Source organism: Conger conger, chromosome 3, assembly GCF_963514075.1.
Source record: "Conger conger chromosome 3, fConCon1.1, whole genome shotgun sequence".
NCBI lineage: Eukaryota > Metazoa > Chordata > Actinopteri > Anguilliformes > Congridae > Conger > Conger conger.
Window position 1 is genome coordinate 28,736,458 of NC_083762.1, and position 144,179 is coordinate 28,880,636.

General features: G+C 43.1%; 2 protein-coding genes across 3 annotated transcripts; both read right to left on the reverse strand.

Annotated features, from left to right (window-relative positions):
* Window positions 1-2,974: 2,974 nt before the first annotated feature.
* Window positions 2,975-87,151, reverse strand: LOC133123903 (FERM, ARHGEF and pleckstrin domain-containing protein 1-like). Of its 2 annotated transcripts, none has more exons than XM_061234612.1 (27): window positions 86,880-87,151; window positions 77,084-77,276; window positions 39,287-39,391; window positions 37,982-38,024; window positions 36,763-36,841; window positions 31,810-31,907; window positions 30,267-30,381; window positions 27,797-27,944; window positions 27,102-27,197; window positions 25,554-25,720; window positions 25,303-25,371; window positions 24,729-24,804; window positions 24,194-24,401; window positions 18,053-18,240; window positions 17,637-17,726; window positions 16,311-16,444; window positions 14,400-14,481; window positions 12,255-12,492; window positions 11,716-11,846; window positions 11,163-11,231; window positions 10,821-10,910; window positions 9,857-9,939; window positions 9,170-9,282; window positions 8,423-8,586; window positions 6,741-6,848; window positions 4,774-4,925; window positions 2,975-4,154 (listed from the first exon to the last, which is right to left on the reverse strand). In XM_061234612.1, the coding sequence occupies exons 2-27, from the start codon at window positions 77,252-77,254 to the stop codon at window positions 4,073-4,075; spliced, it is 3,099 nt and encodes a 1,032-aa protein (XP_061090596.1). In that variant the 5' UTR covers window positions 77,255-77,276; window positions 86,880-87,151; the 3' UTR covers window positions 2,975-4,072. The 2 variants fall into 2 exon arrangements, with proteins under 2 accessions (XP_061090596.1, XP_061090595.1); XM_061234611.1 differs by lacking the exon at window positions 86,880-87,151 and adding an exon at window positions 85,925-86,864.
* Window positions 87,152-88,282: 1,131 nt separating this feature from the next.
* kpnb3 (karyopherin (importin) beta 3) lies at window positions 88,283-113,067 on the reverse strand. Its single transcript, XM_061234296.1, has 26 exons — window positions 112,852-113,067; window positions 110,017-110,097; window positions 105,935-106,127; window positions 105,057-105,159; window positions 103,890-103,986; window positions 103,274-103,378; window positions 102,743-102,865; window positions 102,204-102,324; window positions 101,378-101,465; window positions 100,779-100,885; window positions 100,216-100,340; window positions 99,924-100,013; window positions 99,311-99,484; window positions 95,736-95,954; window positions 95,123-95,206; window positions 94,835-94,967; window positions 94,309-94,430; window positions 93,756-93,852; window positions 93,092-93,264; window positions 92,439-92,550; window positions 91,567-91,622; window positions 91,230-91,352; window positions 90,426-90,645; window positions 89,546-89,774; window positions 89,311-89,452; window positions 88,283-89,187 (listed from the first exon to the last, which is right to left on the reverse strand). Exons 1-26 carry the CDS (start codon window positions 112,927-112,929, stop codon window positions 89,101-89,103), a joined length of 3,282 nt encoding a protein of 1,093 aa, XP_061090280.1. The 5' UTR covers window positions 112,930-113,067; the 3' UTR covers window positions 88,283-89,100.
* Window positions 113,068-144,179: the final 31,112 nt, after the last annotated feature.

Below are 144,179 nucleotides of genomic sequence, written 5' to 3' on the forward strand. Positions count from 1 at the left end.
TAATTAGATAATTATTTGAGGACCATAAATCAAGGGAGGATTTCTTAAGCATATTTTAAAGAGTCTGTTAGCCTTGAGCATACAGGGAAGTCTGGGAAATCACAAGGCCCGGACAAGTTTCAGTCTGATTTTATTGAAACATTTTTTGTAAAATAAAGAGAAGATGCATGAGGCCTTCATTGCTTTGCTATTGAAAAATCACCTAATCCCAAACTCAAATTTTCTTGTAGAAAATAAATATTTAAACTTCCAACCTAATCTTCCTGGTAACGAATGGAAATATTTATTTCATACAAGGGAATTTGAATTTAGATCTTATATTTATATGTATCCCCTACTACCATGAATGAAACATATACACACATTACGTTCATGAAATTGCATAAAAAGACAGGGTTGTATCTTATCCTCATTGTTATTTGAACTGGTAATTGAACCTCTTGCTTGTGCTGTATGCTGCAATCAGCTAGCACAAGGTGTTATTTAGGGAGGCCTGGAGCTATGGGTCTCCCTTTACACAGATGACATTCTCCCTATTTCAGACCTAGCCAACATGCAAGTATTTTGTTTATTTTGGACACATTTAGCAATTTTTCTAATGCCAATAATGGCCATTTTACCATATGTCAATGTTTCAGAATACAGGCTAATATTTTCAAATAATAGAGTGACTGGACAGATCTTGGAATATCTTAAACCAGGGTATATACTGACCTTCTGAATACAAATTGAAATCATTATTATTATATATGAAATGATATATATATTATATTTATTTGAATGATTTTCATCACTCTCAAATATTTTCTTGCCATGCTTATTGAATGGCCGGTGGCAGTTTGGGATGGTCTGGGGTGGGGTGGGTTGTTGAGGCATTGCATATTCGAGAAAAAAGATTATGACCAAAATGTGAAGCAGGGTTTCTGAAACGTTCCAACCCTGTGATCCACTCAATGATCCCATCAGCATTTGTAGCCCACACTTTGCTAAAATGAACCGTGATATACAGTATGGTCAGATCTGGAACTGTTTGGGACATACCAGAGATAACTGCGTGTATACTATAACTAATGTACTGCTTGTAGTGCTTTCATCCTTACTGATGTGACTAACACTGGAAATGTGTATCATTTATTGTTATTTTTGGCACATGCATCTTACGAACCGCCTCAACCCCTCACAGCTGGGGAATCACTGATAAACCAACAAATGTACAATTTTTTCATTGTAGATGAATGTGTATTTGAATCTGACTTTTGCCAAATCAAGCTTCACATTCCAACCCTATATTGATCTTTACATTGTCATGAATTATAGCTTGGGGATATTCCACAATTTTACATTAGGCAGTCTCAGACTTTGCCTTTAGAAATGAAAATTTAAACATTTACTTGTTTAAATTAAATGTCCAATTTGTCACTTCTATCTCTTCAGAAATGGCATAGGCTGACACGGCATAGGTAATCGGTTATTCCCACTCCCATTTTGTCCTGTGAAAACAGAAGAACAAAAAGGAATGGTGTAATTTAATATAGAGTACTGTTCTCTGTATGTAAACATTTCAACACATGGTTCTATTTGATATATTGCTCATCTGTTGGCCTGGACATTATCTACATTTTGTATAGGCTCTCTGGAACAAGATACAACCTTATCTGACCAGTCTGTGAGCGCCAAATACAGTACAATACAGTACAATACTTCAGCTGAGCCTAGAACTTGCTAGTGGTATGGTATTGAAGTAACGACAGAGAAGCATTTCAGCTAATGACATTATGTTTTTAACAATGTAAAGTTTGGTAGGCTTTACACAGCATTTTTCTTTTGAAACGGGATTTGTCCAGTGTTTTGGCTGCGGCTCCATTGTGTTTCTAAGTGCAACAGGCACAGCTAAAAGAATCTGTACCCACTCAAAAACAGAAAATCTTTTCAGTGACAAAAAAATCTTCTGCCTCCACTGTTTGAGCTTCTGTAACTTTGATTTAGTAATACTTAAGAGTAATTCTTACCCTTGGAAAACAAATCCCAAAGGGTTACCTTTCAGAAGACACCAGGATACCTTGTAGTCAAAAACGTTCAAGAATAGTCGCCATATCATTTTGGGTATGTCATTTTCAAGCTTGTGTAAAGAAAAGGGGTGATACCCTTAAGGTTAAAATGGTTTTGAGAAAAGATCACTGCAAGACAGCACAAATAAGCTGTATCAAAGACTACACCTCCACTATTTTTTTTTTAAACTACTAATACAGTTTGGCACCAATCAGTGGATTCATCACAGCCTGTATTAAGCTCATTTTAATTTATGGAATCTGAAAGTACACTCTAGATTACCTGACAGCTTGACTCGGTAGCGCCCTCTAGTGTGATGAAGATGCTTCACTGTGTGCAGTTAATACAGTAGGGCTCAAAAACTTCATCAGAGGGGAATATGAATTGCAGCAATTACATTCCTTTCTATAATAAAAAAGAAAATATATATATGCAAAAGTATTTTACTTGCCAATACAACACAATATTGCAATTCAGTACAAAATTGTTTGGACACATCTCCTTATTTGGACATAGAAATTCAAGAAATAGAGCACAATTTGAATTATTTGATAGAAAAAGATATTGTACCTATAACTACAAACAAATAAAAACAGCACTACATAGGTGGGGGCGACATGGCTCAGGCAGTAAGAGCAGTCGTCTGGCAGTCGGAGGGTTGCCGGTTTGATCCCCCGCCCGGGCTGTGTCGAAGTGTCCCTGAGCAAGACACCAACCCCCAAATGCTCCTGATGAGCTGGTCGGGGCCTTGCATGGCAGCCAATCGCCGTCGGTGTGTGAGTGTGTGTATGAATGGGTGAATGGAGAAGCATCAATTGTACAGTGCTTTGGATAAAGGCTCTATATAAATGCCTACCATTTAGGTACGGAGACAGGAATGAGGAACACCAAATGTGTTGATGAAAAAGCAGATGCACAGTTGGAATATGATTGTGGAAAATGTTTTATTAGAATAAAACAATAATAATAAACTCATAAAATGTGGTTTTATTGCTTTCCTTTTCCATAGAGCTATCTGGTGCTTGAAGGAAGCAAAATCTATCTGCCATAGACCACAGAATATTCATACTGCTGCAACCAATAAATGTTTCACATGTATATGTATATTTTCATTATAATAGAATTCTTTACTGCCATGTTCTGACTCTGACACATAAGCTTTTCATGAACCCGAATGCTTATCTTTACAGATTCCTGTGAATTTTAAAGCTTCTCTCCAATGACCAATTCAATTTTAAGTCATACTGGCCATTGGTCACAAGAAAATGCCACACACTTAAATTGAGGGAATACACTACTTAGACTTAGCTCATTGACCATTATGTCATCCATGATATTGGGATACTCAACATTGATTTTAAAGGTGCATATGCGTTTTCTTAAAACAATATAAATTCTCTGAAATTAATTTTGAGAAACCTATGCATCACCAACTGCAATCAAACAATACAGGTAGAGGAATATTGATAGAAATCTGTTTGGCACTCAAGCTGTTGCATTTTAAAGCAGCTACTGTCATTCAAAACAAAGAAAAACAATGATTAACATTTTGAATTACAGTGACAAAACTGTTTGGAGCGACCTATGAAAAATCTATTCAACCAATTTGAATTTTAAAAAACAAACAAACAAACAAACAAACCCATCTTTATCAACAGGATTTCCTCTAAAAAACACAAGCTATGACAATATGTAAAAGTTAGCAAGTGGTTCACAGGTTGTTTTAAAAAATTGTATAAAATGACATCCTACAAAAGAAGGTTTGGAGTCCAGTAAAAATGCAGAAAACAGCAGCAAACATGTGACCGTTAAAGCATAAGAAAGCTTGGGCATTGTGCTTGAACACTGGTCTATGCGGCAGTGTTTGAAACAAAACGGAACAGAACGACCTGATAAATCCCCAGAGAAAAGGGTGCAATGGGAGGCAACAGCTCGACTGGCTGCAGAGGGCGTGGTGACACAGAGGAGGTTGGATTTGCACAAATGGGGGTTGGAGGTAGGGGACACAAGGCGGGACTCTGTATCAGTAGGGCAGTGGCTCTTTGCCACTGGAGACCAGGGAGCGGCTAGCAGAACTGGTAGCACTGCGGATGACCTCCATCCACCTACGAGAACAGACACAGACAGGCAGGCAGATACACAGATATTAGTGCTGCTGCACACCTCAACTACACACAGCTGGTCTTATTTGCCTTTCTTACGCATAGTTAGATCATACCAATTTCATCCCTGTGCGTACAGTAGAGAAATATTAGACAATATTTACAGGATGCATGCCAACTGTGCTTCCACTATGAATGGCTGCAGATTGAAGCAGCGCTAGCTGTTGTAAAATTTTTGTAAGAACATGGATGAAATTGGTGTTGATCTTATCGTCCAACTATGGGTAAGACGACCAAAACGCTAATTACCAGAAAAGTTGGAATATCCCTTTAAACATTTTACATTCCATAGGTCAAAAGTAAATAAGATGACTCTTTGGAGGTTGACAAGTACTGGACAGTAGCTATGACGGTTATATATAAATTATTGGTTTACTCAATAGCCTATATCCATGTTAATATGTATATGTGCCTATCATCTAAACACTGAAGCAATAAGTAAAATAAATAATTATGACATAAATGGGTTACAGTTTGAAAATTAGGTGCTTATCAAGGCATATTTAAGTGGTTATGAGATTGGGAAAAGCATATCTTCACTCCCCCAGTTAGTGTGGCATACCTCTCGAAGGTGTACTCGCTCTCAGATCTGAAATAGTAGACATGGGATTTGAAATGCAGTTTGAAGACGTAGTCTTTGTGGATGTTTTCTGAGTCGGAGGGGATGGTGACGGAGTAGCCCAGCAGGGGCAGGCTAGCGAGGGGAAAGTCATCCTGTGGGAAGGGGAAGGTGATTAAACATGAGAAGCAGCATCACAGCAATCCACAACACAACAAAAACCTGCTCCACACACTGTGCATAGATGAGATCAGAGTGAATTAAGAACTTACTTAATTCTAACGCAGAAGAATGTGAGAAGGCAGTGTTTTCTGTGTCATTTAACCAAGGTCTGAACACGTAAAGTCAATGTTGGAATATAAAAATAATTGCTGAAAATTGAACGAAATAGTTTTATTTATATCATTTATAACGTAATGTTATGAATGGAACGTTAATGTTAGCTGTCAGCACCCCCTAACGCTAGCTACCCAACATCATTAACATGAATAACGAGTGCAAACTAGCTGGCTAACGTTATTGGAAACCCTATTTCTGTAACGTTACCACCAAAACTAGTAAGCTAGCCAATTCGTTTTACATCTCGGATTTAACGTTTCATCGTTTAATGTTTGTAAAGTTATCATCCCAGTGTTTCTCTATATGGCCACCGATGAGCGTCTGGTGTTTATTAGCTAACGTTAGATGCCAACAACGTTTGTGAAGGACATAAGCAGTACAATCAGAAGTTCCGGTTTAGTTTTTTTGTTGCTCTCGCCCCCATGTTTCTGACAGTTTGAGACTTAAGTCAGGTGTCTCTGTGTCAGTTGCCATTGACTGAGACTGTAGGATCTGGGTTATCCTCCATTTTAAGAATTGGAAAAAGCCCAATCCACTGTGTGCCAGATTACATTTGGCATTACAGTCGCAAACACAAGACTTGCTAAACGCAAACGCAAACAACTAGCTAACTTTTAGCTAACTCATGTTTAAGTAACGTCACTGTGGGCTGAGTGGCCACCCGGAAGTATCTTAGCGACCTTTCTTTGCGAACATTCTGATGTTTTAGCGGAATATACAATTTTTGCAAATAAAAAGGGGGATAGGAAACGTGCCCAAGAAACCAAAATCGGTCCTTTTTAAAAAGGGGTTTATAGTTGTGGAAAAGATTCCTGTGGTGGAAAAGGGGCTAATGTGGGCAGCATAGACATTCATTGGCATGATTTGTTTTGTTTTCCAGTATATTGTACAGTATATTGTTCATACATATTGCTGGATATGGCACAATTGATGTCCAGGACATTTAATTTCAGAATTTTGGATACAGGCCTAGTTTCCAAATGACTACTTCCAGCTACTGCCAGAAATCTCTCATTAATGAAAAAGAATGAGTTGTTAGAATACATCGACAGATCTCTCTTGGTCTCATTAGAGGAGGGATAGATGCAATAAAAGGTCTGTCATTGTGCACAGTTCTGTCTTCTGTGGCTTGGGTGTTAACTTGTCTTCTGTTAGCCTGACAGCCCACTTCTTCAGGTGGCGTTGGGGCTGAATGACCTTTCTGTGAATGAGCACTTGAAGGCATTGATGGAATAGCTGGCTTTGATTTCTGCTCTGAGCAGAATCCCGTTCCATTCATTTAATACCCATAATACTGAGAAACAGCCAGGGTAGACAGAGAAGACAAGCCTCATGGAACAAGCACCATCTGAATGGTGCTCCCACTATAACGGTTAACTCTGTGACATGAAAGAAACAATATATACAGCACTGCTAGAGCTCTACGTAGTCTAAAAGTGGCAGCACGTTCAAGAACACCAAGGGTGGTTGCACATTTTTCAAGCCTGATGCAATTCAAACAAACTCATGCTGAGCTTGGTGAGAGAGATCTGGGGTACTGGATATGAGCTTACAGTGACTGATAAAGTGACACATGACCACACAGCAGCACAGAGATCAAAGGTCAGAGGTCAGATGGAGTGGGGCTTCACCTGATGGGACTTGTAGAAAAACAGGCTAAAGTTTGTGAACACCACCCACAGCTTCTGCCAGCCATTGCTGTTCTTAAACTTCCTCAGCAGGTTACCGGACAGCTGATTCTAGAGGAAGAAAAAGCAGAGATTGGCCATGGTCATCTGCCTTCAGCGAATCTCTATTCACCGGTCTATCAACTAGCACAGCACATAGAAAACCACATTACATGGGACACCAGGCAGACAGCTCACATCCTCGACTCTATAGTCAGTGCCCAGAGGACCTGTACAGTCTGAGGGTGTATACTCTCCCCTCCAGGTTATACGAGTCAGTGTGGAGACTCTACTCACTCCCTGCACGCTGCTGGGATGAATCACTGAACCTGAGCCTCTTACTGCCATCAAAGAGGTACCAACTTGTGGCAATGCAAATAAAGTTTACACACTAGGGTTCATTATATTCAGTTATTTTTTAATACAGCTTGATATTCTATATATTCTATACTATACGTATAGCTATAGTTAGACTATGTGCACAGGTAGAGTACATTGCACTATGCCACACAACCAGAATTTAAGTGATTAAAAATACATCTGTGCATATTTTATGCAGGTTGGCAGAGTGGGAGGGGACTTGGGTCAGGGGTGTGTGTAAGCAGTGACATCATGCATGAGGCCACTCCCCCCCCCTCTCTGGCACTGTTACCTCGGGTCTCCCGCAGGTATCAGTAAGGGGAGGCTTTGAGCTTGGAACCAGCAGATAAGACAGAGAGACAGACACTGGTCCCTGGCCACTGCTTGGCCCAAAGGGGAAAGGTTCTGAGGCAATGACTGGACTAGAACCTTCTACCACAGAAGAACAGACAAACAGAGAGACAGAGAGGGAGGGAGGAAGAGGTATACAGACTGAGCAGGTGAAACACGGACACACACACACACACACACACACACACACACAAATGCACATACATACACGAACACAAACACGCGCACACACATACGGTATGACAACAACAGTTTGAAGGCTGCAAGCGGGAACTGTAGCTGTTCAGTTCAGTTTCATGGACATTTACTCTCCCAATACAACTGTGCTAAATCACTGCATTTTACTGTCTCTGAGACATAATGGTGTAGGCTGAGTTACTCAGTCAACAGAACCAGAGATGGGCTTTACCTTTTCCCTCAAATTACACCTGCTCCCATGAATAATTCTACCTGAGTTACTGTGTCCTGAAGGCTTCATAAGCAGGGCAGGAAGGATGGGTAAATGGAGCTAAGGTGAAATAGCTCAATGAAAACAGAAATAAATTCAGGCAGACTGACGGGGAAATATAGAGACCCGGTGTAGCTCTGCATACTGTATGCAGTCTGAGAAATGGACAGACTTACAGTCAGTCTGTGCTACTGAAGACACGACAATGCCACAGAGAAAGTCAGTCTGTGCTACTGAAGACAGGACACAGAGAAAGTCAGTCTAGAGATGACAGGAGCAGGTACAGCCCATCGGGGTAATCCTAGTTTGAATTAATTAATATATAATTAATAATTATATATTGCTTTCAGGTATGTGGATTAAAAAAAAAACAAGAATCTAGAATCTGAATAGTGCTGCACCTAGTGGAAAGAGTCTCATAAACCATGACAGACACACACAGACACAGACACAGAGATGCAGCAACAGGTGGGCAGAGTTTAGCTACCTCCACAGCTACGCTGAAGTCCAGCATGGAAACACTGGTGTTCCTGTGCCAGCACACGTGCACTGTAGTGTTGCCACGGTGGGGTGCCTGTCTCTCCAGGGAACTGCGAGAGGAGGTTATGTCGTCCTCTGACTCCTGTTCGAGACTCAAGTCCTCTGGGGATTCTGGGAAATTGAGTAAAAGGAACAGTGAAATATGAAACCTTTTAAACAGTGAGGGCCCGTTTCACAGACAGAGATTAAGTTTACCCCTGGATTAAATAGAGTTTTATATGGAGAATTTCCTTTAAAAATAGAATTCAGTCTAGAACTAAATTAAATCTGTGTCTGGGAAACCTGCTCTGAATGTTTCGCAAAGGTATTGCCGATCATCAACATATGGCTACGCTTTAAGAGGTACATCCATGGCCTGATGTTGCTCATACAGGTTTTTATTGTACACCAAAAGATATTTCAGCTATGGAATATTTGTTTGTGACAGAGCAATACAAGTCTATTTTCAAATGAATCTGAATTTCTTTGTGGTAGCATATATTAAAAGAAACACAATTCTATACAGCTTCAGAAGCTTAAAAGCTTATTTTATGGGTTATTAACAGACACATGGAACAATGGGCATTTCAAGAAACCATTGATATAATAACTGAGTGCTGGCCAAGGAGACATTAAATGAAAGTTCCTTTAGGAGGTAAACCGTGGCCGCCATTGGCCCATGGGGAAAGGTAGAGGTGTCGCCGCGGTGACTTACTGTTCTCAGAGAGAGTGGCGGACAGAGCGTCTGGGGAGTGGCCGTTGCACTGCTCTGCCAGGTCAATGGCCATGCTGATATCCTCCATCCACTTCTCCATATCCGACACACAGCTGGGGGAGAAAACAGAGGGAGCGGTGGCAGTCCACAGCCAGGTGAGTGCCAGCGGTGTCTTTAATGTTTTCTTTTCTATATTTGTTTATTCATTGACCAATATTATATTTCACTGCAACCATGCCACGTGCCTTCGACTTTGATCAGCTTGTATTGTAACATTTATAAACATTACATTATTTATACAGTTATTTAGCTGATGCTTTTATCCAAAGCGACTTACAGTAGATTTGACTAAGCAGGGGCCAATCACCTCAGGACCTTTCTCAAGGGCCCAACAGCTGCACTGATCTTATTGTGGCCACACTGGGGCTTGAACCACCAATTTTCCAGGTCCCAGTCAAGAACCTTAGTAACTAGGGTCTAGGCTGCCGAGCATAGCAGCTTTTCCACTAGCCAACTAATATTTAATGTAGATGTTTTTTATGAACAAGTGTGCAGCAGTCGATAGTGAATGCACTTTTGCATTCATACAAGGAATTAATTGTTTAAGTTGCGACTGAGGACACACGCCATATTCTGTCCCTTGCAGTTAGGAACCTGCAAATCATGATGCATGTACCACGGTATTACCTTGCTGCCACAACCACGGACTGCCGCTGTCCCGACAAGGTGAAGGAGTTTGGCACGCCCCACTCTTCCTCACTCTCTCTGATCTGAGGAGGGGAAGAGGGAAAGATAGCACAGCCTTTTCACTCACAATAGGCACGAGACACACTGACCTGATAGCCTACCATCCGTGCTTGAATTTAATTTGCTGCTGATCTGAAATGATTGCATATGACTTTTTCCATAGCACAGCTCAGGGCACATGACCAGATACTTCAGAAAGCCTCTTCTGACAGTGATGGGAGAATGATGATCCGTGAAACCCCATAATGAGGGGAACTACGGTACAATGAGCTGTCAATCAGTGGTTTGTTTCAACCGATAGATAGATTCTACTCTCCAAAGAAAAGCTCAATTATTAGTTCAAATCAGTGATCCACTGATACCGTTTGGTAGCTGCGCCAATTCTCAGATGAATGAAAACGACCATCTGATATGGCAGCACTGTTAAAAAGACGCTGCACATTAACGATGAGGGAAGCAGTAGGGGCAATGGTTAGTGCTCAGTGTGAATTGTTCCTCTCTGCGTTACAAGCTCAATACAGAGTTTGTGAGTTGAAGTCCAACATTTATTCCTCTGCATGCTGCTGTCTTAAGGCCAGGTCCCCCCCCCCCCACATTTTCAGGCTAGGTATTTTTGACGGTGAATTTGAGCTCTTTGGAAAAACAATCAGAATCAGTCAGACAAATGAAATGTTCTGTTGGCCGGTTGGGCTGTGTTTGCTGAGGAACAACGGCCCTTTTCATTGTGCAACAGTGGAATTAGCAGTTTGGCAGTGGAGACAGAGGCAGTGGGCTTAGAATCCTTCTTCACAACCCACAAACCCCCCCATCTGTCTGTCTGTCTGTCTCTCTCCTTCCTTCATCCTGACAGCAGGGTATCATATCTGCCAGTGTTCGTGCTGTGGAAAGAGGGAGGGACACTCACTTTCATGCCATGGAGGGGGAGCTGGCCGTGAACTTTGAACTGATTGGACGATGTCATCCCTCGACTTGTGTACAGGATGACATCACTGAACTGCCACCAGGCAGGGAGAAAAAAACAAAACAACACAAAAGCACAGCATTAGCTTCGATAGTCAAGGGGCCATTCAGAAGTGTTCCTTGCTTGTTTGCAGAGTAAACTGACTGGCAGATTGGAAATGATGAGATTAAGAGACAGGTAAACACAAACTGATACTGAAGATTCTCAAATAAAGCAGTAAGGTCTGGTGACTTCTGGAAAGAACATCACGCTTATGTGGCACACTAAAAAGAACGAGGAGATTACCAGGAAAAACATTCGCTGTTGGAGGCCTTTTCCAGAAAGCTTGCTGAGACAGCCCAACCTGATGAATTCCTGTAAAACACAAACAACACATCCCAAATATGGTGAAAATATAATCTTGCGGTGTTTCGCATTACCAAGATTTGATCCATCTATGCTCCAAGGGGGCTGATGGAGTAGATAAGAAAGACTTCTGTGGAAAGAACACATAATGTTCCACAGTCATCCAAGTAAATAATATTCTTCCCTTTTCCGTTTTGTTAAAACCAGCATTCATGAATACAGGCTACTAGCCAATTATTTTTCACCTTGCCAGTTGAATTGTGAGCCAACTGAAGCAAATGAATAAGGCTCATGAAAGCATTATGTAACTAGCTAGCTAGCTAACTGCTGGGTAGCTATCACTATCACTTAACCCACGACACATTATTAGTTTTCGGATTTAAAAAAAATGGTTTACATTTCACTATGTCGCCAACTGACACTTTAATAAGAGAGAGCATTCACAGCAATCATCCCACCATATTTCTACCATTAGTGGTTTGTGTGCACTCACACGTCCTGGAACGGCCAGATTGTCGATGCCGACTAAGTCCTTCTTCAGCTCCAGAAGTTTCTGGAAGTTCTCCATCTTGATCATGGGACTGTGCAGCTGGGACACAATCTCTGATATGTCTGCAAGGGCAGCTGGGAGGGGGGGACAGGAGTCACCATCAATAGTGCAGATTTTTTATTAGAAAATAAGAAACTTGGATGGGCTGAACTGCCTCTTCCTGTCATTCTTATGGTTCATATGTCCTAGTCCAGGGGTGGGAAATTCCATTTCTGGCAGTCCAGTGTGGTTTTGACTTTCACTGGCTAGACTGGCCAATTAGTCGTATAAATCAACATACGTATATACCACTGGTTTGCTCGTACATTAGATCACCAGCAAAAGGTTTCAAACAGGAAAAACAGTTGTCAGCTGTCAATCGCAAATTTGCTAAAACCCCAGATCACAAACAACTGGGTTTAGCAGAAGGAACATAAATCGGCCCAACCCGGTTTTTACCCATAACCCCGCCTGTCCCCCGTCAGCGTACAGCCGCTCCGTACCTCTGGAGTCCCTGAAGTCCACATGCGTGGCGGGGTAGTGCTTGCACAGCCTCTCCAGGATCTGCTTGTAGTGCATGAGGCGGTGCAGGGGGCGGAGCAGGAAGATGTTGAGTGGCAGGTAGCAGGCCTTCTGCAGCTCAAAGTCGCGGCACAGCGCCTCCAGCTTGCGGGAGGACCGGCACGCCTTCTCCAGCTCCACCAGCGCCTCCGAGTGCTTCTGCAGGTGAGCGGTCAGCAGCTGGAGGTGCAGAGGGTTAAAGCAGTGTTTTAAGGGACGGCCTGCAGCGTAGTGGTTAAGGTACATGACTGAGTACATGACTAGCCATGCCCTTAATCCTGCATTGATCCAGGGGAGGACTGTCTCCTGCTTAGTCTAATCAACTGTAAGTCGCTTTGGATAAAAGCATCAGTGAAATGACATGCAATGTGTTTCTCAACTGCAGTCCTCGGGACTAGGGTTTTAGTTGTCACTAGGAACTCACACACCTGATTTAAAGACTGAGCCAAATCAAACCACCAAAAATACCCTTGATTAGTTAAATCAGGTGTATAATTTCCTTCTGGAAAGTGGGTCCCGAGAACTGAGTTGAGAAACACTGGCTTAAACACTTTCCCTTGTTCTGTGGATTATAAAAACACTTTCCCTTGTTCTGTGGATCATAAAGGAGTTCTAAAAACACTGTGGAAGTATCAACAAACACGCAGTCACCAAATAAATCCACACAATCCGGATGAAGAAAATGTGCATTTAAACAAGCCGTTTGGATGTTCCTGAAGTTCTGCCATCACAACAATGCGCTCATTTGCATCAGCATGGCCCACTATGTAGCCAGAACAAATCCAAGTGCTCAGCATGTTTAGTTCGATGGAGCTATGATGTTGAATTTAGTTCGATGGAGCCAGCTAGCCAATCAGAACAATCAATGAGCCTTAAAAACAGTCACTAAAACAGCCTGTTCTTGTTAAAGCTAATGAGAGGCAAATGGACATGTAAAACCGGACAGAGATCGTTTTTGGTACTTAAAACCATGCAAACATCTTCTTATGGAAATCAGGATCTAAAGTGACTGGAAAGGTGCAGAATATGGGACCTTTAAGGTTAAGCAGGGCGGCCGTTAACGCGCATTCTTCCCCTCTCCGTGACCTCATTAAGCTCTCCGAACGGCTTAAGTTACAGCGACGGAAAGCCCTGCGCTTGTTTCCAGAGGGAGGGGGCCAGCCATACGGGCAGGCCGGCTCATTCCTGCTCCCCAGCGAATCCTGCCAAGCTGCTGTCACACTCCCACTCACGGCTGCGTTTTCCACTGCTCCCCCTGAGCTAGCCGTCGCCAGGAAAATGTGCTGGCCTGGCCTCATCTGCTCTAACTCCCCACAACACTGTATCAGCTCTTATCCTCACACTAACCTGGGCTTCCTCATTAGGTTCTGGTATTCTATCCTGACACAAACCCCCGCCCCAACAACCAACAAACATTCCATGGTTAAAGTCACTTAGATCACATTTCTTCATCATTCTGACATCTGGTCTGAGAAACAGCTGAACCTCTTGAGCATGTCTGCATGCTTTTACGCATTTAGTTGCTGTCACATGATTGGCTGATTATATATTTGCATTAACAAGGTGCACAGGTCTCCCTAATAAAGTGATCACTGAGTGTCTAATCCATTTTATAGTTTCCATAACTCTTAGACTAAAACACAGTGCATTTGGTCTGGTCTGTCTCAAAGTTGAGAGGAGCATCAGTCCCTTTGAAGGGAGACCCCACTGCCTGGGAAACATGGAGGACATGACCCATGACTTCTTTCATTGGGCCTTTCATCTTCAGACCTTTTCTACAGGGGATTTAGTAATGGGACAGCTCGACTGTACTGCACATTAGCACAGAGTGTACATTAACATCTGGACTGGGCAGTCACGCCAAACGGTTACTGATTAATGACATGGTTATTAATACTTAATCAAACACAAATTAGCCAAACTGTTCCTGGTGGTGATATTATTATAGCATAACCAATTCTCCAGGATGATTTATTTGAATAAAAAAAACCCTACAGAAAACTACAGGGTCCGTAACAGATCCCAAAATGTAGGGATGAATTTACTGGCTACTGGGCACTGGCTACTACTGATCCATCGCTGCTCACCTTCGTACCACGGGCGTTGTTCAGCATGACGTCCCCGATGCGCTGGTAGTCTCCTTTGATGTGGGCATTGGAGCGACCCTCCCTATAGACAAGACAGGAATTTAATCTGGAATATTATCCATTTATCATTTTCTCATTTACATCATTTTTCATTTTTTCATAGGGGGGGCACTTAATATCATTAAGTCATCAGTGCTGACCATATAGTCCTGTGGCTCAATAGAGTCAGAGTCACTAAAAACTCTTGCATCTTCAATATTACATTATATTAATAAGGTTTAGTTTTGAGATATTTGAAATAAATGTAATTAGCAACAGAACATGAAACATTGATGGTACTTGAGGGAATGCTGCACTCACAAAAGGCAAAAAAAGGAGATGCAAGCTATATATTTTTTGTAAATAACTCTACCCTGTTTTCTTTATTTCCCTTCATGTAATTTTTATGTATTGCATTTTTTTCATTTAAATGCCTAAACTGGGGAAGAGGTTGAAAATTAGCCTTGGCTAGAAACAGACTCAGAAATGATCTATTATTGTCACAAATTGTATATGCTGCTATGTAATTTAAGGTACTGACAGTGAAGCAATAGTCAGATTCTTAATGAGCACTGCCGTATAATGGCCAGCAGATGTCACCCTCGAGCAACATTGTAATAGTGCATGAAAAAAAAAAACCCCAGCACTCCCATCTTCTTCAGCCATCAAGCTCTGTCTCACATTCTTGAAGCCAGACTCATTACAGCACACAACATGGATCTGTTTTATAGGAAAATGAGATCAAGCACAAGCAGAGTCCTGAACCCGAAGTGTTTGAGGGGAATGATTTACGTGCAATTTATTCCACACCTCTTAGCCCAAGGCAGCTCCCTCCAAATTGGACGGCTGTGAGCCGGGTGAAGGCTGGCATACTACAGGGAATGCCTTTGATGGCTAGACAATTACGTGTATGTACAACATGTAGATTGAGCTACTGCCGCTCTTTGTACTTGACTGGCAGAATTATGAGTGAGTGACGTGTGATTTAAGAAGGCGATGGTTGCAAGTGAAAGGCGGCAGTACACAGAGAGCCTGTTCTCTGACTGTTCCCAGCCGGGTCTGCTGAGCTTTGAAGTGAAGATGGGACTTGTGATTATGGCTAGTGTCGCTGTGGTGGAGTGGGGGTGGGGTAGGGGGTGATCTCATGGGGTTGGGATAGATGCCACAGCTCAGTAGTTTGTTGGGATGAGATTTGAGTGGGCGAGGCGTCTCTGCTGGGAGAGAGACACAGGAAGTGGGAGCCTGAGGGGTTGTGGGGGCGACAGGGGCTGCCCTTGCTGCTTGGCTGTTGCCATGGAGACCACCTCTTTCCCTCACATTGCCTGACAAGATGCCTTCCTCGTCTGTGCTCATTCAGATAGCATGCCAATACTGAATATGAAGCCATCAGTGGTCCTGGTGCCTAGATCAATAATGCAATTCTGATGATATAGTGAGTCCTCCTCGGGCCATTCTGAACCCGAGTGTTTGTGAAAAACGGTAATGTCATGTTACAAGGAAGTTCTATGAAAGATTCAGAGTTCAACGGGTGTGCATACCTAAAAGAATGTTTGTTTGGCTTGGTATACTTCCTATTCAAAATATTGATGTAATTAGATTGTTATGCTTATTTAAATAACCACAACATATCTAAATCTAAAAGGCAGAGGACAACGCGCAACTGAAATGTCACTATGGCGCTAAACCGACAAGTTCACATTCGCTCAACAAATGAAACTGCAGCTTCGATTCTTGCGTTAAAATGTTGAGTGCAGTACTCGGTACAGTTGCTCGGGTAGATAAGGATCTGTTTTCATAAGAAGAAACTCTCCATGCAGGCCAGCCCGTCTGCCAGCCTTCCCCCTCCCCCCCTTCCCCACGCCCCGTCCTCACCACAGGGCCAGCCGCTGCTCCACCTCTTTCAGGAAGCCTGTGTGGAACTTGTACAGAGGATCAAAGTTGGAGCAGATGACATTCCTGAGAGAATCGGGCATGGCCTCCTCTTTCCCCATCGAGTTCTGGAAGGCCTGGAAAAGAAGACACGGTACCATCAGCCCGCCTCAGAGCCGTCAGGTTTAAACAGTGGAGCACCAAACACAGCAGAACGGAAAAGGAAGAATAAAACGGTTTTAACTCGATGATAAGCCACCTGACGTGATTGTATTGGAGCTGCCCTGTCAAAAAAGCTCTGCGTCAATAGCTAACGACCACGTGTCAGGACCAAGTCTTGAGCAAAATCTCATAATGACCTTGCGGTCAATGAGATCGATGCCACCATCATTGCAGATGCAGCCCTCGGGGACAAATTCTACAAACAGCACCAATTCGGCGAGAATGAGAACCTAACGGCGTGGCCCCTAGTGGTGGCTGTGGGGGTTGTGTTTGGCTGCTGCAGTCGTGAGGGGAGCCAGACTGCTGGAAGCCCTTGAAAGCAGGTGAAAAGCTGCATCTGAGATGGCTGAAGCTCCACAGGAAGTTGGAACAGGCAGCGGAAAAAAAAACACAAAAAAATAATACAAAGGGGCCGTGACTGGGTGGAGCTTCAAGCAATGCAGCCAAAGCAAATATTTAAAGGACGCGTTTTAAAAATAATCTCGTCTTGGACTTCAGAAGGCCAGCGAGGTTACTGGTAGGGGCGAGAGAAATGCCGAACCATAATCGGTCGTCATCGGTTCTGCTCGGTCTGGCGGGAAAGCAGCCACTGTGACGGTGCCCTGTCGCTCATTAGACAGGGAGAGTCTCGCTCCCCGCTATCCACACCCTCCACCACTGCATTTCCTTTTTTTTTTTTTTTTAGGGAGGCCTCGGAGACATAAATAAAAGGTGTTTGTGTGCCTGTACGAAAACATCCAGCAGGATGTACACGGCAGCCAAAGAGCGCCGCCAAAACAGGAGATAACGAGCCTGGGAAAGGAGATAGTGAAAGGAGAAGCGCTCGGGCAACAGGAGCCGTCAAAGCCCATCTATCACCCCCAAAAACACATTCCAGAAGGCACCCAAACAGGGCTGGAGATAAGTTCAGTAATTACCCACCAGTGGTGACATTTCTGTAAACCCAAACATCCCAACAGTTCTGCTGATGAGACTATTGCATTTTCTATATAGTAACCAGGCAGTCACTATACCAGCAATAATGTGTTCCTTCTGTCAAAATTAAGATGAGGAGAAAAGAGGCAGGGGTGAGGGTTGTGAGACGTACACCAATCTGGTAAGCCTTACCACAGTAATGACCTCCAGGTCCTTCAGATAGGTCCTCTCGGTGGTCAGCAGCTCCTTGGCGATGAAGTAGGCCTTGTCAGTCGGGAACCTCTGGAAACAGAGGGAGAATTCAGTCAACAGCGCTTATCGAATGCTACTGCCGCTAAACCCCAATTAGTGCATTGTACAAACTACACTGCATTGCTGATCAATAGGGAAAGGGAAATGTGGACTACAGTCAGTTACTTAAATTCCATTCTTGTTAAGTTCATCTGCCTCTAGGGAAGCACAAAGTATTAAACCGTATGGAGAGTAATTCATGATGAGCCAACTCAGTCCTCACTGAGGCTAGAGATCATACTCTTCAGCTCTAAGTGGTTAAGATCTAAGCAACGTGGTCGGCAAATTCTGAGTTGGCCTTCCCTTGGACCACAAACCTTCCTCCGAACCTCATCTTCCTCGTCCGTGCGTAGGCAGCCCGCGTCGTTCAGCAGGGGGCTGGTGAGGGGGGAGGGCTGCCGGCCGTCAGGGCTCTGACCCAGGACTAGACCCTGCTTCTGACCGTTCACCATGCCCTGGGAGTGTCCAGAAGATTCCGAGAGCCGGGGACTGTTCGTTACCAAAGCTAAGGGGGACAGACAGGCAGAGAGAGAAGGGCGAAAGTTAGATTTAAATATAGTTTCAGCAATAACTAAGGTAACACTACACTGCGTGCAAACTAGACAATCAGAACTACAGCAGTGGCTAGCCACCATACAATCTAACAGACAGGCCAGACTAAAGCTAGGAAAAGACTTCCAGACAGCCATGAGTCATTCTTCATATAGGTTATGCAGTTCATACGGGATCAGCACGTGTTCCAAGCCTAAGAATTTATGTGACTTCAAGGGATTTATTTGGACATTCATCCCACCAGATTTTCTGTTTTCATCCTATTAAATCAAGAAGAATGGAAGGCATTTTGTGCCTTGGCTGATTGGGTCGACAATTGAAATGACTTACCCGATTTGACTACTTTGGCACTACATCTACTACGGTAACAGACTGCATACTTGCCCGCCACTGTTTTCTGTCCTCTGATTGCACCGTGTTGATGAGGATAAAACAGCGATTAAACTAGTGCTTCTCTAGCACAGGGCTAAGACAGAGTCTACAAGATGAAGAGGAGAGCTGTGACAGTGACTACGAAATGACCTCAACACATGCTGAACAAACACAGTCATACACTGAACACACGCACACGCATACGCATATGCATGTATTTACACACAACTACACAGACAAAGCTCTCTATAAGACACCACAGGAGGGAGGGGTGGGAATCACTAGCATCTAGGGACGATCACATGACATTGGTGGGTGTCTTTAAATAAGATGCTTGGAGTCCCGCTTCACAAAGGTCAACTTTTATTGACACTAGTGCACAACCGTATACAATGTTAAAAAGTGTAGAAACCTTTCCAAAAAAGAGTGAAATAGCAAAATGAAAAAAGAAAAAACAGTTGAGGAATCCAGTACAAATACAAGACTACAATATATACACAGTGTTACAGGAGTGCGAGTGGGAGAGAGAGTGAGAGAGAACAGAATAGAGATTTAAAGAGATTGTGCAGATACATTCTAGGCCAGGTCCACAGCACAGCCCGTCTAACCTCAGAACAAGGCCAGAGTGATTCTGTAGCAAGGGACTCCTCTGGCTTTAATTCAGTATCCAGTGACTGCGCTTTATAATAGCCCAAGTATTAGTGGTTAAAGACCCAGTGCTTCCCAGCACTTTTTAAATATTTTATTGAAACAGTTGTTTGAGGTGGAAACACAGCAGGTTAAGGTACAATCAGGCTAGTTAATTTACAAGCCATTATGCTTCATTTCAAGTCATTTTGACATTAAAAGTAGCACATTCAGCAGTACGAGAGGCATTCTGACGTCTCTGCAAATTGCAGGTTGAATTTTGCGATGAAATACATGCACAGTACATTTAAAAAGGTAATTGTTTTGACCCACAAAAATTGGTCAAATTAGTAGCCAATACTATACAATAGGCTAATTTCAATACAAAATGCTATCATAAAATTGTGTACTAGAATAAAGTTCACATTTTAAATCAAAATATGAATAGGTATTGTATGGTATATACAAATGCATAAAAAAAACAAACACGATTTGTAATGATGAGACCTGCTGAACGTGCTACTTCAGTGGCAGCCAGGCAAAAGGTTATATTTGCAGCTTCAGGGTGTGAGGGGCACAGTCTGAATAAGGGGGCAAAAGAGGGCAACACACCATGCCAGTGAACAGGGTTACTTTCCATAGACATGCTGCCTGGACAGTGACACCCCCCGGACCCATGCTTAATGCCCAAAGGGGTGACACCGGTATCGGGGAGAACACGCAAGCCTGCCCTGATGGCTAACATGGGAGGAACCGGATCAGCCTGTTTTTTTTATTATTTCATTTTTTTACTTTGTCTTGGTCAAGGTAAATTGAATGCATCATACATTCATACAGTATAACTACATCGTCTAGCTGCTGACTTCACAATTGGCGCAGAGTTATGCATTTCAGCCGCGTATCTCCCATAGGAAGCCACTAAGGCAGCTTGGTGTATCAAGGGTTCTCTTTGAATGTGCAGTGATCCAGTAACTGACTCTACCCTGAAGCTTTCAACCGGGCGGTTATCTTTCCCTCTGTAACCCTGACTGGGCATTACACTACCTTCAACGGCCACTGAAGACTCCCCGCAACAGACTGCTGGGTTCACCTAGAGAGAGACGTTTAACAACTCCTCGCTGTCTTGATGTAGTGAAATGGCCACGGTCTTATATTTAGACATCACATTCCCAAACAAAGAATTTCAACTTAGCCATACGCCACTGGTCCCTATTTATGAAGCAGTGATACATTTTTGACCTCAGAATGTCCTCCCTGCATGCAGACTAAACACAGACTACAAAGAGCAGATGCTTTGATATCGACAGGCCAAAATGTTTCATTATTTTGTCAACATAATTGGCAACTGGCAACTTTTTCTACTTATTAGCTGACATACCACTGTAGTTGGAAGCAGTGAGTACAAGATTCAGTAAGCAAAATAAATGCTAATAAATAAATCAATAAATAAATAAATACACGTCCCAAAAAGCAGGCATGAGCATACGGTGAAGGTGAATCATGAGGACAATGAGCCGTGGGATGTTGCCATTTCGTAGGGTCGCATTTTGTACAAACATGCAGTATCTCACAGAAATGACCTTCTATCTTTTCCTTCTATTCTCCTGTCCTGAACAACCTCCAGTGTTCTCCCTCCCCATATTGTCCCCCTTCCCCCAGTTACCAGGATCACTGCATCTAAGGGAAGCCCCGGTTACCCTGGACTCTTCACACACAGTGAGTGACAGAACAGCAGAGCAGCGGTACAGTGCAGGTACAGGGCCACATGCCTCCGGGAGAGAGGAACAGAGACAATGTGAGACTTCAACCCCACAGATACATGCCGACAGAACAGTGCCTCGTAGGAAAATTGAAAAGAACACAAAAAAGCAGTGTGTTATAAACATAGCGCAGATATCCATTTGCTCATAAAAATGGTAGGAACTGCAAATAAACCGCAAACAAATGACAATGGTGAGAATGAAGCCGCAGGCAGAAGCCTATAAGTAGCAAAAGAAAAAGGAAATTAGGGAGCACAAAAAAAAAAAAAACTAACGAAAAACACAAAAACAAAGCAAAATGAAAGTCAAAGTGCAAAGTTCTTTTGTGGGGATAGTTTGATCTGCTGGCAGTGCATGCTGGGAATCTTGGACTCCTGCTTGCTGTGCCTGGCCCGGCCTGGCTTCTGTAGGGGTTAGTGCTTTAGTTGAAGAGTTCCTTTCCAAACAGCATGAATCAAAGGCATAATAAGAGACACTGAGTGAAGTAGGGGGTTATTTTGCAGGTTGCAGCACTTGGCTGTGGCACTCGTCCCTGTGATTGCACTGATTTGAAGCTGAGATCTAGTGGTAGATGTGGGTTTCTAGCCTCTAAGCTGCCTTGGCTGAAAGTGTCTGCAAAATGCCTATTCTAAATTGTTATGATAATCCAAACAGTAATAGGAGTGAGTGTTCTGCACCTACAGTGCATTTTCCATAACCTTCCCGAGAAATAGGAGCGGCTCCTAAACATTCAGTCCAAAGCTCTATTCTCAAAGCAATGATACCAGCATAAGTATACAACAGTAAACAATTATCGAAACAGCGAGAGACTATTAACAATCATTAATATTGCTACCCACATTGGGTAACACTGAGATGCATGTAAACTACGGTATACATCTTCTAGAGTACTGCCCCCATTGGTTTCGACATTTAACTTGAGACCAGATGGTTGCAAAATCTATTCTGAATTGCCCTTTCTGAATTGGAACACCAAGAGGCATATCTGAAAATCCACTAATATTACATCAGCAAAGTACCCATACTTCCAAGAAATGACAACAGCAGCCGATAAAGCACATTGTAAACAAAAACATTATTGGATATTAACTGGAAAGAGAGGCTGAGTGGGACACTCAATTATCTGCACCCACCAAATACATAAAACGGTACAACCGCTCAGTCTAAGGAAACATTCATTACATGTAAACGGCTATGTCAAAATGTCTAACATTGAAATAGCAACATTCCTTCACTTCACCTACAATTTACACAAATTACATCACATTGTAAATTACAGCATTCCACTCATAAATCATTTAGTAACCAACTTGCTCTAAGTATGCCCCTACAAACCTACCTACTCCACAAGGGGAGAAAGCCATTCAAATAGCATAAGTGCAGTTAGCACATTTAAGTCAATCAAACTCCCTATAAAACCGTCAACATAAAACATCTACAGTTAAGTCTTCCATTTATGGCATCAGTAATTACTTTCTCTTCAATAATCAAGACACGTGAAGGCAATCTGACCAAATGCTTTGATTCTACCCTCGCATGCACTGCACTGAGTTATTACAGCAGCCAAATACATGACTATATAAAACCACTAATCCTAGCAGAGCTTTCTGGGAAAGCTCCCCTCATGGAAACAGAACAACAAAAATGGAAACTGAAACTTCAGCACTGGGCTCTGCAGTGCGGTTTCAGGACGGAGCTGTACAGTGTGGGATCAAAGCGACTTGGCACTTGGAAGAACTGTCTGAGGAGCTTCCCACTATCTGCAGAAGCAGACAGGGTATGTACGTGTGATCAAACTGCGATGGGTAAGCAAGGCCAACCTTTCGATTTAGAGTAGAAGGCAGCCATTTCCTTATCTGTACAAATGGCACAGAAATCAGGCCCCCGAGAGGAGAAAAGTGCTCATGGCAGTGTTCGGCATTTTGTTGCTGCTGTAACAGCTGATGCTGTGTCTGTACAGCTGTTTCACCCCCCAAACATGGGCGAGGCCTCATGCAGTAGTGGGGCACCACCACACTCAAAGAGGGGGGCAAAGTCCCAACTTTCTCCCCCTAACACTAACACCTCCCACCACTGGGGGCACACAACTTCCGTCCACAAAAAGAGCCCAGAGCTCGATAACAAGTTCACCGTAACTCCACGCCCGGCTGATGTGCAGCCAGCGGCGCTAGCAGCTAAAGACGCGCGCCCCGTCCTCATCGCTAAAGTTAAAGCAGCCGTCCTCCTCCGTCTCCTCCTCCTCCAGCTGCAGGCTCCCGAAGGAGAACTTGTTCCGGGGCATGGGGGAGGCGCCGTGGGCGCCGGGGTTGCCGTACACCAGCGGGTGGCCGCACGAGCTGCCCGTCTCCGACTCGGAGTCACTGGACTCCGTGCCGCTGCTGGTGGAGCCGTCGATCATCTGCACGCCTCCCGCATGCTCGGCGCCGGGGCGGCTGTACAACCGCTGGGCGGGGCCGGGTGCGGAGAGGCCGTTGGCCACCGCGCGGCGCTCTAGAGCGGCCATGCGCTCAGCGCGAGACAGCAGCGGGCGCGGCTCGCGGGCGGGAGTGGAGGTCAGCTGGCTGAGGATCAGCGGGTCGGTGTCGGAGCGGTTGCGGGCGCCCTGCGGCTTGCGCAGGTGGGGCGAGCGGCTGACAATGGGTGAGTAGCTGCCGTACAGGCGGAGGGGCCGCGCCCCGTGCCCGTTCTGCTCGCCGTAGCTCAGGGAGCCCGTGCGGTGGAACGTGCTCATTACGGGGCTGGGGCCGGAGCTGCGGCTTCCCACTAACTGCCGCGCCACCAGGGGGCTGCGCTGGGCCGGGCCCCGGTAAGCCTCGTCCACCAGAGTGCTGTGGAGAGGGGCGAGGGGGTGCCCGACGCCGTACAGTGACACCTCGTCATCCACAAACTCCAGCGGAGGGGCGGAGAAGGGAGGGGACTCCCTATAGCGGCTTTTGGGCGGGGCACGATCCCGCTCATACTGGTGACGGTAGCCGCCGTTAGCGGGGCCCCTGCTAATGAACAGCGGCTCATCGTCATCATTGTCATTTGTGTGAGAGTGGGACCTGGTGACGCGGCCCTTGGCCACGTCATACTCGCTATCTATGTCACTGCAGTCGATGTAGGGGATGGAGGAGCTGCTGCCTTTGGCAGCCCGTGAGGCTGGACCTGTGCTCAGGTGGTCCACTTGCTGCCTGCCGGGGGACTGCTGGCCTCTCGCCTCCTCGCCCCGGGGGCCCGGCTGGTCCTCGCGGCCGTTGTGCAGGGAGGAGGGGCTGGCGTGCTTCCGCGGGTCTTCCACGGTGACAGGCACCGACTCCTTCCAGCCCGGCCTGCTCGGGGAGTCTGGTTTGTCTCTGGAAGTGCAGCTCCCGCTCTGTTGTGTGGAGAGCGACATGGCAATACAGAGAGCAGAGGTGTGTTATTACTCAGTTTTTCCCTGATACAGAAATACACATTTTCAGATTGACATGTATTGGTAACACACAGCACAGACAGTAACACACAGCAAATACAGTACAAACAGCAACACACAGCACAGACAACAATACACTGCATAGACAGTAACACAGCTCAAACAGCAACACACAGCACAGGCAACAACACACTGCGTAGACAGTAAAACACAGCATAGACAGTAACACACAGCACAAACAGCAACAAACAGCACAGATAATAACTCCACAGCGACTTTGACACTGACTTCTTTTGGCACTTCAGTGAGCAGCTGGGAAGGCAGAGGAGACATGCTGCTATTGGACTGGACCTTACTGTGCTTCCTGTAAGAGAGAGACGGGCAGGGGGCATGTCACATATTTTGATAGAGTTATCATAAGCAACGGCCAACCCCCTTCTGTTCTCTTCCACAGTCCGGTACTTGTGGTTATTGCTTTCCAAAATTCCACATCAACAGAGTTATCAAAGATCGTGTAAGTGTTCTGCTTCAACTAACTTCATAATTGCCTCTACCCCCCTCACCCAATTCCAATATATAATTCTGCAGAATTTAATCAAAGTCAACCACTGTGACAACAGGATTAAAACAATACACAACCACAACTGGCTTACAGGCTCTGGAAGCGACATCCCAGCCCACATAGAGAGGTCTTATTATTACATTTATTACAGTTCTCTCCTCGCGAATGAGTCATTCTTTCATCTTTAGACACACAGCCGCTCTGACAGACCACAGACTCGCATACTGCAAGAAATGAGGGGAAATTACATGAAAGCTACCGACATCATAGGAACACAACACCGAACAATACAATTCTCACCTTTCAAAGGGGATCTTTTTGAATTCCGAGTCCTTGACATAATCGATCACCTGCTTCTGAGTTCGCCCACTTGAAAGAGAGGTGAAATTAAAGGAGACGTGACGGACAGGCAAAGGAACACACTGTAAGGCCGTGCTTTCAAAGAATCACAGGTGGTCATAGAAGGTGTAGCCCAATTTGGTTTCTGACATCCTGTCAGGAAAACTATGGCCACACCAGGAATAAGCTACCAGGCCCATTGCTGACCCTACCTGAATCTGAAAGAGGATCCTCTGGTGAAGAGCACAGGCTTGGGTTTGGGCTTGGGCTCCTCGAAGAGGCGGAAGAAGGCGTGGTACTCCACACAGATCTTCCAGAACACCTTGCAGCAGTCCCGACTGGCCATCAGGAACTCCAGGGTGTCCTGGTATGCGCTCTGCTGCAGGGGGCAGACACAACACGCAGGGTAATGTTCAGAAACAACACAAATAGATCGGTTTTCATTTTCTTTACCAACTACTCTGTAGTTTTGTGTTTATTACAGATCAACATGGCACTGCATATGTCCATGAATGTGCACGGAATTTCATGGCAATGTGGCAATTACTTTCCGAGATTTGTCAATCAGAAATTGAACGTTTGACCTGATGCTGGCACTAGAGGAAAGGTCAGGGGTGACCAAAATCAATAGGTTTCTACTTCCTAGGAACATGAATGTCCAAAACCAATTTAATGGCAACCCATCCATTACTTTTCCAAATATTTCTGTCACGGACGGACGGAAGTCATTACAGAACATAACTTCAGTGGTGGAGGTAAACATGTACTGAATGCATTCTTCTCAGAAAAGAGCAGATGAAAGACTCCAGGGATGCCAGACATGTTGGATTAAGACACATAAATCAAACTTCAGCTGAACTGAGCATGAACTGTAGCCACTGGGCACAGTTTGACACATCACTGAAATATGGGAAATAACCGCAAAATAAAATACAGATGTAAAATTAGACCCTGACTTTGTTTTTATGATCATGACTTTCTGAACATTAAAAAATAAGCTTGTAGGGCAATGTATTAATTTATTTGAGGCCAAATTATGTGTGCGCACATATGCACGCATGCACACATACACACAAACATGTACAGTATACAAAAAGGTTTGCCTATTTTAGAAGTTACACTTCTCTCAATTCAAGACACAATGATTCATCTGACTTTTCAGGCTGGTACACTTATTTCAGAAAGAGTACTGAAGAACTTTAAACCCCAGATGAGTCAGTGCTGTTGTGACGCAGAACAAGATAATGGGTGTCACACTCCACTTCTTGAGGGCCACGGTGTCTGGAGGTTTTGGATTTGTTTCAGAACTTAGGTTACTTATTGGCTAAGGAGTCCACACACCATGTTTACACACACCAAGGCCTAAAACTGGCTGCTGACTGAAAGGATAACACCATAACCCGCAGACCATGCCATCCTACAGGATTTGTTTTTCACACCCCAGACGTAAATTCTGCATCCACGTACTTGCAAGTTAGAAGCCAGGTTTGTCTGTGAGACTCAACACTGCAATGTCTCCTGGACGAGGGTGCCTGCCCTGGTGTGAAATCCAGCTAAAACCAGCTTGAAATACCAGCTACCAGCTGTTTCAAAACATAGCTTGAGCAGGTCAAACCATGTTGAGTATGGAGCTGGTCACACTGGCCAACCAGCTACCAGCTGTTTCAAAACCTAGCTTGAGCTGTTTTTTGTTTATTTTGCAAATTAATAAAGTAATGTCATGTGATGTAATTTTCAGTATTGACTGCAATGAGACTTACGTTCAGGTCCGGCCTCAGTTTGATGAGAAAACGCTTCCTCTTGAAGCTCAGTTTGCGCACTTTGGACCAGTTGAAGGCATTGATCTTCATATGCCCCTTTAGGATAAGAAAAAAAAAAAAAAAGCATCAATGTGAACCTTGGTAATCATCAAACTGTCCTATTTTAACCACTTTGTCCTACTTTAACCACATTTGTACACAAAATAATGAACATAAAAAAATAAGCCTTTTTGAATGTTCATGATGATAATTAATGTGATGTTTTCTACAGCTCTATTCAAATGTTTCCCAATATGCTTTGACACACAAATATTGACAATTAGAAAGGAAACTGAAAAAAAGACTTTAATCTGCTGCGGCAATAATGTTGAGAGCATTCTTTCTCAGCAGAGTACACATCAATGGTGATTTGTATCACGCTGAACAGTGCATAATAACCTTTGACCCCAGTTCATAAATCAGAGGTGCCAAGCTTAAGCCCTGGAGGCCCAGCATGCAAGCAGTTTTCTTCTGCGCCTCACCACTTAGCGAAGCGCTTCATTTAAGTCAGTGACTGGCTAAGGAGTTCACACATGCCTGGTTTCCAAGGCCTAAAGCAGGTGCTGATGAGTAGGAAACCACACACGCGTGCATACGCCGTGGGCCTCCAGGACCGGAAGTTGCGCTCCATGAAACGTGAAAGCCGTGTCAGTCACCTGAAAGACCAGGACGCCTGTGTGCGCTACCGCCAGGTTCAGCTTGGTGCCCTCCCTGTCCTTGGCGGGGTGGAGCCGTATGCCGTACATCTCCAGCTTGCGGGCGACCTCCAGCAGCTGGTAGTCCGACTCTGCGGGCGTATGCCCCCTGAAGAAGACATATCAGAGCCCACGTGACCACAGGCACTCAGGAATGATTCGCCGCTGAGCCTCCGTGTCGTGTTTTAAACAGACGCTGCCGGCCATTTACGAGCCGTCAGCGCATAACGATGTGACTAATGAGGCGAAGACCATTCCTGTCCTTTACATTCGTTTAATACTCAACCCCCGGGTTTGAATCCTTGAGTGAGGAGAAAGCAAACGACATGAAAGTGCTCTCACACATTCCTCTGATCTCTCAAACATGATGAGGAAGCATGGAGGGACAGTTAAGGAATGAGCCTCTCGGCCAAAAAGCTGCAGGCTTCAATCGCAGGCGACACCAAGAAAATGGAGACAAACGTAATCAAATCAAGGCCGTTTCATAAGAACAGATTCAATCAAACAAATATGCTACACTGCTCCAGTTTGTGTCATACATAAAATGAAAGAATAAATACAAACTAACCGCTTGTTTTTTTCTTTGTGTTCAATTTGTTCATCTTATAATAACTGTGAATAAATTAAGAGTTTACCTGAGCCATGCATGAAAAACCAGCGTAGCTTTTGACAATTAGCTGGAAGCAATAGGACCTCAAAGAAAACTCTTGCTTTCCTTAATCAGATATGTGGAAATGACTTCCTGCTTCCTGTATGTGGTGCTTAATTACAGATTTAATGATCGGTGTGGCCTCCCTCCAGACCAGAAGCAGTTAGTGTTATCGGCTATGCCAAAGAAGAAAAATGAACAAGGAAGGAAAGGCTCTTAGGTTCAATACTTGAGTTTTTAGCCAGCAGCCTGTCATCTCCCCACACACAGCTGGAAGAGACGTACTGGAGGCAGCATTGCACACAGGGAATTCTGGGAAATCTCACCCTCTTTCACCCTTCATTTCATCCTTTGTGTCAAAGGATTTAGAGCACCTAGAGCGTAGACATTACATGGGGACATGCAGCCAGTGAATGGGTGCCATTTCAACAGAAATATTTACACAATGAATCATGACATTTCCATGGTTTTTCTTTAACTTAGGCAGGACAGAAAATTATGAAAGAAAATACATTATATATCTTAACTCATGTCTGCTCAGGCAAGTAGTGTAATTGGGGTTTTTCTTTTCTTTTGAATTTTTTTGTGTGCCAGTCAAAGAGTTAAAAACCTGATTTTCTTCCCTGCCCTTCATCAGACCTGAAAGTAAGTTTAAGTTAAAAAAAATTAACAAAATGAACACACTTCGAATACATCAGTCCACATTAAAAACAAAGGGCGCTGTAAGGGGATTTCTGAACCTTAGCCACACCTTTCCTTTGCAGGAACCTGCCTTTGGAATGGTGGGCTGTCACATACATTGTTCATATGAAACTGAGGCACTGATTAGCACCGAAATGGAGATCATTCTGAATGTGCCAGGTTCAGTGCCCCGAGCGGATTCCTGGGCTCCCTCGCAGTAAAAGACAGCTCTGTGTTGGGAGGGGGAGAGAGAGCTCCAGCTGCAGACTTCACCAGACACCCAGTCCTGCCTCAGGCGCGAATGCACTGCTGGATTGTGGGGGGAGAGGGAGGAGGCTCTGGGCCATAGACTGGAGAAAAATACGGACTAAGAGCCTGTTACGTCATCCATGGGCTGGTGAAAAGCGATCTGAAGCCTAGGAAGTCAAGTTTACCGGCGCCGCCATGTTGTACATTTGGAGCCAGAGTCTGCGCAGTAGGGAAGAAGAGCGCGGCTCCTCCACGGAGCGTGTGAGAGGGAGGTAATGACCTCGTATTTTTTACCGCAATTGTACGGTTGACTTTACATTGAAAACGGGTCTGAATGACCTATACTGGAGCTGAACGCAGTTCATCTCTCATGGTCTGTCAGCAAGAAATGAGCATCAAAAAAGAAGCTCAGTTTTAGCCGCTTGGTCTAAGCCTATGTTTACTATGCCAAGGCTTTCTGTGTGACTGCAAGGTTTCTGCAGGGGTCGCCATGGAAACAGTCCCTCTCCTGAGGACACGTCTGAGGCCTTTCAAATCCTTTCACATCCCGAGTGTCACCGCCTCTGGAGAAAAGCGCCAGCATGCAGCTGATTCCCACAGTCTGGGCACAAACAAACCCCCAGCATGCTACACTTTACAGATATCTGGGCACCAGGATGTACTGTGAGCCTTTGAGTGAGTGAGGGAGGGTGCAAAAGCGTGTGAGAAAAGAAGTTGATAATTTGAATGGAAATGGGAGAGGGCAGGAGAATGAGAGACTTGTGTGTGCCCACGCACACATGCGCACACAGACACACACACGCACGCACACACACACGTGCACACATGGGCGCACACGCACACTCCACTTACACGTGCTTGCGGTGCGACTCAATAATGTTGTCCATCAGGGCATCCTGGTCAGGCATATACTTGTTTGTCAAAAGGTGTTGCCGGGTCTGTTCCTCATCAAAGTCCCCAATCTCAGCTGAGCGAGAAAAGAGTGGAGAGACGGGCAGATAAGAAAATACCTTATTGAAACAAATGACATATAGTGACAAATTTTACATATAGTCAACAACAATGACTGATGACTAAAAGCGTATGGTTATTTCAGTCTCACAACGTGTGAAGATAACACCTGTGTATGACTCACGGAGTGTGGGTTCCACCTGAGCGCTAACCGGGTGAGGAAAGCACAGCGCGAGCATGCCGCACATTCCTGCCTGTCTGCTGGAGACAAGCAGACAGCCTGAACTCTCCAACCGCACAGCTACAGTATCTCCAGCACTGAGTTCTGAGCATAGCTGACAGTCAAATACAAATGCTGTCGCAAGCATGTCATTTAGCTTAGCGCCACAAAATCTACGCTCCATTTCTCCAAGTCTCCTTCATCTATGCAGTGCTGAACACTGGAGTGAGTACAACTCTCCCAGGTTTTGCGTCTCTGGCTCTTTAAGGCATTCCACAGCAGTCCTCCAGATTCCATTGAGACTGAAGACTGAAGGGGGTCTCCATAGCAACAAAGTAAATCTCATTTTGAACTGTTGCACTGTAACTTGTTTGACACAATTTAAAAATGACACTGCATGAATAGCAATGCATTAGACTGTCCTCTCAGTCTATTTGTTGGACTAATCTTTCCTCATGTTTACCTGACAATGTAAAGTCTAACTTTTGCTTAAGGGGCAGTCTGGGTCATTCTGAGAGAAAACGGTCAGGTTGTTTAATATCGCTCAACATGGAGGTCACATTCTAACCCAGAGTAATTATATTCTTATCGATGTTATCTGAAAATGGTCTGCAGGGAAAAAAACATTTGGCTGTGCATACCAAATATGTGCAATTGTCATTGCAAACTGTGTGCAACTAAAAACTTTCCATGGGCTTGCATGTGATCATGCACTTAGACTTACAAAATATACGTGCTTAATGGTTTCCAATGATTGTGTATGAATCGATAAAATATGATATAACTCAACATTAAGAGACTTAAGATTCAGGACAGACCTGGGTCACACACAAAATTGTTTTGGATTCAAATACTTTTCTACACTTTACTGAGCTTGTCTGGTGTAGCCAACTCTATCTTCTGGTCCACTTGGTTGACTCAAATGCACCAGGCAAGATCAACCGAGCACAGAAAGGTATTTGAATCCAAAACCGTTATGCATTGGACCCAGGCCTGAAGCTTAGAACATTACTGTTGGCTCACTACATTATAGGAGTGGGATGACATGGCCTGTATTTGCTTGTGCAGTGTGACCTTTTTCAGGTACTGTGGTTGCAGTATACAGTCTGTTAAGGGGGCTTGGAGCGTGACAGTGCATATTGAGAGAAGAGTCTCTGCTGGGTGCTTGCCCCGGGTCTGATTCAGGAGCATTGGCCCTGGACATTAAAACACAAATGGACTTACACTGGACGATGTGGGATACCATGAGAGCAGAGCTGCTATCGTTGCAGGTGAGACGACCACAGAGCAAGTCCTGCTTGATCTGCAGGGCAAACAGGTACCTGAGAGAGAGAGAGAGAGAGAGAGAGAGAGAGAGAGAGAGAGAGAGAGAGAGAGTGAGAGTGAGAGTGAGAGTGAGAGTGAGAGTGAGAGTGAGAGTGAGAGTGAGAGTGAGAGTGAGAGTGAGAGTGAGAGAGAGAGAGACGTGAAAACTCAATCATTTCACCCTACCTGCTCCTAAAATATGACTATATGATTATATTTTAGGCTGGCTGGGGTCAGAACCTCAGCTACAGCACTGCCTGTCAATCAACATGTGAGTGACACCATCATATGAATTCTTCACTAGCAGCTCGAAGCTTATTAAAATACTGCTTGTTATAAAATGCTACACACTGCCTCAATCTTACGACTCTGACCAGAATACATCGCTATTTTTCCAAGAATCCAAAGAAAATATCACTAGTGTGGAACTAAGCAGTCTAATTAAACAGAGTTATTAACATGCTGTCTAATGAAAGTGCATAATTAGACATCTCTCATCCTCCCCTCCACCACCTGCCCCACAAGGCACACGCATGCACTCGCACACGCAAATTAATAGGTCCTGTGAGCATTATGTGACATGAGGACATTTTGCAATCCAATTAAAAGTTCAGTGAAAATACCATGCTCTTGTGAATATGAGCTCATTCACATAACATGGCCGCCCTCAGTAAGTAGTGCCAGTAACTGAATCTGTGCTACCTTCCACTGACATTTATTGTGGCTTTTTGCAAACGGCATGTGATTTACTGAATTAATGTAATACAGCACTACCCCCAGGACACGCTGTGGATCATAAAAGCTCATCTGGTAGTGGCCAGTGAGTTACCATCGGCGTCAGACCTCGACAGTGCGCGTCGAAGTGTCGGCCCATTTGCGCGGATGACAGGTTGCACGCAAACCGACTCAGAGAACGTGACGAGCTCTCCAGATATTTCTCGTAAAATCGATTGCCGCCAAACCTCCGAAACGGCCAGACAGGGGCTGCCACCGGCTGTCTCAAATCAAACATTAACGGACAGTTAAAGGGTTTCAGAAAGTGAGTTCAATTAGCGTCCTCTCCAATGGGTGCTTGCGGCTACTGCTTGAAGTGATGGGAACAGGCCGGTACACAGAAAACATTCTGTTAAATCAGTGGTCCTGTGCTGCCAGCAAAGCACAAAATGGCCACCAAGAGGGTCTTTATTTCATAACCCCCAGGCTCAGAAAGTGACAATGTAAATGTAGGCAAGGCCTTTCATTAGTTCCTCACAGGCACAAAATTACATTAGTGTGGTACACTAGCGTGGTATAGCTGTAGAAGTCCCGCACACACATCAGCACCTATTCAGTCACTTACATTTAAAACAAAAGCCATCAATGCTCTTCCCAAGACATTGGGCATTAGGATATTTATATTTATTAGGTATTTTCCTATGTTTTGTCAAATATTTATTTTGAAACTTTTACATTGTGCTTACTTTAGCCTTTTTGGAGCGTAGGCTCTCCAAAAGAACAACTTGGTAATAAACCGTAGATGGAGGCCCGTGCTCTTCAATTTTAATAAAATTGAAAAATGTGCATCTGCTGAACTGATCATGGTTCCAGTCATTTAAGAGTGTAGGCCTCTGTATACAAAGTTGTCAAACATTTATCTCTGCTGATGCATAGACAGTGGCCCAACCAATAAAGGATGAGGGTGTTTCATGGTTGCTGGGCACGAGACAGTGATGTGGTGATGTCACTGGAGACGGTATCAGAGGGTCACATGGCCACAGCAAGAACCAGACCAGCAGAGAAATGGCAAAAAACACAAAAGACAGGCCCTTCACCCCAATCCAACCCTGTGGGCCAGGCATGGCAGTGCTGCCAGGATCGTTCTTCACAACGCCGTCCCTTTGAAGGGTGAAACCCACTTAGTCCCACTGTACTCAGAGTACAGTAAGCGATATCAAGGCAGAGCAAAATATCTGCTCATCTCAATTTTAGATAGAGATTTTGCTTGAATCATTTGCAATGAATACATTTTTATGAATAAATAAATAAAAGTCTATTAACATCTCCCAGTGCCCTTCTGACTCTGATGATCATTTATTATTACGGCTTAATTCTACATGCATAAAACGAAGAACATGAATTTTCATGGATGAGGAAGGAATCAATCTAGTGGAAAGGTTCTCAGTAATTCTGCATTAATGCATCAAAGGCTACTTTCTAGTAGATACGAGTCATCACCAAACACCCGGACCCAGTATAACAATGACCATTGTAATGAGAAGGGAAAAAGTGTGCTGATAATGGCTCGCTGCTTGCACTGTAGCTGCAATCCTATACATTACATTATTCATTTTCAGGCCCAAAGCTCTCTGGATTTGCTTGTCACTGCAGCAAGTAATCAAATATTAATTTCTCAGCAGGCTAAAAGCATGCAAACCAAAATTAATCCTGGCATTCTTGTATTCAAATGAAATACCGCTCTAGCAGTTCAGGGAGATTCTTTTGTGTAACGGAACTGGTGTCTGTCTCAGAGGAACAATCCTGAGAGTTTTGTATAATGGAAACTATGTTTGGCTCAGAGGTCACTTCATCTTTAATGATTCAGAACTTTCTCTTTTGTAAGCACTTCTGAAGCGAAACCTCTAGAAGTTGGATTTAACCATCGCCTCCAAAATGTAATTCATTAATGGACTATATGTGAATAACATTATTCACAGACGATCGCCTGTCCACACGGCCCACCCGGCCACAAGGTTCTTTATGGCTGATATTGAACGAAAGCATGAACAAATAAAATACTCCATTGTACCGAACAACGCCGTGGCCTTCTGATTGGCTCCGACTGTAAGGGCACAGTGCAGGTAAATTCGATAGCCTAGCGGCTAGCCATTGCTCAGTGTGCTCTGATTGACATTAGCTGCTCTGTAGTACACTGTGTGGTTTTTGTAGGATAGAAAACACTGCAGTGATGTAATGAACAGCTACAGTCAAGCCAGTGTTTGTATAGCTGGTAAGAAGTACCGCAAGAGCACAGTAGGGAGAAAGCAGGAGAAGAACACTAAATTAAATCATACAATGACCGGTCAAATATGTTTTTCTTATTACATACAATTCTGTGCTCAATTGATCTTGCCTGGTGCAACAGAGCCAACCAAAAGGACCAAAAGTGCTTTTCATCAGTTCCAAAACACAAGACAAGCCCAGCGAAGCATAGAAAAGTATTTGAATCCAAAACAGTTACATATTTTGCCCAGGTCTGGACAGAACGCATACATATCTATAAAGGTGTGTTTTCAGGCAACAGGGCATTCAGGATCATTGATGTCTGTGGGCACAGCAGGTGTTTCCCAGTGCCAGTCATGTCATTTACAGCTCATGGCACTTCAATCAGTGCTCATTAGAAGTGTTATTGAAACTCCTAACATTGATCCATTCATTTAATGAGGCCAGCACACTGTGCCTAGTGCAACGGATGAGTTCCAACAGTGAGCAAAATGAGAAGTAAACAAATGGACTGAAGTGAACTGAAAAATAAACAAAGGAGATGATTCCACAGGCACAAATGTTTGCCTGGGGGGAGGTTTAAAACAATTTCCTGGGACACCTGCACTTATCTCACATAAAAACAGAAATCAAAAGACTCAGACATGACAAATTCAAACAGAGAGCTTTTTTTTTTTTCCTAACATCCTGGAAGAGGCCAAGTAAAGTATTATCAGCTCCAGAAATCACACAGTATGACAGATATTGGACGGGTTTAAAGATCTACAATCACACAGTATGGAAGATTTTCTCCACACTGCATTTATTTAGCTTCTCTCTCATTGCAGCTTACGGTTTCATCATGCACTGAGAATCTCACCATCTGTTTTTTTCCCCAGTGCAATGTCCCTGGTTATGAAACCGATACTGCCTGCTACTACTTGTTGTTACCAACATGCTTTACAAGTTTCTAATAGCAGTGGCAATATTTAAACACACCAATGATGCGATCATTTAAATAATTACTTTGAGTAAATATCTTGCAAATGCATGCTAACTTGCATGTGCGCATTTTTTACTCTAAAAATATACAAGTAAAGTAATTTGACATGAATTGCAGTAAATCTTAGTAAGAATGCTAATTGAAGCTGTAGTATTAATGAATCAATGATCGTTAAACTGAATATATTCCACCCAAATTGCTTTTAAGAAGGTTATACTTGGCTGTTATGGCAAAAGAGAAATGTTGTCATTCTGTTATATTAAAAATGACTGCTACCAGAAGTGCTCAACCAATAAACGTTATACCTTATGAGGAATAACCAGTTGAAAGCATAGTGTCAACAACCAGCACAAAAACACTTTTTTTCTTAAGTGAGATGTTACACGAGTTTCAGAAAGGAAACATCTTGTGGAAAGAGTTAGCATGAACTTATTTCAGGCAATTGCTGACAATTTTGAATTCATGTCTAAAAGGTATGGTTTCTTCATTACATCACTTGAAAATTTAGCATTATTCCATGTCACCTAAAGCAAAAACTCAGATGTCTTCATGTTCAATTGGACTGTAGCTTACTGGTAAGTCAGTTTTTCCTCCGTGTACCGAATTCAGCTGCGACTTGTGAATAATGTGACCACATCAGACTGCAAAGCCAATTTCAGTAGTGACTGAACAACACCACTGGAGCACATGCATTTATACACACAAACACACAATGACACTGAGAATAAATGCATGCATAAATGCAACTCATGGAACAAGCTCCGGCCAGCCCTCGATTAACGACAGGAAAGCTGCTGCTAGGCAGAGAACGAGATGGATCACATGACTATCTGAGATGAAAACAGGGCAGAAGCGAAGGAGAACAGCAGGCCAAGACATGAGTGATGTCACTTGCCCTGTCCGTGCCTTACCTGGTCAGTTCCTCCAGCAGCTGGGTGTGGTCAGGGGGGAAGAACTTCACCACAAACCGCAACACGGTGTGCTTGGGCCCTGTGAAGAGAGATGGAAATCAGTGACCATTCTCAATCACTGTAGTGGCTTTTAACCCAGATCTCAGTAAGGTTCGGAAATCATTTTTCATGAGGCAATACAAATACGAATCTGCAGGCATCAGTCTAATCCAAGCAGTCAAAACCAAGCTTTGTTTCTGAAGCTCATTTGCTGGTCTTGTTGCTAGATGATACACACTAGGGCCAGTGCAGTGTGTTCCAGCATAGGCGTTTCAGCCACCAGCTTCAGTGCAAGTCAATGTTAACAGTATGGTGAAAATACATAGTCAGCCATTTCTACCCCACAAGAAAATGTAGCTGTAATACGTTTTTTTTCTTCTTCTAAAAAAACTCCACTTCTGTGGCATCAAAATGCTCTTCACAATGATCTAATGCAAATCGAAGAGTTTGTATTATATCTGTCAGCATTAAATTATCATAATAGTTATTGCTATAGTAGCTATTGCTACCATTAATATGTATTCAGAGAGTGCCAGATGCTCTTTAAAAGTTGATTCTATGATATTATTTTAAATCTGTTTTACAATTTGTCATTTCAATACATACAGCACCACTGAAATGGCTATCAAAAATTAACAACACAAAATGTACAATGAAAAAGAAGAACCAGCATTATATTTAGTTTCAAGCACTTTTGCACCGCTACTGTGTTACAAATGCACTTCTGTTTCCGCTGCTGCCATAATTAACCTGTTGCACATGAACTGAGGCAGTTAATCTGAAAGAAAGCACCGGCTAAATGGAAGCACTGCAATGTATCGTCTGAAGAAATAAAACAGTGACTAAAGACACCCCCTTGGGTTCATTTGTGGAAAAAAAAAAACCTTATTTTCCCTGCCTGCTGTGTTATGATAAAAAAATATTTCAAAAAATATATTATTCTACTACATCATTATGAGAAGGAAATAATACACATAACAACATAATAACAAAGTGAAAACTGTGAGGCATCAAGCCCTGGGTTTTCTTTCCAATGAAGCATCTAATAAAATATTCAGCTCCCCTCAGCTTCTATCGGATCATGGGAGTCTGCCCCAGATGGCCATTTGTCCCTTTCCCGTGTTGCTCGTTGTCACAACACGGCGAGCAGCGAGGAAAGTTCTCCGACACAGGCACTTACTTCTGATCTGCTTCATGATGGGCTTCAACAGATCCAGCCAGACCTGCGAAAACAAGCCAAGTGTCAGATGTTTTCCGCGGACACAGCTGAATTATGGAGGCAGGCAGGAATGAATGATTCATTCCCAACAGTGTACTCCCGCTGGATTCTGACTTCATCACTGTCGGACTACTGACTTGAACCCTCTCGGGTAAAGATGGAGCATGGCCGGGGCTCTTGGCTGGGATTGAGAGATCAACATTTAGAATGACGTTTTTATCCAAAATGACCTGGACTAAGAGGGGACAATCTCCTCTGGGGCAATGTGGGGTTAGGAGCCCAGCTCAAGGGCCCAACAGCTGTGTGGATCTTGAACCATCAATGTTCCGGGTACCAGTCATGTACCTTAACTACAAGGCTACAATCAGTCCACATGTTGGGGAATGTATGGGTTTTAGCCCCATATCTTTTATAGGTGTGTGTGTGTGTGTGTGTGTGTGTGTGTGTGTGTGTAGATAATACACACAACTAATTCATTCACTAACAGTGTACTTTTAAGATGGAAGGGAGCGTGGACAGGTGAAGGAGTTCTGCCCATCTCTCTCTCAGAAGCAATATACCAACATATATTAACCAAAAGGCAGACCAGTAAAACATAACAAGTAATGATGTGTTTACTTCCAGCATTAGCACAAGTGATATGACATGAATGTTATAAATTTCATAGGGACTGCCGATCTGTGGGACTTGGAACATACATATTGATGTGTGAACTGACACCCCTTCTGCAGAATAAGGAACAATGATTATTTACAGCTCAAGCCTCGTACCTTCTCTCTTTGGGCTTCACAAGCGACTGAAGTGAAAAGCTTTCTGAAAAGTTTGTAAGCTGACAATTGTGATAAATGGAAGTGCAAGTTTTGAAGGATGGACTGCTTTTTTGTAATCCCTGGATTATAACTGCCTTCAGAAGCGCAGTGTACCGTGTGCAATTCCGTTTCGCTGCTTTACCGGCAGTCTAATTAATCCTCATTTGTTTAGTCTGCCTGAACTACAGGCTTCAGAATGGCTTGGCTGACCTGCATGGCTTCAGGCCAAACGTTGTCAGGTTGAATGGATATTTTAATGGTGCATAAATAAGCACCGTTTATTCCCACTCTGGGATTACATAAATCACAAAGGGGTAGGTCAAAGCGAAAAAGCAAAAACACATTATAATAGTCGAGGGTGGCTTAATTTCTGTGTGGTGTGAATAAATACCCGCTTTTGTGCGTGCTAACCTAAACATTTGGTTCGAGCTTTCATTTCACCCACTCCCCTACTTACAGCCATCTTGCGGTGGTCCAGGAACTCCAGGCTAAAGTAGTCCCCTTCCACGAGGTTGAGGTGGGCGCACACGAGGTCGAAGAGCACCTTCCCCGGGGCCCTTTGCTGTGGGAAAGAGGAAGCAAAGCAGTGAGGGACTGCGGGAGATGAGACATGGTCTACTGCAGGTATCATCAACTCTGGCCCTCGAATCCAAATCCAGCCCTGGTTCTCTTTTCTCCTAGGTAATTAGTTATACTAATTGACCAGACTGTCTTCACAGCAGACTTCCAGGTAAAAGGGACGGTGGAAAACGAGCAGTTCTTGGCCCTCGAGGACCGTGAGTTGCTGATCCTTGCTCTAGGGCCACAAGCATTAACAGCAGCTGCAAGTCTCCATATCCATTCAAGCTTCAGATTTCACCGGGCTTATCATCCGCACATCCAAGCTGGCTGTGCCTTCCCCAAACGCTCACAAGCTGCTTCTACGAAGCCTCCTTGATGTTTAGGAGCTTTGACCTCAGTGTACATTCTGCTGACGAGGTCTTGATTTGTGGCTTGAATTTGCCTTCTCCAATAAAACCTGCGTATAACCAGCCGGCACAAGATGGGGGCCATATGTGAGCGTAGAGGGAACGTGCTCTCGTACCCGACGGCCGCTGTGGTCAGACCTGGCTGCTGACCCCGGTTCAGCTGCGGCCTGATTAATGACTCAGACTGCAGAGGACGCCTGGCTGCCTGGGGCCCCAGCGTTGCGCCTAAAACGCGGCTAGCGCCTTCACACTCGGCTGCGGTCGGACAGTCACCGCGCTCTGGGCTGGGACCGAGCAGGAATGTGTAGCTGCGAGCGCAGAATTCCCCCCTCGCGGTGCGGTGCGATGTCTGAACGGGATTGACTTCTCCACACAATGGAGTCTGGGTGAGACAGGAGCCGCAGCTCTTAGGCCTGCGGGACTGACGTCTGAGCCCTTTCATACACCGCCACCTTATCCGGGGAGAGAGATCCATCTCCACATCTCAGGAGCTCTCACTAAAGGATTCTTTTTTTCTTTATTTACTACATTAGCCTTTACGGTGAGAAACCGTTGCTACATTTAAGCTCTACATCGCAAACTGCAGAATTTACTGGTAGCACGCCTAAAGGGTCTGATTAGAAATATTGGTGAAAATGTGTGTGAATTTGGTCTCATTTGAAGTCACATGACCAGGGATTTTTTTTTTTTTTTATAGCTAGCAGAATGTTACCAGCTAGATAAGGAACACAATTTTCAGACCAGAACACCAAATTTAAACTTATTTTCACAAAAATGGGAAGGGGTGTGCATATGGGTGGGTGTGTGTGTGTGTGTGTGTGTGTGTGTGTGAGCTGGGGTGGAAGGGAGGGTCTGTGCTCCTCATAACTGCCAAGTTAATTGCCATAAATGTCAGGTCATATCTGCTGCCAGACTTTTGGCTGGTTTTCCTCAAACAGAGGAAGGCAGAGCTGTGTGTTTACAGAAAAGTCCCTGCTTCACTGCACAGTCCCTTCCCATCTGTCCACCCACCTCGTCCCCGGGGGGGTCCGGCATTAGTCCCATTTGCAACACTGGAAACCGGACATGACAGGACGCACTCCTGAGACACCATGGCTACAAGCTGCCATGGCAGCACCGCACACGCCTGCAGCCCTCTCAGACCAGACAGCAATTGGGCAACCGGAACACCCGGCATCATCTGCTGTCGCAGAATGCAACACGGAAACCATAAACCTGAAACTGTGAGTCCCGAAGGAAAACAGAGATCATGTCTACTGATAGTGAAACTAAAGCCCTCGGTTGCGCACTGCCTATGCACAGTCACTAGAGGGCAGCACTTTTCTAAGACCTGTATATCCAAGATATGTGTCATCACATCTCATAGTTTTAAGCCTCATACTTTTTAAAAAGGGTTAGCCTGTCAGCAAAGGTCTGGTACATTCTGTTCAGAAATGAGGAGTGTGCCATGGACTGTGACTACTTCAGCTCTTCTCCTGCGCCATTTTTATTTAGTTTCACAAAGGAGACAGGAGCGGCTAGGAGCCACTGCCCAGAGGACCAGCTGTTTCTATTACAGCATCAGGGTGGTTAGGAGAGAGGCCGCGGGTGAACAGGAGGGTGCAGGCCTGCTGCCAAACCCACCGCACAGCGCTGCCAAACTCTGGAGCTCGCTGACCCCACACCTGCTTCAGGACCGAAACAGGGGCCTGAATACTGATCCGTTCTATCGCCGCAGAGTCAGGGAAGGGTCATGTGCGAAGTCTGAACAAAACCACTGGAACAACCTTGCTTGGATGTACAGAGCAAACGTAAATGAGTAAATCTTTATTTTTCAATACAAATAAGGGATGAAATGTAGTACAGCATTCCACTTGAAAGGGGGAAGAACAGAAACATCTTACAAAGAGCAGAATTGATACTCCCACCCTCATTGATGAGTACAGTGCAGCTCAGTTAATGTGCATAACAGTAATCATTGATAATTGTATAATAATGATAATTGATAATGGTCAAAACAAACACTCAAGATGTGTGCTTGACAGCATGCCGCCCTGACTGCATCCCAATCCCCCACAATGCTTTACTGTCAACGCCCAGTTCTGAGCGACCAATCAGCACAAAGGCCCAGCCGCCATTAACCGGCAGAGGGTCTTCTCTCAATGCACGCTGGCACACTCCCAAGCCCCCTGAGCAGACTGTTTACTCCAACCACAGAACCTGCAAAAGGTCACACTGCACCAGCAAATATAGGCCATGACATCCCACTCCTATAATATACAGAGCCAGCAATGTCAGAAATGTTTCTTTCTGAAGGCAAATGGCTTCAGACCTGTGTAAAATGCGCAACTGTTTACAGTTCAAATAGTTTTCTGAGCTCGACTGATCAAAACAATCACATATTTTATTTAAATTCATTAGTAATGTCGGTAATTTCATGCTGCTGTGCCCATTGACGGATTCTACTTGTTCTTCAAATGAGTTGTAACTGGACAGGAAATATACAGGCCACGCATGGAGGATTTCTTAAAGAGGACACCGGAGGACAGTTTGCATTTCCGTAACAAGGAGTTGGGCCATTAGCATGTGCAGTGTGCGTCAGCACTTCCACCTCCGCTGCTACATGCATCAAGAGAGGAGGGAATGAGGACAGTCTGAATCTTTTTGTGCTCGACTCATTACCTCCCACCTTCCTCATTTGCAACCAATTATCTGAGAGATTTTCTGCCAAAGTGCCCGGTTGTTTCACTGTGATCTTTCGCTGTTACGCAGCTCAAAGAAACGTACGGTCCACTGTGCTCATCACCAGAGTCCACCGCGTTCACTCCAGTCACTGTAGGGCCTGAGCACTTCCAGGGCCAATGGATGTAACCCATTATGGACTAAGGCGCCCTATAGAAAACCCATAGAACGGGCTAGGAATCACAATGCATTTCAATGGTCATGTGTCCTGAAAAACGCTCATATGATCAATTACAATGCTGGCATGGCATCCGTCTGTTAAGGGAGGTGTAACGTACAGGTCGCAACCGCCCATAAGGGGTTAAGTCACGTGAGACCCCATTTTGGAATAATCTGAAATGAAAACAAGGCTGAGGTGGTAAAATTCAGGAAGGGTTTGAACATAGCAGCTAGATAAGCCGTACTTTACTGTTCAACACAGAATGCCACTGATATCAAAGGAAAGGAAGTGGAAAGATTCATAAGTCCATCATCAGAATTGGGGACCACATACATACTCTAGCGTGCCACTGGCTATACCTGATGAAACAGAACCGAGCCTGTGTCAAGATAACCCAGAACCGCTGTGGACTCACACTAATGCCCCTAACAGAAAAGGGGCTTCTGGAAGATATGGAAACAAAAGAGGCTAAAATAACCAGTGATGAATAGATGACACGCTTTTTCCAGAGAGTATTTGATTGGCTGGCGTACAGTGAGGTCGCAGGCTGGATACAGTAGCAGCTTCACTCCCAGTTCCCTGTGGAGAGTTCATTAGAAACAGATGTTCCAGACCAGCTGAAAGAGGCCCCAATCATACTCATTCAATTCTGCTGTTTACAGGGGAAGTTAAATGAAAGGCAGTTGAACTACAAAGCAACTGGCATGATTCAAGCCTAAGATGGGAATGTTTACTTTCAGTATTACAGCTTTACAACTTTCGCTTTCACAGTTTTCTCTGTCCTGTCTTAAGTTTGTGTCTGGAGGCAAAATGAGGGCTGCGGTTTTTTCCTATACAGCAGCGGTTCCCAAACATTTTTCTGATTCAACCCTAAATTAATGTTCACAAATTTACGCCACCCCAACACCTCAGCCACACATGCCTCGTGCCTAACAATACCTTTTAGCCCTGACTATATTGGCGATATACCACAACTTATTGTACCTCATTGACTTATTATAGTTGGGTTGCCGACGTGTAGTAGCCTACATTTACATATTTTAAAGAAACAAAAGATTACCATTTCCCCCCCTCAAATTTTCTAGGCGAATCCATCCTCAAACCAGAAAATTAAGCAATTAGACATTATTCAGTCCTGGCAATCCAACCATCGGGCAAGAGTGGCCTTAAGTCAACCGAGACTGCTTCTGTTGCCCTTCAGGTAGCTAAAGGTTACAGTAAATGGGAGACATACCTCTCCTCAGATTAGCAGGGAGCAGGGTGATGAGGCAGAAATCGGCCATTTAAAAAAGAAAAAAATCGAAAAAATGTAAATTTACATAACTTATAATTAAATGCAGTACTGCGGTACTGTTCAGAGATCTGGAACTGGAGAGGTACAGTTTTCTCAATAAAACTTTCATTTTTTTGTGGCAGCTACATACTTAAATAGAGAACACTATTATTAAAGAACTGAGAAGCCAAAAAAAGAATCCTGATACTGTCCCAAAATTAAAGTTACCAGGGCCAGGAGGGGTCATTCTTTTCCCTTCAGTATTCATTTCCTTTCACACGACCTCCAAATCAATGTGATATTGTTCGCTTAGCTTTCTGTGGTTAGGGGTTAAAGAGAGGTCTTGGTTAAAGCGAATGGTCAAATAAGGCCACTAGTTTCAAGTTTTTAAACACTTCTTTCATCAAACATGAAAATGAAATCAAATAAGCTCAACAATAATAATTTCACAATAAGTACAAAATTAAATGATGAACCAGCCTGCTTCTTTCCACTGGGGTTAAGCGGTCAGCCATTTTGATAAGAGGATTTCTGTATCTGCGTTTGTGTAGCCACACCTAGTAATAAATTCTCTCAAAGAACACACAAGCATTAAATGAAAGAACATAACATCCTGACTGACTTGAGGGACACCAGAATAACTTCCAAACAGATCCAACAGAACTGGAGACGTCCATAATCTATGTGGCCTCGTAACCAGACCTAGTAACCCACTGTACACTCACATTCTAAATTCCTACCTTAGCTTGAAAAAGTCATTAAGTCTTGCTGCAGTGCAGATATTATAGTAAACATAATGTGGCTACACATTTATTAACATATAATAAACTTGCAATATACATGCATACATACATAAACATTAGTTTTTACATATACGTACATTAACATACTATACTTAAAATTTTGAAAGTCAAAGCACTGTACTAGAATTCAGGTCTTTGCAGTTCTGTGGTGATCAAGACAACCTATGGGAAAACTCCTAAAACACTCAATGTAAGAAGCAACAGAAGGATTTTGCAAGTCTGCCTTATTCTAGTGTGAGGACCAGTTTCAACTGAGTAAAATGGCTGACGAGCACACACATTGGGCCCTGGTGATCAGTTAATAAAAGAAATGTAGCACATGAATAAATATATTAGCATTCCAGGCACCGAGGAGCTCCTCTGTACTGCTCTGTGGCTTTCCCTTATTAATTCACAAGCCTAAGAAAATGTGCGGGGTGAAAAAGTGACAGAGCAATGGGATAAAGGGACTCGTGGGACTGTCACAGCTGTCAGAACCATTATGTCACACAAACTCAGTTTGCCTCCTTATGGGAAAAGACCATGGGAGGGATTTTCACTAACCTCAGAGTAGGTAAAACCCTTCCCAGTGGTGGGTCCCTTACTTTTTTTGGTAAACACCATTCCACAAACTGGAACTGCTTCACTGTAGCAAAGTGTACAAACCTGAGCAGGCCAAAGTGCATCAAAAGGCACTGGTCGAAAGAAGAGTAAATACCTGAATATATAGTTAATGCTGACTCAGCAGAAATCATAATTTTTGTGATTGCTCCATGCATATGGTCAAGGTCAGGACTCCTCAACCGGTGGTCTGGGGGCCAAATGCGCTTTGATCATTTGAGAAGAAATAAGCAAAAACATCAAAAACTATGTCCAGGTCTGCATCTATAGTGTCAGTTACCTTCTTCTAGTGACAAAATAAGTTATATTGCTGTTTTGATAATATCTCTGTTCACACATGTGAGTGAGGGATACATTTTATCAAAACATCGTTTTATGAATAGTATGTGGAAATAATACTTTTGATAAAACTTGTAAATTGTGACATACTGTACACACCAAATACTAGGGCAAGGGTGGAAGTACTAAGGAAGTTCCATGCCAACTTCTGCTCGCAAATATGAAATATGATACACATTCTGATATTTCATCAAAAGTTTTTGGCATGCAACTAAATATCAGCTGAAGATTGTTCTTGTGTCCCTGTATGAACTATTTTAACGTGGTCTAATCCAAATTGTCGTTTGAATAAACAGTAATTAGCCAATAGAGCCAGTGTAATTGGAGGAAACAAAAACCTGCCTACACACAGGTTTTTAAATCTCCAGTAACAAAATTGCCAACCCCTGCACTAGAGAAAGGCAGAGACCATGAAAGCTTCAGAGGCACACCACAGTGTCATGCACATCCATTCTGTCTTCAGTTCAAGGCCAGCTAATTAATAATGAGAGGGCAAACGATGCTGTTAATTGGCGGGTGGAGACAGCTCTTTTCCTATAGGCGCCCAGGTCACACTCATAAGACCTGCCTGAGGGAACAGCTGGGCCCAGTCCAAAACAGTAATAATCTTCTTCTGAGAACAACAAAAGGACTCACACCAAGCCAGGCTGTTTTATTCTTCTCAAGGGTTTTAAATATTTAACGTTTTAATTTTGTTGGCTTTAAAATAACATGGTACAGATTTTAAATTACCATATCTAATGCATCTTGTGTGTAGAGAGTAAAATGTTAAAACTGAAAGCTGAGTGCACATTCAATGAAAAACAGGATGTGCTTTGTACTGTATGGTATGACACACAGCACATTTACATAAAAAATGAATTCCAAGAACACCATGCACACTAATAAAAAAGTCACTTGATTATTAATCATGAATTAATTAGTTTCCAGGTTTCTCAAGCATCACTAAACTCTCAGTCTGCTAAATGACAAAGGGAACGACAGCTGTGCTATATGTTGAACACCGCACACTTCACAGTTTGGGAACTTGTGTCCCCAGTGCCTCGCTGCTTGTACCGATTCCCTCGACTCACACACATTCCAAAAATGATTTGGTTGCCATGCAACTGTACAAGTTGAACAGACCCGCGGCGCAATGACATTTTCCCTCAGTAAATTAGTCCGCTCATTCATTTCCCTCTTGAATAGGCCCTTTTCAAAATGCTGCGTTTCTTTAGCTGTTGACTTCCTGAACCGCAGTTGGGCTACTTGTCTCAGTGAGATGAGCAATTTTTTTGATGGAGCTTTGCTGCTCAAATCTAGCCCTGGAGGGCTTCATAGCAAAGACTGATGGGTAATTGAGTAAAGTAAAGTTGAGTTATACCTGGTTTTCAACAACAGCCTGCAAGAACAGCAGTCCCCCAACCCCTCCCCAGTTCAGATACGCAGAAGAGAGTATGCAGAGATAGAAAACCTGCTGATATATGGCTGTGGAGTTGAGGAATCCTAGAACACACCATGAAGCAAGAAAACTGTGCCCATGGCATTCCTGAAAAAGAGGTGAACCCAGACTATACAACTCCAGCCATCCACAAGCTAGGGTGCCCCACGAGGTGCCAGGATTAATGATGGCGATGAAGGAGAATGCGGCCCCGGTGTATTAAACCAGATTGGCAATGCCAGTCTTCATACATCGAGGGCAAAACCATTTAAACCTCCGCCCCAAACCGACGGGCTGCCAGCTTTGTTGACAGCAAACAGACTGTGCTCATTGAAGGTTCAAGACCCTGTCGTAGACAGAGAAAACTGAACATGTCTGAAATTCAGGCCTCGCTGACCCAATCCCTCCCTCAGACACAGCGGCAGTGATGTGTTTATATGGAGACGGAGAGAGGAAAGAGCTGGTAAATAAACTGTGGTAGATTGTGTTGGGAATGAAGAACTAACACAGGGACTGCAACACGCTCTGAGACTATCAAGTGCAGGGAAGTTTCCCTGCATGTTAACAAGCCTAGAATAAAGCTGAGTGGAGAAGCAGGAACTGGCACAGAAGGTACGTGTGGGAACGGGACTTTGGACCTCTGAAGGATGAAAGCTTTAGACAGGGGATGAAAGCAAATGAAGAATAGAGGTAAATGTTTTAACTAAATCAAAGCTAGGGGGGTAAACGAAAACCCGTCAAGACCATTTCCTGTTGGACAGAGTCCAGTGTCAACCAGCTGTCCATTTGAGCTCAGTACTGATATACACTCCAAATCCCTCTGGGACAGCCTGTTTCACAACAAAGCCCTATAATGCCCAAAAGCTCAAGCAAAAGCCAATGGCATTTATTTAGTATTTTTTAAAATTTAATATGCCTTGATGATTACACATCACTAGACACAGAGGATAACAAGCAATGCCTTGCCACCCAAAGTTACGCAACATCGTGGAAAGACAAAGCCCATTCAACTACTATTCAATGCTTATTCACACTGTTCCCGTTAAAAAGGAAGAAAAAAAAGTCAGGAACACAGACCACTGAAAACCAACAGTTTTCTTGCAAAGGCGAAAAAAATAAATACTATGCATTATGCTCCAGAATATATTTTGAAATGCTAATGACCGCTTAAATTTCAATACTTCATTCACAGTTCAGGTCTTTGCACTTGAATATACAGTAGGAGCATAAACCTAAGGACAGCTTATATTATATTTCACTCGCTTCCCATTCATAGTTCCAGTTCTACACATCACATCTCTTTTCCAGTGGAAGGAGTAATTTGGGTTTTGGCCACTCAGTATGTTCCAGAACAAGGAAAGAGCTGCAGTTGGCAGAGAGTCTTACCCGAACCTACTGACCACACAGCAGAAAACATTTAAGCACATGAAAGGCAGCTGCTGGAGTTGCAGTTCTTTACCCCCAAATCTTTGCAAGAAATACGAAACGGTTTCCCAGGAATTTTCCACTGCTGACTGGGTGTCTCCATTAGATATGAAACAGATGGACTACAGTTACGGGGGAAGTTGTTCTGCAAAAATAAACTACCAGAAAACTAATACTCGTTAGTGGCTGCACACCATCCAACATGCTTGAAAAGTGTTTTTTTCACCCTACAGTGTCATAGGCTTTTGTGTTTGTGCAGACCAGTGCTTGTGAGAGTCTGCCGTGGATCATATGCGGAGCAAACACATTAAACAGGTTCATCTCCATTAAGGAGCTGCATCTGTGGCCGCCAATCCTCCACGCCTCAGAAACTGGTTAATTACATCGGCGGCAAATGAGACCTAATGAGAACACTCTGCTTCTCGGGAGCTGAGAGCGCGTCGGTTATTGCAGAAGCACATCGGGAGACATACGCTTTCCACCGGACAATCAGCTCTAATTAATTCTAATTTCATTTTAAGTGCAGGTTAACAGTTGTGAGGGCAAATCAAAGAAAGATGGAACAAATGCACAGACATGGTAGCGCTTAATTTCTGCTGTAAATCCGATTTCTTTTCAAGGTTTTCCTGGGAAGAGGACAGTAGGCGTTACAGTGTGGGTGTGTCCGTGTAATGAATGGTGCCCGCAAAAGAGGTGACGGTCAACAGTGAAGCAGGGCCACATAGTACTGAACGTGTGACATCACCAAGTGAAGCACATAAAGTGCATGGCTCACTAAGTGCATCCACAAAGTGAGCCAAGGCCCAAGGTCATATGCACTATTACGTCTCAGATAAAACACACAGCAATAGAGCAATACTATGCAGTAGCACACACTTTAAAAGAAAAACAGACAGTATAGAACTGTGATGTTTCCAGGAAACACAGCATACATTATGTGCTTAATTAGGAATTAGCAAAGAAACCCTGCTGTGCATCTCCTCTAGTCTTTCACCACCAGGAGTGTTGCACTTACGATGACAATTGTTTTTTGGTTAGAACAGCTCTTCTATTTATTTTTGATTTGATGTTTTTAACTTGTTGAAGAACCTGTGTACTCCTAAACGGCGTTGGATTAAAAGCACCTGCTAAATGACTAAAATGTAAATGTAAATGTAATGTTACTCCTTTACTAAGCACAATGAGATCTTAATAGGCATGAATGGTGCTCAGCGCGACTCGTTATCTTCCTGATTATCTGTACAGCCAGACTGACCCCAGTCTTCTCCCATCATGGTTCTAATGACCTCGCGTCTGGGGTTTCACACCAGTATGGGTGAAGGGCTGCGGTTACAGGCCAGAGTGGTGTCCGTCTGTCTCCTCGCACCACACCTGTCCTTCCCTCCGTCTCCACGCCCGGTTCCTCCCGCAGCAGGAAGTGACCCGCCGCGGGGGCGAGAGGCGGGATGCCGTGCGAAGCACTGCCCTGGGTTCTCACGCGTCCGCCTCTAATCCCCCCGGTAATAAACGATGACAGCTGCAGATGCTCCCCACCAGCAGAGACCAATCAATTCTCCTCCTCTCGATTAACGCAGAACTGCTTAACCTCTGGCGCAATGGAGCCGCCGTCGCCCTACGTCCCGAGCGTCGTACCGGCCCCGCCAAATTTAACCGGCTAAAAGCTGGACATCTTACCGGTGTGAGTGGAGCCGTTAAACAGAAGCTGAGAGCGAAGTTCACACTTATATTTACTAAAAAAAGGGTGGCAGAGACAGCTGTAGAGTCTGGTTTAGCGAACTGCGTGATATAGAGAAACGACTCGAGATTCCAGTGCTGTGAGGCATGAAATTGGGTCATGGAGGGCAGCCAGGAGGCGTACCCATGGAACAAGGTCACGTGGGATTGCGAAAAAGATACACCTCCCTTTTTACACCAGATATATAACACCTGGATATCTATTGAAAGTGTACTTATAATAACAACGAGAGTGTGGTTTACACAATTATTTGCCAATGACATCCAATTCACCAAGCTCAGGTGAAACCCCATGGAAAACCCCATGAAAGCTGCTCAACAACTTTATCAGGAGAGAAGAAGCAAATTTTTACTGAAAACTCGATCAGCTGCTCTCTGGCCTTTAGACATGTTTTCAAACCTGCAACGCTAATGGCTAATGACAGGTAAACACAATCCAACTCAGATCCCTGAAGGGATCAACCTGCAGCACACAAAATGGGAGTATAATGAAGGCATTTCATTTCACTCTCATTCTGCTAAATTAAACCGCAGTACTCGGCGTACAGATTACTGGTTGTTAATCTGAGGAATTGTCCACAGGCGGAATAACTTGATCTCTGGGAGAGCAGATGCTTTAGCTGCAGACAGTCCACTTCCTCCACCAGGGGATTAAGGTTAATGTCACAGAATCACTTCCTGCCTTTTAAACCCTCCAGTGTGAAGCGCGCGATTTAAAGGCCAGCACACAAACCATGAAATATGGCATAATGAGAAATGACAGGGAATCAGCGGTATATGAGCCAGCGAATTCACAGCAGGAAATTGGGTGTTTCTTTCATACGGCCTGTGAAATTGACCAAAATGTGTTTATTAAATTACACATCTAGCATATTAGATTAGATAAGTTTGAGTAGCAAAGTATTTTGAATTAAGCAGTCACAGAGCAATATGAACTGCTTTCGTGTTGCCTTTCACATCAAAAGTTTGATAACTTTATTCATTAAAGAAATTTAATAATAATTTTTAAAATGTGTTTGGCATTTACCTGTTTCCCTATGTCTAACATTACATTTTGTCAAAAGATCTTCAGTGTGACAAACATGCAATAATAGAGGAAATCAGAATCAGAATCAGTGTTCATGCTCAGTTTACTTTCTTAATATAGCAGTAGTAAGAAATAACGTATCTTAGTAGATGGCTTAGTGAATTGAGTTAACTTTTGAAATCTTGATACAACAGTGCAATGGCTGCATTACACCAACAGCAAGATGCAACATACTGTATCTGTAAGTGTTACTAGGTCCTGAGTTGGGAAACCTTCTACTCATAAGCAGGCGCGAATCCCATGAGGATAATTGTCAAAAATCAAAAGAAAATATTTCAAAGGGTGAGAATGTAGTGCTGATGAAAGAGGCCATTGAGGGGCGAGGGGTCATATTGTATGTACACGAGATGCACTACAGCTTGGGACAGGGAGGCAGCTGCTTCTAAAAATCCTCCCTCCACAGGATCACTCATCCACGTCAAACACAAACTAGTGACTGAATCCACAGTCAACAAACATGCCACCCCAGGTGTTTAAAGTACAAACACAGCCACATTCCTAATCTTGTTGTTCAGGACTGAGAATATCAACTTCCACCTCCAGAATATAAAGGCAAGAATAGCTATGGTAGACACCAGACAACAGCTGAATTGTACGTACCTTAAAGGTAGGTAATGGATACTATGTTTTCAAACAATACTGAGAAACACGAGGATGTCCATTTTGCATGTCATGCTAAAGGTTGACATGGCATTCAGAATGCAGTGTGTATTACAATTCAGGCATCGGGTGGCCAGGCACATTTTCATTCTTTATTTGAGACAGGTTTTGCTAAATAGTCTCAAAAACACAACAACAAAGAGAGCCACAACGTTTGATGTCAGGGATTCTTCAGTTTTTTTAACTGATCGATATCAATATCCATACACATACCACAGTTTTCAAAAGAGATTGCAAATTGATTAATCAGCCTGTTTACACCAGTATCTTTAAACAGTTATTCAGGAACATAATAAGCAGCATCTTTTCCAGTTTGAGAGGCTATGTATACAATGTGTAGGCATATGCACAAAAATATATGCACCAGCAAACACAAATGCACACAGTACTCTTCAAATTAATCAATTGTTGCGAGTGTCATAAACAATTTGCAATTCACAATAGCGTTATTAGTTTAAGCCCCTGGATGAAACAAAACCTCCATTAATATATGAACAGAGTTAAGCCTAATAGCACAAAATGCATTTAGAGTGCAAATTACATTTTCATCTCCTACTTTTGTATAAAGTGCTCACTTGACAGGAATACAGAGCCATTCGGTTTGTGCTGACCCTCTAGTAATGGCACTCATAAATAATGCCTTAGTCTTCGGTTAAAAACTCACATACAAATACGCAGAATCTCCTTTCCCCTGAGAAAAGATCTGAAGTTCATTTGAACAAAGATGCAGGGGAGTTATATTTAGAGGTGGTGAGAGTGACAATTGGCCCAACTTTCCTTTTGGACATGCACGCTCCTTCGAGGACCCCTGCATGGGGTGCTCTGTGCAATAAAGTGCACCGTTGGGACTTTAAGATGTGGTCCAGGAATGGTCCCGAGGTGGACTCCTACATTTTCGCACTGCTCCGTGAAATGCCACAAATAAAGCGAGCCAGGTCGCCCACAAGATACGTGCAGCTGCAGTCGTGGGGCCACAGGCTTTCTACAGATGAGGCCTTTTGTGAAAAACAAAAGGGAAAATCAATTCTAAATTCCTCGCAACATGGCCACAAAGCAACCATGACAACTTTCCATCCCTCTATAGAACGTGTAAATGTTTCCCTCTAAAATCTGTCTTGGGCTCACGAGGGATAATATTCCAAGCACCTGTCAGTTTTAACCAATTTCACAAGCAATGAAGCTAAACTCACCATGTCATAGTGTTTAAAACCTTAGAGGTTACAGCCGACCTGCAACTGCACTATCAGGGTTATCCAATGTCCTAATGAAGCATCACACTGTTAAACAGAAGACATGGGGCAATTGTACCAACCACACACTCTCTTGCCACTCAGTGACAAGCCCGAGTTAAAAAAAGCCGTTACAAAGATGCCAGAACTTAGTCACGAGATACGCATTTAAAGATGGAGACCCAAGGGCACTGACAGAGCCCCACTAACAGGCAGCACTTCATCTAAGCCCTGGACACATTTCTCCAGTCCTTCCCCAGTCCATTTATCCTTCCACTCCCAAACACAATGAACAGAGGCTGGGGCTCGGCAGGGAGCCTCCATTCAGGGTGCTGGGACTGGGTTTCGGAAGAGATTCCCTGGGACTTGGCTGTCGCAGCGGCCTTGGAATTTTACCAGAACAGACAGGGGGTGGGGTTGTTTGGAGGTGGAAGGGAGAGTTCTAAAAGAGAGGCTCTGTCATGGCCCGATTAAGCCGAAATGCACCCCTAAGTACCCCTGTGCTCGAAAAATAAAAAGGATTACGCTGAAATTAAGCCTCTTTTGCCCTACAGAGTAAGACAGGAGCTTTGGGCAGCTGGACAGCAGCAGGTGGCATGTGGTGTCTAGGCATAGACTGCTGGAGACCTCTGATTCTGAGTCTTCACCACGAGTGATGGATGGGTGGAAACGCAAATGCAGCAAATGCCATCTCCACTAATCAGATGTGCCCCGACAGTTATTTTAGTGTATTAAGTCCATTAAGGATTTTGAGTTAGCTTTCAGGGAATTAAAAATGAGGGAGAAACGAGGTCACAGCATGTCCACAGTGACACCACATCTTTCATGTAGAACACAGGCAGCATAGCTATACAGAATGAGCTCTGCATTGTGTGGCCATGGACATGACCTCATCCCGTCCTTCATTGCCTCTGGTCCAAAGATCACAGCCATGCTGTCCTGTATGCCTGGAAATTGGCCAATGAACCTGTCAATCACATACCGAGTTTCAGTCATGTGATGTGTATGGCCAGGTAGCCTCCATCTCTTTCAAATGAAGTCTAATGAAAACCAGCGCCATGTTATAAATACTATTACTATTTGGCCTTGTCTTTTAAGGGTAAAAGGAGCACCAAAAAACACATTTTGGAAATGCAGACACTCCGCAACCTCCTCCTAAAGTACAGTAGCTCAGCGTATCTACATCCAGTGGTGAGTCCTGCACCTGACTACCACGTGTGTCTCAGTTGGGATGAGTCCACTAGTTGGAACAGTCCAGTTAAAACACTCAGACTACATACAAGGCCACCCTCGTGTCATCAGAACCTGTGATATCCATCATGGAAGAGTTCCCGGTTATGCAACCGTGGTGAAAGAAAGGCTGTTCCACAGAACGGCCTTTCATTCCTTCACCACAGGGCTTCCCAGCACAGCTCTCAAAGCAGGACAAGCACAGGAAGTCCCCTCACCAAGGGGTGGCTCGGTTCCTGAATTAAATAACATCTCAAAAGACAGCCTGTTGAGAAAAATCTGGAATTCTGGCAGCACATTTGGTGCCTCCGGCCAAATTAGATTTACTGTTTAACCATTCCCTTTTTCGTGCGATTAGTTCTTCAAAGCTTACATAACACTTTTGGTTTAATTGGCGGAGGAAAACTGCCATGGTTTCGGTAGCCGCCATCTAGAGATCCACAGCTGGGTTCGTTGATCGAGAGCGGTACGAATGAGCCTTGACCCAATGTAACCCAGATATCCAAAGCTTTAATTACAGACCCAGGTGGACTGAGACCCCGAGAAAAGCCAAGTTACTGCCACGGGATTTGCTACTGGAAGTCAAGACTATTCCATCAGACTAAATTATCAAAACAGACATTTCATATCAGGCCAGAACTGAGTCAGCACAACATAAGGCTTAATGCTTTCCCACTGGAGCCCTTCTCAGATGAGATTAATCTACTAACTGCCTGATGTGAAGGATCCAGAGACACCAGGATGAGAGTCACAATTCCAGGGAATGTTGACAGCTCTTAAAAAATGTTAAGAGGCACGGTGAAAAATATGACTATTTAGAAATATGGTTGTCTATGTTTTGATGCAAATGGTAAATCACTACACCAGCATGTAGACAGAGATGGTCAGGAATAACACCAAAACAAAAAGATGCACATTATAAACCAACCCTGCATACTAAGAGGTATGATGGAAATAAGTGGAGAAAACATATTTGCCTCTGCCATTTTTCACATAATAAAATAATATAATTCCCACTACTGACTTTGAATAACCACAATAACTAACAACTAATAGTCGTCTATTTCAACTAATAACATCCATGGTGTTTCATTCAATCAAACAGTAGACATTTTCTATGAAAGCAACCCCGTTTTTATAGACTACTGCTGCCGTATAGCGTAGTACGGCCTCAATGACCCTTAGCCAATTATTTTTTATGTTTGTTTCCAAGTGCAAACCAGAATTTAGTTTTATTGTCACGCTATTCACATTACCTAAATTCAATCTTCTAGGACTGTGACTAAACTGCATTGCCCCATCAGGCAAGGCCAATGGTCTTTACTTTGTAGGCATAAACACTGAATCACCTGACCTAAAAGAACATGCCGGAACCCATTATCATCAGTTATGCTTGACATGAATGCAGACAAGCTGCACTTTCCTTTGGTGGGGAGAAAATCTCATGAAATCTGTTATAGAAACAAACACAGAATTTTTTTGGGGCGAATTCAATAAGCAGTCATCTCTACTTTGAAGAGCTAATTTATGGTCATTTGGGAAAGTTCTAATTTGAGAGGCACTGAGAAGGTGTGTGATGGAAACTAATTTGACAGATTGTGAACCTTCAGCCTCTTGGCTATTGCTGGGTAAATTTAGTAAAGACATGTGGCATGGATTATGCGATAATGGCCTCGTTAAGAGTGAAAAGCTCAGGGGGGAAACTCTGAGAACTGTGTGGACTGGAGACGGAGAGAGGAGCAGTCACTTAGGAACGAGGCCCGGCGACCATGTACTGAAATGGCCCTCAGAGACAGATGGCTGCTCTACGGTGTACCCAGGGCCTGCTCAGAGTTAGGGAAAACACCCTGGGCATGGAATAACATTCAGAAAACTCTCCATCTTAATAACCTTGTAACTTTAGGCAAGTTCAATAAATGAACTGAAGAATACAGTTGCTTTTTCTGAGCTGGATCTACTGGATGATTTATATCAAGGGACTAATGTAAAAAAAGTAAAAAGTAAAAAAAAATAGATGAATTTAGAAAAAACTGGATTTCAACCACAGTAATGAGTGACTTTCGGAGTCAGTTCCCCGCAGGGTGAGCTGACCCCTACATAAGCATGTCTGGCAGGACAGACGGTGCAGTCACGACCCTCTGTGGTAGCGGATATGAATGGAGCAGCCACACCGGCGAGAATCCTGTTTCCATGGGAACAGCTTCACCGCAGAGGTGGTGAACCCCGCGAGCACCGAGAAACGGTCAAACCCACACAGGCCCAGCGTACGGCCATGCTCACTGTAATGCAAATGCATTTATTTTATCACCCTCAAGTGAATGTGCAGTGCATTATACATGAGCCTTGTTCTGAGAATGAAGAGTGGTGGAAATGGCATCAAACCCTAAGTTACAATGCATGGGTAACCAGTGGAAAAATGTGCCATTGGTTAGTGAGTTTATGGTCTCTTCTGAAATGTGTTATTTACAGTAGTCCCGTTAGTAAGCTATGTTCATTTATGTGGCCCTTGTGACACTGTTTTACTCACCATCCGCTACGTTTTACCGCCTCGTTGAGAGCTATCATTCTGGTTTAAAGCACGACTGGATCATTACACTGAGATGTATGGGGCCTGCCATTCATGAAATGCTAGCGCTGAGCAGATCAGCCGAGAGACTGATATCCACGATGAGAAGAGGGAGAAGAATGAGCGCACAGAATCCCAGCCTACCCACATAAGTTAGGATGCAGACATTGATGTACCAAGACAGACTGATAAAAATGTGCCTAGAAATCAATATTCTCGGCCTGGGACCTCTGCAATCCTTCAGAAATGAAGGCAACGTCTACATGGACAGGGAAAGGAGTCTAGCTGAAGCATTTGCAGAAACGGGGGTTACGCTCGGGAATCAGTCACAGAGCTGCCTACACACAAACGATAAGCTTCAAAGAACAGTGAAAAGGAATGAATATGACTCATCAGTGACAAGACAACAGAAACCGTAATTCCACCACAACACAGACAACATCTACATACTAATAAGTATGTAAATACATAGGTACACATACATTAGGTGGAACTTTCACCTAATAAGTGTTCAGAGATTACCTTAAGCAGTAGGTGTTTGATGATGACATCAAACTGGGAAGGCCTTGAAAACTGTTATCGGCCCATTACAAGGGAAATTGCTCCTCACTCATCGGTCATCACATTCGCAGTCAGTTCACATTCTAAACAGTGCAGGGAATCAAAAGGCCTCTTTCAGCACTCAAAGGCATATTTTCCTTCTTCTACGGCCCCCTACATGACAGACGAGACAGACATACCCCCCCACACACACACTGTATTCAGCGCACTCAGCAGTGGTTCACCAGCCTGGCCCACCCCACCGTGTCCACGTGTTTCGAGACCTGCAGGCTCAATTAAGCCTGTATTGGAGTGGAGAGTAGAAAGCAGTAGAAAGCAGGGGCCCTGGGAGAGATTAACAACCATTTCACATTTCTCGTCATTGACGAGGGGCATGGGAAATGTGGGGGGGGGGTTAAAGATAGACAAAGACATACAAAACTATGACTGAGAAGGCACTGCTCTTTGAGTGGTGGCCTACGCACTGAACCACAGCTTTAATGGAAAGTTACTCCTCTTATTTCCCGTAATAAAAACCAATGTATCCACCACAAGGGAGGAATAGCAAAAAAATTGCAAATTAAGGGCGACCAAGGAAGAACATGACAGCACATTTGAAGGGATTATGTAGCTCTCCAGAATTCCACATTGGTAGAAAATAATCAAGCACAGACACAAACGAGGAACCTTTGAGGCACCTCTCCTCCTGGAAAAAAATTATTGACTTCATATTGTGACCACAATTGTACCATTGTATTTACATTGAAAATGAGTCTGAATTACCTATACTGGAGCCAACCGCAGTGGCGCTAGTGAGCACCGTCAGTCTCCATGACCAGTAAATGAGCCAAAAAAAAGAAAGAAGCGGTTTTGGCCGCTTGAGTAAACCAAGGGAGTTTACTCCCCCCATGAAAAACAATGCCTCCCTTTATCCAAACTGGGTCAATCAAGCCTGCGAGGAGACAAAGGGTTCAACGTCTAAGCACTGTGAGCCAAGCTCCTCAGCCCAGGCGATGATAACACATCTGGACCCTGCCCATGGCTGACAGTGGAGCCAAATTTTGGTTTTTACCCCTGCAGGGCAGAAACACACTGCAGTGGTGCATGAACACCTGCTCAGGACCAACCCCCCATTAAAGAAGGGGGGAGAAGCTGGAGGCCAGAACGGCAGGAAGGCCAGCGCGACGACCAGGGGACGTCAACCGGAGACACGTCACTATGGCAACCCCCCGACAGGGACTGGCAGCCTGGAATCGCGTATGGCCTACTCCCAAAATGGACGCGCAGAGATTAGCCGGCAACTGCACATGCACGAATGTGAGCGCACACATGACACATGAATGCACACACACTCAGGCGGGCGTGCACTCGAATACGCACAAATGCAGGGCCTACTTCAGAAGACCATGGCAAAGTGCACCTCGTAAGGATAATTAAATGAGCAGTGAGAAAACCAGATATTAATCAGTGTGAAGGGTGCCGAAGGAATGATAGGAGGCAGGATGTGGGAACGCTGTCAAATTCATTCATGAGCAGACTGCTCTCCTAGCAGAGACTAATCAAGGATGCGGAACATCGCTTGGGGTGTGAATAAGCAGTGCGCTTCAATTGTTTGATTTTCTTCGAGCTTAAACAACGATGACAGGGTTATCCCTGTGCACGAGTGCAGAAATTAACTCCAATACAGTCAGGACATTATAGCAGCTGTCTCCCTGTTCCACATGACTCAATACAAATATTAAATATTTGTCTCTCTTATAGTAACCGACTTAAGTCCAACTTAACCTCAGCCACCAAATTAATCACACACAGCGGGACCAAATAACAAACCCTACTGACAAGTGTGAAGACAGACGTGGTTATGATACATGCTGATGTTTCAAACCTGGGAAAATCCCAGGCACCAGATGTGTCACACTCCACGCCTCGCGCAAAACCACGAGCCCGTCTGCATCTCATCAGCTGCTTTCAGTCCGTAGCCTTCCAAAAAAATTCAGACAAGGGCAAGTGAGTACACCTGTCATTAACTAGCATTTACTTGGAGTCTACTGTAAACGTGCATAGCTTGACCAGGAAACCAGGGTTGAAATGGACACAGGTTGCAATGGATTTTTCCGCTCCTAAAATTTGCATCTGGAGTTTAGACCCCTCCCCCTCCTTCAACTGTGATGATGGCCTTTAATCCTCCAGTGCATCTGAAGTTGAGGTTTGCTAAAGGAATGCCGGTTACACACTATCACAGCTGGGTCTTTTGGTTTGCTTATGCTTGGTCTTGGTTACCACTACTGAGCATGTCAAATAAATATCCTTTAAACAAGTTTTAAAATGCACTGAAAATCACACTGCAGTCCATTCCCAGGAAATAATATTGCTATTAACAGCAAAGGCAATTCACTTTAATCCTGTATGTGAAAACATTAAAAAAGGGGAATTAACAAACAAAGGAAATAGATAGAGAACAAGATTCAATGAGGAAACACATCATGACTTTCTGGCTGCATATGATCTGACAGCAGCTATTTTTACAAATATAAACCCGGGGGGTTTTGTGTGTGTGTGTGTGTGTGTGTGTGTGTGGGCGGGGAGATGGTTAATCATCATTTGAAAAGTACAAATGATGTACAGATTAAATATAGCCACCCCTGTGGGTGGGCAGCTGGGATAGGAGGGTGATGTAGACACATCAGCAGGGGTACAGCTCAGACTGCCACTGACCCACGAGGCCTTTAGTGATCCACCTTCCCACAATTCAACAGCCATTTAAGCCAAATCCCCTCTTGGCTCACTCTCTTCATCACTGCTGCCAAACCACCAGGCCTTATTCATCCTTCACACTCTGATAGTCTAGGGGACGATACACAATCTATGAATATTTTCTCTAACCTACTTAACAGTAACATCAAAAAGCTGGCTCCAGCATTTGAGAAAACAGCAAATTGAGCCATCACTATTCATTTATAATGCGTGGCTTAACCTATAAATGAACAAAACTTGGTAGAGAACCCAGTGCAGTGTTTCAAACCTCATTGTACAAAACGAGGCTATTATCAGCACAAAGCCCAACGCTCTCCTACATACTGAGTACAACAAGGAAACTGCATGAAACAAGCGGTCATGTGGTTTACTGCTGGCCAGGAGGCCAGGTAGAGTTCACGGTCCATGCTTCAGTGTGGTGTGTCCCTGAGAGTATGTATACTATGAGTCTGCTGTTAATGATCACTACACTTGCATGCCATACACAACAGCCAGCCAGGAGCACAACAGTGTAACCTAGCAACCAGCCAGGTAAAGAGAGGGAAGGGAAGTACAGGTTTGCCAGAGAAGTGTCCATTTTGAAGAGTCAGTGGGATCACTGGAGCAGTTGCAAGCACAACCATTTCACACTGAAGAAAAGCCAGCATGACTTGACATTGAACCATGATGACAGAAATATCTTTGGTCATAAAACATTCTTCACATGTAGTTACGGGAACAGAGATTACTCGAGAAAATCTATAACATATGTGCGACTTGAAATTGCACTTATTAATCAGCAGAGCTGGGACAAATATCAAGCGACATTAATTGAATTTCTTCGGGCTTACAGGACCCTGTACTGTTGTAGCAGTTTCTAAAAATATTTCTCCTTGACACACATTTGAGAAAGCCTCTCCTCTAAATCATTTCACTTGTCCAAAGCTCTTCTCCACTCAGGAGACAGGTATTCGCTGGCATCATTTCTGATTTAGTGTGGCACATTCATAACTGACACCAGAATGACAGTTGGCCTCTGACCACAGGTATCCCCTGTAATTTATCCACTCCACTACAATGGGAGCCAGAGGAGCTTAATTGCATTTTCAGATCATTTTAATGATTCCCGAGAACAGGCCTTCCTGTGTCCTTTTTGGAGGCGGACCGGACTGTGTGACCTCTCTCAGCCTGGGGGCGGTCCCATTACTGCTTTGAGGCTTTCCCACGGCTGATCGGGCACCAGGCACCAAGGAGAGATCTCTTCTGTCTTACCTCAGAGATGACCTGACCTGGTTCCACTCTGACTGGGGACCTCCTTACATTTTATCATTACAGTAGTGCGGAGGGACCTGGTAGGGCCGCAGTTCTTTTCCATTTCAATGACTGGCAAAGGATGAGCGAGCAAGCTGGCCCTTACTGAGCTCAGCACAACAGCCTGGAAGACCATCCACAGGAGGCTGGGTGGTCTCGGCCACAGGCGTGCTCCTGGTTACTTACCCTGCTGAGTCCATTAACTACAGCCAGGAAGTCTAAATAACTGCCGTTTCATTCCCCTCAATCTCCTGCCTCTCAATCTTTTGCGTGAATTATTTTTGTTATACATATGAACGATTTCCCCTACGACTTCCATCATTATCTTTTGAACTCGTGTGTTTCACCGGGCAGTTTTGTATTGACACACACAGCATGAAGAAGGAGGAATACATTTAACCTGGATTAGTGCTCTGGCAAATCTTAAGCACAGTTAACATTTTTAGACACTTTTTTTTAAGATGGTGGAGTTGAGATGGAAAGCATTCACAGGCATAAAGTAATTACTAATTCTCGCCTTTGCACCCAGCCTCCATTTCCACTAGACATCATTAATTAATCACAAATTTACATTTGAAGAAAGACTCAAAAACCAGGAAATAAAATTGATCAGCCCTAACGCTAACATTAGCCTGCTCTCTACCGAGGTGCATCACCACAGAAATATCATCAATTGAAAAGAAAGTGGGTTTGCACTTCAGGGCAACAAATGATTCTGCATTGAAGAAAATAAATACTGAAATGAAATAATGAAATTTTTAAAGCTTTATAGCCCTTTTTTTTGAGTGCAAACCAATTTCTTTACAATTGAGATTTGTTAAGAAACAGAGATATGGAGGTTCAAAATTCGCTGTTGTACATGGGAGAGCTGACCAACACAAACAGGCACTGAGTGTAATGAAGCCCTCTATTAACTGTGCAAATTCATTGCCTCCTGCCTTTATGCAGGTCGGTGCATCTCTAACAGCTGCAGTTACAATGATGAAATAATTCTAAAGCCTGACTTTCTGCTTAATGATTTTTTTGCATTTGAGAATAGACTTGAATTTTTTAAACAAGGCTGAAAGTAGGTATGCTCTGAAGAGACTTGAAAATCTTTTCTGACATTTCACTTCCTACCTGAAAATCAAGACATTTGACTGTCGAGTTCCGGACTGCAGACTGTATTGAGAATGATATCTGTCATAAGTTGAAAAAGCATTAATATAATAACAATAATAAGGTACAGCATTTATATAGCAGCTGTCATCTCATGATCGCAGTGCTGTAAGAGTATGGTGTAAGCATAGAGGATACACCTTTACTGCTTCATGGTGAAAGAGGGAAACTAAACCAGCACTCATGTGTAGCACCCACCTTGATTATGGGTGAAAAGACCAGGCTGCCCACAACTCCCACCCCAGCACCACTGCCTACCACACTTTCATTAATCAAGCCAAGCCAAATTCATCCATATTACAATAACTGCATCGTCCAGCTAGCTGACTGAATCGCTTCAGTGACCTTTTGCTGTGACTAATGGCAAAATATTTCTTGCAGGGTTTTTAAAGAACAATAAATTTGAAGAATTAATCTGCATTTGTGTACAGCAAATGCTGTTCCAGATCTCAAAGCAAAAGATCACAACCGCATATATAAGCACATCATACCAAAATGAATCCTTGGTTTAATTAAATAAAAAAATAAGTGCACTCATTCATCATGTATTATTATTTGTTTTTTTATTATTATTTAATATTTTCTTTTCCTGGACAAACCAATTTCAATGGCTGTGATTCATTGCTAAAGCAAGGGCAAATATTCCAGAAGATTAAAAGGGTAGAAATTTATTAGCAAGAACAAACACAACACAAGTAAAAGACAGCAGTTAGGTTGATTCATCTGGGGAAGGTGAACGTTAAGGTCAATCCCTTTGGTAAAATAAACAGCCTTGTGGCCCCCTGGAGCAGCACTATCAGCCTAAGCCCATTGCCCCTTGACCCCTACACCGGGCCTGCTTACAGCCAATGGCATAGTTGCCTCTCACATACGACCAAACCCACACAGCTAATATTACTCAATCTCACCAACACCTCAAGGTTACTTCAAGAGTCACTCCACTTGCATAGTTCATTAAGAACATTACAGTGAGCAAATTATGCAAAGAAAATGGATGCAATTTTGAATAACTGGAAGTAAGACCAATGAACACACACTGATTCGGTCAATAATATGGACAAATACTGGTATGTACATACAACTGGTCTCTTCTCACTAATCCAAAAATATTTGCCCCATTTGGAGCAGAGGGCAGGGGACACACGGAGATTGCGGCTGCTCACGGGATTATCTTCTGACTACAGAAGCCCCAATTCGTCTCCACATGATTAGTACACTCATGAAACATGCTTAACGGTTCATGTATTATGGCTTTAGCCAGCTTTCACTGTATTACCACCGGCATAATTTCAGCTCAGCCGTGGTTTTGATACCAACGTTGAGGAGAGCGTTAGAGATAAGCCGAGATTTACAGCTAGGATCAGGCTGAAAACACGCTGCACCACAGACCGCAGAAACAAGGGCTGCCCCCAGCAGAGCAAGCCACTGCGGATCGATGCCACACTGGAGCCAAGAGCCCAGGCAATCTCCCACTTTTATTATTTATGGAGTTTTCACAATAGAATGTAGGAATTAATGGAATCGTCCATTAAAATGTCATTAAGGTGTCTAACAGATGCGTTATTAGTCCGGCAAAATCCACATCTGCTTTGGCGCCCCATATCCCCTCCACACACACATACACACTCTCTTTGGGGGGGCTGGGGTTTGTGTGGAGTGAAGCGGTGGAGGGGGTCTAACGGTAGAGATGCATTAGTCATGTCAGAGCGCGCTCCCAGAAGGCCCTGCACACTCGCGCTCCGTGCCCTTTCCCAGGAGGGCGGCAACTGACCCCTGTCCAATAAACTAGCAGCTCCTTCCTGCTCCCCACCTCTCCCATGGAGCACGGAGCTCCAGAGAGGGTATAAAAACAGCCCAGTGAAGGAGAGAGAGGCTGTCGCAGCTTCCCGTCACAGACCTCTGTATTTTTAGAGCAGGGAATTTGGCAGACTTTGCCTGAAACTCGGTCCTAACGGAGAATGTGGGTGAGCCGGCAGCATCTTCCAGGCTCCCTGATTGCCTGCCACTGACCTCCCTGGTGTTCCTGCATGCAGTCGCGCTAGCATGGCTAACATTGCACTGGTTATACAGTTTGGATAATATACAGGGTTCAGGAATGTATAGTGTAGCTGTATAATGTTAAGAAGATTATATGTCCAGTTAGTGAGATAAGGGTATGCGATATGACAGGAGACAGTAGCTATATGGCTTTTCAGAAAAGAGGAGATAAATATCAGAATAGCAGTTTACTTCCCGTTCCTCTATATCCTTGAGAAACATTTTCTTTGTTTGGGCATGAATTTTCATCATTAACAGTCATCTCCTTTATTTTCTTGTAGCAAAACTGGTGCAAAGATAAAATATTAATGAGGAAAAATGGAGGTCAAAACACTCTAATGGCATGGCTAATACAGTTTACACAAAAAATGTAATCCACATTTTAATATGCACATTGCAAATGAGCCAGCCAATTCATTTTAATTACACAAAATAACCAATTCAAGCCTACAGAATCAGGAGCTGCATTTCCACCACCCCCTATATGAGGCCTGGTTGCTAGGATACCACAGTCATACATACTGTATAGACAGAGATTAAAAAGCAAAATGGAGCCACATGCAGGAAGGGCACAGACTGTGACTATCATTGCGGGCCAAAGCCTAATCCATTTGTAAAAGCCTCCCTTGCCCTTGCTATAGGACTGCTAATGGTCGGAGCTCCAGTCACATGGAGGAACCAGCCATTTCAATGAAACATTTCAGTGAGATTTAAGATGGGGGGGGGGGGGTTGGGGTAATAACAGTGAAAGGTTTGGCTGCATCTGGTTCCACTGATCTGTATCCAAGGACAAATGACAGCGGTGTGCAGCCACACCCACAGGCGGCTGTCACCACCCGCCCCACGCACCAACCTCCCCCCTCCCATCCTCACCCCGTCTGTCTCATCCTCCCGCACAAGCAGAAGACCTGAGGAACAGCTGCTCCACTCCATCACTACCCTTTGTGAAGCGAGAGAATTCCAGCACCAAACATACACACGGCACAATTATGCCGCAAAGAGCCTTCAAGCAAATATAAACCTGGCAGGGACAGGACAAAAATTAAAGTCAAGTTGAGCCTTAAGAAACTGTACGTTATGCAGAATGACACCCCGGCACATCTTGTCTGAGTAATAAAAGATAGTGACGTCTGTAAGTATTTGGACATCAACATAATTTTAAAGGGCTGTAATTTTCTACACAGTTCACTCAATATGGATGCACATACCCTCATATTAAAGCTGACAGCCTGCACTTTAATTTGTAGGGTATATGGAGTGAATCATGTACAGCCATTTAAAATTGTGTCACTGTCCAAATGCTTAAATCTTGGATATCCTCTGAGAGAATCGGTATCTGCAGCACTGCCGAGATGTGTGCTGAGGAATTGATCATGCTGAATGATGGGCTCAGGCAGTGTCCCGTTCCAGAAGGCAAGGCTGCTGCCTCTGACAGTGAAGACTCCGTATGACAGGGCACATCTAAAGCCCTGCATTACACGAGTGTGCAAGCCTATCACCCATCTCCGACACCAGTACAAGAAGAAAATGTCTCATTTTACATTTGTAGCCTTTCCACACATTCATTAATTTTCCACTTTCTTAACTATGTTCTCCCACTTTCCACACCAATCTAAAATGGCCGATTACAGCTATATTACACCACACCATTACTTCAGCGTCATGCGCTGCTTTGGAAGCATAAGCCTCCTCTGAAATGCAGACAGGCAGCTGAACGTTTCTCCACAACCCAAAAAACCACCAGCTGAGCTGCTGCAGCTACTGTGCCCAGGGCCTGTATGGCAGACACAGCTGGCAGAAGCAGACTGGCTGCACCGTATCGACCAGGGAAGCCCTCTCGAAACCCTCTCTCCTTGGCCACCTCTATGGCCAGTTACACCTTGCATGCAGAATACATTCCCTACTCCCATACATAGTTTGACATCTCTGCCTTGACTGCCTTTCATACCTTTGGCAAGACATGTTAGAAAAGACGATAAAAGCAGAGATGTGTGCGGCAATACAGACATATTCTGACCATTTCTTGAACTTGGAAGATTTTATTCCCAGCTCCACATAAAAAGACTAAACTAAAATAGTCTAAATGCTGACCTTCAAGTACACATTTCCTTAAGGCCACAATCAGCACTGGAACAAAGTCCCACGATTCTCCCGTTTCTGAGCCAAAAGCATGGGAAGATTCAGCTGCAACTTATGAGCACATAATATCAGTTCAATTCACTTCAATTTTATTTGTTTTGTGGCTTTTACAGAAGATTTCCAGAAAGACGCTTTACAGTAAGAATAACAGAAGGGGCCAAAGAAAGGGCAAACATCAGGCCTGCACCCCCAAAATAGAAAGTAAAGCACCCAAATAATTCCCTGATGGAAAGAAATCTCTAGAACAACCCGAGAGGAAGCCCGTCCACTGCTGGCCGGCAAGTTATGAGAGCATCTTTCTGACAGAAGTGTGATTTGGAGCAGTGAGACTGCTGCAGGGAAGGGCTGGTGAACCTGCTGCCTTAATCACCTCCGACTCGAGTCAGCTTTCACTGTGTAGCTGGGGAGGAGAGCAGCTGGAGGAGAAACCATGTTGTGACCCACAGAAGCACAATCTATACAGGGCTGTCAGATAAGAATGGCATCTCTTATAAAAGTGGATGAACAGCCCACCACTAAATATACACATGTATACTAACCCAAGACGAAGGATATTCTAAACAATATATGTATTATGTGTATTAATTTATCCATTATTTATTCTGAAATAAAATTACATAAAATACAGAACAGCAAGAGAAAAAAACAAAACACATTTTTCATATTACAAGGAAATGGCAATTAGAATCAAGATGTGAATAATGATAAAAGTTTTGACTAAACTTCTGAAGATCAAAGAGTTTTGTTTATGTCAGCAGTGTAATTAAATGAAATATTGAGAACAGAATTAGGCCAAAGAGTAGCAGTGTTAGCAGTGCTAATCTATTGCCTGTACTGCTAGTTGGCACTTCATGTACTGCACCTGGGTGGGACTATGGATCGGGAGTCCAGCCCATCTGTAATGCATTACAGAATTTAAGACCATGAGAGGGATGAGAAAATGCCAAAATGGAGGCTTTTCAAAGCACACACATGACCCAAATGAAAGAAAGGTATTAAGATTCACACACCGTGAACATCCATGCAGATGGCCAAATGGAAGATACCAGAAGATACCAAAACAATTGCAGGGAAGCCGGGTTATGAGACAGAGAACTGCCCTTCATTAGCTATTCCACAGGAGAGACAGAAAGTCTTACGTTTACAGCCTGACTCGGAATGCAAGCTGAGAACAACAGGCTTCATTTCAGACAGAGGGAGGCTGTTGCTCTTAAAAAAAGGTCTACGTTTTATGTGGGAGGAAAGCACTCCCGTTTCGCTCGCAAAACACAGCGGCAGGCTGCCGAGACAGCAGGTTCATTCTTCACGTGCGCGTTGGGGTAATGAGTGCTGGGACACGCACGGCGAGGTGGGGGACTGTTCATCTCACCGCACACAAGCCTCTTTCATTCAGGCCACGTTTAATTGCTTTCCTCCACATTCCACCGATGTCAGAACGAAGGGCCTAAAAAAAACAAATTCACAAAAAGAATAAAGGGCTCCGAGTGCCTATAAACGCCTATAGTCCATTTTAGAAAACAAAATAATAGTGCCTGCTTTGAGGTAGGTCAACAAAGAAAAGAAAAACATAAGTTCTCTATACATTTTCTCCTTGTGAGGAGAATAACGGCAACAGACTGGTGTACTCGGAAAACCAGTATGCAATTGCCCGTAGACTGAGGAATCTGCAACCACTTTCAGTAAAATTGAATCTCTCCCAGGGTTAATAAGTCTTCAGATTAAAAAGGGAATTTTATCACCTCAATTTCAGTTTTATGACGATTCTAACAGCAAGGATCATTTGAGTGCCAGGTAAACAGAGCACAGGTGATCAATGACAGATTTAACAAAGACAATGCACTTCAGTGATAAGAAAAAAAAAAAGAAAAGAGAAATTGGTTAGTGATAAGACTTAGGTCCTCAGTGAAGAAAAATTCTGTGTAACCAATTAAAGATTCAAATGTGCATCAACTATGATTAATCAATTATTTAACTTCCAAAGTAGTGGGCTAATTAACTTGATTAGAAATGTATTCTGCACATTCCTCTCCAAGGCGTACAGGGAAAGCCTGGCTGCGGCTGTGGGGCTGCCGTGTACGGTTTATGAAGAAATGGAAGAGTGGAAACAAAGTAGCCTTAATGGGAAAACGGGACGGCTTGATTGCACAGGAAAAAGCCAGAGGGTTTATTTTAATGAGATCTTAAGACTCAGATGCATTCCACAGAGAAGGTTCAGCCTCAAATAAAAACACCGCGTCTATAGCCACTGAAAAACAATAAGGTGTCTTAAAGTAAGGCAGTATCAAGCTATTCACTGGCACACGATAACATGATTTTTTTAAATGAACAAAATTCCACAGAAAATCCCTGTACACCAACTTCATAATTACCATAATACAGATAAAGTAGTGTGGCGTTCAAATCAATGTGGAACACCCATAATACACATTATTATTGAAAATGCGGGCAACACCCTATCCTCCAGTACACACTGTTCTGAGATGAAAGCCTCCCCAACACAGCACCAGGTCACTCAGGTGCATTTCACACACACAGTCCTCCCTTTTCCACCAGAAAATGAAATGAGCCGATTCAGGTTCAGTAACAGGCAGGACAATAAGGTGGAGGAGGAGGAGTACTGTCGCTGCAATTAAAACTGGTAGGCTGCTGTTCCATACTGGAGGAGGTTTTCCACTCTGAATGCCATTATGCTGCTCAGTAAGAAAACACAACTAACCTTTTTGTGCTAGGTGACTGCTTGCACCTTGTAAACCCTTCAGAGGTGAAACACAGCCATTTTGAAATGAAACAATGAACTTTAACTGAAATTAAATTTTTGAAACAATGTACATCCAAGAAGATGCCAATTATGACTGGTCATAAGGGATAGTATCTTAAAACTAATACAACCTGATTACATGCACATTTACAGGATCTAGGTGGCAACCTGCAAAGCTCCACATGTACCCCACATCCTTTGACACACCCCCTGAAGATCACATACCAAGATTAACCAGTCATTTGAATACTTGTTATTTTCAGCTGTAATTACAGTAAGCCAAAATAGCAAAAGGCAATTTGTCAAAATTACTCTAGGGCAGAGAAATGACTGGGTCTGTTCCCATCAGGGGCTATTTCCTTTCTCCCCACATTTCGAGAGAAGAAACCCTAACATGCTAAAACACATCATATCAATTAACCCATTTAAAAATGTTGATATTGCCAACAAACAAGTTTAGAGTGCTAAAGCTAAAACACACCGTACCGAGTTAGTCTCACCTGAAGAGAGTCACACCATGAAAATATTTACTGTAGGAAAAAAGATTTCTGGGGAAAATAGGACTACAAAATAAGTATTTTAAGCTACTGTGCTTAGAAAACCCTCAATACATTTTCTGCATGTTTTTTGTGTCATTATTTGATACAGGCAACTATTAAATGAGCAAAGATTTTCTATGTTTCAGAGACTAGCTTTCAAAGGCCATTTTTGTCAGTACAACTGACATGTTCTTTAAACTGTGGTTACTGTCAAATGCACCCTTTCTGTTCATGTTAGCAGTAGCTCGCTAAGGTAATTATAGTACCCTGCTAATCATTGCAGGGCTATCAGTGTCTGCCTAAGAGTGTAATATGCACTACTAGTGAATAGTTCTGTATGGATGCGTACATCAACGAAAATTCAAAAGAAGATAAATAAGTGTATGAAACAGTACTCATGGCAACAATGATTCATATCGACAACTGAATAAGTTTTGTTGAGCTATCCCTCCATTTGAAGTAATTTAAGTTCACCCACCAAAAGTTTCATAAAGTTTCATCTCAGGAAAGTTTTTAATTAAAGAGAAAAAAGCTTTTCCTTTTGGGAATCTGGAACTGCAGTGCAGCAGATCTCTGCCTCTCCCATCTCTTTTGTGAGCTTTGTATGTACCCTTTCTGTACAGCAATAAGCACAGAGATGAATACATTACAATAGTTCTTGTTTGAAGCCTACAGGGCATATCCTTCAAGATTAAATTTTTACTCCACCCAGCTACAAGATTTCCCATATTAGGTGTCAGGCATCATAGCGAAGAAAGAGGGTAATTATTTGCCTCAAAGTGCTCTCAAATGTCAGCCAGAATGAAGAGCACAACCACCGAGGAACAATGAGAAATGTCTGGGAATTATGGAGACCTCGACTCTATTCAGCAAGATACAGCACGCTATAGGGTTCCTGAACAGTGTCCAATTCCGAAGTTTATAGCCAGATAGAGGGAGATATATTCTCCTCTGGAACACAAAAGAAAGGGTTGAGTTGGCCAAAGAGTCTGATACCAGTGGAGTGGTACCAAATAACATACACACCCAACTCCAGGTAGCCCCCTGGCCATGGGTCCTCTGCATGTTCAAAGACACATTCGATCACACTACATGTAGCGGGGTGAGCTTGGCTAGTTCGCTAGTAAAATCACGGTGAAATACAGAGAAGGCTTGTAGCACATTACCATGAGAATGATCCCTGATGACATAACCCTCAAATTCAAAATAATTTGCAATTTTGCCTTTAGCTCACTGGTAACACGTTTGTCTATCAAATCTTTGGATGAGTGAGAAGCTTGGGATCAAATCCCACCTCGAACCCGGGCAAATCTCAAACTTGTTACCTACACACCTGGAAAGCAGCCGAAGTGAACAATGACATATAAACCACAAACCATTCTTGGTCTAGTTCTTACAAGCAAGCAAAGTATTGGGGTGCTTTCACACCTAGTTGGTGAATATACGTGCAGTTCAATTTGTTTGATGGTATATATGAGACCTCGGGCAGTGACATAATGGCATTAGGGTGGAGAATTAATTTAACATAGATCATGACAGAGGATGATCTGGAACCATCTATAAATTAAGTCTGAACATTGTGGGACAACAAATTAGTTGTTTTTTTGTATGATAAAATGTGTATGAAATCGATGCATCCAATTTCAATTGAAGAAGAAATGGAAGCAAAGCACGGAAGTGACATATGGTCACCTATGTGCCTTTGCTTCAACAGTCTCCTCCTGTCCAGATGTTGTTCTTAAGAATGGGCAGTATTTTCAACATTTCAGACTGTTAAACTTTTTTGGCAGTTAATATTTCAATCTATTGAAACTGTTGGCTTTAAAGTTGATGCTTTGATTTATTACAAGTGAATATCCTTAAATGTCACAAAATAACATGGGATCACACTAAATGCCAACGGTTACAGTGGATGCGGTGTGCAGTGCCAAACCCACAATGTTTTAAGAGGTTTATTGTATATGAAATGGAATGAAAAGAACCATATGTACAATTCTGCAGGACAATTTATTTTCCCTGAGGGTAATTAAGGGATTTACACAATATAAATCCTGGTATTTGTGGCTGGGAGTTGTATTTTGCCTTTAATTATAAAATATCTGGTTGCCTCCAATACAAAAAAACTGATTGAAGGAATAGTCTGTACTAAAACAAAGTCTATACTAAATTAATTCCTCTGAAAACAATAATAGTTTCTCTCCAACTCATTCTGAAGGCAAATGGTTGTTCTTCGTTCATTGACTTTTTGAAAGTAGTACAAAATACAAAAAAGTTGGCCTTTTCTGTGTCTTTTGTAAACTGCTGCAATTCACAGTAACTCCTCAAAGGGAATAGTCTTTAGAACCTCCAGAGGAAACTGACTGCATGAACACAGCTTAGGCCTTCGAAATTGGGTGTCTGCCAATTCTGCTTAATTGAAGACGAAGTCTTCCTCACTGACTCACTCGTGCTATCAGTTGTCTTCTTAAATCCTCTTTATACAGCCTTTCCTTAAACATTCCTCAGCCTTTATCTTTCTGAATATTTTGGTGTTATTGCCCTCTCTCTTCCCAGCACTGGCCCTCAGAATGATGTCAGACAAATCCCAGTGAGAATGTTGATGTTTCTATCCTCGTTTTTCCTTGTTAAATAGATTCCACTGGTCAACCCTTGCCTTTTAGATCCTGGCTAACTGCAATGAAAAATCTAAAGACCCAAATCAAACAGGTTCTTTCATGCAGGCTGAAACCAATTCTGAGGCGAGTTTGCTTTCACTACTCCACATTCTTCAAAAGAAGCTCCGTCTTTTCATTCTGGTTCTACAAAATACAGGTCTGTTTAACGGGGCACCACTTTGAGCTGATGGGGCTTTACCATAGTTTTGATCAGTCTCCATCACCTGTAAGCTTCCAACCCTAGTAGAGGAGGTACAGTAGAGAAATCCCTTGTCACTTTAATTTTCATTCTTGTCTTCCAACACAACAGTATCAATCTTGGCCTTCACTTAACATTATGTTATGTCAGTTGGTTGGATATTTTCCAGGAGTTTGGAAAGAGTCAGAGGAGAGCCACACAAACACACAGAAAGGTGGCTGAATTTGAAAGAATTCTGCTAAATTACCAAAATTACCAGAGTTTTATCGGTTCAATAAATAACCCTACACTGGTTAATGATGTGCAATGAGACGCTGTCATCCCAACCATCTGAAACCCTCCGATCACTGGGCAACAACAGCCACTTGTGCATCTCCCTGCCAGTCACAGTCAGTACAGGTATGGTCAAGATTCAGTACCCGCTAGTGGGGCCCATCCAGGTACTAGAACAGAGCCCCAACACGATTACCACCTAGCAGCCTCACACCATGCTGATGAAAAACTCTGGCTTGTTGTAAGATGTAAAGAAGGTTAACCATGTAAAGAAGGTTATAGACTGATAGGACACAGGTTGGAAAGCCCCCTCATGGATTTAACGACACATTGACATATCTTTAACAATTGACATATCTTAAAAGCATCTTGTACTAGTTTTTAGCAATACAATACTAAAGTAAAACAAAGCAAAAGTAAAAATGTACAGCACAAGCAGTCCACAAAAGCCTTGGTGAACTAGTACAAAGCAGGAGGGAACTTGACTACTGGCAGTGAAAAACTAAAATATTCCAAAGTTACCACATTCTCCTCCCATATACATTTCAGTAAATGGGAACACAATCCAGTCTAGGTTACAGAGGCAGGTGTTATGAGGGCTTGCTTGACCTACCTGAGCCTGCTTTCTGAATGAGCCTCATGTAGTCCTTTCACAGCCGTCCAAACAGAGCTGAGATTGTTCAGTTACTTTCAGATCAGCCTTGAAGCCCAGGTGGCTCTTTACGAACTGAGAAAAGACCGTTTTGTGCACGGTCTTACACAGTCATACAGCAGTTCTGAATTCTCCCAAGGTAGCGATCGAAAAACATTTTGCCTCAGAACTGGACATGCTCGGCTTGTCATCAGCCGCCTACAATTCCCAATACCCCTCCATCTTTCACAAAGTAATCATCCCCAAAGTGTTTATAACTTGCCAACAGTCTCAGTGTTTTCAAACAGAAAAATTCAAATATAGGCCTTTGTGACTGTGAAAAGAGCTGTAGGGCCTGTACAGGAGTCAAATTCTCCTGCATAATCGTCTGCCTCCCAAAAGGAAGCAATTAAAATTCCGATCACTTAGTCATTTTAATGAAATTTTCAAAAAACAAAATGCCTGAACTTTGAAAGTTTTTGAAAATAAGCAAAACATGTTTAAAAACTAAACATTGCATTTCAATTATATAATATTCATGCTACGTTGGTGAATCGTTAAAGAAAATCATTTGGCCCTCTCTACCAAGCCTGGGGAACAGAGCACAACAGGACAGCTGTCATGGTAACCCTTTACGATCTTACCCAATGTCCACAATCCCATGTGGATATCCCACCAGCTACCAGTGCAGCTGCTTAAAAGAGAATAGCAAGTACGGACACAGTCACCTACAGTCACAAAGACACCATCTGGACTGAGGTCAAGATGAAGGCTAGCTGCTCCTTGCTACGCAGTCTGCTCTCACACCGACCCCCATCAACGGCCAGTGCCATATGGGCCCGCTCTGTGAGATCCCTCACTGCTAATCGACTGACAGCAGATGAAGCACTGACTTCAGCAGCGGGGACATTGCAGAGGAGAGACCTGGAGTGCCCTGCAAGCTAGTTAGCATAGCGGATATTCTTTACCTGCAACCGGGTGATTACAGGAGCATGTGGTAATGAACCAAGACAACAGAAACTGGTCTATCAAGCGCCCTGTGCAAATGCGTAAAACTCGCATTTTAACTATGGAAGCATATGTAGAAGCATTTGTAGGACTTGAACATTATATGTTAAGTTTGGTAAATACGGGAATATTTTGAGCCAAACAAGTTTCATTCAAGATGAAACACCCAAACCGCAAATGTATAAATGTCAAAAGGCATTAGGTATGTAGTTAGGTATGTTTTATACTCCATTTACTTAAATCACGCTTAAATTAATTGAACATCAAACACATATTTCCACTGTTAATCAGCTCTGGCCTAATCTAAAAAGATGAAACAAGCACATTTTAATCTATAAATGCCTATGATTTTTGTGACAGAAAATGCCTCTGAAGTGTTATTTCTAAATGCAGGGTCCCAAAGGAGGAAAGGACAGGTTCACTGACTGGTTCAGGTTAGTGATTCCACACAAATGGCTTTTGTGCAAATACATTGTGGGAGACAGCCATATCACTGTGTGGGTAATATTACGAGTTAAAAACCTCTGGAAACCAGAAGCCAGTCCATTTCGCACATAAAAATGAAGGCGCACCTCCAATTGGGAGAACCTTACTAAACCAAGAAAGGTTAAAAACTGTATATACCTTGTTAAACCATTAAGCATTACTGGCTAGACCGGCATTAATGATTAACACAACACCTGGATGTTCATTAACACCTATTAACAACTATAAACCTTATCTGGTTCACACTGGTCATTCATTTATACTATGGAAAACAAGTGTCATAAACTGAGCACGTGCATTGGAAATACTGGAGCTTTAAATGGAATGCGCAGTAACTTTGCACAGTTTCCCCATAAATATCTCAAAAATATGTCTTCCTACATGATACTCAAACCATTTATGCACAAACTATATTTAGTTTATGAGCTACTTAGAGGAATATATGATGGAGGATTGGGGAAAACAGCAGCTCCTCTCTATAAAAGTACCCTCCCTAGTTTAGATGCCAGCAAGAATCCAACAAAAAGGAAATTGTCTTCCAGACTAGACGGGAAATAAAATGAAATGTACAGAATTCAAGGCAAGATATAATTATTGACAAATTTAGACTAATCATTCTGTAGAGCCATTCATGCAGTGATAATCTTGAAGTTTAATTCAGTTTCCATAACAACCAGTTACCCATAAAAATAGACTGATGTCCACATAATATTCCCTCCTTAAAGAACGGCTTTCAGGGGAAAATAAATACACCCAGTAGGATAGCCCATATCATTAGCAAAGCAAATATAACAGTTAAAAAAAGAAAACTCATTTAATATAAGCTCTCCAAGACTCTCTTGGGTTTATATAAGGAAAGGAAACACAGAAACAGTATTTAGCTCAAAAAGATTTTTTGTATTTTTCTCATGCCTACATGCATATTTCATGTGCCATTTAGTATAATGGTAAATATATCAATATTAGTTTGTGGTCCCATTGTTTATGACCTACTTAGTTCTACTTTAAAAATTGTTCAAACTGTTCATAAATTAGGTGAAAAATGGCAAGCCATCAAAGATTTATATCCCATTACAATAAGAGTATTAGGAGATACACATATCTATGAATGTATCTCTAAATATTTCAGTCAGACAACTATGTAATTTGCATGTAAATGACATGTACAGCTACTTGCTCTGATGATACCACCTAATCTTGCATGATCATGACATCCCCTTTGTGCTAGAAAATGTACAAAAACCCTTGCGTGTAGGTCTCTACTGTAGGGAGGAGCCACAGCCAAATATTAATTTTGAGGACGAGCAGTGTGGTGAGATATTGGGGCACACTCGGGCGCCACCTTTACATTGTTCTCCAGAGCACTAAATCAGGAAGTTACTGTCAGAAAATTTAAAGTATGACGTCTTTTGTGAGCCAATTCTGTTCTCTATTCTCATGCCTTGATGACAAGGTTCTTGTCTTCGAGCTGGCAACAATACATTTCCTAGAAACACTAAAGGACCTATACATGAAAGACCATTTTGAAAATGCGATTCCAGACAGACCTTCGAGAGAACGGAGCGAGACTCACCGAAACGTCGAAGACCTCCTCGGCATCGTCCAGCATGCGGACCTTGAGGGAGATGTGTCGGCCGGCGGGCATGGCGGGAGGCCTGTGTCCGGGCTCCAGGGTGCTGATCCCCAGGCTCTCCTGAGCGCCCAGCCTTTGTCCCGCTCTCGGTCTCGGCTCCGGATCCACCATGGTCCCTCCCGCAGGCTAGCTCCTGGCAGGACGGAGACGGGACACCATACGCTGACATTTACACCAACACGGTGTACGACAACTTCAGATTAAATCTCATCATCTTGAAGAGGAGCACATCTATTGTATCTGGGAACAATATTGAAAAAGATGCCATCTTATATCAAACCCAATAAGTACAGCGCAGAAAGGGTTCAGACACAAATTGTTAAATCTTTTCCTCATTTCTTACTTTAATCGATGTTTGAGAAACAGAGATTTGTATTAAAAAAGGGTAGCACACAGCCAATGGCCTATTTACCACTGACTGCTGCTGGGAATTTAAGAATCTAAACCAAAAAGGGCCAGGCCACGTTTAGAAGACAATTAGGACACGGTGAAAGCAAGGCGAGGGCATCTATTCTGGGATCTGTGGACACAATTATCTGTCACAAAAGAGGATCTTGGTATGAAAGGAAAGATAAAAGCTGGGAAACGTAAGGAGCAGCCAAGGAAAAGTGCTTCCCAACGGAAATACTAAGGTGGTTCCAATCATCTGACAATGACCGGGTGTCACTACGGAGTCCCAGAAGATCGGTCTCCATGGTGACCGCAACAATGGGACATGAAAGCTTCACATGAGTCCCAAGGGATCAATCACAGCTGGACAAGTTGCCGATTACATTTACATACTGGACTGCCAGGACGCATTGGAAATTAATTAAAAACACAGCTGAGGGAATGACAAGCATGTTTCACCTGCAGTGTATTTTGTCAGTCTAAATTATTCAGATCTAGCCTCCCGTATTTCTCTGACTGCAGCTCCGCTGGTTGACATTTCGCTTTCTGGGATGTTTATCACTTCCGATTAAACCCTGGGAGGAAGGGTACTCTGCCACCACAAGAAATTAATGACTCACTTGTATATTTGTGAGCATAATAAATTGAAATGATAAATTATGAAAGCGTCTTGCTGTTTTATCCAGGCTATGGTAGCTCTGCTCCTGAGCTGCAGCTATCCCTATGCTTTGTGTCCTTTTGAGCTAATGCAGCGCTAACGCTCTGCTTCACTAGAGCTCTCCCCTGCTCTCACGTTGCAGCGTTATTCATCTCAGTTCATTTGACCAGTGTGAACAAAAGAGCCACTGTACTGCAGAAAGAGCCCCATGAATGCTACCGGCCTTTAGGTGTGACAGACAGATGAAAGGAAATCCAAACACAATGAGGAAAATGGGTCCACACTATCAGAAAACAAATTGCTGACGTTTCCTTTAATTTTACAGTTATTTCAAACTGGAATTCCTGATTTGTAATAGACTGTGCTTAGCATTGCAACCTTCTTTGACAGTTCAGTACTCACTCCTCTCCGAAACATGCGGTGACAAACCGCTGCTTCTTTTAACTCTTCATTCCACCAGCTCCAGCTCAGAAGAGCCAGGAGACAGTTGACGTCTACAACTGTAGGCGACTGGTGTTGCACTATGAGAGGAACATTCCAACGGCTTCCCGTCACAGGTGATACCATGTTTCACCCAAGCAGGGCTTGCAGCCACACGGCAGGACCCACACACTGGAACAGTGCCTTAACAGGAATAGCTACCTTGCACCCTAAGATTTAAATGAATAAATACATTGTCTATTCATTCTGCCCATCTTCTTACATCTACAATTTCATAGAATACTCCTTCCCATCCCCAGAGACCTAATCTGTTTTATGTTCAATAATGATTTTTTTTATCCTTTCTTTTTAATGATTTTCTAAAAAACATGATTCACCATTGCGGCTCAGACTGCTTTATACAGTAAAAGTGGCCATTTGAATAGTAAATTATTATTATTAGTTATTATATATTTTTTAAACTCACATTCGGTCACATTTTGACATCTCACGCTCTGAAAGTTTTACCTGAGAATGCCCAAAATGTGCCAAATATGCTCAACGAATTTTTCAAAGGCTAAGCATTAGCATCTCTTCTCATCAATACAGCCGTATAAAGAAGATATGCAGCCAGCTACACAACATTTAACAATGAAGAGGCTGGAGCAGTAGCCACCGATCAATAAAATCTGACAAGCTCTCTTCTCAAGAAACTACGAGAAATCTGTCAGCGTGCTCAAACATTCACTTTTCTGGAGTGAACTGCACAAATAGTTTGGAAACTAGGGAGCATAAAACGTTAATGCTATGAAAGCAAAGCTCCTGAAACACCTGCTTTCAGTTTAGATGCTGCAATTTCCTCCTTCATCAAGACTCGGCCTCTGGGTCCAATTCAAACGTCCTGGCACAGCCAAACTATCAAAGACAAAATAAGAAGGCTAAGATCTACTGTGCTACTCCCAGGCAGCATGCACTTGTTGGCCTTTGAGAAATGCAACAGAAGCGTTCACTGTGGGTTGAGAGAGAGCACCACCACTGTTCCTCTGGCGTGTGCACAGGCTTGCAGAAGTCTACATTGTTTACTACACATTCCATAGCTGTGATGTCATTCAAAGCACAACCCCAACTGCTACAGAGAAGCATTCAAGTGCGAGTCCAGCTTTACAGAAGAAACAAAGGCCTGTTGGATTAAAGTCACCACTGCATCTCAGGCACAGGGAACAGTGATGGAAGGCCATTGGTGGTGATATCAAAGGGGAAGGTTCAAATTATATTCAATAAATATAAGGGTCGGCACAAGTTTATGTCCATTGACCAGCCAAAATTGTTGCCATAACTTCGGTGAAACATCGGTTTGGCCCTAGGATGGATTCGATCAATTCTACCCTCATGTAGAAATGAATACACGGTAAATGACGGTTTTGGCAGTTTTTCACCGAAGACATCTGAATCCCGTTAACATTCCATTTCCAAACCTTAATATATGATCTACAGTACATTTCCTACTCAACGATTTTAGATGACCTTGACCACTCCTTGAACTTGAAGTTTTATTAAAGTTAAAGCAAAAACTATTTGCTGGAGACCTTTGCACCATTCCAAAGGAAGTACAACGAGGGTTCTGCCTGCCACCACACTGGCTGAAGCAGCCTGATCGAACACAAAGAAGATGAAACAGTTGGGAGGCAAGACCAAGACCAAGACCAAGACAAACAAAAAGAACTAGCCCTGTAGCACAGATGACCTGCAGAACAGAGGGGGATGGACACACTGAACAAATCTGCTTACCACAGTCCTCTTCTGTGAAATGAGCATTTTTATATCATCACTGCCAAAATATGTAGTCCCTCACTCAAAACATTACCCTTACCTCCAATTGAATCTTAGTAATAAGACTTACATAAAACCATCACATACTCCTAAAATTGTTCCTGCATGATTTTGCCACCATTTTGTTTAGATTTTATCATGGTCAGTTACACATTATGATTGGATCCATTTTCCATCAGCAGGAACCTAGTATTGTCATTTATGCATATTGCTGATGATGATCATCCAACAATTCATATTTTCTGGATTATCATTTTCCCATCGTCAGTGTGTTATGTTTGCATGTGTTCTAGCCTATATCGTTCCATCATTTATATCCTCTTTTGCAAAGCCAGGTTTTCCAGCCACTATGGTGATTTAATTTCAAATCATCTCATCCCGTTCCACTGAAATTTTTGACAATGTGAAAGACATCATAACAAACTGATTAAATATACCTCACACACACACACACACACACGATTAGAATAACATAACCTCTTCCATTGTGTGCGTGATATGAGATGCCTACAGGGCCAGGCCCACCTTATATACTCAACTGAAGGTTTACAAATGAATAGATCTTATCAGTCACAAGTTACACTTTTGCCTCTACATCAGGCCTGCCATCCCGTTTAATGTGTAAACCATCAAACCATCAGTTACCTCTGCACATGACACAAAACAAGTATTCAACGTCATAAGGGTCCTGGCCATATGCCTTTCCAAACAGGTCAATCTCATGAAAAAGGCCTCTTGTAAGATAAATAAAGGATAAATGAAAACATACAAATAATGAATGTGGTTCAAGCCAATTTATTTAATCACCCACATCTGTGCATGATCACAGGATTTATTTTCTCACTGAGACCAGCAGCGTAAACTGAACGACTACTGCTCCATTATTTGTTGGGACCAGGTCATTTAGTCACTGCTCCAAATCCAAATAAAAACAATGCAATAAATAGTCCCTAAAGTCAATTTCTGACTTCAAAAATCAGAGACCAAATTAAGATGGTTTACTTCAAAATCCAGGCCACACACAAACATATTTCTTTGTTTGTGACACTTTTATAGATCCTTTTCTAATGGGAAGTGACATTCTGTTGCTTTAGAAATGTCAGTCAAGACAGAAAACTGACACCATCTCATCTTCTTCTGACAATGTCATACCAAAATTCTGCAAAGATATAGCCCATACCTGGATAGGATCCAACACTTCATTTCCATGTGCTTTTAATAACTGCTTAAAACCGACATGCAGAAACAGGATCAGAACAGCTTGCAGACATTACACTTCTCCAAAGGTTAAGCAACTTGCAAGGAGTATTCTTTAATCAGTCATAACCACTTAAATCAATGATCCACAACAGGTTTCCCATGACAAAGGCAAGAAGAAGGCTATGAAGTAATGGGCAATAAGGACACTAGCATACAGAGCTAGATAGTATTCTGTTAGAGAAACTGTTAGAGTTTTTCATTCCACCACTGAAATTCAAATATTTAATCAGCCAATCATGTGGCAGAAACTCAATTAATAAAAATATGCAGATATGACGGACAGGTTCAGACCAAACATCAGAAAGGGGAAGATGACCTTACCACCTACTTGGTTGAACATCTAACACTATTTGGTCCTTTTCTGGCTAGACCAAACTTTGGCATTGTGTCATTTTTTAATAAATGATCTATTTGACTTAATTTTGTCTGTGACTGTTCTTAACTAGGATATTAACTATTATCAATAGTCTGGATACCATACACCAAGTGGCGCTGATGTAGGAAGCCATCAAAGTATGTTTTATTGTGAACATTCTCTCTGAAATGATCAATAGATGCCAAGACATAGTAGTGACAACTTTTTCAGATAAGTAGGCCTATTATACCTTTTGAAGTACACAATTTCATTTTGATAGGTTCCACCTTACGAAATACTTGACTGAATATGCAACACATTTTTTTTCTGAGCAGTATTATGAAAATCCTAGTTCATACTCACAACTAGACAGAAAATTGTGTAAGAATACATGTTTTTAGGGTTTTCCCTGCTTTAATGTGAAAGTTGATGCTCCAAAAAAAAAACACAAACCTCAATTTCCACTCAAATTTGGAGCGGTCGACTCCCATTTTAAAGCTATACAGATCAAGCTTCCAGGACAAAGCCAAGCCAATTTATTCATATTGACTCCTTGTAAAAGTTTGCATCCCAGATCTGCATCTGCCCTGCCCCATTTCTTTTACCATAACACAGGCACTGACAACACCCAGTCCCCTGGCTCCCTAACCATACAGCACTTCAAGTGAAATCTTGGACAAAAACCGACCAGCCTGCTATTCCTGCAGCCCTTCATTCTGACAACACTTACCCTTTCGCCGCCCCCAAAACTCAGACAATCAGACAACCCACTGCCGCCTTTCCCACTATCTTAAACCGAGTGAACAGACCGGAAGAAAGCTTGGAACAGCTTGCCCTGCCTGTGCTGAGGTTTAAACACAGCCTAGAGCTGCTTCTGGGAGCCCTAACACAGAAATACAGGACAGTCAGAAAAGGGTAGGTCAGCTCTACATAGAGCTGAATAAAGCGGTGAGGGGGACTAGAAGGGAGGCATTAACCTGCCTTTGAACAAGCTTGCGTAGCAGAGCAGAAAGACCAGGGGTCTTGAGCTAGAACACAGGTTCCTCACACTCAAATGTACAAAGCACACAACTGGGTTTCATTAAGGCCAGCTGAATTTGTGCAGAAGGGGTATTTTGGCCTCCTGTGATATACTGTACCCACACTAGCCAGTATGACAAACTGGTGAATACATGTGATAGCAATTGCTTTAAGTTTGTTTTGCCTGAAAGAGGTTTAAGTGTGCTCTGACTGGTCAAGCAGCATTAAAATATAAAGGTCTGTCCATTAGCAAGGAAGCAAGTGATGTCAAAAGCACAAAGAAAATGAGCAGGTTCACATTCACTGCCATCATTATAACAACTCTTGACGCATTACAGTACATTCATGTAATAGTAGGCCTACACATTTATATTCAGAGCAACTTACAAAAGTGCATGTAAAGTTTTAGGCACCAATTAAGCGTCACAACAGTAGTAGTCAACACAAACCATTCTGAAAATGAATGCTCTGAGTATTTGTTGGACACACAACAGAACCAATTATGCAAACACTATTTCTACAAGAATGTGCAGAGAGTGCAAGTCATACTTCCAGTGGGAGCAACTGCAACAGGCAAACAACCGACAACACCTCAACTGTACCCGGGTGACGTGTTCATGAATTTCAAATAATTTTGCTGTCATGGCTGTGCACAGTGACAAACATGCGATCAAGTTAAAATTAGGTCAATGACATTGAATTCTGCAAAAAGCAATTAGATCTCTGAATTGAAACCATTCCAGGACAGGTGTGAGGGGTAACTTCAGTGGAAACGAATGTAGTTCATGCATACATATAAAAGAGGCAAAGGCCACACACTGACACTTGGACCAGGCCATGCCACATCTCAAAATGTTGCTACCCCACACAGAGACAAACACAGCTTCTTCAGTTCCAATAGCAACGCCTCCTTCAGTTGCATAGTCGTTGTGGGAACGCACGTTTATTAATCCCTGGGACCTCATAAATAATGGCAGAGATCTTTTCTGCAAGTTGGCCATTGCCACCCACACGCCTTAACCCTCTCTATGCCATTTTTTTCTGGGTACTGACTGAACTGAACTATACTTTCAAAGAGCACGTTTTGTCATTTAAGTTGCTTCTCGTAATTGAGTGATCCTGGTATCTCGCAAATTGATAAGCCAATCTTCCGCAATGCATTTACAAGTAGGCTCAAGCGTGAAATTGTTCAAAAGTAAATTTGCCTCCAATTTATGAAATTTCATATGGCTTCGTTTTTTCGCACGGTGCCCATCATTTTCTTTGATTACGCTACACAAAAATAAGCCCAGATTTTTCCCAGACTTAACGCAAGGAAAGCCAGGTTCTGCTTTGTAGTAACAATGGAAAGAAATGATTGACCGTTGTGAGGGTATGGACACCAGGCAGATTTGCGATGTAACCAGACGCACGAGGGTTTAATGATGAGAGTAGCCTAATAGTTCATCTGCATGGACACCAAGACGATAAAACATTTTCATAGAAAATGCAACGGTGGTTTATGAGCTACCCCTATCCTGTCACACAGACGAAGATACATAAATTCTGAAAATGACAGATTATGAGGGGCTGACCGATATGAATGTCGACAAACAAGAAAAGGCCACTACTTAGGAAATTATTTATTTATTCATGCTCCAACCACTGGAAAACCACAGAATACAAATTAAGAATACAAAAATCAATAACAAGCCTCACCTGAGCACAGGCGTTCATAATTCATAATAGCCTAGTATTGTTCCATTATCAAAAAATACATTTGCAATTAACCTACAATAGCCCTTGCCATAGCCTAATTGCGCCGTCACACTAAATTAGTCTATCACAGAATACTTCCTGGGGTAGAAGAATAAATAGACTAAGAGGTATGAAAGGCACGTCCCAAAGAATGCAAAACAATTTTAGAAATGCTACCTCAATCTGCTATCTAAATAAAAAAACGCAACCTGCTACAATCCAACGACAGCTACTATCACTGAACCCGGGCTCCTTGGCATGTAGGTTAGCGGAGTAGTCTAATCCTTAAAGTAATAAATCAATAGGCTAAACCAAAGGCAGGTAAATTACTACACACACAGACACAGCCACAGCTATGCCTGTGCACGCTAGCTTTACACTGAAAGGTAGCAGTGTCGTAAATTGCCATTACTCAACATCGCTTTCCCATCTCATTCAAAGGCAACACGCGCGTTGGCTGAATAATCACCCTAGCCAGCCTGCTTATATTCCCCATTCAGTGTTTTAATGTCTTGCTTGCAGAAGTTAATTGCTTAAATTACGGCTAAACTCGTCAGTGAAATACAATTTGTTTAAATCATCGATGCGCACTGTCCATCAGAACGGCTAGCCCCGAGTGGAATTACGAATAAAAAAAGACCCTGCCTTTGTGCGTAAAATACAAGTTAACATTGAGTGGACATAAATAAAGCTATCCTGATGCATTCTAAATAATTTTCTATAAACAAGGATATTTTTAGTAGTCTTGTGTCCCGAAGCCCTACACGTTCACTTGCCTGCAGACAGCTCCGTGTAACTGTAACGAACACCAAGTGCCTTGCGTGTCTTTGTGGTCTATACAGCTTCGTTTGATGAGAATAGCACCGGCAAATACGGCGATCTTTCAACACTGACCAAATGCTTTAAATAGTTGCTAAATGTCACATGCAAACAACAAAGTAAAGGAACTACATTCATGAAGTAGAGATGAATACACGACAAGGTCACAAAATGAAAGAAATTGCAGGTAGCCGTTGATATAGCTTGTCTTAACACTAATCTGCCCCCAGACAAGTTAGCTAGCGGTAGCCCAAGGCACTGAGAACAAGAAAATTGATATGCGTTCTCTCACCCTTTGCTTAATATTTGCAGATCTCGCACGTGTAAAATTTCCAGGGCGTTATTGGATAGGAATCCCCCTTGCAATCCCAGTCGCAAATGACTCAATTAGATTTTGCTTGTTCCGATACGAGGCTTCTTCATCGTCGCCATGTCGGACGGACTGGTTAAACATACAAGATTACATTGAAAGAAGCGGTAGACTCGCATGGAGTTTGTTAGTCAAACGAACAATAAGGCAACACAGTGCCTCCAGCCATTGCAACCGGCACTACATCTCCCGTCTAAACCAACTCAACTGAAGGAATCAGATGGCTATAGAGCACCATCTAGCTGTTGCCCCAGTCCTGGAAATGCGCGTGTTCTGGAAGCGAATTAAACGTGTGTTCTGAGGGAAAAAATCTGCCAAACTATGAAAGAATTTAGTCATCAAAACGGCTACAAACAATGTAGGAAAGCATGTAGGCTATAAGAGCCTGAAATACAAATTAGCATTTGAAAATATCCATGGATGACAATCAACCAAAATTACCCTTGACAGAGCACTTGCCTACTAAGGAGTATACAAGTTTATATAACTTGTAATTCGCTCATTTTGAGCCTTCATAAGGGGGACTTAAAGTGAGTAAGCTACGTTTATTTCTGATTTATATTTAACAGTTGCAAGCCTGAAAAAAAAACGCTCGGTGTAATCCATCTGGTTCACGAGACAGGATTGATTTTGTCCGTCATGTAGACTAGCTAATCTTACCACAATGCAACGTCAAGTTTTTAACATCTGCATTTCTAAGCCATACCCATGTATCCTTTCGAATACATTTCTCACGGTGTCAACAGTAGCTAGAGTATGGCTGCTGCTATAATTTTGAGTAGGCTAGGCTACTCCAATTCTGACTCAAACAGGAGCAATTGCTATACAAACAGGAGCAATATACAGACGTTCAGCTTTGGTTACAGCATTGACAGACCTCCCCGTCAATCCTTGTGGAGGAGACCAAAGATGTTCGGAAATGTGTATGTCGCACCAAAACAACATGTAGACCGTCCAAGTTTGTTCCCAGACATTTTCTGGAAAAGTCTCCGGCTTCAAACTGTCCAAGGCTAGTGCATGTGGTTTCAGGGACTGGCAATTGCCCCTATTGGTCGTCAGCGTTTAAAAATTATGTATGCTGATAATAAAACAGCCATTATAACATCAAAACGCTGATGTAAGATCTGCAAGGGTATCAGTTCTTCCGGAATTAAACAATCATGGGTCGTTTTTGACAAAGTGAGCCTGGTCGTATGGTCGTTTAAAAAAAAAAAAAAGGAAAGAATTACAACGCAGCGAACACGTTCCGTTCCGTTCATCAAGTGGTTGTGTTAGTGCCAGGTTTCGCGAGAAATACGGGACCTGTCACAACAAGTCAAAACAAAAGCGGGTAGGTTGGTTTGCGGGCCGGGATTGGAGGGTTGACCTACATTAATAGTACAACTAATAAGCAAGCTAGCGTCCTTGAACAATAGAAGCCTAACAATGAATGTGAAGATTTTACGTTTAACCATCAGTTAAGCGACCATCTTTCTGAAAACAAGTCCAAAAGCGCACCCGGTGACTTTTTTTATTTTTATTTTTATTTTTTACAAGCGACAATAGTGCCCAGAGTTGCGCATTAGCGGACTTGGCAACCAGACCTTGTTGTTCAGTCCTATGTGCGCAGTTTCACAACTAGTGACGTACATCTATCCTCGTTTCAGTGAGTATTGCTGGGTATCTTGGTATTGCTTCATACCACGCTTAGTCACCATTTTCATTCAACCATACCTATGGCAATGGCATATTCGAAATACAATAAAGTTTTCAAATATTTACGGTGTCTTAAACTGTTATTTTCATTACCTTATTCTGCCATCCCCAAGTTTTCCCTGAAATGACGCCCCTCCCAGGCTTCCCTCTAAATATTCGCCATAACCCCACGAGCAAAGCATGAAAAAAAAATCCGAATGTATGCAGCAGCAACCAACATGTTCAGGTTTCAAATGTGCAAGTAGGTTCAGTGAAAGAACATCTTCCCAGCACTGCAGTAATAAGGTGATTGATACACAATGATTCTGCACATTCTGCAATCTTCAGACAGTGGAGTAAAAGTGATTTATGGATTACCATCGCATTTTAGGCACTGCACTCAAACTCAATCTACTGTAATTTGAACATCAGATTTCTGGAAGAAGTTCCAACTTTCCATCAAGAGAAGCTGATGTCCAACAGTTCAAGGGCATCAAACCAGAAGTGAAATTACCCTTTAACAGTCCATCGCCTCTTCTGTACAACTGCTCATATTGAATTAGTGGCAGGGCCTGTCATTTCATAAATAAAAGAAAAAGACACTCGTTTTCCATCACTGTTTATTTCATGGAGTGAATGAGCTACTGCTAGACATGCCATTTAACTCTCATAGCTGAACTGGAAAGCTGGCCCAACAGCTTTTTATTTATTTTTTTTGCACAGGGAGGGTTCCCCCTCCTTCAGCAATTCAGGCTGGTCTACAAAAATAAAAATAAATAAAAAAATAAAAATAAAAAAACCAAAGACATCCCAGCAGGAGGTGGTCACCCCTGCCACACCCCCTCCGACATCACTCCAGTCCGCCATGAGGCCAGGTAAAGGAGGCTTGGCTATCTAACTGGCGCCCTCCTGTTAGCACAGCTTACACTAGGTGAAGAGAAATGCTTACACCGTTACATCGCACACCTACATGAGTAACTGAAAGGAAAGGGGGAGGAAAAAAAAAAAAATACAATGTGAAGACCAGAAATTCATTATGCCTAACAGTAAAATGGATGACCGTTAATTCAGTTTTTTTTTTTTTTTTTTTTTTTTTTCTCTTCTTCCCTTTCACCGAGATGAGGGCGACGCTCGGATAGAAAAATACTCTTTGAGTGTCAGTAACCGTAATGTGTTTGTGTCTTGGGTGGGGCTCCCCTGTGGTGGGACTCAATCGCACGTGCAGACCTGGACTCCGCAGCTAGGCTGGGGGAGGGATGGATAGGGAGGGTGGGTAGGTGGGTTTGGGGGGGGGTGGAGGCTGGGAGCAGGCCGCACCGGAGATCCACACATGCTACAGTCCGTTGCTCGAAAAGGGGGTATGGGGCACAGAAGATTATCGGGAGCAGGGGGTTTACACGAGCAGATACGATGGTTAAGGCCTTTCAAGCAGTGCTGAGCAGGTCCTGGAGCGCCTTCTGCTGAGCCTCGGTCAGTGTCGATACGCACTGTGTCCACAGGCCTCCAGAAGTCTAGGGGCAGAGACACACAGCTCTCATATCCGCAGTAAAGGTGCTTAAACCCAAATGAATTGCTATACACATTTTGAGAAGCATTGGGGGGGGGGGGGGGGGGGGGGAAGGACCTTTACTGACCTGTACTTGACGAATAACATTTGCCAGTCGTTTGCTACATCCGTCTTCGCGCTTGATGGACTCATTCACAACCCCGTCAGCGATGATGGAAAAAATCTTGGGAAGATTAGAGTTTTCGGGTCCAAGGACGATGGGATTGTTGCTGTAGAGAAGCAGATTTCCATCTCAGCATAGGTGGGACAAGCAGAAGAGACCACGCATATTTCATATAAGCGTGCAGAATAGTGGTTCTCACCTTTCGATGAGGTCACACAGGAAGTTGAATGTGTGCACGGCTTCCTCTTTGTCTTCGTTGAGGGGCAGCCAGGAGAGCCAATGGGGAAGGATCTCGGTGACATTGGCACACTCTGGTCTGAACTTCATGACTTTGCCAACAGCAGAGATGCAGTTCTCTGTGGCGTTGACATTCTCTTTGGCTTTTGAGTCAGCGGCCTGGATAACACCCACCAGAAGGGGGATGGCCTCTGTCAGAACACACAGCGTAACATTAATGTCAACGTCAACATTAACATTAACGTACCACCACTAACCGCTTCTGGAGGAGGTGAAAGTACATAATTACAAACCTTGGCTTGCACTTCATTTACCGTTAAGACACTTAAAACTATTTAAGCAATAATTTTAATTGAGAGACAAGGCATTACAAATGAGAAAATTCCCTGATTCAATCAGTTAATTACTACACTACATTTAAAGTCAGTTAATAAAGTACCATAATAAAATATCCATATCGATTTGGTTCTGCAGTTTATTTGGCACTGAGCATAGTACTTTACCTGTTGCACTAAAGCAGTACTGTACTCCTGTTCAACATTGTCGGTGTTGGTCCAAGTAAGGACTGTAGAGAGCTTAAGTACATTGCCTGTGCTGGACTAAGGACTGTACACAGAACTTTAGTACAGTACCCAAGTCTAAGTAAGGACTGTAAATAGTACTGTATCAAGGCTGTTTTATCATACCCGTGGTGGGTTAAGGCATTTTTATAGAGGCCTGCAGGAGAGCCTCTGTGCGGGGTCAAGGTAATATTGTCCCTAGTGCCATTTTAGAGTGCCTGGGTTGAGTTAGGGCACTTTTGTATGGAGACCTACAGCAGACACTGCAGTACTGTACATTACCTGTGCAGAAGGGTCTGTAGTTGTCCCCACCAAACTGTGCCATGACTCCCACACCGTAGGCCGCCGCCTGCCGCACCTCAGGGCTGGTGTCGCACAGGGACTGGAGCATGGGCCGCAGGAAGTACTCTGCATACTTAAAGGAGGAAGGGCTGCAGTGCTCCACCACGTCGTCGAATATGCACAGACCCCACTGCCTGTCGGCCCAAGGCCTGTGCGGACACTACAGGGAGGCAAAGGCACGGTTCAGAACTCCAGTCGCCACCAGGTCACACGTATAGGAAAACAAACTGTACATGGGCCAATGCGTAACCTGAAGTTGTCAACCTTGAACATGCAAAATGTAGATACGTGCGGTCAAATCTGGAGAAATGAGATACACTTGCGATTTACATTTTAGTCATTTGGCAGATGCTTTTAATTCAAAGCTACTTACAAGTGCCTAGGTTCTTCCACAGGTTAAAGTATCAAATCCATAACTAGTAAAATACACATGAGCTCCATTGTAAATGCATACACTAAATCAATTAAATATTCTTTGCATAGTGCTTTGTAGAGAAACGTGCAAATACGCTTTACAGGAAACCAATGAAAAAAATAAGGTAAACTCCACAGTGGGAATAAAAACGCTGAAACGGTGTTGAGAAAAAAAAAAAAGGAAAAAAAAACCAATAGGAAGACATCTCAGGGAGGGAGAGCCTCCAGCCTGGGGCCATCCTAACAAAATATGCCAATTCACCCAAAGCAGGAGTGAAATACACTGGTATAAATACAATTCATATTGGTTATTGGAGAGGATATACTCACAATGAGATTGACTATGAGCTGCAGGAGTTGCTCAAACCAGGGCAAAACCTTTTCTTTGTAGCTGCTGAACACAGAGTGTAGTATGTCCGACACCTTTGTTAGGATGTACACGTCATTTTCATCCTGCAACACAAAAAAGGAGGGAGAACATGTTACACTGCTAATTTAATAACAGAAAACTCGTTTAATTGAGCACTCATCTATAATTTATCAAATCTATAACTAGTTGGCTAGCTAGCTATCCATCCATCCATCCATTGCTGTCCAGAGGCCTTTAATCAGGGTAGGCCACCAGATAAATGGCCAACAAAGGGTTAAATCAATTGTCTATACCTACCTCATCTTGTAGCGTTTCCTCCACTTGCTCATCATAATCTTCATCCTGTCTTTTGGCTGCATAAAAGAGACATTGTGAGAATAGAACGCTATTCGGCATCGCTAAACATCCTGGTATCCAAAAGGATTTACACCCTAGATAAAAATGAGCATGCAGGGTGTGGAAAATAAATACAGGTAAAGAGCTACATTTATATATCTATCAAATCTGCAATAACATGTGGCTAGGCTCATCAACTCCATCCCTGCTTCACTAGGGTATCAAAATGAGGTTGCACACATGTAACATCTGCACTTCATCCATTTCCATGAGGAAAGACAGCTCACAGAAGAAAGTTGACCAATACAAATAAAGAGGGTAAAACTGACTGCCAACGGCTGCAACTAGACATCTCTCAGAAAGGGAGGCAGATGGCTTAGGGACAAAAAATCCAAAGGACACAGCTGGAGATTCACAAACTTAATTGAATCGTGGGGACAAAGTGAAAATCTCACAGCACCTCTGTGCTCTGTGCAACACTTTTGGAAGGGTAGCAAGAAAAGCCTCTATTGAGAGAAACAAAAACAAGCATCTGAGGTTTTTGAAACGGCATTGTAACACTCAAATGTTTTAAGCTCAGCTTTGTGAACATGCAGACGCAGGTGTGTTTGGCATCATTGAAAATAATGTCAAACCGATGTTCTAAACATGATGGTGGATCTTCGAGTGAATAGTTTTGCATAATAAGACAGGGCAAAATATACCCAAGCGCATATGCGCTAAGGTGCTTACTATACAACCCTGTAGTATGCTATATAACCATTTGGAAAATATGAGCTAGGCTGCATACACCCTAGATGTGCCAAGCACACCCATTTAGCGCCGTTGCTCACCTTGTCTCAACTCCTGGTTTTTAAAGTGCTCTTCCAGCTTCCCCTTCAGGATCCCTCCCAGCTCCTCAAAGTGCTCATTATTCAGGCAGCCGTCTCCCATCAGCTCAATACACTGAGAAAGAGAGCGAGGCTCGTCAACAGCTTTCTACCACCTCAGAGGCTCCATCAAGGACAGCTTCACTTCCATAGGCTTGGGAAGGAGGCCATCTTGGCACTGAAACAGATGTATTCTGAGTGCTTTAGCATCAATGACCAGCATTTGAGCTTTAATTAAAGTTCAGTTGAGCTTTAATCTCAGTGAACACCGCAGAACCGGCAGCAGTTCCTTTAGCGAGTAGTGTTAGTCAGACTACACCGGAGCTCTCAACGGTTGAAAAACTTTCTTGGAAATGTTGAGAAGGTAAGACTTCGACAAATATATATAGTATGCAGGTGGAGGAAAGTGAAAACGTAATGAAACATACTCTATGAAACTCGTATACTGAGGGGAAAACTCCACACTTGCATTAGAGAGAAAGGTTAACAGGTTAAACTACACCACACGCCAGCACTTGAAACCCCTTTTTTTAAGGTCAGAAGGACCAAAAAAATGAATGTGATATTTATTAAACTTCACGCAGTGCTTTGAGCTCTCCAGGCCCAGGAAGGTTTACCTTGGCGAAGGAATGCATGATCTCGGATAAGACGTCGGAGTCGGGTTCGGTGCCGATGGCCTTGATGAGGGCGTCGCACATGAAGTGCCACATCTGGGTGAGGTACTCTGGCCCCCTCACCCGCGCACACTCCAGCAGCAGGGGCATGGACTCTGCCGCAGCCACCCGCACACGTGGGCACAGTCAAGGAGCACGCTCGCTTCAGCCGCACATTACATGTATATGCAAGCCTCTCGAATCGAGCTTTTCAGCTTTAAATGAGTCACACTGAACTGGGAGTGGAGTCGACCAACATACTAGGGAAGTGCCTTATGCTCAAATGTGCTCATCAGTACTGGGGCAGTTTTTATTAGGCAACCGGTGAAATAAAGCTTTGTTTGATTGTTTTGAAATATGCGTTTCTGAAAAGCCCAAGGGCACCTGAAGTACATTTTCATTTTGGTTTCAGTAATTTCAGTTCAAATAAAGACACAATCATTAATCTGAAGCACCAAACTAAACCAATTTAGTTCAACTGGCTGGATAGCACCCAGCAGTAATCCAAGAGAGCGTAGTATAATTGGTCGGTTGTAAAGGTGCCCTGTTGATGCCAAGACGGGACCGATTAGCACTAATGGTTCCATTCTCCTGATGGGACATTTCATGGCTGCAGATGGAAGGATATCGTCATGGAAGTAGAACTTGAGCAGAGGGACCATCAGCTTCACCACCTGCTCAGTGTATTCCACAAAGCCTTCCTTCAGTTCTTTAGCATAGCAAACCTAAGAAGGGGAATCAGAAATGCATTTATTAAAATTACATTTAATAAACATGCTGAAATAGGGAAAACTGCCTCCCTATAACACTTCTCAGGGACCATTACCCTCCCTGGAAGATCAAATTCAAAACTCAAAGAAATGACATTATCTAACTGAATAATTTACTTCTACACACCCACTGGTTCCCTGTATATTCAGAGCACTTAATTCATTAGAGCTGTACGATTCAGCTTCGGGAGGGAAAGCTATGAGGGGATCCAATTCAACTTCAATGGTCCTTCAAACATAACAGAGTGTCAAAAGCATGGCAACTGACATAAAAGCAATTATACTGTTCAACAACCACCACCATACAGGTGTACCGCCGTTTCATCTACTCCCTGCAGGGATTGGCAGAAGAGCACTGCCTGTTCCTCCTGCCCGACCCCCGCAGCCCAATTCTGGGCCTCAAAGACTCACCAGCATCTGGCAGGCTGTGGCCTTCTCCTCCAGTCCTGCAGTCTTGATACCAAAACTCTGCTGGTCGCCCAGGTTCACAAACTCCCAGCCATCGTCCTCACACATGTTCTCCATGTCTTGGGCTGGAGGGTTTACCGTGAGGGAAACACCACTGAGTCACATATGTAACCCTGTAAGGTGCCCAAACCAATGATGTCGTTTTCCATGGCAGTCTAAGAACACCCGTGACACTTTGGACACTTTTTTTAAGCTCTAAAACCTTTCAAGTGAACACTTTGGAGGTGCAACTAAAATGCAGTGTTCGACATGACTTCACCAATTTTAAGAGCGACTTTGGACATTTACTTGTATTAATATTACATGATTACTCTTTGTAGCAAAATCAAAAGAAGAATCAACCAGCAATTTGGATCATCAGTACAGTATTTTACTTCTACGATGGCTTTCTGAACGATCCACCTATGCTTTCGCAACCCACTCAGTCCCCGGACTGCTGTGGATAATGGCAGAAGAGGGAGAGACTCACTGTCCAAAAGGGCCACCTCAGGCTTGATTGAGGCAGTCTTCATCAGTGGGCCCATCACCACAGGCAGGTACTGCTGGAACTCCTTCCCCAGGATCTTACACATCCTTGCCCAGGCTGAGATCATGTAGGAGATCTGCACAGAGGGTGCACTGGGTCACTTTCGGTACACCCCAAAAAAACAAAAAAAAACAAACAAAAAAAAAAAGACAAAAAAAGCAAGCCACTTTCTGGAATTGCCATGGAAAGGAGGCTTAAAATCCGAGGGTGTAGTCACGGCATGATGCTCACCTGGGGGTCGTCATCCTCAAGGTCGTTGAAGTCAGTCTGGGTCTTCAGGAGCAGCTGCATCACGGCTGAGGCGTCTGGCATGAACTGAGGAGAGCACAGGAGAGCGCAACTCTTACCAAAATGCTGTTCAGACTAAAATCTAATGAGACATGCAAGCAAAAATTGTGGGAAATCTTACCTAGAGTAACTTTTAGGCAATTTTGACCCATGAACCACATGTTCTAATGACAAGTAAACCTGGAAAATCTTTACTTCACTTTGAATCTACTACATTTTTACACCTGTAAAGATTAAACATTGAAAACCTTTCGTTTCCTTACATACCAGGAACCAATGGGCACTAATATTAAACCTGGTGAGGGTTGGTGGGTGGCACCATTTCCTTGCTCACAGACAGGCCAATCACTATGGTGTGGAGGTGTATATTAAATTAGGCTGAATCTGTTGGTGTATATTAAAGCAATGGCTTGAGGTTTATATTCCATGAGGCTGAGGTTGAGGTGTATATTAAAGAGGCTGACTTCGTTGGTGTATATTAAACCAATGGCTTGAGGTGTATATTCCATGAGGCTGATGGGTGTTGAGGTGTATATATCAGTGCTGTGTGAGGTACCTTCTCCTTGCCCACAGCCAGGCCGATCAGGCTTATGCACTCGATGGTCTTTCCCCTCAGCAGTCTCAGCTCCTTCTGCACAGCGTTCTCCACGATGTGCTTGAGCGAGGGCATGAACAGGTCGTAGTACGGCACAAACTTCTCCTCCGCCGTGTCTGCCACCGACGCGATGGAGGTCACCACCTGCTCCAGGACCAGCTTGGTGCCTTTCTGGATCAGCTACGGAAGAGGTGTGTTCATTCACTTATCCAGGGAATTTTACCATTTCATTTTGTAGAGAAACAGACTATACACTCAAACCTATTCAACGCAGGCAAAGTTAAATCCAGCTGGTGTCATTTGCTCACGTTTCAGAAAAGCGGACTTGAGCTTGAGTATCCGGCCTTCTTGGAGTCACTGGGCGGCATCCTGGAAAGGGTGCCACCCGGAGACTCCATAGTTCTGCTGGGCGACTTCAACGCTCACGTGGGCAATGACGGAGAAACCTGGAGGGGGGTGATTGGGAGGAACGGCCTGCCTGATCTGAACCCAAGCGATGTTTTGTTATTGGACTTCTGTGCTGGTCATGGATTGTCGATAAACACCATGTTCGAGCATAGGGTAGCTCATAAGTGTACTTGGTACCAGAGCACCTTAGGCCAAAGATCGATGATCGACTTTGTGGTCGTATCATCAGACCCACTCGGGTGAAGAGAGGAGCAGAGCTGTCAACTGATCACCACCTGGTGGTGAGTTGGATCAAGTGGCCGGGGAGGCTGCCGGACAGACCCGGTAAACCCAAACGTGTAGTGAGGGTGAACTGGGAACGTCTGGCGGAGGCCCCTGTTCGCGAGGTCTTCAACTCCCACCTCCGGAAGAACTTCTCACGCATCCTGGGGGAAGCTGGGGACATGGAGTCCGAGTGGGCCATGTTCAAAGCCTCCATTGCAGAGGCGGCAAGCAGGAGCTGTGGCCAGAAGGTCATCGGTGCCTGTCGGGGTGGCAACCCAAGAACCCGCTGGTGGACACCAGCGGTGAGGGAGGCCGTCAAGCTGAAGAAGGAGGCCTTTCGGGCTTGGCTGGCCCGGGGGTCCCCTGAAGCAGCAGACAGGTACCGGGTGGCCAGAAGGGCTGCGGCTTCGGCAGTCGCTGAAGCAAAAACCCGGGTATGGGAGGAGTTCGGGGAGGCTATGGAGAAGGACGTTCGGTTGGCCTCGAGGAAGTTCTGGCAAACCATCCGACGACTCAGAAAGGGAAAGCAGGGCTCGTCTCAGGCTGTTTTCAGCAGGGGAGGAGAACTGCTGACCCGGACTGGGGATATTGTCGGGCGGTGGAAAGAGCACTTCGAGGAGCTCCTGAACCCGAACAACACGTCCTCTGTGGAAGAGGCAGAGCCTGAAGACTCGGGGGAATCTGCACCTATATCCGTGGCGGAAGTTGCTGAGGTAGTCAAAAAGCTCCTCAGTGGCAAGTCGCCGGGTGTAGATGAGATTCGCCCTGAGATGCTGAAGGCTCTGGACATTGTTGGGCTGTCTTGGCTGACACGCCTCTTCAGTGTCGCGTGGAGGTCGGGGACAGTACCTGTAGAGTGGCAGACCGGGGTGGTGGTCCCCATTTTCAAGAAGGGGGACCGGAGGGTGTGCTCCAATTACCGGGGTATCACACTCCTCAGCCTCCCTGGGAAAGCTTACTCTAGGGTACTGGAAAGGAGGCTCCGACCGACGGTCGAACCTCGGATTCAGGAGGAGCAATGTGGCTTCCGTCCTGGCCGTGGAACGGTGGACCAGCTCTTTACCTTGGCAGGGTTGCTGGCGGGGTCATGGGAGTTTGCCCATCCAGTCCACATGTGCTTTGTGGACTTGGAGAAGGCTTTCGACCGTGTCCCCCGGGGAACCCTGTGGGGTGTACTGCGGGAGTATGGGGTACCGGGGCCGTTGTTACGAGCCATCAGGTCCTTGTATAACCAAAGTGAGAGCTGTGTCCGCATTCTCGGCACAAAGTCAAGCACGTTTCCGGTGGGTGTTGGACTCCGCCAAGGTTGCCCCTTGTCACCGGTCCCGTTTGTGGTATTCATGGACAGGATCTCAAGGCGCAGCCGAGGTGAGGAGAGTGTCCGGTTTGGTGACCTCAGAATCGCATCTCTGCTTTTTGCGGATGATGTGGTTCTGCTGGCTTCATCGGACCGTGACCTTCAGCACGCACTGGAGCGGTTTGCAGCCGAGTGTGACGCGGCCGGGATGAGTCAGCACCTCCAAGTCCGAGGCCATGGTTCTCTGCCGGAAAACGGTGGATTGCTCCCTCCGGGTTGGGAACGAGTCTTTGCCCCAAGTGAAGGAGTTCAAGTATCTCGGGGTCTTGTTCACGAGTGAGGGTAGAAGGGAGCGTGAGATCGACAGGCGGATCGGTGCAGCGTCAGCAGTAATGCAGGCGTTGCACCGGACCGTTGTGGTGAAGAGGGAGCTGAGCCGGAAGGCGAAGCTCTCGATTTACTGGTCGATCTACGTCCCAACCCTCACCTATGGTCACGAGCTTTGGGTAGTGACCGCAAGAACGAGATCGCGTATACAAGCGGCCAAAATGAGCTTCCTCCGTAGGGTGGCCGGGCTCAGCCTTAGAGATAGGGTGAGGAGCTCGGACATCCGGAGGGAGCTCGGAGTAGAGCTGCTGCTCCTTCGCGTCGAAAGGAGCCAATTGAGGTGGTTCGGGCATCTGATCAGGATGCCTCCCGGGCGCCTCCCTTTGGAGGTTTTCCGGGCTCGTCCAACTGGGCGGAGACCCCGAGGGAGACCCAGAGCCCGCTGGAGAGACTATATATCTCTCCTGGCCAGGGAACGCCTCGGGATCCCCCAGGAGGAGCTAGAATGCGTTGCTGGGGAGAGGGACGCCTGGAATACCCGGCTTTGCCTACTGCCCCCGCAACCCGACTCCGGATAAGCGGGTGATGATGGATGGATGGATGGATGGATGGACTTGAGCTGTGGCAATGGATGAACATTACATAACTGCAATAACCGAACAGCTGTAAATATACATAATACAACCTTTTTAATGACCGTAAGCATTCTGTAAGCATTTAAAACTTACTGAAGACTTTACTGCAACTAGAGTAGACAAAAACCAGTAACAGCCTCCAAAGGCAATCAGAAGCATAGAAGCAAGACTGGATAGTGCAGGTAAAGGCTTTTAGTACGGAAGTGACTGAATACACCCGCTTACTCAGAGGCAGCAGCGAAGCAAACTGTCAAATTACTTTTTGTCCCCCACTGTATGAAAAAAGGGATTCAATTCCTACACGGCTCCCCCGATATGGATGGAAACGCCCTCAAATTAAACATGAGTCTGCACTTTAAGCTCATTCATCATTTAATGTAATCTAATGATCAGGAATACAGAGCCAAAAGAATAGAAATTATACCACTGTCCAAATACTTATGGGCTTCACTGAAGCTGAAAAGAAGAATGCCGATTCAGTCCCATCTCCAAACATAGCAAAACATTTTCACTAAGCACCCGTGAGCAGTCGGTAGCTGTTGCTCTTGTTCAAGTATAACATGCATAAGATGGGCAGACTGAGCTCCAGTGTGTGCTGGCCCTACCTCCTGCAGCTTGGCCACCATGATGACATGCAGGTGCTGGACCAGGTTGTCCAGGTAGGGGATGAGCAGGGCTTTGGGGCAGTCCTCTGTGAAGTTTATGAGGGCAGCAGCGGCGTGAGCCTGGACACGGGGGTTGGTCTGGTCCTCCATGGTCTGGAGCAGGGAGGAGATCACCTGGGACAGGGTAAAAAAGGTCAGTCAGGAAGGACATGACCAATGAGAGAGCAAACGAGGTCAGTCAGGAAGGATATGACCAATGAGAGAGCAAACGAAGTCAGTCAGGAAGGACATGACCAATGAGAGAGCAAACAAAGTCAGTCAGGAAGATGAATAGGGATAAAACAAACAAGTCTGCCAGGGAGAGAACAGTTAAAGCAGTTTTATCCCGACTGCTTTCAGAAGCACCGGAATCTCCACGTTCAACTACTCAGTTTAGCACAGAAACCGATGAGAATTATTGTCACAGGTGAGGTCATAAGGAGCAAATGGTCCACATCTTTCAGGTAACTAAACGCACAAGGGAAAATATAGCTCACGAGTCTGCAAGGTACACAAAGCCTGCAACCCTCAAATGGGCCATGAGAAGTTCTCCCTTTCGCTCAAAAGCCATTACCTTGTCATGGAATTTCTTCTGGAAGGTGGGGGCAAAGTCCGTGGCCATCTGCCCAATGGCGTTACAGGCAGCGTAGCGAACTCTGGGGTGCTGGAAGCACAGCAGAAAGTCATTGGAATGAGTCTATGAGCAGTGTGTAACATGCAGTGTTAAACGGCACAAGGAAGAGAAGTGTTGAAATGTGTGGAGAAGCATAGCTGTTGTACACCCTGTACGGTACTTCACCTGAACACCTACACTGCCAGTAGAAGTGTACTACAGGGACCTGGTCAGGTACTGAATGCAGACTTACGGGGTCTTGGCAGAACAGCAGCACGAAGCTGACGATCTCGTTGAGGATGGCCTCCATCTGCTGGTGGCAGCCCTCTCCAATGGCGGACAGGGCCATGAGGCCGGCGTGGCGGTACTTCCAGTCCGCTGCAGATGCAACAAAGACCTCATCATTAAGCCTCCTATAAGTAAATGTATTTGCGTTGAACGCTTGTCAATTTTACGGTCTTAATACCCAAAATGGGCATTAACGCAGGTGATGGTGTTTGAAGGTTTTGGCCACCGGGATGAGTGGCTCAAGGGCTAGGAAGACTAAGCCCCATAACACTGTCTAAGTGAATGCGTTTGAGCTGAACGTTCACGTTAATTTTTCGGTCTTATTAATACCCGACATGGGCATTAAGGCAGGTGATGCTGTTTGAAGGTTTTGCCCACTGGGATGAGTGGAGAGGCTGGCCGGACTGGGTGTTTTGGTGTTCAGGAGTAATAGTGGATGGGGCACACAAGCGTTCCTATTCACCAAGCCTCTTGGTGAAATTGTTGTAAACCGTATATTCTCAGCCTTGCGTGCCTGCGTGTACTCACGGTTCTGCAGCATCTGCATGATGTGCTGTTTGATCATGGGCAGCACGATCTTGCCTCCCAGGCCGCAGGCGATCCGGTCCAGAGCACTCTCGCCCGCCACCGCGTTGCTGTGTAGGGTGGGTAATAAGAGCGTTTAAACTGCATGAGCCGCCTCCATGGGCTCAGAGATGCAGCAATAAAAGCCCCATTATGCTGCTCCGGGTGTCTGTCGTGCAGCAGTTACCATTTCACTGCCTCAAAGGGCACGTTTGCCTTCAGCGGCTGTCCCCCCACCCACACTACCCCAGCGCGCTGAGTAACCAGTCAGACAAAGGCACTGTGTTCTACAGCCAGGAGTTACTTTTTGACAGTGTTACACAACCGCTGCACTTCTTAAATATAGCAGCAGAAATTACACAGGATACATTTATTTTCTGCATGCAGAGCAGGGCTGCCCAACCTTTTTCTGGAGATCTAGTCCTGCATTCCCCAACAAAGCAGACCTCATTAAACAGCTCCTATTCTCGTTGGCTTGCTAATCAGCAGTGCCACATTAGGGTTGAAAGTGAAACCTAAATGAAGTTTAGCCGATCAGCTGGGGGTGTCAGTGTATGGCATACCTGTCGAAGTCATCGTCCTCCAGTTCATCTGCCATGGCCCACTCCTCATCCTCCTCCAGATCCACCATCATCGCCAGCATCTGGGGGACTGAGCAGGAACACCACGGATGATTGACACGATGTGCTTCACGCTACATACCCTTAAAACACTAAAATCTCTGGTAGCAAAGGCAGATCTGGGCCACAAGTTAAACGTAAAGATCTGCTACAGAAACACGCAATTATAAAATTGTTCTTTGTTCTGGGGTATACCCATAGGCTTCTCCAACTGACAGTTTAAAATGAAACAAACTTTTATCTAACTGAATCTCAAACAGTGACCTTTGAAGCTTTTTGTTTTTAAATAAGTTGGTCAACTGGCTACAGAAAAATAGAATGATCATTAAAAACCAACAAGCTCCAATAACAATGACTGGCCGATTCACTGTAGCCAATGAAAGGTCCCTTGGGGGATGCATTGTTAGAATATAAATGACACTGTTAGTGTATAAGTTTTAGACCCCACAAGGCAACGCACAATTGGCTACAGCGTAAACTACAGATGGGAGGGGACAGGAAGGGAGCGTTTCAGTTAGCCAAGCCTAACGGATTAAAAGGGCAACGTAATTACACTCATTCCAACCATACCACTTTCCTGTATGCTCAGAATGGGTGAAAACGTGTTCAGCGTGTTTGTCGACACTGGCACGCCAGGTCCGAGTAGGTATGACGACATTTATAGCCGTTAAACCGGACTTTTCCTACTTCAAAGTCGGAAACTGCAGATTTTCAAAATGCCATGGATGCACCATTAAGCCCGACTGGTGAAACGTGCCCGGTCCCTTACCGCTTTGGGCCACGATGTTGTTGTGTTTCCTCAGCATGGCGGCCGCGGTCTCGGACAGCGTGACGATCACCTCCAGCGCCAGCTGCCTCTGCATGTTGGTCAGGTTGGTGTCTGCGCACAGCTGGGGAGGAACAGCCACGGGTCGCTCAATTTCACAGCAAACACAAACAACTACTGCCAGATTCACAGCAATAAAAAAAAGTTTCAAACAGCAGCAATTTCTCCACTGAGACAGGATAAAAGACTAGAAGTGGTCACTGTGCCCATTCTAAGCTCAGCCAGTATCTGTACACTAAAGGGTATACAGCAATGCACTAAGCTGGGACTTGTGTGACTGACAAATTAAACAGTCATTCATCAAGAGTGGAGCACTGTGCCAAGAAGGACACCTTAAACTTACCCCAAAAAAAGCGTTAAATATCAATTAACTTTAATTAAAAAGTATGTGCCAAGGGCGCATGCTGTATTTAAGAGCACTGCACTGGGGAATTATTGTGTGCACAGATAGAAGCCGGCACTGCAATCCAGGCAGGGCTCACCTTTAAGCTCAGCTGCAGTGTGGCCTCCAGGTTGGGTCTCAGGTACTTGGGCGCGGTGTCTGCAATCTCCACCAATGACTTGAGCACAGAGTCGTCTCCCTGGTAACAGGACTCATTCACAGCCTGCATGAAAGAAAAAAATAATAATAATTAATCCATGCTCACCACATTAATGGACCAAGTCCAGGGTGACATCTAAACACAGAACATGCTCAGCAGTTTAAATGCTTGGCAAAAGTTTGTCCAGGGTGGAGTGCACAGCTTACATTCCATGCATTAGTCATAACACTAAGCCAGGTACACTGCTAAACACCCCTGGATTGCTCCATTATTTGTACATTTAAACCAGATTTGCAGCTATGCTGAAATTTCTAATAAACACAATGATAACACTAGTGCTGCATGTCCAAATTTTCCCCAGCATTATAGCCAATCCTGAGTTCACATACACGTTACAGTTGACCCTCTCAAAGTAATCGAACTGAATGGCAAGGGGTCAGAAGAGGGCCAGCCACAGGGCACGGGTCTCACCTGAAGGATTCCTGGCAGCAGGTCGGAGAAGTGCTTGAGCAATGCTGTGTTGGTCTCGTTGGACAGAACGAAGGAGGCTGCAGCCCTTGCAGCCAGGGTCTTGATCTGCGGCGGGACAACAGAACAGAATCATCGTGAGATCCCGGCAGTGACCAGTCACAACCACAATTTATACTCAATCAACCTAAACTCTTGCATAAAAAAAAGCACTAAAACTGTAAATATTGTTGGAATAGGATAAAACGATTATTTAACAATATCATTATTGTGACTGTTTTTTTGGTCATTATTTTCTGTTCAATTCTGTTCAAATTGCATGCATGACTCAGACTCTGATCCAACCATAAATGGTATGTCAAATGTTTGTTTAAATCAGCACTTATGCCAGAAGTTGTCCCTCGAAGGGGGGGGGGGGGGGTGGAGGTATTAGAAGGAAAAAGAAAAAAAAAAGAAAGAAAAAGAACTCTGGGACAAATGTATTGCTTTAAACTTCACAAGAACAAACACAAGTAGGGGATAAATACTCCTGCTTGGTAAAAACTGGTTCAAACGGAAAGCAGGTCAGCTTAAAATGGCCGCTGAAGCAGATGGTGGACTGAGGCAGGGCGACGCTCACCGGTGGGTTGTCCTGGTCCTGCATGCACTGCACCAACATGCGCTTGATCACCTCCAGGTAGTGCTGCTGCTGATTCCCAAAAATCCCTGGGAAATTCCTGCAGGGCACACCTGCGTTAAACACTGCTGGGGCTCTCACGGAGAACACCGAATGAATGTTTAAAACAGTTCATACAATATAGGCCATTTATTAGGGCTCGGGAACTGCCGAGAGAAGACAATGAAGATTCAAGATTGGTTGTAAATTATTCCAGGAGCATGGAACGCTGCATCCAACAGCAGCCTTTCCAAGGTCATTATTTACTTTCACAACTTGTAGCACAAGCCAATCTTGGAGGCGAGCCAGATAAGCCCCAGCTCTCCATGTAAGAAATGAAGTAAGATAAGGTGACAATCTATGGAGAAGAGCATTGTAAATAAACAGGAGCCAATGCTGCCCTCACCAACGGATTTTAAAGGCATGCCAACAGCAGAGATGACATCACCACTAGCCTAATTTCCGTACAGGAAACCAAACACTCTTAATTTATCAGTCAGGGTTTTAACATGACATTTAAAATTAAGTTTGTCATGAAGCCAGATGCCAAGATATTTGTATTCAGATGCATTCAACAAAAGTTTCATTAAGAGTGGTAATTGTTGAATTAAAATGATTTAAATCATATTTTAGAAAACGTTTTTTAGTTTTGCTTGCATTTAACACACGTTTGTACAGTGGACTCTCATGCAGACAGTCAGACTAAAGAACTGTAAAAGCACTGGCTAAAACTGGTCACTATGGATACACCATTACTGTGGCTTTTTAAATAGAAAATTAATGTAAAGTGTGTACTCACTGGGAGTAAACATTTTTAGGTCTGTGGCTTTCAGACCTCGGTCAAACGCATAATCCTTTTGGTTTGGATACGAACGGCTTTCTATGCTCAATTGATCTTGCCTGGCACAATTGAGCTAACCAAAAGCATTTAATACATCCCAAAATACCACAAAAGCTTGACCAAACACAAAAGTATGTGCATCAAAAACAATGACGTATTAGACCCAGGGCTGGCCCTTTTACAGATTTAGGGCTTAAGACAATACAGAAAATGGCAGATAAAAAGGCAGCCTTGGAGGGGGGGGGGGGGGGGGGGAGCAGATGGCACAAGCGCTGTAAAAGCAGGCTCACCAGAAGATATGTAGGGCAGATTCCCGCAGGCCCACGTTCTGAGAGTTTACAGAGTCAAACAGGAACTTCAGGACCTCAGGCCACTGGTTATTGCCATCGTCATCTGAGGGGACAGCAAACACAGTAATGAGGCTTCCACTGAACCCATGCTCCCGATTCCACAGCCTGTTCGGTCTTCTAAGTTTCAGACTGGAGGTTCTAATATGTTCTTGTTTTCATCATTCACCATGCTGTATGGTCAAACAATCAGCTCTGTAGGTACAAGTGGCCCTTCGCATTGAATTAGAAATAGATAGGCCTTAACATATTGACCCCGATCTATCAGGCACACTAATGCGGATGAATTTAAATGCATACTTAATGTCTGGGGAGATAACCAAACGCTGCATGTAAAACTCAGACGACACAGTCAAGTGCTTGTAGTCGAGATATGCAGAACAAGCCCTACAGACTTAGCTGGTTTTAGATATACCAGACAATGTCTAAGCCTTGTGGATCATAGCAGGAAGAACCTCACGTGAAACCCTGCACTGGGCTACACAAGAACCCATTCTGCACGACTAATAGTGCGCCAGGAAGGGTGTAAAACAGCATCAACCTTAAGGTGCCAATTCAACTGCTTAAAGAAATTCTTGAAAATAAATGTGCCGAGAATTTAAGTTTAATGTATCGTTTTAACGGTCTATATTCCATAAATAATGATTACATCAATTTCTCCAGACACGTGTGTATTTTAAATAATTTCTAATGAAACAGACTGAATCGTATCGGAACAATCGAATCGCAGAGAAACGAGAGGATGCAGTGAATCGTTTCCTAAAGAATCGTAACCATACGTACTCGTGGTGAGGCCAGAGTAACGTTGCGGTCCTACCCACCGATGAGGTTGCGGGAGAGCTCAGCGGCGATGTCGCACACTTTCTTGCGGATGTTGGGCAGGTCTTCGGACTGGATGCCCAGCAGCAGTTCGGTCTTGATGGCGGTCTGCATGTCCGGCGGGAGGGAGGGGTAGATCTCGTCGAAGGAAGACGACAGGAGCCTCCGCAGCAACACCGCCGCCATCTGCCTGACCTGGGGAGAGTGGGGGGAGGGATTTCAGCGTTATACCGCAGGAAGTGTAAAACAGACGTGACACATGCCTGTTCTCCTCCTCAGTGTGCGGAGTCACCACCTTGTGACGCCAGCCTGCCATTCACAAGCCGGGTGATTGCAGGCTGCAGCCAGAGAAAAACTTGGGGCTGTCCGACTGACAACTGACCCAGAAGTCTTATTGTGGATGGAATGCACTGTCACAAGCAACTGATTGAGAGGGATGAATATTTTTGTACGAATTAAGCATTATAAACGTGGCATTATTCATTATCAATACTTGAACAGTTTCAAGCATGCATTGCAACCAAATGGAACTGCAATCCTCATTCCTTCCTCGTTCTCTACTGAAGGAAGTGCACTCGTTTGGGACCAAAACTAAACCAACTAGCGCAGGTCTGAAGGCCTGCCATTTAGAGAGGTGCTGTGAGCAGAAGTTGAGCTGCTCCTCATTTGTAGTATGGGCTTTGTATGAGTGACTAAAAATAAAATGCAATTAGTCCGAAAACTATGACTAAACGATGACTAAAACTAAATTAAAATCTCTTGTCCAAATTTAACAAGTGTGTGCGTGTGTCCAAAAACAATATTAAAATACAAAAAGGAAGAAAACATGACTGGTTCTGAAATGGGGGCAGCGATGCGACCCGCCATCACTAAAGAGTGCTTAAAAACTCAGGAGAGGAGTTAGTTGCTGCAGAGCTGCTGCTTCTGGAGGCAGCGCACGCTGCTCCCGTTTCCCGGCTCTATAAATACCCTGAGCCAGGCACGGGACGCAGGCCGCTGGAACAGCAGGCAGAGCCCAGTCTGGGCCAGCGGACCGACCCGCGTCAGCTCCGCGGATCTTAAAACGAAACCGCGTGCTGCCTACTTTTACATTACCGTCCAAAAAAGGCAACCTTCACAAGTGATTAGTGAAGAGCCGGGACGGTTCCACCTGGCTCTGACTTAAACAGCACACGGAAACAAGGTCAAGGCAGCGTGAAGACTTCAGCTTCATTTAGCACACCGCATCACAATGCATTCAGGGATTATACAAATGCCAACCGTATGCCACACATTGCTCAACTCTTAACATGAATGAGAAGCCAAGATGACACACCATAATGCGTTTGTGTAAAGCAAGATAAATTACATTATCCAAAAGCTTCCAAGATTTAATTATGATCATGGGATTGTCAGATATTCTTAATTAAGCATTTGCAATGTCAGTGCTCAACAGAAAGTTGTTCACAGTATTGGTTTTCAATAAGAGTTTAAGATGTGTCTAACTGCATGTCCAATTGCATCCATCATATTGCAGTGTTAAAATCTGCAATACATACAAAATACATTGATATACATGGTGCCCTCAGTGAGCTCATTGCACAGATCAAATGAATGCATTTGGCTGAATCGGTTCAGTAAAAAGATTCAAAAACATTTAGAAGAAGGATGGGTCAAAAGAGCATTCAACTGACATTAAAATTCCAGCAAATATGCCAGCAGTCCAACAAATATTTGAACACTGCCATTTTGGGAGGCTTAGAAGTGAGCTCATGCGCAATGATGTCATTAAAAGAGTCCCATTTAGGTGAACAAGTTTCTCCTGAATGCCAAGATACCTAGCTTTAGTCTCACCCAAGCAAGAGGCCTCTAGAAAAAGAAAAGTTACTGTAAATTGACCAATCCTTTTCTCCAAGGTTTAAAAAGGATGTGAGTAAAACACTTAATTCTCCCTAGACAATCCATGGTAAAATGTACAAAACCTTGGGAGGTCATAGCCTACAGCTCAATCTTGAAAAAAAATTCAGGGAATAATTTTCTAAATTACTCCCAAGAAGCAGTCATTTAGAGCAGTGATAAAAATCTATTTAACATTAGGCTCATTCAGACAAATGAAGTAATTCCTCCAGATACACAGCAGCCAGAATGACAGCACCCTGTTGCTGAAACAGGAGTCCAATACAGCAAAACGACCTGCTGCTCAAACACCTAACATCAGTCCTAATGCATGCAGGCTTTACTGAACCCACAGATCCCAAACTGTCCACTGCACTGGATCAGGCTGACGAGGGGCGGCCACAGACCAGGGGAAGTTCAGACCCAGCAATCAGTCTGACCCAGTGGAGGGAGGGAGGGGGTTGAACATGCGTCTGGGAGTCCTGCCCAAGCAGGCCTGTCACTACAAAAGACTGGAACAGGGCCTCCTTCTGAAGGGGCCTCTGGCCTATTGAGGAAGAATAGCCACCGAGCCAAAGAGAGGGACACCCCAATAAACTAACCACCCCTCCCCAACAAAAAAAAGAAAAAACCCAGCAATTCACAGTGTAGGACTGCACCCCCACCCCCCACCCCCCAGAAATTCCAGTCCACATTAAGAATAAATTAGTATGCGAGGAGCAAGGCCAACGACTGAAGAGAGTTATGAGATGGACGCTGTTCCTTACTCCTGGCTAAGGGCATCAGGATACTGGAATTAGTCTCCATGACACATGCTTTGAAATGCAATACTTACACACCCCGATACAAAATGGCTGAAAACCTCACATGACATTACAAATTGCTTTGAAACTAAATTAGCATTTTAAGAAAGGAGTTACGCATCGGTTACTCAGAACGCTTTCTGTACAATCAAGTCAACAGCATCTCTTATTCGAGCACACAACTAAGTTAAAAAGTTAAATCTGCACGTCTCAGGGAAATTACGAATCAAGAATTTGAGAAAAACTATGGCCACACTCAAATACCTATTTTGCATCCTCCCTTACTTCACTGAGCCCCAAAAACTTTATTCCATACTTTACCCAATTGGCATAATCCCATTTGTGTCTCATTAATACTTTGCCAATATTTCTGACAGAAGACATTTATTCAAGTTGGTTAAAGGGAGAGAGTGGGGAGGATGGGAAGCATATTTATTATGTCAATAAAACCAATCCTACAGTTGGCATACTCTCCATCCCTATAATCTGCTTCAAGATATGCTTTTATTACAGAGGAAAGTGGAAATGAGTTCCATTTGGTTGCAATGCATGCTTGAAACTGTTCAAGTATTGATAATGAATGATGCCACGTTTATAATGCTTAATTCGTGCAAAAACATTCATCCCTCTCAATCAGTTGCTTGAGTGACAGTGCATTCCATCCAAAATAAATTCACCCATCCTCTCACCCACAGCTGCATTTATATTCCCTTTTGCCCTGAGGGCGCTACACCATTTATTAGGATGATGCTGCAGCTCCGTATTTTATATTCATTGTCATTACAGTGTTACTCAAGGGTCAGTCCCACTGGGGTAACACAGTAGCCAAAGGAAGTACCCACACAGCAAACTGTTCAGTGTTAAACCTACTCTTACAGAGTACATATGCTCCCTGCTGGACTCAAACATACTCTATTAGATGTTTAATCAACACTTCGCATTTCACTCTGCAGAGCTACGGTAGCAAAGCATTTACAGCCTGTCATTGAGGTCATGTTAGTCATTGATACCTGGTGCATCTTTAAGACTTGTATTGTCAAGCAAACATTTCACAAAAAATACTTGACTCAACTGCTATGAAAGCAAAACAGAAAAGCATGATGAGAAAGCCATGATTAAATTGAACTGTGTGAAACTAGTATGGAGGCAAATGAAATGGAGCCTCCATTCTCGTACATTTAATTTGCTGGTCGATTTCAAGCCCAATTTAAACACACAGCTGGACACTCCACTCAAGCAATTCAAGTAAATCAGTGGCGATGTCACACGAACTTGAATCAGTGGCTTTCAAACTAAAGTGTCTTTAACACTACCACCGAGTGGCCCATTCATGACCCAACATGAGTCAGACAGGAACGGAGCTTTCATTTCCCCTGACCTGACAGCGCAGGTCCAAAACTACATACCTCTTCAGCGACGGACACATCTCGGATGGCCTGAAGCAAGAATGTGATCTTCGTCTGACCTGGGATGTTGTCATAGGTCTCCTGCATAAGACAAGAAGCAGAGGCCATTACACCACAGCTGCTGGGCAGTTTGTAAAGGAAGAAACATGACAGCCACAAAAGGCATTAGGCCTCTGAAACAAGTGCTTCTTAACCAAGAAGATCACAAGTAGAGGATATTGCATTTCTCTAGCACAAAAGGAAACTAGCGTCCCCAAAATACTAGCCACAATAAAAAATAATAATAAAGACAATGCAATACTCCAATTCCCCCAAAGCAACCCCTGCTTACCCATAAAGTCATGCAACAGGATGTCCCAATAGGCAAATAGAATACCAAATATAAGGTCTCATTTTTATATGTACATCACCAGTCTGTTGTACATGAACTTATCGGAATGCAAAGATTGTAGCAGAATTGCAGTGATGTTCCGGATGTTTAGGGCCTTAATCAATGTGGAATGGGAGACCAGACAGACGTGTCATATGTTTGTGGTTGAACCAGGCTCAAACCCACTGTCAGCAGTTTTATACACATTGCCAACAGCATAACTTACACATACCACAGCATCGCAGACTAACCTCAGGGATTGACACATACATGACAGTGACTAACACTCAGCATCTAACGGGCCAATGAGAACATAATCAGCAGCCTTCTTCCAGTTCCAACATCCTCAGTTCTTCAACATGCACAAAACAGAGGCATCTGAAAACCTGTATTAGTCATTGCTGTGTATTCACTCTCTTTGATGTGCAAGTTACCATGTAAAATATAAGAGAGCCTTTTGCATCAGTACACTTAATAGAACTGCCCTTTGTAGCAGTATACAGGCTCTTGGCCTTTTAAAAATTCAGCACGTCAACATTCAGTTCTTTTTAATGTAATGAGTGCACAGAAGAGTGAAGAATAGTAGGTAATATTGAACAGTGCCAAACAAAACCTGGGATTAGAAGGAACTGGAAAAGGACACTTCGGTTCTTGAAACACTTCCTTGTCTGTCAATTGCAGTCTGGTCTGTTTTCAATGTTTCCCTCCAGAGCACCAAACAAGCTAATCGTCATTTTGTCCATCTTCCTCCAACTCGACCAGATAAGCGCATCCTAAACTAACCTAGGGTTCATTTTCTTTATTACACAACACTGAGGTTTCAATGCCACATGTAATATTTGAGTAACACCTGCATCACTTCAGACAGGAAGCATTAATCCCAATAAAACAAACGCTGCAGTGTGCCCAATACGAGGGAGAAAAACTTCCTGACAGCGGAGTAACTCATCCCCTGTCTGACTAAAGGATTTCGCTAGGCATTAGCTGCACACTAGCCGCTCATTGTCTTCGCTAAAGAATGTGCTGACCGCTGAGGGGCTGCCGTGTGATAAGATTCAACCCTCGCATCCAAATGAAAGGTCCTGCTGTAGCAAATCCCGGAGTCCACATTAATTCAGTATGGCTTCCCCACTCGGCTTTAGAAACGATACGCTTAAACTCAGGGGGAACAAAAGAATTAGCTCGACAACTCAAATTAATCCAAAAGGGACTTAGCCAACTTAGCCATCCATGTGAGGTCAGTGAAAGTGTTCGCTTTCCCCGCCTCAAGTGAGCATGGTAACCTCTTACACCGGGTAAATAACAAGAGAGCGGATATTGATAGCTAGCAAGAATGCGTTTATAGTCCTGATTTTGGACTAGCTAGTTAGCACTCTAAATCGTAACATTGCGTTAAACATCTGACTGTCGTGTCTATAAACAGCAGAAATGCCAGCTTAAAAGAGCCAAGTTAGCCATCGGTACCTCACAAGTAGCTACACACTGCCGAATATAAATCACCAAATGTGTTGGCTTCATCGGAGTAGAAATACAGGTTAAGTTGGCCAACGTTACTTAAATTTAGTGAACTGGCTAATTTAGCCATGTTAGCGAAAAATGCTAGATTTCCATCAACAAATCAGTGGTACTGAGGTGGGCTGTCAAATGGAAAACAAATGTATTATTTCGACAGAGAAACGCCCACCTGTTCGGCTTGGAACGTTAACTGTTAGTCTAGCCAACATTACCATCCTAGTTGACGACAGTCATCTTGCCAACGGGCGAGTCAGCTAGCATTAGCTAGCTAGTGACATATTTTTAACACCGTATAGCTACGAAGCTTACTAGCTAACAAACGTTAATGTTCGTTTCGTCCAGGCAGCACACGCTAGCTTGACAATATCAATACAACCAAATTATAAACTCGCTAGTCATAACGATAGTTAGGTTGCGCTGCTAGCCCGCTAACTAATCTCGCTAGTGGTAGTCAATCAGCCTCTGGTCAATACGCAACTAAGTTCGCTAGTAATACACCAGCATACGCTTTTGTATCCAGTCACGTTTAATAACAGCTAGCTAGCTAGCTAGCTGCATGCCAAGCTAGCTAGCAAAGCAAGTAACGTTACGGCTGTAACTAGTTTAGACGATAATCATCAACAGAGACCGCTATTTGTTCGCTAGATTATAGTTTTGTTAAGGAAGGCCTAGCGAATCATGTATTAACGCTGGTAATTAAACTACAACCTTGATGACATATAGTTATGGCTATCTTACATGTCCCGGGCTCTGGCGGGTAGCTAAGTTAACGTTAGCAACATTTCTTTACTCCAATACTTGACGCTATTAAGAAGCCCGCTGCCTCACACGTGTGCTGGGCCAGCCTTAAACAGCTGGTTCATTCCACACCATTTTAGTTAGCTAACAACACAGTTGTCTCCTTCTCATGCTCGGGTGTTCTAAAAAGCATTTCACAAATAATTTCATACCTCTGACTGCTTCCTGACATTGTTGTCAGGGCTCATCAGGTTGCCCAGTAAGAGGTAGAACGGCTGCTGCTCCGCCATTGCAGTGCGATCCAAGAAAAGAGGCCACGGCCTGGAGAAAGACGGAAGGTAAGCCGGCGGGTGGAGCGACCTCTCACACCGGACACGACAATCCGCAAGCTCTGATTGGAGAGCAGAATGAACCAGCTGAAAACAGATTGGGTAGTCACAAGAGTCACAACTGCAAGATTGGATAAAGGGCCTCCAGGCCAAATGCAACCTACCATTGGATAAGCTTGCGCAAATGCTTAAATTTTTATTGGTACCAGACAACGCCACAAAGAGCTTCTCCGAACACCACTGGTGGACTCTGCGTCGCATCCGCGCTAAAATTTTGTGGGTGGGGAATTGGGCGAGACGATGATGTCATGCGAAAATAGAGTTTGCAACTGAAAGCGCGGGAGATGTGCAAAATAAAGCAGAGAGGTAGCCTATGAAGAAAGTAATACCCACATCGACATAATATTGTGGTGGTATTTATTGCAGCGACACCACCCAATTGGCCTCTTTTAATAACAAAATAGTTCATTATTTTTTATTTTAGTGTGAGTAGCTACATTTCTAAAAGTACAGGCTATGGACTGATTTGCATGGGGAATCACCAACCAGCACGTCAGGAGCAATTGGGGGCTAGGTGTTTTGCTCAGGGACACTTACACACACGTAGGGCGGGATCGAACGCGTGTTAACATGTTAATGGATCTGTTGACTTATTTTGTCACCTGACTGCTGAAATGCCCATATAAAACGAGAGAGATTGGGCATTCTTTATTCCTAATTCCTTTAACACACCATGCAGTAAGTTTAAAGTGTGTTTGCTACATTTTATGATTATATTTTTTCTCATTGAAAACAATGCAGACAATGGTGTATGTTTATTTATTTTATTAAAATAGTGCTATTACTTTTGGTGATATCTTGGCATTGCTCCTGCTTGCCTAAACCTTTACATTTTCACTTTCTGGATAAGAGTGTGTGCTGAAGTTCTAAAAAATAAATGTTAATTTGGTCAAATATGTCTTGATTTGCCTCTGATTTGCCACAATTTTAGATTTGCCACATTCTCAGATTTTATTAAAGGGTATTTTTATACATTTTGATTTCACCATGTATAAATTACATCGGTGTTTATACATAGTCTCCCCATTTCAGGGCACCATAATGTTTGGGACACATTGCTTCACAGGTGTTTGTAATTGCTCAGGTGTGTTTAATTGCCTCCTTAATTCAGGTATAAGAGAGCCTTTCCTCTAGTCTTTCGATCACCTTTGGAAACTAGTATTGCTGTTTATCAACATGAGGGCCACAGTGGTGCCAATGAATGTCAAAGAAGCCATTATTAAACTGAGAAAAAAAAAATAAGAGCTTACTAATCGCCATGGGACTGGTAGGTGAAGGAAAACCTCCGCAGCTGATGATAGAAAAATTCTCTCCATAATAAGGAAAAATCAGTCGGATCAGAAACACTCTTCAGGAGTCAGGTGTGGATTTATCAATGACCACTGTCTGCAGAAGACTTCATGAATAGAAATACAGAGGCTATGCTGCAAGATTCAAACCACTGGTTTGCTGAAAAACCAGGATGGCCCGCTTACAGTTTGCCAAAAAGTACTTAAAAGAGCGACAGTTCTGGAAAGTCTCTTTGGACAGTCTTGTGGACAGATGAGAAAAAGTTTAACTTGTATCAACGTGATGGCAAGATGAAAGTGTGAAGGAGAGAAGGAACTGCCCAAGATCCAAAGCAAGGTACTGGCACACTTATCTTCATTGATGATATAACTGCTGAAGGTACTGGCGCACTTATCTTCATTGATGATATAACTGCTGAAGGTAGCAGCAACAAGCATGAGCCAAAGAAGGCTGCAATACAGGCCTTTCAGCACGTCATCAGAGAAGTCTTCAAGCAAATATTGCACACAGAAGATATGCAGCAAACTACTAAGCATGACTACTTTCATTTACATTACATCGCTGTCCCAAACATTATGGTGCCCTGAAATGGAGGGGAACTATGTAACACTGCTGTCATTTCTACATGGTGAAATCAAAATGTATAAAAATGCCCTTTGTGAATGTGCGCTTTAACCACATGTTATTTTTTTTATTACAGATCTAATTGTGGAGGTAAATAAATTATGGGTCTCTAAACATTATGGAGGGCACTGTATATGTGTCCATTATATGCCTTTCCATTTCCTTGTTTCAATAAAAGCTCAAATCCAAGAAAATGCTCAAGAATTGTGATTCCTCTACTTGGTCCTGGAAACCCACTGTGTATATGTGTTGCTGCCAATCTACTGTTTAAATGTATATATTTATTTGAGTATTAAAGTGTTCTTCTGAACTTTGTCTAACACAGTCTAGGTTTGGCTTGTCTTTCAGGCAGGCTTTGAACTGGTAATCTTCTACAAATTGTTTAGGTTCGGTGTGTCGGCACTCTTGGAAGTTAGAGCAGATGGGCTCTAGATGGGCTTTAGTTTGGATATTGCTGGGGTTGAAATGCACATGGAATTTGAAAAGTTTTTTTTTTTAAAGAACAGCTTTGAAATTATCATTCATGCCTAGTTTTGTCACAGAGTTATGGAGCAGTCTTGGCAAAGTTGTTGAATATCTTGGAAAACTGAAAAAGCAGAAAGGCCTCACAGTATTTCTTAAACATGAATTTATTTAATTCATTGAATACATCTCATGCACACCAGTGGGAAGATCATTGAAATAACATGCACAACTATAGGAACAGTAACAAATGCTTGGTGTGTAAAAATCCATGGGCAGTTTGTACCTGCAAATTTGATGAGACCTGCAAATCGTGTGATGCCCTATTTCCAGTTCCGGTGTCTCATTGTGTGTCCAATTGTGTGCGCTATGACATTTACAGAACTATGCGCATTAATATTCTTGCTATTACTTGCCTGCTGGCTAAAATATTACCGCATTATCAGAAGTTCAGCGTCTAACCACAGATAAGGCTGCAAAATGAAAGTAGTGGTAACATAAATTAAGAAATTAATTTAAGTGCTAAGTGAAGCGCATAATGTGTTTGCACTCCAAAGGTAGGTGCAGTTAAGAAGCCTACCTAACTAGCAAGCTAGCAGTTGTGAATTACTGTAGGCAGCTAACATTAGCTTGCTAGATGCATACACTCACAAACACCACCACCAGCACTGTGTAGCACCCACCTGCGTAATGCACGGCAACCTATTTGCACCAGAGATGAGCTGAAGTAGATTTTTTAAGCCAATGAAATTAGGGGATAATTAGGTGGCAGGTTGAAAGAGCCAGGAGATTGGGGGACCCCATACTCTTTGTAACGAGTGTCATGGGATCTTTAATGATAACAGTGAGCCAGGAGCTTGGTTTAATGTATCATCCAAAAGAAAGCGTCTCCTACAGCATAGTGTCACCATCACTGCACTGTGGCATTGGGGTTTATTTAGCCAGAGGTCAGACCATCCCCTCCTGACCCACACCACTTTCTGCAGCAGCTTAGTTTTCCCCAGAGGTCTCCCGTCCAAGTGCTAACCAAACCCTTAGCTTCAGCCATATGCCAGGTGCAAGTTGCGTGGTGGTACATCTAGCACAGAGGATTGCAACAACTGGTAAAAGATGATAATCTTGATCCCAGTGCATTACAGAATCTGATCTGTAGGCTACACACTGTCATACTTTGTATCTCCCCGCACCATATGCTATGTTAATGTTAACACTTACCATGCAGAACTGCATTAAATTAGCTATAAAGCACATAAAATTAAACCAGTGGTTTTGAATAATACATTGTCTTGGGAGGTAAATCATTCTTCAATAGATATCAAGAACACTGATTGTTACAATTCAGCTACCATTCTGATAAGAATTAAAACCAGGAGGCACACTGGGTCCTGGTGAACCAAAAGAATCAATGAAGTCTGGTTTTATATGATCAAGTGTTTTCCACATGAAAATCACATAAAAATACCACTGTTTTGGTTCCTTTGGCTGTGTCACTTAAATGTATTTAGACAGATCATAGCAGATAGTGTAGCATGCAGCTATAAAGATCCAGTCTGACATCTGTCCTGTACAGTACAGAGATGAGACACAATGGTTCTGGACTTGCTGAGACCAAGATTAACCTTTACCAATGTGATGGAAAGGTCAAAGTGTGGAGAAAGAAGGGATCTGCTCATGATCCAAGACAAACTCATCTATGAAGCACAGTGGAGGAAGTGTAATGGCTTGGACTTGCATGTCTGCTTCTGGAGTGGGCTCACTAATCTTTATTGATGATGTAATTAATGATGGTAGCAGCAGGATGAATTCAGCAGTCTACAAAAATATTCTGTCTGCCAATTTACGGAGAAATGCGTCCAAACTAATCTGGAGGAACTTCATCACGCAGCAACCCAAAACACACTTAGGGAGAAAAAGTAGCTCAACCCAAATCAGCATGAATTTCACCTCCTGAGATTGAAGGGGAAAACCCCCCAAAACAAATAACAACTAAAAGAGGCTGCAGTAAAAGCCTGGAAAAGCATCAAAAAGGAAGAATGCAACAGTTTGCCAATATCAATGGATTGCAGGCTTGATGCAGTTATTGCAAGCAAGAGATATGCTACCAAATATTAAGTGTTAAGTGTTATTTTACTTAAATACTCTCTGTTCCAATACTTTTGCTCACCTAAAAATTGGGTGGTCTGATACCAAAGATGCTATGTAAGTATTTCAACCCATCTAGGTGTAAATACCAGGGAATGAAAGCTGAAATTCTGAACTCTTGTCTGGTGTTCATATTTGTATCTCAACAGCACATGTATTCAGTATATTGCAAAAACGAAGGAATAGGTCTTGCTGTTCCAATACTTCTGGAGGCGGCTGTAAGTAGTTCAGAACGACTTCCTTTTGGCCCTGAAGTTCCAACTTGTTTTAAACATGCAAATAGTTAAGCAGACGGCTTCTCTATTTTTTATTTTCTATTTTATAACGAGGTGTGACCATTCTCCACGCAGTGGCTTCTTAAAATAAAGCTGCGATCTGCCCTACTTAGTTCACATCCACACAGTCTATGTCCTGTTTTAGCTGGGGCGATGAATGACTGCCATTAGGGGTCATAAATTAAGTAAAACTGAAGAGTTTCAGGATCAAATTGCCTGCATATTCCCTTGAAGACCAAAAATATCAATGTATAACAGTTGTGACACAGGGAATTATGCTGGGGAAGCTAAATTAAATTAAGTGAGTCTTTTTCTATAATTTGTGATGCGGTTAAAGAACACATTTGCAGGGGTTTTTGAGAACGTTTCAAGATTATTGATCTCCTTGGGTTTGAGCTTATGGACTGTCCTCTTCAGTTCAGACCACAGGTTTTGGATGGAATTTAAGTCTAGAGACAGAGATGGCCATAGCAGAACATGGATGTTGTTTCACACATTTATGTGTGGATTTTGATGTATGTTTTGAATCGTTGTCCTGCTAGATGGTGTGTATGGCCAGAAAACTCTTTGAATCATAATTCCAATGATGTATGGTAAACTCCAGATGCTTGGTTTTGTTTAGTGTGCTCAGTCTGGGCTTTCTTCTTGCCACCCTTCCAAAGAGTTTGTTGTTGTAGAGGCAGGGTTTTATGGTTCTTTTTGAGACTTAGTGACTCCAAGATGCCACCAATCTCTGCAATTCTTAAACCATGATCCTTTGTTTCTTTATTTCCTCCATTACCATCTTCCTCACCATCTGTGGGAAGAATGTGCACTTGCCCTTGCTACGTGAAGTGGTATGTCTAACTGTTTGTGGCAAGTTGGCTCAGTTCGCGGAAAGGAGGCCTGGCAATCCGAGGACCATGCCTACTGGTTAAGGAGGCACACACCTAGACTATGTTATGAATCAGTCCAGGTGTTTATAATGAGCCGAATATACATTTGAGTTATGAAGTTATTTCATGAGTTTTTTGTTATTTTGATATTGTATATTTTGTGACCTTGGCATTAAACACACATTTAAAACATCTATCATATCTACTGCAGGCTGCAGTGCAAAAAAGGGAGGGACTCCTGTATTTTTCATCACACAAGTAACTGTGGTGGAATGGTAGAACCTGTGTATGACACTAGATGGTGATATAGTACATCTTATTCTTTTTCTTTTGGACTTAGCGGATTTGCCTTTCAAAATGGGAAGAAAAGTACATGCGCACGCACACACACAAATGAGGGCCATACATAAAGCATAAATAAATAGGAATGAATACTACATTATTATGTAATAATTTAATAATGTTTATTCTGTATGTACAAAGGTGGCTTTCAGAGTTTATATGTACATGAATCCTGATTGCCTGCTCTTTCTCTTTACTGATTTGACATCTGCTTGGCTGAGAAAAGCAGATGAGTTAGTTTATTTGCTCATACTTCCCTCTTTTCCTTGAATTTCCCAATATAAGATTTGGTTTGTTCAAATCCTGTCTACCTGTCAAAACCGTATACTAGAAAATGCAATATAGTATATTGAATGTCCCATTACATACAATATATGGTGTTAGGTTATTTAAACATTTTGTCCCACATATATGACTCCCATGTTCTGTGTATTATCAGCAATTATACAACTCTAAAGCCGATGAGGTAACACACATTGTTAAGCAGGAATATCCGATTATGGATGTTAACCCATAAAGCATTCATATTAGTGTAGATCTCAAATCAGTCATGCCTTGATCCCCATGTGAATTGAACCTGAGAGCTTTGGTATTTTTGTCAATAAAAATATTGAGAGCAAAACAGTGATCCAGTCTTTGAAATTTGAATGATGTGCAGACTTTTGATCTTAGAGCGACAGCCTTGCTTTGTTATTACATCATCTGCATGAAGTGTGAAAATCTGAAAACATATGGAAGATAGATGCATTTGTATCTGCTTTCCAGGGATCCCTGGGTACCCTTTCACAGTATCTGCTTCCAATCCAATGGTATCCAAATGTAATTTCCTCTTTGCCAGCCATGAAGGCCTCCCAGAAGTGGCTTCTACTGAGTGAATTGCATCAACAATAGATGTGTGACATATTGTCCAAGGCGCTAGAATAATAATAATAATAATAAGCGACATTCAAATGAAAGTAAATTATGTAAGTTAGTCTCTCATGAGGCCAAACCACATGTAGAAACAAACAGCAAATTCTGTTTTAAAATGGATAAATGTCAATTTAAATTAAGTACACAATCAGACTGTCAGAAAAAAAGCTTTGGTGAGGATAATATAGAGACACATGCTGATATAACCATAAAAAACTTTTGTGCTTCTGCACATGAAGTAAAATTTGACACTTCACAGAAAAAGAAGTAAAAGCAAAGATTTGAAAGCAAATTTGAAAGCAAATCTTTGGTAAAGAATGCTTTCTGAAAATTATGGAATGATAACAAGAGTATATGGTGACAACACTTTGGTGCAGTGAGCTGCTTGACTGACTTTCCACTATCCATCCTGGGACTTTTACTTTATCATTTCACCAGACTCCCAGCCAATCAAGTGACAGAAAATGAAATAGTGGAAGGGAGAAGAGGGCTTGGATGAATGGCTTACATTTTCATGCCTATCAAAGGCATCTGGTCACTTGTATAACTAGTACTACTGTAACAACGTTTCACAAACACAAATCTATATGTTTTAGAAACCAGCTGGTGTTTTAGCAGGCACCAGTATGTTCTACATTATGTCTGGGAGCCACGGGCTGATACTGAGCCTCTCCTCTCTGAAGTTCCATTGAAATTCAGCCATTGTCATGCCCAAAACTTTGCCTCAGCTCGGACCCAGAAATTTGTATGCATCCCTTAGATAACTAAATCTCCCTCAGCTGAATATCTTCTAATTCTAAGAAGAAAGTCTGCTCTTGCCGGCTGACGGCTGGTGTTTGACTTTGAGGGATTCTGTCGGCTGAGAAGTACGAGACGGGGATGGCAGGACAGATTACAGGAGAAGAGGGAAATGGCCGAGTAAATAATTTAACGATGTCATCGCGGCAAATTGGTGACATGGGTCTGGGTGATAATGAAGCTCAGCTCTCATAGACACGTGTCTGGGCAGCTCTGCTCGTTCCTTGCTGATTGCCTTTCATTTTTCAACAGAAAGGTGCTGTGTGCTGTTCTTTAGAAATCCATGTGAGGGCACCATTACAGGAGTTGCTGCATAAAGGGCTTCAATGCTATGACAGATATTAGTCAGTCAGTAATCAGCAATAGGTCCAAAAAAGAATATAATTTTAGATGGTTTAAACAACAGTATTCTGTATACTGGTCATGGAATGCTAGCTCAGGTTCCTAAAATGGACACCATTTACCTGTAGCATCCACTGGAATTTGACATATCCTTTGGTGTGTATGTGTCTGGAAGAACCTATACTATTTCAGAGGGTTTTGCCAGTGAAAATGTAAAAACCTATTGGCTATCTTGCTTTTGCTTTTAATTCATATTGAGCATTATATCAGAGAAATGCGTACCATACCCCACACTAACAATGCTTAAAATTGTACCACCAGATGCCAAAGATGTGCTGTCTATTGCCTGTTGCAGCCGGTGGAGTTATTCATTTTAAAGTATGTTATTATTATAACATGACTAAGGTGCTTGACTGGGACCTGGAAGGTTGGTGGTTCAATCCCTGATGTAGCCACAATTGGATCTGCACAGCTGTTGAACCCTGCATTGATCCAGGAGGGATTGTCCCCTGCTTAGTTTAATCAACTGTATGTCGCTTTGGATAACAGTGTGAGCTAAATAACAAATAATTATATTAACTATATACTGTAAAGTGGCAGACTTCAGCCAGCTACAACTTCATTTCCCTGTGCAGCCCACCAGCTGAGTTGCACATTGAGTTGTTCATTGGGAACTGTACTTGAAACAGCTGACACAAACAGATTATGGGTACTCACTCATGGACAGTCAGATGGGGGAATCCCTTCTGGCTGAACCCCTGCTCTCTACATCCACCAGTAAAACTAAAGTCTATAGTCAGCGCCTGAATGGTCAGGCCATCTGGGAGACCCACTATGACACTTTATATAGTTTCCTGGTTTCTGTGCTCTTCATCACAAATTTACTGACTGTGATACTGACTGTGATATTTTGTCAGTCAGTTTGTTCATTAATAAACTGATTTAATAGATGCACAGATGTATTTCTCTAGATCCAGAGTAGGCAGCCCCAGTACTGGAAGGCTGGTGTGTATATAAACTGGGCTCCAGAATTATTGTCATCCTTAATAAAAATGGAAAAAAGAGGCTGCATATAATAAACAACATGGATAATGATCTTTTTTACATTCAAACATAAAACGACAATATATATTCTTTTGTGTTAATACATTTACTTTACTATTATATGTTTCAATGTTTTTTTATTCATTGATCAATTTTTACTGAAAACCACATGTGTGAAATTGGCAATATAATTTAACTTTAATTTTGTTAATTTCTCAGTCGAAAGGAAATATATTGTGTCATTTCATTACTTCCTGTTTCACAGAGTATAAAAAATAAGGTAACAAGCATGCAAAATCCTTTGTCAGCTATCAGCATGGGAAAAGCCAAAGAACTGTCAATTCAGAAGACACAGATTGTAATTGACCATCACAAGTCGGGTAATGGGTAGAAGAAAATACATTACACTTAATTTAGCAGACGCTTTTATTCAAAGCGACATACAGAACCGTGCATATCAAGGTCATACAACAAACAACTGAATACGCCAGAAAAGGTACAATTCATATAGGATTGATTGTCCTAGGTTAAGGTAAAAAATACAAGGGGGTAAAGAGACAGGTGGTAAAGTGACAATAGTTTAGAAGTTAAGGGACAGTGTAAAGACACAAGTTTTCAGACTGCGGCAGACAATGGGCAGCAAGTTAGCAGTTCATATGGGGATGGGGAGGTCGTTCCACCACTGGAGAGCTAGGGTAGAGAAGCTCCGCAGTCAGGACAAGTGAGAGCTATTCAGATGGCTGGCAGGATGAGCAAGCTGGCCTGTGGCAGCAGAGCAGAGTGGTCTAGCTGGTGTGTATGGCTGAATTATGTCCTGTGCTAGCAGTGGAATATCTGTAGCAGGGTGTGACGTGTGAACATTTTGGAAGGTTGAAGACGAGTCAGGCCGCAGCATTCAGGATGAGCTGTAGCGGCTGGATTGAGTAGGCTGGCAGACTTGTAAGTAGTGAGTGGCAGTAATCTAGTCTGGAGATTACCATAGCCTGGACGAGTAGATATGTGAAGCATGTTGTCAGGTATGGTTGAATCCTCCTGATGGTATATAGAAGGAACCTGCAGGTCACTATTTGGAGTATGTCTGTGGGTTCCAGCATCGTGAGGGAGGTCAGTGCAGCAATGAGTGTGCATTGGGGAGTAGGTGCCGTCACTGGATGAGTGAAGGTGTTCTGGAAACCAACTTTCCCTCAAAGTGGGCCAGGAAGTAGTCCGCAGATAGGGGAGAAAAAACAAAGTACTAAACATGACTACTTTCATTAGCATTATATTCCCAAACATTATGGTACCCGGAAATGGGGGGCTGTTTTTAAAAGTACTATAATTTCTACACAGTGAAACCAAAATACCCTTTAATAAAAGCATGTGAATTGTTTGATGACAAATCTAAAATTTTGGAGTACAGAGCCAAATCAAGAATAAATATGTTTTTGTCCCAAACATTATGGAGGGCATTGTTTGGTAAGTGTAATAAAGCCCCTGATCCACCGAGGGGAGAAATTCTGTTCAAACTGCGACCTGGTCCTTCTGTCACTAGCTAATAAAGAGAATCTCTTACTACAGCTAGGACTATTAGGAACCACAAAGGCCTGCACCAAACTCCCAACCTGGAGCAGCAGGAGAGCAGGTCATGCAGCAGGCTGGAGGGCATTCAAATGACAGCGCCGCTTAAAAGCTGCAGGGGTGGACTCTAACTCGGACCAATTTAAAATGCACCTGCAGCTAGCTTCCCCCTCCTTTCCTAACACCTCTTGATTTAAAATCTCTTACTGATTCATCAGTCTCAGTTTCTAACGTGTGAAGGTGGTTTTTTTGGCTTTCTCCGGGGGGCTGGAACGCTCTGTGACGTTGGCTTCAGTGTGCTGAAAGTTAGCACCTCACCTACGCACTTGTTCCTTTTTTGTTCAATGTTTCCAATGTGTGATATAATAAATGTCCCTTGTTTCTGTTTTATGTGAACCAGAGCCTCTTGTAACATGCAACAAATTCCTGCAAATTGAATTTGAAGATATTACAAAAGGTATTGGTGCTAGGGTATGCAGGTGTGGTGTTGCTACCACACCTGGGAACACAGCACATTCTGGGAATTGGGTATATGGCTATTCAGTATCTGGTCCTGTTGAGTAAAAACCAGGAGAAAAAGGCCCTTACTCTGAGACTGAAAAAAGAGCACTTGGTTGAAAGGAGATGTGATAAATACAATTATTGTATTAATATTATATGCACTCAGTGAGCACTTTATTAGTTATTTATTAGACTTATTTTTTAGACCTTAGAGGTTTGATGCGTTGTGTGTTCAGAGATGCTCTTCTGCATACCACTGTTTCATGGTTATTTGCATTACTGTCACCTCAGCTTTGACCAGACTGGCCCTTCTCCACTGACCTCTCATTCTGCCCACAGAACTGCTGCTCACTGGATGTTTTTTTGTTTTTTGCACCATTCTCTGCAAACTCTAGAGACTGTTGTGCATGAAAATCACAGGAGATCAGCAGTTTCTGTCATAATGTGGGAGATGAAAATAAGATGAAAATTTTAAAAATCCTATTTAGATTAGGAAATATCCACAGAGAAGCTCTATCAAAGCCTATTTATTCGGGGAGTACCTCTTTTAGTGAACATTTTTGTGCATGGTTGGGCTTTTCACCAGTACTCTGTGGAGGCTCTTGAATGGGCTGGTCCAGTTAGGCCAGAGAATGAGCTGCACATGTTACATTCTTCACCAGTACGATCAGGCCAGGGAATCTGCTCAGTCTGCCAAAATCTTTTTATAGCACCTGTGGGACCCCCTCTTCAGCAGCTCTGGAGGCTATGGTTCTGAGCTGAGAGATCCAGGACCGATTTTGCATATGTGCAGTCATCAGAGAACCGCCCTTCATGCTGGAGCTAAGTTTGACGGCGCTCCTCAGAATCATCACTGCATATTCCCGATCTTAATTAGCTGGAGGCCAAACCGACTGCAACAACTTCGCAAGAACGAGAATGCAATAAAGACGAAGTAGGTGGTGAGAGGGATGGAGAGATTTATGGCTGCGCCAGCTTTCTGATTACACCACAAAAGGCTGGGAAGCTTATGACTTGCAGACCCTGAGAGTCCATTTAGATCCTGAGAGCCCATTAAGGATTTATGGCTTATTATCTCAAAATATGACTGATGGAGGTGGTCCCTGGAAGACACCTCTTCACTCGGTGTGTAATCTTTGGCCTCCAGTTTCCTAGCCTGCCTCAGTCACATCCAGGAGGTCCCTTCCTGCCTGGATGATGTCATGGCCAGGAGCCTGGACTGGACCTCCTAGTCCTCAGGGAAGTTGGGACTGGTGGAGAGGGGGGGACTGGGGAGAGGAAGGCCAGAGGGGACCGGAGCTGGATCTGTATTCTTCTTATTCCTCTTGCTGCTCGCCCACCTTCTCGCTTGGCTCGAAGCGCAGGAACAAATACTCCCACGCCCTCCGCGATGTGGAAATCGCACTTCGTTTCTTGGCTCCCGAAGCACTGGCTTGGAACCAAGGCAAGGAGGAGCAGTCAGAGAGGAGGAGATTGAGGAGGAGGAGGAGAACTCTTGTGCATGAACATGATACCATTGGTCCTGGCTCAGAGAGCACACACATACTGGTTTATGCTCTCGCTGGTGGGATCTGCGGCCTCATTATTTATGCTTCATTCTCCTTGCCATCATCTCCCATCTCTGATTTCCACCCAAGTCCTCTTCGTGTTCATCTTGTAATTATCGAGATGTCATATTAACCGAATGCAGGACAGACGGCTCTTCTCTGGACTATATGTAGTCCGGTCTTGATGGAAGCAGGCCTCTTTTTATTACAACACCACCCAGTATTGGACTCATATTGGACTCACATAAACACTGTTAGCATTCATTTACTACTATCGGAGGTGATTTATCTCTAGGAATTTTGTTGTGTACTTATACCAGGCATCATTTGTCTACACCTGAGTAATGGATCATGATTCCTAAGTACCTCTCATAATGAATAGACCTCGGCTGTCCCTACACTGGGGAACCCCCATCTGTGTCTCTGCTCCACACGGCCTGCAAAGTACCCCGCTCTGTATAGTAATACAATACCAAATTGCCAAAGGGTATTAGACGAAAGTCGAAATATATTATGGCTTGCTGTGACCTTTAACAGAAATATGTTTTACAGAAAAAGTGTTTTTTATTTTGTTATTATAGGAACACATCAGTTATGCTGGAACCAATTTTCTCTGTCAAGTTTCTGTGTGATTCTAATCTTATGCAGCCTTTACATGGCTCTTTCCCTAAGAACAGAGAACTTGCTTAGTCAGCACACATGTTCAAACGTTATAGTGTTGTCTTTTGTGTCTTTGGCTGCTTTTTCATAAATAATTAAATGCATGTCAACTCTTCAGTCTTAAAATTCCTCCAGGTAAGGATATCAGTGATACAGTCAGCCTCCAGTACAGTGTCAACAATGCAACATAACAAGTATATACTGTCTATTCAGTGTACATATATTTTTGTAACACTCACACTAGTCTCTTTCAATTAGGATTAGCACAAACCAAGCAAGAAGGTTTCAGCTCCTGCTTGCTCACCTGGAAAACAAGCCTTATTGTAAACACCATATAGGGCGTGTGGAAGCAGGATGGTCAAAATGTTGGTCAGATGTGTGACCTTTCTTTTCACACAGAACAACTATTTAGAAAAAGACAGCTAAAGACCCTACAGTGAATCATTGATGCGTCTGCCTTTACTCTATGGCAATGGCAATGCAATTTCATGCATTATGAGTTGGGCCACAAGTTCTTCCTGACTTTTTTATTTTACTTGCTTGCAATGGACACATTGTTATACCTTAATCATTTCGGTTTATCATCTAATTGCCACAGGGGTGTTCACTCTTACATGAGAAGGGTTGGTATGGGTCAACACTTTCGTTGTGGTCCAGCACTATGGTACCTGACAAAATGAACTAGTTGAATCATATATTTTCATTTGGCCCTAGAACTAAATCTGGCCTTATTCAGGTAAGACTGAACACCCCTTGTTACGAGATGTGGACCCTTGAGCCAACACACGCTGTTCTTGTGAGCATACAGTAGCTTACATCATAGAACATGCCAGCTGAATAGATGGTGAAAACAGCACAGTGGAAAATGCAGAGCTTGTGTCTTTTCTATTCCCTTAAGCCACAGCACTGGCTGCACATCAGACCGCAGAAAGGCCACTAGCGTGACACACCAGCAACTTCCATAGGCTTAGAAAAGTCATTAATAAGACCGCCTGGTGACAGAAGACACTGCCTCTGTTCTCCCTTCATGGCTCAAGTGATTTGATTCTATAGACATACACTAAAAACGTATTGCCTCTGTCAACAGAGAGAAGAATATACATAACTAATTGAGTTTATTTTCTCCAACATAAGACTACCGGCAATAAATTATGGAGGGGAGGAGTCCCTTTGGTCTGGAGAATAGATTTGTTTGTGATTAATAGTCACTTAGCATAAACATATGGGACCTCCACGTCTTGCATTATTATGAGGCAGCTACAGTAATTTACTTCTGCACCAGGCAGCCTGCGTTACCATTAGCTCTTATACGGAATTCAGATTGAGATGGGATACATCAAGGTCCAGCACAAGAACACAACCACAGTCTGCATGGATAACTCCGAATAAGGCAGCTCCATTTTCTATAAGCGGCTGTTGTTTGGATTGTGCTCTAGATTTGAGCCCACAGCTGCATTAAGTTATTATAATGTAGAGAAGGGACTATAGAATACCGTGCTGTTTGTGTTTGTTCAGCTGCAGTATGCCAGCGAGAGTTCAAGATATGAATGCACTGAATTCTATAATAATTGAATATTTGAAAAGAATGTGCTGGGAAGCTTTTTGTATGAGTAAGATGACAGTTTGTCAGTGTGATTTTGAACATTTTATGCAAAACTACAATGTGCAGTTCATGTCTTGTCGTCCATATTACGGCATGTAATACATGCCTCCTTTAGATTTTCCAAACCAAATATCCCTTTGAGGACAATAAAGATGTTTTTCAGTTGTCACTAAATCAAGGGAGACATTTTTTGTCACATTTCAGGTCTGTCTCGCCATGTTTTATGTTTATTCATTTTGTATTAGTCTTGTATTGTCTTATCATGTGTTATGTTAGTCTAGGTTCGTCATGTTGTTTAGTTATGTTTCGTTACGATTTATTTTCTTGTCATGTCTAGTTATGTTTTCGTACGTTTATTTTACCTGGTTATGTTGAGTGATTATCGTCTTAGTTTCGCTTTGTGTTATGTTTTGATGCATGTTTATTGTTACGTTAACTGGTCGTTGTTTATGCCTACACTTTTACATGTTTTTCCGCAAACCTTGCGTTCCGCCTTTTCTCTCTCTCTCCTTCTGTCATTCACTCCCCTATTGTTTCCATTTGTCTATTTACTAAAACTACTAACGCTAGATCAGGATTGGGTAGAAACTAACAAACTAATCATGTGTTCATGTTACCTTACGTTTCTCGTGCATGTCATTTACTAATTTACTAATGCTAGGGCAGGATAGGTTTATTACTAACGATTACTAATCTCCTTGTTAAACTTGTCATCCATCGCACCTGTTTTCCATTTCCTTGCTACGCTCTAACTAATTGTCTACACCTGTCTACACCCGCATTTATAGCCCAGTCGCGCTACTGTTCACTGCGAAATTGTCTGCCTCTGTTTACCACGCAACTCTTGAGCATTTACTACCATTGATTACACGTTACGATCCACGCCTGTTTACCGACCATTGTTTATTGATTTCTGTTTTGTGACCATCGTTTGTTTTTTGACTACGTCCTCGCCTACCGTTTTTGTACTTTTGCTTCGCTGATTGTTTCATGGTTTCGACTCCCGCTTCGCCCACGACTACGCCTCTGCCTGCCGTCCGTCTGTTCATCTGCCCCGCTGACAGCTCTCCTGCTACCGGACCTCCCTGCACGTTTACCGACTACGAGTTTGCCTCTTCCCTCGGCACCGTGCTTTTTGTTTGTTTACTTTTTGTTTGGCTGGATCTACGTGTATGGACTTTGCTTGTGTTGACTACGCTCCTGGGATTCGTCCCGAATAAAGCCCTGAGGGGTCTTTATATTACTATTGTTTGAGTCGTGCATTTTGGGTCCAACCCCCACGCACCCGTCTCACATTTTACATAACATAAAATTTATATATTCTTGCTTAAAGAATTGGAGTTACTAAGAGTTGGGAATAGAAGGACACAGTTAAACTGCCTGGGAGGGAAGTAACTTTTTGGCACATATTTGTATTGTGGAGCATCACTTTGTAGCATTTAGTTATATTCAGTTATTAAATAGAACAAAGTGATGAAGCACAGCCCATACCTTTAAATGCTGCTAATTTGAGAATATTTACCTTGAATCAAAGAGAATAATGTCATTTTTTCCTGCATGACATTAAAATAAACTTGCTGTCATCGTAAAACCTGTTCTGCATGTAACTTTGATGTGAAAATGTGGTGCCAATGTCATTAGTTTGCTTGTTCGGGCAAATGATCTCTGAAAGTTATCTTCTCAGCACGAAAATGATTTAGGAAATGTTAAATATACCAAAGAATGTGGAAACATTCACAAATAGTCTATCACATTTACTGACTTTTGCAGATTAGCTACCGATGTAGCTTGACAGAAGCATAGTTAACGAGTGGTATATTGCAGATTAGAATGCGGACAGTTCAAGTGCACTTGCCATATAAACACCATGGTCATCTATTTTTTTAGTTTACACTTGGCATCATGCACCAGGAATGCTTGGAGGACGGAAGTTGGAAATTTCAACTGGGAAATTCCGACCTCCGATTCTGAATGGAACGCATCATCAATACCAAACAATGCCACATCATGGTAAAGGTGAAACCACTGCTTAATTGCATTCAGCTCAATTGCAGCTTCACTCCTTCACCACACTGCCATATATCCTTGTTAAAATAACAGGCAATTAAATATTAGCTTGGAGTAAATACTTTTTTAACAGCCCCCCATGACTGGAGTCGGTTCTGGTGTTGGTTTTGTGATCTCCAGGCCGGTTTTCATTTTTACCCCTTGGCATCCCCCCTCCTGTCCAGCCCTGGCCTGCCATTCTCCTCCCAGCCAATTCTTCCCATTTCATTTTAATTCCAGGTGTCATTTCACAGCTGTTTGTGTCATCAAACATTCCTCTTTTAGTGGAGCAGCTGGCTCAAACTAGCTGTTTTTGATACTTCTGAAAATTGCCTGGTTTTGCTTTAACCAGCATTCTTTTATTCACTGTTTTTCTCTCTATTTTAAAAACCCAATTACAATGTGTTGGCTACAATGAGAGGCTGCACACTAGCCAATGGTCCCTTTGGAATGAATGCGGTCAGCCCTCACCTCTTTCACACTGTAGTACCTATTGTCCTCTGCAAAGTGGCTGCAGTTACAGTGCTGGAGACCTGTGCTCCTGATGCAGCAGCAAAAGTAGTCTGCAGTCACCCCACTGACTGAATGACTCAGTACTGCAGTCACCCCACTCACAGAATGACTCAGTACTGCAGACACCCCATTGACTGAATGACTCAGTACTGCAGTCACCCCACACACTGAATGACTCAGTACTGCAGTCACCCCACTGACTGAATGACTCAGTACTGCAGTCACCCCACTGACTGAATGACTCAGTACTGCAGTCACCCCACTGACTGAATGACTCAGTACTGCAGTTACCCCATTGACTGAATGACTCAGTACTGCAGTGACCCCATTGATGAATGACTCAGTACTGCAGTGACCCCATTGACTGAATGACTCAGTACTGCAGTCACCCCACTGACTGAATGACTCAGTACTGCAGTCACCCCACTGACTGAATGACTCAGTACTGCAGTCACCCCATTGACTGAATGACTCAGTACTGCAGTCACCCCATTGACTGAATGACTCAGTACTGCAGTCACCCCACTGACTGAATGACTCAGTACTGCAGTTACCCCATTGACTGAATGACTCAGTACTGCCGTCACCCCACTGACAGAAGGACCCAGAATTACAAGCACCCTATTGCCAGAAGATAAAACACAAAATAAGATATGAAACCCTCCCTTTCTTGGTGGCACTGTGTGTCACCCCAAAGGGGCTCTTAACCATAGTCTTCCTGAATTTGATACATTTGTACCAACATATCTAGATGCAAGAGGTGCTTTGAGACTGGCTGACGGCTGGATTGGAAAACAGATGGATGAACAGGTAAGGTTGATTGGGAGAGGTTGATGGATATTTGAGAAATTAAAGCACTTTATGTCTCTTAGCATGGAGCTCAATGATTAATTGTGCTGACCTCTTCAAGCTGTCAGCACAATTTTATCATGGGATTTTTAATATTGTGTTGCTAAGTTCCACAGCCTGGCCCTCTCTGCACAATACCAAATTTACGCATGTTGTACAATGAATACTAAAAAGGTCTTATGGCTCTTGGATCAGGGATTTCAGACTATAATCCTGCAGTTTTAGTGTTTGTGGGTATTTGTGGTGTTCTTTCAATCAGCAACCAATTTAAGCTTGCAATTTAGATGTGTTAAATTATGATCAAAGAAAAACATTTACTATTTTAGAACAATTATTTTCCAACAACTATTTCCTAAGTAACAATAAATGTTACTATGGTTGTTATTAGCATGCTTTGTCTAGCACCTTGCTAACTGTCACACTGGGCCAAGTTAGTAGTTTTTGTTCTGTTTTATGACAAAATAAATAAATTGGATTTGTGTGTCATTCTCTATTAAGTCTATTAAAATGATTCAGATTTGCCAACTGTGAATTACTTTCAGATTTCAGCTAGATAAATGGATCTAGGCACATTACTCATCACACTTTTGTTCAACTGATCAATGCCAGTACCTGAAAAAAACCCCTGCATTTTCTACATAATTGTTTATGCGTCAATAGACACATACAATTACAAAGATACTGTTGAAACACTATTTTAGTTGAAAAATAAGCCCTACTGTTTTTCTGCTTGACAGGATCTGCTGGTACAGGAATTAGGCCAAGAAAAAGGCCCTTCTGGGGTACACATACTGTAACATCATTGAAGGGCAGTACTGCTGTCTGCCAGCAGGGGCCCCTCGAATTGCACTGACTCCATAGTGCAAACCCTACCACGATGGCCACACCTGTTTGCCCTCTACCAAACTTTCATATTTTAGAATTCAAATTGAATTCATGTTGAATCAATTATCTGCCTAATGTATGATGGATTCACTGTGTGTGATTGCTTTTATACCTGGTATTTCAAGTATACATTTCTGATAAATCTATTTCCCTGCTTAATGGCCTCATCACCGGAAAACAACCCTAATTAATTATATGTGAAATATGGTGCGTGTCTGGCTCAGTCTTAAATCATTTCAAGGTGAGATTCTTCCAGATGTTTTTCTCACAGCCCTGTGTTCTCTTCATTTGATGGCTTACTTTAAAGGTCATGGTCTGGTGTTACATTTTCTTAAGGTCCTTGACAAACACCATATATCAGTCATGATTTCAAACTGCAAAAACCTCCAGCTCAGCTTTACAAGGCCACCTTCTACTGTGCAGCATACTGATTTACACCACTAGTTATTCTTACTGTAAGCGTTCCCACTGCAGGTAAATTAACCACACTGTCTCAGGCTGTATTTCCAAAATACAAGGTAAATATGAACTGGATGGCTGAATGCACACCCTGGTTGGTGGTTGTGAGCTAGAAGAAGGCACACCCTGTATGGTGAATACCCCATATGTAAATGTATCAAAATAAACTAAAAAATACTGCAATCCAAAAATGTATCAAAATAAAATACAGTATTTTCTATTTTTCTGGTGAGCATTAAATTGGTGGTTCAAAAGCCTCCACTCCAAATACAATGCCTGCCAAAATTATGGTAACAGTAAAAATAACAATTATATATTTTTGCTATATAATTACACCATTTGTATTTGAGATCAATAAGCAATCAGCTTTAATCACATGCTATTTACATGTTAATATGTTTTACCATTTAACAGAAACAGCTCTTTTTGTGTTGAGCAAGTTCACAGATGATTGACAGGTGTTAACAGTTGCTTGAGCGTTTCTTTTTGTATGGACTGTTCACACATAAAATAGCAGTGAGTGAGAGTCTAGTCTTGGATTTCGCCTTTGCTTTTATCTATGGAGATTGCATTTGGAGACACCAGATATACACCATCTTGAAAGAAACCACTGGTGGACTCAGAAACCAAGAAGCCAAGGAAGACCACTGCAATTCATGACAGATGAATCCTAAGAGCTGTGAAGAAAAACCCTAAAACAGCAGTCAGTGACATCACCAGCAGTCTCCAGAGTGCAGGGGTGGAAATATCATAAGCCACCATATCATAGGAAATATCATAAGCGACATTAGCTCAGGCAGTAACAGCAGTCGTCTGGCAGGTGGAGGGTTGCCGGTTCAATCCGCCCTCGGTGTGTCAAAATGTCCCTGAGCAAGACACCTAACCCCCAAATGCCCCTGAGGATGCTCCATGAGCATCAACCAGATCCTGAGGAGCTGGTTCGAACATGGCAGCCAATCACTGTTGGTGTGCGAGTGTGTGTATGAATGGTGAATGGTTGGCATTTATATAGCGCCTTTATCCAAAGCGCTGTACAATTGATGCTTCTCATTCACCCATTCATACACACACTGACACACTGACACACTGACACACTGACCAGCTCGTCAGGAGCATTTAGGGGTTAGGTGTCTTGCTCAGGGACACTTCAACACAGCCCGGGAGGGGGATCGAACCGGCAACCCTCCGACTGCCAGACAACTGCTCTTACTGCCTGACCCATGTCACCCCTTTGGATAAAGGCGATATATAAATGCCAACCATTTACCATCCACAAAAGACTTCAACAGAAGAGCAGAGGCAAACCTCTCATCAGCAGCAAGAAACAAAAGGCCAGATTAGAAGTTGAGCAATTAAAACAAGTTTTATGGACAGATGAGACCAAAAGAAACATTTACCAAAGAATAGCCAATGGTCCAAAGCACCCCATTAATCTACGAAATAGCTCCAAACCTAAAACAAGCTGCCTACAATACCAAAGCATTCAACAGTGTGAAAAAGTGGAAAGTTTTGGACTAGCCAAATCAGTCACCTGATTTAAATCCAAACGAATGTACAATTCATTTGCTGAAGGGGAGACTGAAGTCAGAATCCCCCAAAAACAAAGATCAACTGAAGGCAGCTACAATGAAGGCCTGGGAAGTCGTTTTGAAAGAAGACACCAAATGATTGGTAATGTCAATGGATCGTAGAACTGATTTTCATTTAAGGGCTACCAAATATTCAACTTTTACTCCATTTATTTATTTTTGAAGTTGAAAATGGGGGACTTACACCTTATTTATTTTTGAAGTTGAAAATGGGGGACTCAACATAAAAATAGGTATTTCTGTAAATCATAAAACACCTATAATACAAAAATACAGAACTCTAAAGTTTTTTGATACAAATTACAGGGAGATTTTTTCCTCCACCATGAAATAGAAATGACAAAAAAACGATTTTGTATTTCAAATACGTATTTCAAATAAATGCACCGATAAGAATGCACATCCTGTATGGTGGCTATAAGCTATAAAAATACACATCCAGGAGCCGCGGTGGCGCAACAGGCTAAGTCACAGCTGACTTGCGGTTGCAGTTTGCTGCAGTTGCACACTGGGGACTGGGGTTCGATTCTCGGTCCTGCCAAAAGCCAAGTTTGGCTGGCTCACGTGGAGCAGCAATAATTGGCTCCCTGCTTCAGAGGGAGGGACTTGGCAGGGTTAGTAGATCGCCGCACAAAAACAAGCACCTCGAGCACCTTGAGCGCCTCGGATTCACGGTCATGACTTGTGAGACGAGACAGCTTGAAGAAGGCGTGTCGCTCTCGTGTGGGCGGCATATCTAATACTAGCTCTAATTGAATCAGACGGGGTCCAATTGGCTACCAAATTGGGAGAAAAAGGGGAAAAAATCTGATTAGAAAAAAAAGAATGCACATCCTGTATGGTGGTTGTGAGCTATAAGAATGCACATAGGGGCGACATGGCTCAGGCAGTAAGAGCCGTCGTCTGGCAGTCGACGGTTGCCGGTTCGATCCCCCGCCCTGGCTGTGTCGAAGTGTCCCTGAGCAAGACACCTAACCCCTAAATGCTGGTCGGCGCCTTGCATGGCAGCCAATCGGTGTTGGTGTATGAATGGGTGAATGAGAAGCATCAATTGTACAGCGCTTTGGATAAAGGCGCTATATAAATGCCAACCATTTACCATTTACATCCTGTATGGTGGCTATAAGCTATAATAAGCATACACACCCTGTATGGTTGCTGTACATCCGAACTAACCCTTAGTTAGCTTTTTTTCCCCCTAGCCCTAACATCTGATTAGTCTTCATTGGGGGTTATTTATTTTTTATGGGCTTGTGGCTCTTTGCTGTTGTTCATTTGGTGTACTTTAATGCTAATGGGGTAGTCCTTTCCGTTTTTCTATAAGTTATTTTAATCTTCAGCAGGATAAAAACTGTCAATCAAATCCGTACTTTTGCATTTTACCACTTTTGCCCTCTAGGGAATTGCTGCACTTCGATCCCTGATCTTCGCTCTTGTATCTGCATTATAAGGAGCTCTGGATAAGATTGTCTGCTAAATAGCAGTAAAGTAAATAAGGAAGTGACCCCATCCAGGGTTCAAATGGCGAAAAGCTAATGGACAAATAAGCCTTCAAAATGCTTTTAATCTAATGAATACTCATGGAAACCTAACATAAATTATAATGCTGTATCATTGCTTCCATTATGTCTCTATATCCTAGTTGCTATAGGATTATTTTGTGGCTTTTTTGTGTGCTTCAACTAAATGAGGGGATGAATGCAAACACACAAACAACAGAAACCATGCCTTTTATGGAAATGTGGTCAAAAGTATGCATGGATCTGAAATGATAAAGTACTTTACATGCACACATATAGACACAATTTTCTTTTACAATTTTATCCAAATTTTAACACTTGGTTTCCCAAGGAAAACTTGGATGCCAGATTCTTGAATACCTAATTAAAAAAGGACTGCATATGTAAAAGCATGTTTAATATGAAGAAATGTAATAGAGAGAGGTTACTGCCACTACGAGAAGCTTGTAAAAACTGTGCTCTGCTCGACTCACTGAGAGCACAATACAATGCCATTACAACTATTGAATGAGTCTTTCTCCAGGCACCCAGCACATAATTGCAGGTTTTGCTGGGTTTAAGTGTGTAATTTGTGTCAGACTCCTACGTGTTTTGGGATTGTATCTGTGAACAGAGGGAGCTACGTGTTTAGAGAATTTGCTGCAGAACTCACAGTATGGCACTGAAATAAGTGAAGCTGCCACATTGAGTATCCACAATAGATTATATATGTGGTTGTACACAACTTATCATTTTTAACACTGATCAATTTCAAATCAAATCAAAATATATAAACATGCTTTTGATATGTGAGGTACAACATATTGTATAAAACATTTTTGTATTACACAATTTCGTACAACACATACAAACATTACACACCAATGATCTTTATCAGCACCTTTAGATTTACATTGAAATGTGAAACCATCGAGATGGTGGTTACACAGTTATGATTCCATCATATTGATTGGTAAATCTGTGGGCTCAATAAACAAAACCAAGCATCTGGAGTCATTGGTATTATGACTAGAAGAGAGTGATATGTGCAGATGAGACCAAAATTGAATGTTTTGGCCATACACACCATCAACATGTTTGGTAGCAAAAGAGGAATGCATACAAGGAGAAGCACCTTATACCTGCTGCCATTGATCTTTTGGAGATGTTTTGCTGCCAGTGATCCAGGGGCACTATTTAAGATCAATGGTATAATTAATTCAACAAGGTACCAGGAAAAGTTTGGCAGAAAATCTGGTTGTCTCTGCTAAGAAGTTGAGACTTGGTCATAGATCCTGCCGGACAATGACTCCAAACACACAGTACATCAAAATCTACGCATTAGTTCAGTTAAGTGAATTGGTTAAGTGAAAATAACCTGCAATGGCCATCTCACTCCCCAGACTTAAATCTCATGAAAAATCAGTGGTCTGAACTGAGGAAGGGGGTCCATAAGAGCAAACCCAAAGATATCAGTGATTCTGAAAAGTTCTGCCTGGAAGAATAGTCAAAAATCCCTCCAAATGTGTTCTGTAATCATACACAAAAAGACTCATCTTTGCCACGGGTGTTTGCAGTATTAAACCAAGGGTGCCAATAATTGTGAAACCTGTTTTTTGGGGAAATATATTATAAAGCGCATTACTATGTTAGACACCTAAAGCTTATGTCAATAAGTGTATTCTTTTTTTAGTTTACAGTATTTTTTGCACACATTTATCAAGGGTGCCAAAAATTCTGGAGATGACTGTATATCATACCTATGGTGATTTTATGTTTTACAAAGATATCCACATCTTACAGTTAGATATTTTCAGTAAGATCATCACCCTCCCTGTTTGCACAGACCAGTCCTCACAACATACAAACACACAAACTCCCCTTTTCCCTGTTACAGCTGCAAATTAGACTGTGAAATTGACAACTCATGTGTTGCCATGTGGTTGCCATGACACCTAGTCATTAGGGCTTCATGACAGTACTACACAGTGTTTTATTCCTCTCTTGTCTTGTGCATTGTTCCAGCTCTGAGTGCTGTGGAACAGGGAGAGAAGGGCGTGTGGGGGTGGGGCATGCTCTGTCGCGCTGCTTGTATCCACCTGGGGTAGGAGAAAACATTCAGAATGTGGGCACTGCTAGACCAATCACATTTGTAGAAATGTTTTCCTTGTTTTTCCTTTGCAGGAAAAATCTGTTGCCATTAGATCACATGAAAAATTTTCCTTGAATGCAGTATATAGTAGCTGTCATGACTAGATTTATTGGCTCTATTGTGAATCCTGTTTGGTGACCCTCTGGTGAACTTTATTCTCAGCAGGCTCAGTTCCTTCTGAAAGTCAAATCCTCCTCTGGTTCTGGGGTCTGTTTCCTGCTCTCCATGTCCACTACATATGCCCTTTACTGACAGGGAGAAACGAGACCTTTCATCTCCAATAATGTGGGAGACTCGGAGACCACACCAGGATTTTGTAAGGCTCCGAACTCCGATCAATGGAGGGATTAAATGCCCTTTTGTGCAACCCATGCTCCGAAATCCCCTTTTATCCCTGTGGAGGCGGTACTCCACTTTGTGGTGCCTGCTCTTCACGCCTCTTGCCGCCACTCTGGAATTGTGCTCTGAGGCGAGTATAGAGGGAGAACAAGCACGGCGAGGTTCTGCTTGCCGAGTCACAGTGGCCGACGGAGTTACGAGAGTGAACCCGCTTTGAGTACGACAACGGTGCTGAGACAAGGTTTTTGAGAAGAAAAAATGTGCTATGAAGTAGCCCTGCTGCTCTCTCTGCCCTCTTCAGATATGAAAGGGTTGTTGGCAGTTGTTGTTCCACTGGGGTATAGTTCTTCTCTTTCCAATAGCAAACACTGGTTCCTCCCATTGGAGTTCACAAAACCAAAAATGGGTGGAAAGCTACATGATATTTAGCTTACTAAATTCTACCAAAAAGCTGTTTCACCCATTATAGGGTTCATGAATCCTCACATAGCCATCATTAGCATTTCATTACATTATGACAATAATTTAGCAGATGCTCTCTTCCAGAGCCACTTTCACTCTACTTCACTTGGTCCTGTTATCTCTGCTAATAGCATGTCATACATTGTTATATCAATGGCTCTTTTTCTAATTTTCACTGTCTTACATGGAAATTCAGGCCATGTATCTCTGTATTGCAGACTGGATACCAACTCACCACCTGAAGCTCAACCTGGAGAAGACAGAACTCTTTTTCTTTTCAGCAGCATTCCCAGCAGATTGATGCCTCAGTAACTGTCAGTGGCTCTGCCCTGTCTCCGTTCTTCTGAGCTAAGAATCTTATATTGACCCTAGATGAAAAGCTGAGCTTCTTGAGATACATACCATAGCAGTAACCAGCCAGTCCTGTAGGGTCTCCTTCAACAACATCTAGAAAATATGCCCCTTTCTAACCCAGGAGAGTATGCAGTTATGCTTCCAAGTCATTTTAATCTCTTGTCTGGACTAAAGCAACACCTTTCTGCTTGGCTTACCGATCTGCACTGTTTGGTTACAGCAACTAAGTACTGCAACTTTTGAATGCTCTGTACTGGCTTCTGGTGGCTGCAATTCAATTCAAATCAAATCATTCTCCCTGTGTTGGGGGGTGGTGTGGCAATTAAAAAAAATAACTTATACTGTGTCACCAGCTGTGAATTGTACTTCCCCTTCCTAAAATGAATACACCATAGACTCCAACCAGACCTATCCATTCAGCCACCTCTCACTCCATGCAGTTCATCTCATCTCTGTCCTTATCCCTGATAGTATAATGACCTTCCCCAATTAGACAGGAAGGCAGATTTACAGGCTGTTTCCTGCAAATGCCTAAAATCCATCTTTTCAGGCTACACAATGTTTCTATCGAAGACACACTTCTCTCCCTTTACTCTCCCTTGACAGTGGCATTTACTGTATTTGGTTGTAAATTACTGTAGATTGTATCTCCAGCTCTAGTGATGTATGTTAAATACTATTTTCTCACATTACCTGAAAGCATCTGGTGAAAGGCTAAATTGTAAAATATTATTTGTATGATTGAATATTGAAAAGGAACCCTGTGCTCACACTGGTGCATATTTATTGGTGTATATTTAGTATTTCTTCATTAACGCAGATCTTATGATTCATTTTCAAGTGAATGAAGATTTTATCGGTAAATATTGAAGATACAATTTAATCTACATTTTAATTCCTAATTTCAAGGCTGACTGCTACTTACTCCTTCAATGCCAGAATGACATTTCCTCTGACATTGATAGCGTGTATACAGATAGGAGTCCTCAGGTCTCAGACAGGGTCCACACTACATCCTGTCTCATTTCTCCTTAGCTTTACAGCCATGACCAGACCCATGAGCCCGACAGACAGGAAAAAGGGAAGTGGAAGAAACACAACAAAAGGCAAAGGAAAAGTAAGAGTTTATTTCAGGTAGGTGATGGCTGCTGACAACCTTCTCAAGGGGAACACTTCCAGAAACATCTTCCAATCTATTAGCAAGTGATTCCCCTGACAACTTCCCTACCACTTTCGAGCATGAAGCAAACTTTAAAACTCCGAAGGGACAGAAGACAAATGACATACGGGGGCACGCTGTTTACATTTCATTTATTTTTTTCACAATTTAATCTGATATCTAATGTTTCAAAACTGCCATAAAGAATTCCATCTCAATTCTAATCCAATGTAAAGGCAATCAAAAAGAATGGAAAATGAACCTTGTTTGAACAAACACTTGCGATTTATCACAATTCTATTTCGCTGAATGGAAATGACTTAATGTTTAAAAATAATAAATATACTATACACTTTATTAGGTACACCTGTACACCAGCTTATGCAGGCAATGCAAAGATCTAATCAGTCAATCATGTGGCAGCAACTCAATGCAAAAAAGCATGCAGGCATAGTCAACAGGTTCAGTTGTTGTTCAGTCATGGGAGAGACTTTGACTGTAAAACAATTGTTGATGCCATATTTCCTGGGATTTTTCATACACAACAGTTTCTGAAGTTTACAGAGAATTGTGTAAAAAAGAAAACCATCCAATAAGTGTCAGTTTTGTCTGCAAAAATGTCCTTGTTAATGAAAGAGGTCAGAGGAGAATGGCCAGACTGGCTCAAGCTGACAGGAAGGCAACAGTAACTCAAATAACCATGCGTTACAACAGTGTTATGCAGAAGAGCATCTCTGGACACATACTCTTGAAGTGGATGGGCTACATTTCATGACCTTGGAATTGTAAGGTTCTATCTGCATTCTGAGTGGTTTTCTGATTTTTAGTTCAACCATACCAAAATGAATGGGCTACAGGCAGATACCACCTTTTAAATGTAGCATTTTCTTCTTACTTTTAAACAGTATTTTTTTGTAAAACTTCACACAGAAATTTGGCCACCCCTGGTTTAAATGTGTTACAATTAATCTGTATGTGATTGAAAGCAAACCTAAACTCTAAATGGTACATTTAAATTTAAATTATTTAAAAAAGGGAAAAGGGCCCTATGCAAAGGTTTGGGAACCCTTTGGATTATTCTTTGTTACATTTTAAAAAGATGATTACTAAACGTCCAGACCCAGGTGATTTACTTGTTAAGGCATAAATTAGTCAGTATAATTCCAAGGCTGAACTTTTTATTATTAAGTAACTCCATGCCTTCTAAAGTATCCAACTGTAGTGGATGTTCTATCTGGTGTTAACAACCATGGGTTCCTCTAAATAGTTGTTCAAGGATTTCAGAATGAAGATGGTTCATTTCCACCAAGAAGGAGAAGGCCATAAAAACTCTCTCAATGTTTCAAACTACCTATTTCCACTGTTAGAAACATTATAAGAAAGTGGAAGATAAATGGAACATCCATCCATCCATTATCTGAACCTGCTTATCCTGCTCAGGGTTGCAGGGGGGCTGGAGCCTATCCCAGCATACATTGGGCGAAAGGCAGGAATACACCTTGGACAGGTCGCCAGTCTATCGCAGGGCACACACACCATTCACTCACACACTCATACCTATGGGCAATTTAGACTCTCCAATCAGCCTAACATGCATGTCTTTGGACTGTGGGAGGAAACCGGAGTACCCGGAGGAAACCCACGCAGACACGGGGAGAACATGCAAACTCCGCACAGAGAGGCCCCGGCCGACGGGGATTCGAACCCAGGACCTCCTTGCTGTGAGGCAGCAGTGCTACCCACTGCACCATCCGTGCTGCTTATAAATGGAACAGTTGAAGTCAATGTTCACATGTTCACATGTTCTTTTTTATTATAAGACTATGATAAGAATGAATTTTGTATGTGAACAGAGAAGTTTGCTCTCTCTGCACTAAGCCTTCTCGACCATTTTCAGGTGCACATATGATGCATTCTGCCCAGGAAACATGCCTCTTATGTATCCATAGATAGATGGGCAAGAACCGCAGTATGCGTGTTACCTAGGTGAGGTGCGCAAGGTGCGCTTTTGTCCTTCATGCATATGCATTTAAGGGTGGATTGTGCAAATAAAGGGCAGAGATATTATTAGTGTGGCTGCCCATGTATTCTGATGAATTAACAAGGGTCAATTTGTGCTAGAAATTTCTCCACCTCTAAAGAGCAGGTGTAAACCGAGGCACAACTGAGACAGAGACATAGCTAGCCTAGCCTAGCCTATAGGTCTCAAATATGCACTGAAATAATCTTTGCAACAAACATCACACTATTTCAACTCGCAGAGCAAGAAATCATCAAACAATATATTAAATATGAATTAACAATATTAATAATGATATTAATACTATTAATACTTAAAGCTGGGTGTTTGTCAGAGAAAATATTTATAAAATAATTTCTTAAATGAACCAAATAGTGACAGTAACAAATGTTTGAATTTTCAAATAATTGTTGCGACAAGTAAAGAATATGAGTAGGCTAAATGCATTCATATGCTACTTTTGTCTATCGTGGGCATGCCTTTTGCCTTTAACAGAAACAGAGCATGCTCAACTGGTATTGCTAAAATAATAAAAACAGGGTTGTGCATTTGTTTTGATTAGTTATCCTCCAAAACAATCACAAACAGACTTCTGTGACAAAACCCAGCCATAGAAATTATTGCGCTTCTGGGAGCAATAGAAATGTCATGGAACCTCCCACACAACGTTCCCATTCTATCCCAGCAATAGTCAAGCTCATTGCAATGTTAAATCTCACATTTTGGATTAATCCAAATTACAATAGCCGCCACAGCTGGAATATGTACATGTTTTCTCCTGCACTGGATATGCTTTTACGTGGCACCAGATGGATATCACCACATGCAGTGAAGAAATTCAATGCACTAACATGTGTTTTACCTTCACTGTTTAGGATCTGCCTCATTCCCAAAATGTGATTCGTAGGCAGTCCCATTCGCTGATTGCGTAATGAGCTGTAGCCTTCATAAATAAGACATTCATTTCAGGCGGACTGGGCCTGCACCAACACACCTTCGTAAGGCTTAATTTTGCGCTTCCAGCTTCACATGCATTAATCTGGCACTAAGACCATTCTTCACAGAGACTGATGTACACATTAGGACTGTTCCTCAAGCTGAAACTGCTATACATACTAAAACTGTTCCCCACACTGAGACTAATCCACTCTATATCCATGCGTGAGCATGTGCACACACACACACATTCCATTGCACATGGGACTTAAGTGAGGCTTGTCTGCCATGCTGCTCAGCTGGGTACTCATTATGGGTGGTTTAATTTCTACCATTCTTTTCTCCCTGGCAATCAATATAATTCCATCCAATCTGCTACAACCACAGCGGCATTCCACATGGGACTCCCAGCTCTGTTTCCACAGGACGGAACTAGAAAAGCTTCAGATTCAGATTTCACATAAACAGTGACAATCAACACAAGGTTGTTCAGTATGCGACAACCTTTCATTTCTCAAGTGGAGAACTTTTATCTGTGTTGTGTTCTTGTTATTATGCTTTTAGCAACATAATCACAAAACCAACAAGACCAAGTACCACATTACCCATACCACCGCCGGCTTGTCCTGTGTATCATACCATAATGTCGGATGTAACATAACATTTGGCCTGAGTACACTCAGATGATGTTTATGTTGCTGCAATAGAAACTTCATGGATGTCACTGACTGGGTTTATAGTCCTGAATACAGCCTGAAATGAATCACACAGAGGTCAGTCTACATACAGTAACCCATGCGATGTTGCTTAAAGCATAAACTCAAGTATGAAAATAGAAATAGTATGTGCATGAAAAAATAATTTTGACCATTTGTTCCACCTCTGGCTACTTCATGTACTTTGGCGCAGTAGTGT

Excerpts from the sequence above, each read along its gene's own strand:
- kpnb3 (XM_061234296.1), bottom strand. The coding sequence starts at position 112,929 with ATGGCGGAGCAGCAGCCGTTCTACCTCTTACTGGGCAACCTGATGAGC. Across the intron at positions 101,466-102,203 it reads CAACATCGTGGCCCAAAGCG|TCCCCCAGATGCTGGCGATG; the intron begins GTAAGGGACCGG and ends GTTCCTGCTCAG. Across the intron at positions 100,014-100,215 it reads TGCTGTTCTGCCAAGACCCC|CACCCCAGAGTTCGCTACGC; the intron begins GTAAGTCTGCAT and ends CTGTGCTTCCAG.
- LOC133123903 (XM_061234612.1), bottom strand. The coding sequence starts at position 77,254 with ATGGTGGATCCGGAGCCGAGACCGAGAGCGGGACAAAGGCTGGGCGCT. Across the intron at positions 24,805-25,302 it reads AAAAAGATCCCCTTTGAAAG|GAAGCACAGTAAGGTCCAGT; the intron begins GTGAGAATTGTA and ends TCTCTCTTACAG. Across the intron at positions 14,482-16,310 it reads GAGCAGCGGCTGGCCCTGTG|GGAGGGTCGCTCCAATGCCC; the intron begins GTGAGGACGGGG and ends TCTTGTCTATAG.